Source organism: Agelaius tricolor, unplaced genomic scaffold (genome assembly GCF_023055355.1).
Source record: "Agelaius tricolor isolate 1412-34295 unplaced genomic scaffold, bAgeTri1.0.p SCAF_7, whole genome shotgun sequence".
Classification (NCBI taxonomy): domain Eukaryota; kingdom Metazoa; phylum Chordata; class Aves; order Passeriformes; family Icteridae; genus Agelaius; species Agelaius tricolor.
Window position 1 is genome coordinate 28,606,709 of NW_027269267.1, and position 139,160 is coordinate 28,745,868.

Below are 139,160 nucleotides of genomic sequence, written 5' to 3' on the forward strand. Positions count from 1 at the left end.
AAATGCAATTCAACTGCACTGTGATACAGACACTTCTCAGTAACGTCTTTCTATAAATTCAACTATATAAGTGCTTGAACACCTTTAATGACCTTATTTACTTTCTGCTTCATTGACAGTCTGAGAGAAGTTGAACAGCACTAAGACTTTCCTTGCCTCAGAGGAGAAAACACCAATATCTAGATTGCAGAGTAAATATACTCTCCAGCATGTTGCAGTCCTGCTCCTTCAATTACTTAGCATCAGCTCCTTATTCCCAATCAAAATTATAATCCTCACATTGCTGTAACACAGAAGCACTACCACTGAAGTGGCTTGTAAGTCATCTGCCTGAGCTTTGCATGAGGAAAGGAGAGGCAGACCTTTTATCAAGCACATCACTAACACGGGTAAAGTCCCATCCAGCTAGTACTACTGCAAGTAAGGGTGCAGAAGGAGAAGGGTTTCCTTTTACTAGTGCTATAGTGGCCAGCACAGACTTCCAGCAAAAACCCCAAGTGGCTTTTCTTAACAAAGAGCAGTCCTCAGCCACTATGCTACACCCACAGTACATGCATATACATCCCTAGCCCACCCAGGGTATGTTTGTTTTTGTTCACTTTCTGGGCCAGTGGTATAAAAATAAACCAGGGGCATGCAGATTTGACTGTTGTATATCATCAGAGGAAGGCATGGGCTTCTTCAGTACAAATTCCATCTTGATCTGGATTAAATACAGCCCAAAATGGATGCATTCAAAGTCATTACTTCCAAAGTGCTCTACGGTAGAGCAATACCAATTAAAAAGATCCAAAGGGCTTGGGAAATTATGAAATGTAAAACAGCAGTGAATGAGTAACTTGCTGACCCAGCCTAATAAACTAGCTTCTTTGATGGATGATAAAAGAACTTTGAGGAACAGTGGTTTTAACTGCTCACAAGTTTTTATTATCACTAATTTAGCACTATCTCTGCTATTTCATTCTGACCCAATTACCAAAGGATCTTGCATGTGGCCTTCTGCACTTTCAGAATAGATAAAGCACCTTAAAATCTTTTTCCAACTTTGAAAATGTACATGGCTGCTTTCAGTTAACTCAGGGGAAAAATGCATCATGAAGAACAAGTACTTTATGTACTTGCTACATTACTGGCTTAAGTAATGCTACGAATCAATTTAGGAATGTTGTTTAATTATTTTTTTTTCCAATTGAGCCTGAAGCCTGAAGCAACTTTTTTGAGTGTTGTGTCTTGGGTTTCTATACACTTGGTGTAAAAAAAAGAGCCTCAAATTTTACAAAATGAAATACTGGGGCTACTCCCACATGAACAAAACTGCTTGACAAAATAGATAGACCTCACTGTAGTCTGAAATACAATTATTCCCTTAGATGTTATAAATTTATTCTTTGCAAATAACTGTCTAAATCATTAAATGATTCACATAATTTCTGCCAATCCACATATAAGTAGTCATTTTCATATTATGCTTTGACACTTACTTGTTTGCTTGCATTCACTGGATGATTTGTCTCTTTATTTGTATGTTTTCAATGGCTGGGAATGTCTCAATTCTGCTTAGAACTGTTATGATCCAGTTGTATTTGAAACTGTTTGTTACCCTCCAGATAATAAATAATAACTGTCTGAAGCACTTAGCAGTTTTCTTTTCCTTCAGAGATGTTAATATGAAAGAATAGACTCTCTTCCCAAAACTGCATGTTCTCTTTTCATTAGCCTTTATAAAAACCACAAATCCTCAAAATTCTAACTTTTCCTGAAGAGAAACACTGCAAGTTTTAACTCATTTTTGTCTGAGTTCCCTTCCCTGCTATGATCTGTTGTTAAAAGTAGAACAAACCAAGACAAATAATCACATTCCAATCTTTATTTTTTTTTCTTTTAAATCATGTTTTACAATATGTTCATGCATGAATGCTATTAGTTCTTCAAGATTATCTTGGGCTTCATACATCTGGGTCAGTGTGCCTGTGCAATGCAACAGTGTAACTCCACAGAATCATCTATTTTTAGAGGAGGATAACAATATCAGAACAATTCCTCCCGGGTAAGCATCACTAGGATGTAGCTGAATGGTGAGGAAGCACACAAGTAGCTGGACAACTCTGTGCTACTTCCTTGGCTACACTGAGCTTTCTAACTTAAGAGAACAAAGTTATAAGAGATCGAAGTAGAGTGCTGGTAATGGCTTGATTTTATTCTTACATTTTCTTCAGAACTTTTTAACTCTTTTTGTTATCTTGTACATAGCAATTCTCTCTGCTCAGGTCTCAGTTCCCAGGGTCCACTTATGTCTCCCACATCATACTGTGGAACATCATCTCTTGCAGGAACATGAGTGGGACAGAAAGCAAACATTTTCTTGGTATTTCCACATGGCAGAAGAGTCTCTTGCATGCAGCATCATGTGAAAATTCTACAAATTGTAGCAGTTGGTTTGGTGGGGTTTTTTTTTCCCAATTCTGGAACAACAGCTGGGCAATTGCATAGTTTTGATCTGGTGTCAAGGAAAAGTACATTGCAAGGGCGCTGTGAATTCTAAACTCATACTAGTTGTTCAGGTAGATATACCTGTGCACAATTTTTAATCATTATCAAAGTTATTTTAAAATCCCATCATTCAAAATCCCCCGTTGTGTTACAGGCTGTGATTTAGTGAACAAAAAAAAAATCAAAATGCTCTCATAAAGCACTTTGAGAACTAAAGTTGAAAACTGCAATGTGGGAGGCAGGGTGTACTGCCTGCAACCCATCTCAGTGAAGACTGCCATTAGCTGATGTCATGTGATCAGCCTGACCAAAATAACAACCCAAAGGCAGATGGATGCCTACTACCTGATTTATAGCACATTAAAACTCAGCACTCAAAACTCTATCATCCCTGTCTTGGCACATTTAGCAGCCACTACATACCAGAACCTCTGCTACTGGTGCCAGTCCTTGGCACAAGGTTGTGAATGTGACCAGCTGTATCCTGAAATAAGTTGGCTGTTGGCCTGCTGTTGGCCATCATGGGTCTGGAGAAATTTATAGTCCTTACAAGGTACATGTGGATAGTTATAGTTGAGATGGGATAGACTTACAGTCTGTCCCCTGCAGTTAAGTTAGACACATTCTGTCTCATTTGCAGAGTGACATAGACAGAGCTGGCCCTGGTGTCATGCATGACAAACAGCTGGCCCTGCAGAGACCATGGCCAGCCTGCCTCCTGCAGAGTTCAAGGCTCCTCCACCATGAAGTCCCATAATGCATCCTGCACCTTTGCTCTCCTTTTCCTATCCTCACAGATTGCAACCTGTCTGAACATGTTTCTGCAGCAAAACTGGCATGAAGACTGAGCGAGGTGCCAAGCAAGGTGCTTTACAGAGGCAGCATGACTGAGTCACAGACTGAGCAGCCCAGCTTAAGGCAGGGCAACTGTTAAAAGCATCTTGGGCACCCCTAAAGGCTTGTGGATTTTGTATTGTTCATATGAATATATCCTGTAATATTCTCTAGCTTTCATGCAGCACTGCTCAGCTGTAGCTTTTTGATGGCCAAATTTACTGCTGGTATAAAATTCTGCTACTTTTTGAGAGATTACTACACAAGATGAATTTGGAGCTAGGTCATGTTTTAAATGATCTGTTATTCCCTTTACTCCATGTACCCAGAAGCAGTGGAATGAACTCACAAGTTAGGTATAGCAAACACAAATCAGAGGAAACAAAAATCAAGAGGAAAGGAGTGGCCTTATAATCAGGGCCCAGGGTTAGGAAATCTCAATTCTCAAGGCTTCCTGAAAAAGTCCCTTTTCTTCCACAAGTCTCACAGAGGGGGATATTCTTAATCAGTGTGCACAGCACCTTACTGCACTTACCCTTCTGACTCTTGCACATTTTTTTCACTGACTTTACTCCTTGTAATAAGGAGTTAACTCTTGTTAACTGTGTGAGCCTCTGTTTGACTGAGGTCATAGTTTCTTGCTGTAAACAAGCTGGATTTCTATACTGAAAAGAAGAATTTATTTCAAGAACATTTGCTCTCGCAGTCTTCTCCCGTGGGAGGCAACTGTGAGAAAGAATATCCCTTACCAAGTGTGTGGAGGCCACACTACTCAAGGGGAAGGTCAGGCTGTGGAGAGAGATTTCTCTTCAGATTAAGTGCATTTGCTGGCAGGAGAACATGTTTTGACACATGAAGAAGGCACCTACCCTTCCAGGCAAATACCAATCTGCAGTTTGCAACAGGCCACTTGAGATAGAAGCTGCAGTAAAAATATAATAGATATTAAACCAACTGCAATCTTGCTATCCTGAACAGGGGTAAAGTCATAAACTACAAGTTGGCAGAAATGTGGGAGAGAACGGGGAAATCCTCACATTTTTAATTTACAGAATCACAGAAAGGGCAAGATTGGAAGGCACCAGGGCAGGTCATCTGATCCAGCCTCTGTGTTCAAAGAGTGTCATCCTACTGCACCTTGAGGGGGACCTTATTACAGTCTACAGCTTCTCACATGGTGGAAGGGCACACACTGACCTCCCTTCTCTGGCAGCCAACTACAGGACCTGGGGGAATGGCCTGAAGCTATGGCAGGGGAGGTTCAGGCTGGGTATCTGTGTTTTTCACCCACAGGGTGGTCAGGCATTGGGACAAGGCTCCCCAGGGAAGTGGTCACAGCACCTAGCCTGACAGAAGCATCTGAACAATGCTCTCAGACACTTGATTTAATTCTTGGGGGTGTCCTTTGCAGGCTCAAGAGTTGAACTTCATTATCTTTGTGGGTCCTTTCCAACTAAAGACTACTCTGTGATTCTGCAAAATTGCATCCAGGTGGTTCTCCTTACTATGCAGATATGGACAGCGCATTGGGGACGAGGCAGACAGCGCTTTCAAAGCACCGGGTACTGAAGGTACCAGCGCCACGCGCGTGCTGTGTATGAGAGCGTCCACGTTTGCCTGCTCATTCCAGCAGGTTACCACCCAAGGACCACCACAGTGGCAGGCGACAAGTGACCTAGCCCGCCCGACCCTGAAGCACCCTGAAAGACCGGACGAGGCCAGCGGGAGGCTACGGGCGCGCTCCATTTCCCGGGCACCCCGCAGGGACCGCGCGGCCGGGACCGGACCGCTTGTCATGAGGGAAGCGCGGGCCACGCGCATGCGCCGCCACCGCTCCGGCCGCGTCCGCGGCCCGGGAGGGAAGGGGCGGGCGAGGGAACGGGCGCGCGCTGCCGCCGCCGCGCCTGCGCGGGCGGTTCTGGGGCGGGCGGAGCGGGGCCGAGCGGAGCCGTGGGTGGCCGCGGCCGTGCCCGGCGCTCTGCGTGCCGCTGCCGCGGGGCATGGTGAGCAAGGGGCCGCTGCTGCGCCTGCTGACCGCCATCAACCGCAGGAAGATGAAGCTGCTCATGGGGCTCGCCTTCGTCGCCTACGTCGCCTGTGAGTGAGCGGGGGTGGGGGCGGGTCTGGCACGGCCATTCATTGCCCGCTGGCACGGCGCCCCCCGTCCCCTCCGCCCGCCGTGCGGGAGAGGAGGAGGAGGAAGGGGATGGGGAAGATGTGGCGGCGGCGGCACCTCCCGCACCCCGTTGCGCTGCCCGGTTGCGGGCGCGCCGCAGCTCCGGCCCGGCGGGGCAGGGGCTCCCCGCGGGAAGCTCCGGGCGCGGGGCTCGGGGCTCCTGCCCTGCGGAAACTTTGCCGCGTGCGGCCCTGCCGGGCGTCCCCCGGCAGCCGGCGCTCCTCTGCCCCGTCCCGAGCGCAGTAAGGGCGGGACGTGGCTCCGCGAGTGTTTCCGCAGCCGTTCCTGTCCTCAGACCGCGCTTTGTCCGCCCCGATAGCCACCTGGTAGCGGTGAGCAGCCCTCAGGGAAGATTTTCCAGGGTAGGCCTCGTGTCTGGTTTTTGTAAAATCCTCCCAAGTCCTTTGAGGGCTAAATAAATGTTTGTTTATTAACTCGGCGCGTAGCTGGAGTCCTGAGAGCCGGGGAAGAGGCACAGAGGTACTTTAGAAAATCTTAGAATAGCCAGTGACGGGGATGTTTATGACTTCACTTACTAGCAGTGACTCAGATAGATTTAAAATGGATTTAAAACGCTATCCTGTCAGCTCTCTTCCCGTACTTGTTTCTTCTGTTGCAATTTTAATTTATTTTATTTTATTTTAGCCGGTTTCGTTTTCAGACTCCGGTAGATTCTATGCAGACAGCACGATACCTTGTCAGTTCAGATAGGGAGCAAGCCGTTCTCTTGCTGCCTGAAGGCACATAGGTATAGGTGAGCTAGCTTTGTGTGCATCACATTTCAGATCCTTCCTTTGGATTTGGGAAGGTGGAGAGGTACAACACAAGTAATTTTGTTAGAGGGGGTGGTGTTTCCTACCACAGAAACACAGCAATTCCCTTCATTACCATATGTTACTGTCTTTACTGGACCTCACTATTTAGGTGCTTCTGTTACCATTGAAGTTGTGTTTCAGTTCTGACTTTCAGGACAGTTTGTTTGTCCGAGTGAATTTAGGTCCCTTGCATCTTGACAGCTTAATGTCAGTTCTTTTTTTGAAAGACTTACATGTTTTGCTAAGAGTGATAGTTTTCAAAACATAATTTAATAGGCTGCTGTGAAAACTGGATTTGAGTGGTAGGTGACACAGTCATTGGGACCTAGCTATTGATTATATTCTCTGGACAGTAATTGGTGTTTGCTTTCTAACGTTGTGAGTAAAAGTTAGCCTTAAGGAGAAGCCTTCTGACTGCTTGTTTTTTGGGATTCAGAAGGAGAGGGACTGCAGGTCAGTGTGGCAAAAAAGTGGCTTGAAAAGGCAATAAGTTGGTGTCTGATGGGAACATGTTTTTTGCAAATCTAACATGCTGTGCTTTCCCATCTTTTGACTAGAGATCAAAAGTTGTGGAATCCTTAGGTGTCAGCTACATGGTATGGTATGGTATGGTATGGTATGGTATGGTATGGTAGCAGATGCCACAGCTCTATCAGATTCTAGAGAGAATATTTTTTGTTTGCTTTTCTCAGGAGTAATTATTTATGATCCCATTCACCTACCCTAAAAGGGTACTCCTCACAATGTTACTGAATCATCACTACACTCTGCTTGCAGTCAAATAATGCCTGACTGAAATAGCAGAGAATCTGAGAAAACTGAGCAGCTGGTGTAGGTGTATGTGCTGGCACTTCATACATTCCTTCTTTCTGAAGTACTCTCCAAATGACTAAGTGTTTTTAGGCTGTGTGCCTCCTTTCCATGAATTTCTATTCAGTATTAGGGCACGGGCATTCAGACTTGCAGCACATTTTACAGGGAATGGAATAGTTGGCAAGGACATTATTTTTTTCTGAACTAGAGGACAGGACTTTTTAAATAGTGCCATTTTGTCAGCCTGTGTGTGAAACCCTGAGCAAATGTTTTGGGAATGTAATTTAGAAAAATATTGTATTTCAGAGAAATCTTTTGCCTTTGACTGCAAATTGGTTACAAAGGTGCCTGAAGAACTTCTCTGTGCGAGTTTGCAAACTAGAGAAAGAACTTTTGCATACAGTTGAAAGGCTGTGAGCTATTTCACTCTCAAGAGTCATTGAGTGGCTCTCTTGATAGTTTCACACAGTGGTGGATGGCTGGGCTGTGTTCAGTATCTCTGCTCCCCAACCATACAATGACTGAAATTTCTTTGCCGTGCACCAGATGAAGGAGCTGGTCTGGACTGAGATCACCCTTTTGTGTTACAGCAGTTTGACAATGTGGGTATTCAACAGCTGTTTGGGCCCTGCTTGAGGAGGTGGTGCACAGTGGTAAAATGGGATAAAAGCTGGCAGTGCTGCTGGCAGTGTTGCCATCACATGCTTTGCAGGTGTACACTTAGGAGCCTGTCTCCGCAGGAGTCCTGTTTACTTTGGTTGGAGTAGCATCATGGCATGATATACACTGTTAGAGTCATATTTATAAAACCCCTGGAACTCCTTTATGAACTTCAGTAGGTTCCCTAGTAGCACTTAGAGCCAGAAAGATCCTTAGTTTGGATTTGAATTAAGGTAGTATTTGATGCCTCATTTCTGTAAGTCTAATTTATATTAGTTTTAAAAAATCATTCACTCGAAACATTGTGCTATGCATGGTTTGTATGTATAAAAATAGAATTCAAAAGGAGCATTTCTATGTAGCAGGCAATTAAAAGCTGTTGTGACTTAAGCAACTGTTTCCTGGAAAAAGGAAGTGAATAAAGTTTAAAATTTACCTTTACCTTTTCTGTAGGCGCTGGGTGAAAGGGGTGATGTTGTTCCCCACTGCCCAGGTGATGAATTTGGAGATACTGCAGCTGGCAAGCTGTCTGAATCACTCTGTAATATGTCAGACTGCTAGTCAATTTTTTATTTATACTCTTCATAATTAGCTTACTTGACTCACCTTCAGTGCTGTCTTCTTCTGTGAACATTGCATGACTATACTATGCTACATATAGTGGGAAACCTTGCCCAGAGGTTGAGTTTGCATTGCCCTTTTTTAAAGGGAAAAAGTCTTCTGCTCCAACTTTCCTCTGATTTAACCCCAGCAGAATAGTGCAGGAGTGCTAATGCTAATCAAAGTGGGGTGGAGGGGTGTGTGGAGGTGGACTGAAACAAATTCTTTCAGTCATGAGCTCCACTTACATCATCTTGAAGCTGTTGTGAAACCACAGCTTCAGAACATGAGGTGATTATAGAAGTGAAGTGGGTTTAATTGATTTTTGTTGTCTGTAATGAGAAATGTAGACAGATCATAAAAGAGCAGTGAATTAAATCAATAATGTTAAAAAACTTCAGTGTCACCACAATATGAATAACTTATATGCAGGCTGAGAGTGTTCTTCTGTTTTTAAAAACCCCATCTGTGTGATGGGATGTCAATACATAGACACCTTAAACTCACTCCCTTGGAAGTTTTAAGAGTATATTCAGCTTTATATGGACATGCAACCATGCTTCAGTGGTACTGTCTTTGCAGAATCAGAACCTATTTAAGTTGTTGGAAATACACTTAGAATCTTGTAGTCAGGATTTAAAGACCAGAGCTCATCAATATGCATGGTTTGGTTTAATCTTGATGCTACTGTAAATAATCTGCTGATGTATGACAGGGCAGTTGCATGTTCTTAATGAAAAAGTTAAGAGCTCTATTTTTGGTAAAGTAGAGGAGTTCTCTTTACTCATTTGTAGATCAAATGGTTCTCAGGAAGTATATCAGTAGCCTTGTTCCTTTTCCCAGGGGAAAATGGAATAGTAGGGTGCTGTCATGAGATCTAAGCTTAAGACCTCATTTCCTTTGTAAGATAAGTTATAGCACAGCTATTAGAACAACTTAAAAATGAAATGTCAAAATAATGTGAGCGAAGTACATCCCGTAGTATAGTGGCTTGACTTTTCACAGCATTTGCTAGTTTCCATGGTTGTTATCCTTTGTTTTATAGGATTAGCCTTTTTTTTTTGTCAGATTTTCATCAGCTAGGAAGAATGCAATATTCGCGTCTCAAAATATCGAGGTATGAGTGAGCTTTCCAGTTTGAATCTCACCAGCCCCTTGCATGCTGCTTGTCTTGCATATGTTCAAAAGGAAGATTAAATGTTACTTAATGTTTTGTTTTGATAAGCTTTTACTTCCACTTTTCATAAGAGAAGAGCAGTTATCAAGTTGGTCTTCCCCTATTGCTTCAGGGTGTCTCAGTGTTAATCAGCATCAGAAATCTTCCTTCCCCAGCCATTTTTAACTAGATGTCAGGACTGATTGGCCATGGAAGAGTTCAAAATGGTTGTGTAGGATATCAGGCTTGCTGGCTGGGTTCACATTCACCAAGTTGCCTTTCTTTGTGGGTTTATGCAAATAGGCTCACTGTTGTAAGAGCTTCCACTTCCTTGCTTGTCAGGCTTGCAACTAGCTGTACTCCTGTAGCTTATGAAAATTTGTTCATGCTTCAGTTGTTTGTCAGGAATAGATGGACTCTGACTATGCCTTGCTAGCCATGATGTTTTAAAACAATTTTTGGCATCCTGGAGAAATTAATCTTACGGTTCCTCTCTTATCTCCATTTAATATTTGTCTTTCATCTTTTACCTCCACTTAGTATTTGTCTCTTCTGCAGCATGTGCAGGAGACAGCCTGGTCATCATTCCACTCAAGGACAAACACTCCTTCTTTACCCTCTGTTTTTGCAAAGGGGAATATTTCTCTGACATTTATATTGCTTGTCTCTTTTTTTCTAAGGTTAGTTGACCAAAGCAGAGTTTGGTTGAAACTGGTAGTTTTCAGCATCTCATTTATGGACTGGACAGAGAGAGAGGTGGAGGTTATGGCATCAATTTACCTGAAGGGGTTTGTGAAAAGTAGCTGGGAAAAGTGAATTTGTTTGTTACAGTGCTGACCATTGGAACATTCTCTGAGTCCACTGAAAACAATCTTAGCTATCAACAGATGGGTCAGTGGAGGAGCAGTGGTAAGAATGATATGCTGAAGATATGAGGCAGGAAGGAGTAGGAACAGAGAACTTGAAAAAAGACTAAATAGAAAATTCCAAGAGAATTTTCCATCTGGGAAACTAAGAACAAAATTCAGTCATAAAGTGATGATGCTAATTGAAATGTAAGAAAAAGTACCCTTGGCTACCTTCCTATGCAGTATGAAGCTCCATTAACTCTTGTAAAGAAAGAAAATTTGCATAATGTTATATCACACAGCTGTGGGAGAGTATTGGCTTGCCAAGGTTTAAGCGTTTGTTCTTAAGAGAGTGGAGAAATTTCCTGCTGATTGTGTTGCCTTTGTTTTGCTAGTTGATGACTAGCTGAAAGGTTGACACAGAGCTGCAGTGGTGCTGTCCAAGATACAGAGAGAACATCTTTCCCTTAGCAAACCCTGTGTCTTTGTGTCTAGGATACTTCTCATGTGGGAATAGTTCCTATCTGCTGTCTTTGATTTGGGGCAGGAACTTTACTGTTGAGCAAGGCATCAGTTCAGGAGATGCAACAAGAACTATTTGCCATACAGAGATAGATTTAGACTTACCAGAGGTGTATTTTTTTTTAATCTTTTTTAATACTCAAGTTGTACTTTCCCCAAAGGCATAATCATAGACTTCATTCAGGAAAGTGACATTTCTTAATACAAAGTTATGATTAGTAATCGTATGTTCTTATCTCCACTAATATTGTGAAATGCACTCATCAGTAAAATAATTTTCTAAAGCAAATTGACATACTGCTGGAATTACAAATGGACTACAGTTGAGAGGGTTTTTTTATTCCTAAGGAATCAAGACTATAAAAGGTGATTTTAAATATATTGGCCAAATCATAAAATGGTTTGCATTGGATGAGACTTTTAAAGATCATCTAATCCAGCCCCCCACTTCCCTGGGGGAATGTTCTACATCTTTCAGTAGAACAGGTTGCTTAGAGCCTGGTCCAACCTCATGTTGTTTCCAGGTGTGGGCCATCCACAACTTTTCTGGGCAACCTGTTCAAGGCTTGCCACTCTCATAGTAAAGAATTGCTTCCTTGCATCTTATTTAAACCTACTGTCTTTCAGGCTAACACCATTGCCTCTTAAGGGTCCTCTCACTACAGGCCTTGCTGGAAAGTTTTTCTTTACTGTTCTTGTAAGCCCCTTTTAAGTAAAGCCACAGTAAGGTCTCTTCAGAGCCTTTTCTTCTCCAGGCTTTTCTAGCCAGCTCTCTCAGTCCTGGTAGGAGAGGGGTTCTTTTCCTCTGACCATGTGCAGGTGGTGTCTCATGAGAGTGGAGTAAAGAGGAAGAATCACCTCAGTTGACAGGGTGACCACACTTCTTTTGGTGCTGCCCAGTGTTTTTGATTTGTTTTCTGAGCTGAAGGTGCACATTGCCATTTCATGTCCAAATTTTCTACCAGTACCCCCAGGACCTGCCTGACAGGGCTGCTCTCAGTCCTCTTGTAACCCAGTCTGTACTCACACTGGTTGTTGCTCCAACCCAGATGCAGGACCTTGCACTCTATGAGGTTCATGTTTGCCCATTCCTTAAGCTTGTCATTGTCCCTCTGGATGACATCCCTTCCCTCAATACACTTACCAGCTCAGTGTCATCTGCAGACTTGCTGAGGATGGGCTCAATGCTGTGTCTGTGTCGTTAATGGAGCTACTGAGCAGTACTGGTCCCAGTGCACCCCTCTGACGGACACCAGTTGTTACTGATCTCCCCCTGGGCACTGAGCCCTGGGTGCAGCCACCCAGCTGCCATCTCTTGAGTAGTCCATCAAAATCATATTTCTCCAATTTAGCCACAAGATGTTGTGTGGGAAATAATAGTTTCCTAAAGAAAATAATTGTTTTATTTACATTATTAAATATGTAAAATAATTAAATTAAAACTTTAATGCAATTGTATTAAAAGCATTTTATGATTTCCCTTTACATATTCTCCCTCTTTGTCAGGTTCGTCTGGAAACTAAAACCTTATTTATTCCAGGAGACTGAAGTTGCTGAGTGACTGTTGAGAGTCAGATTTAAGCAAAAAAAAAAAAAAAAAAGAAACCCAAACCCTTTTTTGAATGCTGCTGCATCTCTCTGAAATGGAAAATTTGACGCAATTCACTTTGGATGTTCAGAGCATAGTTTGCTCTAAAAATTCTGATTATGACTGTATATCAATTCATATTTTTCCTGCATGCTGTTTCTGTGAAATCTATTTGTAACAAACATCATCTTGTAATCTCTATATTTTGTGGCGCAGAAGTTGAAAGGTGGATGATACAGGGAAAAATCCCAGTGCTTTCAGCTAAATCTATTTAGACAAAAGTTTGTATAAAAGTTTCTTTAACAGTCCTGAAAATGCAAACAACAAAGTAATTGGGAAAGAATATGGTTTTAAAAGAGATTGCATCTGTTTTGGTACTCTATGGACATCATGGTTTTGCTTTTTAAAATATCTGTTTTAAAATGTACGTGATGCTGAAACTAGTGATGTCACTAATAATTTCAGATTGAGTGTATATTACTGTTGAGGGCCTGTGGTAGTCTGTGACTTGATTTTAATGTCATTTAAAGAGATGCAGAAAGGAGGAATAAAGATACAGGCTTCTTTTAGGATTGTGTTGTAGGCATGGCTGGTTTGTATCCAAAGGATAAGCTCCTGGACTATTCCTTTGCTGACAGTATCCCTGTCATTGCAGTCCTCTGCATTCAGCGTCATTTCAGAATGGGGCTTCTCTAGAAAAACTGAACAAACTTTTAAATTTCCAGGAATGTAAATATATTCAGTAGGAACAAAACCAATGCCAAATTCTTTACTCATATATGACTAATTGCCTTTAAGGGAGGTTTGAGAAGTCTTGAAAACCTACAACAATTTTACTGTAAGACTGTGCCTGCCAGGTAGTTACAGCTTAATCTCAGTGGCTGGGGAAAGAAACAAAAAAGCATTTGGGTTTTCTACAAACCTTGAGTGATTGTTTAGTCAGATAAATGTAAATACCTCTTTAATAAAAATACTGTGATTAGAGAAATCTTTTCTTTTATAAAAGAGACTCTTTTAGAGAGTTCTTCATCATTTCACTCAAGAGATGATGTCCTTCCCTGAAGCCTTCACTTTAAAGTGTAATGTCTGTGGGAATGATTAATGGTTAATTTACTTTACTCTTCATAGTACTTGCAATTAATCCTTGCAAAAATGCTACAATAAAAATTATTTCATTATTTTATGAAAAGGATGCAAAGGGGAAAAAAAACACCTCAAATAGGTGTAGTCCTATTTTTACTCTTCCTACAGCCCATTAAGCCAGGCTACAACAATTCAGATATTCTGCTCACTTCCCTAATGCCAATTTGCTATGACCTTAATCAGTCATTGGGTGAGGTTTACAATCCGTCTTTGAAAGTAGAACCCCTGTCTCCTTCTGTTGTAGGTGAGTGTCTGAATTGTTAGGTTACAAGTCATGCTTCTGTCTAGTCCAGTGAATCATGAATTCTTCCCTTGCACAGAGTTTTGGTAGATGGCAGGAAGACTGTTTATGAATGCCCTCTAGTTGGATAAGTTGGAAGTTCTTCACAGAGTATGTTCTGTGTGGCTTTGGGGGGTGAGGATGTTAAATCTCTACAGTCTGAGAATTGGCACAGGACTATTATCCTGGATTAATACCTTTTGGCTTAAAAGATTTGGCTTTAGACTTGAATTTTTAAAACTGGCTTTTACAGTGAAGTTCTGGGTTGTGTTAGTGTTTGCTCAAATTTGGTCCATTAGGAGTCTCATGCTTTTGAAAGCTGGGTTTGTGTAGTGCCTAATTTGTGACCTTGCTGATGTGGAAGATTTTTCTTAACCATCTGTGTTTGCAGCTTTTGGGGCCTTAACTTGATGGGCCTGTCAAGTGGTTTTGTGATGCCTGTAAGGATTTTCCTCTTGAATTTAGGCTTGTAATTTTCGTCATTCTGCTTGTGGATTTGGACCTACTTACCTCTGTGTTTCCATGATTCTTGCCTGAATGTCAAACCAGCCTTGACTTGACCTTTAGGGCAAGGAAATCCTTTGTGAGCCAGGCGTGATTCTGGTTCTGCTGCTGGGTAAGCACGTTATATAAACAGCTGTGTATTTGGAAGAAAAACAGCCAAACCTTATTTCCACTCTTGTACAAAAATATTAGCTCTGATCCCTTCAACCTTGGTGTAAGCTCCATGTGAGCACCAGTAGCCAGAGATCCTTTTTAGAATTGCATATTCAGAATCCTTTATGAAGGCAGTCAGTATGTTGAAGTGAGTTTTTGCAATATCTCTCTACACATGAGAGACTTCAGGGTTCTTCAGATCTCTCTGTATGATAGTTCCTGTGTGATTAATTTTGCAATTTTATTTTTTTTTTAGTGGTACCCAATACACTTTGTAAAAGTTTAATGCAAGGTCATGTTCTCCTACAGAACTGAGATATCAAAAACAGTGTTTCTGCAAGGATGTGAATGCCTTTTTGAGCTTCCCTTCCCTGCTGTGGGCACTGAGCACACACAAGTCACATGTTTTCTTTAGGAAGCCAGTTCTTTGAATGCAATGTGGCTTCACTGTCTGTGCAACAAAACTGGGAGGGTGGTATTTGTTGCAGCTGGCCACTCTTTTTTTTTTCTTCTTCAATCAATTCCTACTTCACCAGCTAAACCCAGATGCTTCCTGCCACTGCATAACCACTTACATTCTGTTTTCTGTAGCCCAGAAAAATAATTCTTTGTAAGTATAGCTCAGTCCTGTTTAACTGAATCATTGTTTACCTGTTACTGCTGGATTGTCATCACTCATTGAAAGAAAAGGGTTTTTTTCCTTAGTGTTGTCATACATAATTCTAAAATCCTAGCCAGAGGGTAAATATCTTGAATTTACTGTGCTGAACACTGTATTCTGTTTTCACCACATTAAATTTACTTTATCTAGTTGACACAAAATCCAGGTTATTTAAAAATTCAGTTGGATTTTATGGGTCATTTGTTCTAATAAAATAAAGCTCCCCTATCTTTTCCCCAGAAGATGACAGGTGTTTTTATGGTATCACTACAGATAACACAGAGCCCTCCCACAGTTTATTTCTTAGTCTGTCATGGATTCTTTTGAGTTACTCGTGAATTACTCAGCAGCACTCAGCACTTAAAAACAGTTCAGTAGCTTTCCCATCCCCTGAAGGCTAGAACAACTGCATGACCGAATCCTCATTTGTGTCATCCCCGCTCCTCCTTCCTGGGAATGTCTCATTTCTCCTGCCTGGAAGGTGCCTGTGACTGTAGCAGTATTTTTGGTTTTGTTTCTGTAATACCTTATCCATGAGCTCATTGAGTAATAGTGATGGAAATGTATGTGCAAAGCCTAAAGGTAGGCAAAATATTTTACAGCTTACAAAATCTGTGGACACTTTAGAAGTTTTCTGTATGTATGGTAATGCTGCATAGGCTACTCCCTAAGACCCAATGTAATTTGGTCCTTCGCTTGAGCCTTGTCTCTTAAAGTGCAACTCCAGAATGATTTTCTGGAGATGTTTGGAGTATATTTCTTGTGTTGCTTGTTTTGCAAAATCCCTTACAGAACTGTTCCATGTTAAACTTGTTTATCTTGATGATGCAAAGTTGTCAAGTGTTCCTTGTCAGTGTAGCCTGGTTTATGGCTTCTAATTTTTTCACTTTAAACTACATTCTGTTTCCTAGTTGAAAGTTAAAAGTAAAGTCAGTGTTCTCATAGTCTTCCTATAATCTCCTAAGCCCTGACCAGTTACATCTTTTGGTCTTTGATTTTATGTTGTGATTTATCTTTCTATAAAACTTTTTCCATACAAAGAGTAATAAATGAGTTTTGTTTGCTTACTTGTAATATAATTTACATTGCTTACTTGCAATATAACTTACATTGTAAGTTATATTGCTTAGGTGTCTTTTGTGTTTACATCACATTATCTATGTATTTAGACAGAATTATATGTGTACACAAGCACTTGCTACCTTTAATGCTGGACTCCTGAGGCACCTCTTTGGACTGGTTCAGCTCTAGCCTGTAATGGCTCTTTTGTCACTCTGCTGTTTCCAATTTGTGTGGTTCAGGTCCACAGGGCTCCTTTCTTGCTCTTGTCATTTTTTCCAGTATCCCTAATAAACAAGTGTTCTGATTTATCCAATCTGTGTGCAGTCCCAAATTACAGGTTAGATAATTCCTGCGTATTTTTTTACAGTCCCATGTAATATCATCAGAATTCCACCCATACTCTGAAACTGTGTTCTAGACACTTATGTATGGGAGGTGTATATGTAACTTAGTTTGTGATTGGCATACTTAATATTGTCTTAAATTCCTTCTGATGATAATACGAAAAAATTACTTTGGGTACTGCTGTATGACATTTGTAATCTTTTCTCTCTTCTTATTTTCCAGCTGTATGGGGAAACTTTGTCAATATGAGGTAATGTATAAAATTTTTGTATTGACTGTCCTTATGTTTAATAAAATTAACTTACCTTTCCTATCAATATATGTATAAAGCAGGGAGAAAAACAGCAGCTCACACTTTTGTTTGGGTGGTTGCTAAGTAGCTGATACCATTTTTTTTTAAAATAAAAAGTGTTCAGTCTCAAAAATGGTTGTATATGTGCTGTAGATCTCATCTGGAATTTTACTGACACTTCATCTGCTTTTCTTTTTACAAATTCATCTTCTGATTTTGGCCAGTTGGTTGGCATACCTGTTTGTATAGGCTTGGATTCTGCTTTTCCTTAGCACAGATGTGACTGTATCTCAGTGATAATGTGGACTTAAATATTGAAGAGCAGCACATTGTCCACTGCTTCCCATTATTATATTTCTGTACCTAGAATCAGAAATGTGCTTTGGAGAGTTTTTCTTCCTCCACAGTTAATTGGTAGAAAATCTGATGATTTACCTGCTGAAAAGCAGAAAATCCTGCATTGTCCCCTAGAAATTTTTCCTTTAGAAACAGAAAGACAATATGTATGCAGAATATGCAGATTTCCACATTTCTGCTTGCATGTGAGTTTGTCCTGCAGGAAAATTTACTGGGAAGACACAGCTGCAAAAGAAATTGAAGAGAATATGGGGACAGCTTGTTGCCTACAGCAAAGTCATTGTGTATAGAGGACAAAATATTTTACCACGTTGTTTTGCTAGTAAAGGGTTTTGGTATTCTGTTGCCACTTCTAGCAGCACATAGTAAGGAAAGTTTGAGACAAAATAAGAATGAATTTTCTCTAGGCTCTAATGCACCCCTGACAGCTTACCCTGGGAGTCTGTTCCTATCCCACTCTGCTCCTCTCAGAGTTTCCCACCCTTGATGCAAAGAGTGCTCAGCTGTCAGACAAACAGCTGCTGGGCTGCTGTAGGTTGCAGATGGAGATATCAGTTAGATTACCATGTTATCATGACCAATGAACTATGGCAGCTTAGCAGCTGTTACATGAACAGCTGAGCATTTCTTAACAAAGGACAAGAACCTCAGAGAGGGGTTTGAGGAGGACAGGTGGGTGTGGGATCCTGATATTCCTGTTTATTTCCTGATCCTGTTTATTTCCTCATAAACTGTCCTTAAAAATTCTGCCTCTCCCTGCCTCTGAATTCTTGTTTGAGATGTCCTTTTTAGAGCTGTTGAGGGTGAAAATTATTTCTGAGGGACTGATGTTGGTCCTCAGCCAGTAAGATTGTCTTCATTAGGAAGAAATGCTCATAAAAAAATAGATTGCTGAGTGGCCAGTCCTTGAGTTGCAGGATTTTACTGTGAGTAAAAAAAGTAGGAATTATTTTTGAGGGGAACTTCTTAAATTCTGAGGGGGTTTCCATATTTTCCTTGCTCACTTATAAGAGAGGAAAGACTATCTGTTCCACAGTTGTTTGCATAGTTTTTTGTAAATTTCTGTTACTTGGGTAAACATTTTCAAAATCCACCAGGATAGCTTAAAACCACTTCTTTATAATACATTCATTCAACATTAGCTTCAGGGTTTTTATTGCCACTAGTGCAATAAATGACAGCTTGGTTTGAACAGATAGTTCAGGGAATGTGTGTCTTACCGTTGGAATTTACTGTATTCTTTAGAGATACAAATGAATGTGGTCAGTTAGGTCTTTGCCTCAGTAATAGACGGAGTTGACTTTCTTAAAAAGTGAGTTTTACAGAGGGTTATGAAGGGAATCATTGCTTTAACTTCTAACAGTGTGGTGTATATATATATATATCTGCTTAACAAAGGATCTTCTGTTTCTCTAGGTGTAGTGAGTTCAGGTCCCAACTAAAGGAGCTCTGTTTTCACTTGAAAGTGCTGCATTTTATGTTGGATACCCATGATTCCTCTAATATGCAAAAACTTAACTCCTGTGAGATAAATAATTCCCCTTTCAGAAAGTTGAATTGAAAAAAAACCCCAAAAACATAGTAACACAAATGTTAGGAAAATTACATAACCTTGATACAAGAGGTAGAATGTAAAAATGCATATTCTACGCTTGTAAAAGTTTACTCAAAAGTGAACATAACTGAGACACTTTACCCAGTTAGATGCTAAATAAGACCACACAGATTTGTGCAAGACACTGGCCTTTTTAGACAGTATTCTATTTTCATGAGTTACCACAACATACTTCATCCTTGGCCTCATGTCAAATGAGTAACATTTGTGTGAGAAGTCAGTATTGCCCATCAGGCAGTTACTGAAGATGTGTTTTAGTGCAGTTGGGGTTTTTTCCCATGAGTTTGGAAAAGTTCAAAGTCAAAGTGGGATACATTTGCCTAAGGGAAAAAGTGTCAGCATACAGTAAGCAGAGACCCTCCAAGAGACATTTTGGGCCTTTGCACAGTAAATTTGCACTCAAAACCAGTAATTAGACACTTTTCTAAAATACAGGTAATTTTCTATATAAAATGAATGTCATTTTTATTTGTACTGGTCTTTCCTGTGGGCTTGGTTCAGTTTCTGCCAAACTGATGGATTTCAATGGAAATTAGACCATCCTCTTTAATTTGTTTTAATTATGTTTTTGAACTAATACTAAATTGAGGTGCTTTGAGGATGCTGCTTTAATACGACGCTGGTGCAGTGGAGCAGTTATTGCTTAGGTGTGGATTATTGTTTTTCTTTTCTTGCCCACAGGTCTCTTCAAGAAAATGGGGATCAGAAGGTGGAAAGTAGAATAGAGGAGGTTAGTTTGCTAATAGTTGTAATCTGTTTTATTTTCAGTTCTCCATTTTACTCATTTCATATTGAAGTGGTATATTTAGTTTATATTTAGTTGTATCTCCTTACTCTTGATTCTACTAAAACCAAAGCATTGGATTTGTACATAAGTTTTTGAACTGTTCTTCACTCTAGTGTAGTTTCTAACATTGATCTCTGACTCCATTTTATTTTCATTAAAACCTTTCTTGAAAGTGACAGATCTGCTGATACATTTACCGCAGAGACTATGGTAGAATTCTCCCAAGAACTGTTTTATTTGTTACTTAAAGGATGTACACAAATTCTTTCCTCTGACTGCCTTACAAAATGTGAAGTATTTACAAGGTGCATTACAAATTTGAAGGTGCCCAAAATTGCTTTGCTTTGTTCTTAACTAATGAATAAATATAGCAATGTTTATGGCTGGGAAGGGTGCAGTGCCAAGGCTTTAAGCACAAGTCCTGGCAATTTCTGGAGTAGATATGGGGACTGAACTTACTGGTGGTTCTGGACTGCTGTACCAATACCTCTGAATTTCCATTTCAGCCTTAGTTTATTGTGAAATATTGTGAATGTGTGCAATGGATGTTTCTCCAAATGTTTCAGCCTTCCAATCTAATAACAATAAAACAAAGTATTAAATAGTAGAGAAGTCCTCGAGGTTGATACCCCTTACCCTTGTTGTATGTGTTCCTGTACTAGTGTAGCCTGGTCTGCCTGTTGTCTTCCATTCCAGCAGTTTTATATAGCAGCTGTTCCTCTGGACACAGAGAGCAGCCTACTGAAATTGCTTAAAATCAGTGGAGAGCCTGTATTCTTAGTTTGTCTTTTGCATTCCTCTTTCTCTGTTTTTTTGGTTGGTTTGTTTGAATTTTAAAAAAGAGATTCTGGTAAGTGTTGCAGAAAGCACTGTGAAAATTCCAGTTGTTCAAGAATGGTGAAATATTTAAAATTCAATGTGTAGATCAGAGGTACTGTAAGGTCTGAGAAGTTGGACATTTCTGGATCTTATTTTTAAAGTTGTACTTGTATAATGTCTTACACCATCAGAATAACTGTTTCAAGAATTATTTGCTATTCCACAGAGCTAAATATTTAATGAATATAAATGATAATGCCATATTATTTCCTCTTAACATGAATATGCAGCTTTATTCAGTTTATGAAGTTACTGAACTGTCTAGTTCTAACCAGAAATATTTCTATAAAACAAATTAATGGTGGTTGCTGATGTGCTGCCACTTAGTACCAGTTAGAACCTCTGACAGCTTTCAACTTATGTATAGCCCAAAAAGGTAAATTTTGTGACAAGGCTTTAATGAACTTAAAAACAAGAGTTCAGGGACTCCTGTTGAAATTCAGCAGGACTGTTAGAAATTTGGGTCTTGTGATAAAGAAATTGAAACTGATGCCGGCTTAAGTGATTCTCTCTTCTAAAGCCATGAAAATGCAAGCAGAAGTCTTGGTAGGTGAACTATATTTTCTAAAAAATTTCCTTTCAATATTTTCCTAAGCCTAAATATACCCTCAAATCATGATGTAGAACATATTTAGGTATTTAAAGTGATGTATCTTTGAATTTGCATAGTATGTTCTGAGAGAATTACAGACATTTCACTGGAGCTAATGCCCTTCTCTCTGTGTCTGTGTCCTCTGTATGCTTGTCTGTTGTCCACTTAAATAGTTGATGTTTCAATTACTGACCCATTGTTCTGTTGTTGGATATAGATTACCTTTGACAACCTCAGACAAGTCACTTATGACTTCACTTTGTCAAATAGGAATCATAACATTGGATGTCCTTATCAAGACTATGGTACTCATAGCCTTGAGATGTTTTGTTTTCAGTGGTAAGTTAAGGGATTTCATTTCACAGTTTTCTAGGTGATTTGATTTTTGGTGGAAAAGGTTCAAGGTTTTTTTTTTTTTTTTGTCTTCAGTAAAGATCTGCATAGGAGACTGCTTGCCATGATTTCAGCTCTAAGGCAACTTCGCATGTGTGTCTTTTGTGATTTGAATCCTGTTTTATTCTTCAAAGAGTAAATGTTTTTCCTTTATTTTAGGTTGTTGCACCTCTAAGGGAGAAAATCAAAGATCTGGAAAAAAGGTATGTCATCTGCTGAATTTGGGAAGCAGCTCAAAGGCGCAGGTTTTTTTTTCTGTAGCAGTCAGTTCTGCAGTTGTAGGCTTGAAATAAATTTTTGTATATACCTTCAGAACCTTTGATTTGTTGTCATATATAAGTGAGGGCAGGGCATTGAATGCTGAGAGAGTAATGGTTAAGGTATTCTGGCTGATTGATCCTACTAAATCAAGCTGGGAGTGCTGGACTCTGTAAAGTTCAAATCCTGTGGAAGTATTTGCTATTTGGAGTCCAGCTGATGAATGGATTACTGTGGTTTATGTCTGCTAGGACATACTGGTTTCATCTTCAAGAGACTTAAAAGTATGTTTTGCCACACTTTTCCCATACTTTTGATTGGTTACTCTGCTTCAGCTACTGTGCAGTGACTTGCTTGTGCATCTTAGCCTGTATGTGTGCTTTGGATGAGCCTGGCTGACCTGCTTCTCTCAGGATCTGTAAAGGAATGTGTTACCCCTCACTCTGCCTGTTCACCTTGGTGTCACATCAGTTCTCTGATCTGAGTGTCCTCACGAACAGATGATTTCATCACAGAATGAGGTCTGGTATGGCACTGGGAGCTGTCAGCCTGACAAGCACATGCTGCTTTTGCCAGTGGTGTAGTGTTTTACAGGTGACACTGTTGGTGTCCCAGGCAAAGCAGAGTGCTGCATTGCAAAGGGTTAAGATTGGATTGTCCAAGCAGTACCAGTGAGCCCTTGTGGGGTATTGCATACTGGTGGTTGTGCCCTCTTTCTCTGGAGAGGGAGCAGAATACCATTGCTGCTGGCCAGATGCATGCCTGACACCTGCAGTACTTTGGTGTTCAGAGTTTGGTCTTGTCAGTGAGCAACTGCCCCTCCTCCTCCCACCCCTCCTGGGCTGTAAGGAAAAAAAAAAGGAGGAAAAAAAGTCAGTTATGTTTTTTACAATTGATTTGAAAGGTTCAGTGACCTGCCACATCCAATTTATTTCAGTGAGAATACTGAGCTGGTTGCTCATCTCTTAATGTGCACATGAACTTCATAGGTTGAGCTAGGTGTATATTGGCAATGTGAAACAAATTGCAGGTTGTGTCACCACCTTGCCAATTACAATATTAAATTGATTTATTTAATCTTTGTTGATAGTCCAGTAAGCCTTCAGCTTCAGTTGTGGGTTATTCAGGTATTTTCTTCTGCCATCCATGGAAGACCTTTGTGGGACGGTATCCTGATTGGCTCTTTTTTATTTAATAATTGTTGTATTTTTTCAAATGAGCGATGAGTTGTTGAGTAGAACCATTAAGTTAAAACTTCTCCCTCAAGCCATATAAATACTATGGCCTTTTCATGTGTATTGATAAGTCTTGTTTCAGAACTCTAGGAAAAAGGAGAAGGAATCAAAATATTTTTTTACCTCTGTATGAGCCAATCAGGAAATTATACTTTCACAAAAAGGGTGCTCTTATTGTGTTATTATTATTTTTCAAATAATGTAGCCATTTACCTCTGGTGGTTTAGCTGAATGTGGGTTGTTGCAATTAATATTTTTTAAATTTTATATCTGTGTGAAGTGGCTGTAAATAACTACTCACTGTCAGATGCCTGAAAGCTGATCCTGCTTGCAAAGCTTATTCTAGTGTCAATGTTTTCTTATTCATAAGATGATAAAACTTGAAAGCAAGCCATCTTCATGCTTTTGAGAAGCAGGAAGGACAAGAATTCCTTAATGCTAGTCTCATGACAAGAGATTGTTTAACTGAAGCTAGAGCTGTAAAGTTTTTATTAAGATTTGCACAGCAAAAGCATTGCCATGTCGTCATCAAAGCAAGCATCAAGTCAAGATAAACTCCATTTTGTTGCCAAAAGGTTTTTGGCTGCCAGACTATGTCCCACTGCCTCTAAACTGCTACTGGTGTAATAGAAGGAGCAAAAATGGTTGTGAGGTCCTTTGGCAGCAATATGACCCCAGGCTGGATTACTACTACCTTAAAAGAGTGGTCTTCAGAATGGAGGAGAGAGACTTGCCTTGCATCTAGTTATTTGGCACTTAAACTTATTTTGAACTCCATAAATCTCTTGTTAAGTGTGAATTTTCCTTTTTGTCTCAGAAAGGATATGGATTCCACATCTGCATTGTGCTTGTGCACTGTCTTTCATTTCTTCAGCATAAATCAAAGCAATTGTTAGTGACCTGTATAGTGATGTAAGGCAAGTGTAAGTAGCTTCTTTCTCAGTCTCCCTGTGTGGCCGAGATTGGAAGGTTCCATTGCCATATTTCCCCTATCTGAGAAATTGAAAGCAGCTTTCATGCTGTGATGAAAATTGGATCTGAAGCATCTGTGCTCTGGTGCTGAAGAATTCCTGTTGAGCCAGTACTGCAGGTTAGAAGCAGAGGAGGAGGGCATGCTTCTAGATCACAGTTGTAGGGTCAGTTCAGTGAGTAGCTTTGGGTGAGGATAAGAAAATGAGAACAAGAAAATTTTTGGCATTTTTGGCTCTTGCGTGCTACACCAGGCTATCTCTCACCTGTGGACTTACTGGAGGAGAAGAGTAACCACAGCATGTGCAGTGTCACCCTGATATTTAGTAGAAGAAAACCTGAGCTATTAAATTGCCAAGACTATGAAGCTAATTTCTGAAATAAATAAAATTTACGCCTTCTTTCAGAGGGCTTTGTTGCTCTGTGCAGAATGCATGCCAGGGAGGGAGAGAAGTTCTTCTAAGGTTTGAAGCATCAAGAGCTTGAGAGAGCACTTAAGATTCATATGTCACATAATTTTATTTTATGGTGTTTTTGGTTTGATTAAGTTCTTGTAAAGAAGATGCAAAAATTAAATTACTACCTTCAAGACTATCATGTAAATGACAGTCTAGCATGTCTAAGAAAATTAAGATTGGTTTTCATGCTGAATAAACTCTGTTGTAGAAATTGTTGAAATATCTTAAAATGTGTTTTTTCAACATTCTGATTGTAAACTTTATATTGATTTTTGTAAAAATTTAAGGCAAATTAAAACTTTGTTGTAAGTTTCACATTGAAACTTCAAGGAGAAGTGTTTGAAGTCAATGTGGTAAGTCAACAAAATTTGTTCCAGAGTTTTAAGAGGGTTGTTTGCCTTTTAAAACTTTAGAAAGAAAGTATCCAGTCACTACTCATGTTTTATTGTTTTATTCTCTTGTGATGTCATGCCTGACACTAGTTCAGCTCTCAAAAGATAAAAGTCAGGTGATTCATTATATAAAATCAGGGAGAAATTTTTAAAGCACTGTTTGCAGATGAATTTTGATATTTCAGCATGCATAGGCATTGTCTTGTGTTGACCCAGATTCTTTTTTAGAATAAAGGACTAAATATACTCTTAGCAGAACTTTAAGAGGGGAAGGTTTTCAGAGTAGTTTCTCATGTATCAAAGAGAGGTATGTGAAAGAAAACAGGCTGAAACTTACTTAGTTTTTCTTCTTTGTTTTGAAATGTTCTATAGTTTCACCCAGAAATACCCACCAGTGAAATTTTTATCAGAAAAGGATCGTAAAAGAATCCTGGTAAGTTTGTATTTACTCAGAGATTGTTTTGGGGAAATACCAAAAAATTCTGTGGAATGTCATCTGTTTTGTAGGATTAAAGATATGAGAAGGGATGAAGGGAATTACCTTGGCTGGCACAGGTTTTAGGACACTGCTTCACTTGTTTGTGTTGATGTTCTCAAACTCAGCATAAGAACAATACATGTGGACTCTGCTTTTGAAGTGTGACTTGGCAACTAAACTGCTCTTGCCTGTAACTTCTCAGGATCACATTGCCAAAGAATCTTCACGTGCGCTCCCAGATGGCTTAAACTTTCAGAGACTGGGAAACTTAAAGCACACCTTAACAGGAACCTTGTGTGACCAAATTGGGCAAAATCTAGTCATAAGGCTAGAAAAGAAGTTGCTCTGCAGGGAATGTTCATCTCTCTGTGTCTTCTCTGTTGTTTCTGTTATTTTGAAGCATCATAAGCAGTTGAGGGTTGAAGAGGATGGCAGGCTAACTCAGGAAAAGGAGTTGTGCAGGGCATTCTTAAACCTAGTGAATTGTGCTGGAAATCAGCTTTCCAGCTTTGTCTGCAAAAATTTTGATGTTATCTGTGACCTAGCTTTTTCTTTGTTTCTGTGTGTCTTCAGTGGGGGGGAATTGTCCTCATGTTTTGAAGGCAGAGAAAGTATGGCTACTTGAGATGTGTAAAATAGAGTATGAACTTCTGCTTCTGTAGTAATGAAAGTAAAGTCTTCAACAAAACCCTGCTAACGTGCCTAACTGCGCTGGTGCTTTTGTTTGCTTTGACTTCAAAATTTTGAAGAAAAAAGCTGAAAATATGCAGAGAAAATTATTTTACTGCATATTTAGGCAATAATCTTCATTGCTATTGAAAAATTTCACAAAGTGTTACCAAATTAGTTTAGTTCTGCAATGGTGTTCTGTCATTTTTATGACAGTCTGACGAAGGGAGACCTGTAGACTCCCAGTGCCCCTGTTGACTACAGAAAATAAACTGAGGAAAATAGAGGTTTAATTTTGAAAATTCCTAAATTGTGTACTTCATGTGTTTGCAAGGGTATAAAGTAACCTTAATGTCATGTTTTCTGTGTAAGTGAGAATGTACTTCCAACAAAAGTGTCAGTGAAAGCTGTTAACAGGCTGTGGAGCTCTTAATGTTCACTTCCAGACTTTGCCACTGAAAAATACTGGATATTTTGTTGAAATTTGTTGCTTCAACAGAGATGGCAAGTAGTTGGAATAGGAGAGTTTTCAGCTGACCTGGAGGTGAATAGCTTTTTGTTTCCCAGTGTATTTTGTAGAGTTTAAATAACTACAGAGAAAGCTGGCCAAAAGGAGTGGCAGGTTGTTCTGACTAGTTTTGTGCCACCTGGGATGGGCATTCATAGGCCTCCTGCCCATGGGAGCAGTTACCTTCTGTTACAGTGTGGCTGTCATACTTCTAGGGGAAATAATCCCATATTCTTTTGAGTAGCTGAAGTTCCCATAAAAATGTTGCAATACACTTCAAAATTCTCAAGACCTAGCCAGCCCAGTGAATTTTGCTAGATCACGTATTTTGCTTTGTATTTGGTTAATACTACATCTTTTCCTAGAATGCATTCTTAATTTAACTGTTTTTTTATTCTGACTGCAGTCTCCAGCTCCAGCCTGGAGATCCCCACAGCACTGTCCTGACAAGACAACAGCTCTAGCAGTTAGTTTTTATTAAACAGCATCTCTCTGGAGATGATTTCTGGTTGTGGTGGTATCTCAGCTGAGACCAGATATCCTGACACTTTCATTGAAAAGAGATCTTCACCTTGTTGTGCATGATTTATCTATTTCCTGACTTCTCTGAAGTGACTAGGCCGCAGGCTTTCATATGCAAGAGAAACAATTCTGTTATGTGGAAGATAGTGTTGCCATTGGTTCAATCTATTGGGTGGTTTTTTTCTGAATTCAATATAGTAAAGTGATAAAAGCAGAAAACAAAAATAATTAATATAATTTCCTTATGGGGCATAAGATGTTTTGAATTTGATTGCAGACAGCAGAAACGTGTAATAAATAGAGAAACCTGTAAGTGCCTGTGGTGAAGATAATTATCAGTAATATTTGTGCCTTTTAGTAGGTGATGAAGTTACCAAGCATACATGCTTTACTAAGTAATTAAATATTTTCATTAATGTTGTCTTAATAAAGAATTCCTTTTTAAGACCCAAGTGTTGGTGCTCCAGTTCTGATACGTATATGATTCATGTACAACTTATGATTATGTGGATTAATATGTCATTGTGATTTGCAGGAAGTAATATTTAGAAGTGCTGCTTGTATCAGTAATTACAGGAAGGTTATACAAAGAACTTCAGTGATAAATCATCTTTTCTTTTTTTTAATGTTGCATCAATAATGATAAAAAACATAATTTACATAGTTTTTTTACTTTTCCAGGGGAAATTCAACTCCTTTTTCAATCATTTCTTAAGTTCTTTGTCTAATACCCATGGAAGTGATATGTTAATAAAGCCAACTTAGTTTCATCATAAAAACTACTTGTAGGTTTAAGGTAATTGGAAACTTCTTTCCAGACAGAATTGGTTTGTGCTTTTTTTAACCTTTTTTGTGCTTTTTTCCTTCTTACTGTGTGTGTGCTTTTTTTCTATGCTTTTAATGCTTTTTTGCCTTTTTTGGTTGGCTTTGTGATTTTATTTTTTTTTTAAGGGATATTGGGAAGAAGACACTTTCTTTTACTGCACCAAAGACATATGTTGCAAGCATTGAGTTTATCTTCTCTAGTATCTTGGCAATAGAAGTAGCAGCAGGAAATTTCCTTGGGCCTCAGTTGAAGGAGTAGGTTCAGATCTTCTACAGAAAAGTCTTATCCTGTTCACCACAGAAAAGCCAAAACCCTTGGAACATTCAGCAAGGCTGCAGCTTGTTTGCTAGTCAGGATAAACTCATGGCATTAGGTTTGCCGTGCATGGTTTGTTTTTTTCCCCTCTTATAAGTGGTGACACGTGGCAAAGGGCTGTTCTCCCTCAGTTACTGGTCTTCTGTCCTCATTCTCAACATTCTGCTAGAAACCTGCTCTTCCCTCCTCTCTCTTGCAGCATAACATGAGCCTTGAGATTGTTTCTTTTATTCCAGAGGGAATTTCTCCTAAATCCTGTTTCTCCTTCAGGTTTGTTAGGGAACTGAATAAGATGTTGAACTTGCCACAAGAAAGCCCTGACAAACTCAGAAGAATACTAAATAGACCAACTAAATGATTCTTTCATTAACTGCCATTTACAATTGGTTTGGCACACTGGTGTCCCTGAATTTTTAATAAGAAAAGGAAGGATGAGAATACAAGAAGTGGACATGCAATTTTTGCAAAAGAAAACAGATATAGTTTCTGTATGGTTTTTTCCCTTTTCAATCTTTCGAGGTTTTCCTTTGCTTTTTTCCTGGTTTTAAAAAAAATTGCTAATCTTGCTTTTTTAAAACAGTGGATGGCAGGGTAGTGGACAGGATAAATGTTTAGTCTTTGACTAACCCAAAGTAAAAGAACTTCAGGCATCTCATCCTTTTCCACACAGCACTTTGTCATTTCAGTACACTATCCATTCATTAGATTCCTGCTTGATTCCATTTTGTCCTTTCATTGTTTAGTTAAGTGTCACTACAGCTGAAGAATGGACATCAACAGCTGAATCACTTTGAAAATGTGAATTTGACCATGCAGATATCTTTTATAGCTGATACCACACAGGGCTTTTACAATTCTACTTTTCAAGTGTTGTGATCTGTTGTGTCTTGGTTCTTGAAAACAGTTTATGAAATGCAGAGAAGATAATTGCTTCTGTAGATGGGTCTGGGTGTGTCACACAACTTGCAGTTCTACTTATTGTGCTGACTGCTTCAGTACTAAGTAGGTGATTTTTTTTTTTGCTTGTTTACTGTTGAAGTCTGTGGTGTTAAAAGGGAAACATTAATTAGCTTGTTTCTTCAATGAAACAGGAGTACAGAGTTTTAAATATTTTATTTTTGCTTGTTTCTTTGCAGCAGAACATCAGAGTTTCAATACAGGCAAATGCTGCATGTCAGAACTAATGGTATAGAATAGAGTTTTTTTCAGTTGTAAGGGACCTGCAAAGATCATCTAATCCAACTGACTGACCTCCTCAGGCCAGGATGATGTAAGCTATGGATCCATTAAGACACAGAAAGAATTAGTATTTTGGTTTTAGGAGATATTTCAAATGAAAGGTCTTCAGAGAATTCCCTTTCTCCTTTCTGGGTGAAAACTTACAGTACTTACTTAGAACACCCAGCATGTCTTCCATGTAAGCCAGACAGAAGCTGGATTTGACATGTCTGATAAATCTGATGCAAAAGTAACCTGGCATTCTGTCATACCTTTTTTTTTCCTCTGAGAAATGGGATTTGCAGAAATTTCTCCTAATACCTTTCTGCATCTTTTTAGACTTTGCTGTCATAAAAAAGAGCACAATCCAATTTGAAGGGAAAAGAGGAAAATAGTGTAATCTGAAAAAGAGATTTTGTCGATGCAATAGATAGCTGACCTTCTAGCCTGAGAGTGATGAAACATGTCAAGTATGTCTCTCAAAATTTTAAAATCTGTAAATCTTGGGAAAAAAAATATACATGGAAATGGAGTTGTTTCCCCTGGAGTAAGCAAAGATCTGAAACCTACTGTTCTGTCTTCATGTTTGTAGACTTTGTCTAGTGTTTCTGTAAAAAGAAAAAGAAATTTATACCAACTGTCCTAACGCAGATAACTGGAGGAGCAGGGTTTGTGGGTTCTCATCTTACTGACAAACTAATGATGGATGGCCATGAGGTTACAGTTGTGGACAACTTCTTTACGGGCAGGAAAAGAAATGTGGAGCACTGGATTGGTCATGAGAACTTCGAACTGATAAATCATGATGTCGTTGAGCCCCTGTACATTGAAGGTAGGTAGTCTCTACTTTGGTATTTGCACTTTTTTGTGCCTTTCCCTTCTAAGTGCGTGCATCTGTAAAGAAATGAAATTTATGTGCTGAGTTCTGGGTTGATCTATCTAGTATCTGTATGCTTTGTTTATTATTAGCCTGTTTTCTGTGAGCAGTATGAAGAGGTTCAGAGCACTTTTGTTGGAAATCAGTTCTTCTTTTCTGACTGGACAGGAGGAAAGAGACCTTAAAAACATCCTGATATGTCTGATTTTGTGAGAAGGCAAGATGACAGTGGGTCAGTCTGTCTGTCCCATCCATTGTCCCACTTTACTATGTGCCTGCACAGGCTTACATACACAGAATATGTGGTCCAGATATTTCATGAACTGAAGTGTATTTGAGGGCTGCAGCTACACTAGACATGCATCCTGCAACTGTGTATGGTCAGTTGAGAGGAAATTAACTTTCCTTAGTTGCCTTCAGCGTCTTATGTAGAAAACATTGCTCCTGCTTTTAGGTGCAGGCATTCTACAACCTGAAGAGTTGGAAAACAGCAGCACTGAATTTCCCTAGTTTTCAACAGAAAAAAAATACACCAATTCTAAAGGAAGAAGCAAACAAACAAAAGTGTGTTCTGCTTTAAAGTAGTAGCTCAACATCTGAACTATCATAAACCTCAAACTATTAAATAGTCAGATTTCAAGGTACCATTAACATGGTTGTATTGGAGAGAGACATGCATTTATAGACTTCTATGGGAGTATCTAACCATATAATGAGTCAGTGAAAGCATTGCTCAAATTACACTGCAGTTCTGGTGGGTGTGCTCCATCCTTTTAAAACTCTGTAGCAATGTACTTGTTCACTTTAAGAAAAAAAAAATGACTCGGTGGTTTGGGTTTTTTTAATTCCTGCTGAATTCTAGTGGATGGAATTTCACAGGAAGTATCTCTAGTAATTGCATCTCTTGTATTATTGGTTGTGATGAATTCCTGGCAACACTACTGAAACAGTCCTGCAAAAACACATGCTCCTGCTCTGTTCCAACAATGCGCTGCTTCAGATGCTGCTTGTTATTTAGAAGTTGTTTCAAACTTCTGCTTCCACTGACAGGATAATGGAACAAGAATCTTATTAACTGACTCCAGGTGCTGGTAGCTCATACCTCAGCCAAATCAATTTGTCAGCTTTTCTAATCTTTTCCATTCTTTTCCTTCTTTCTGACTGATTACATTTGAGACTTTCTTAGAGAATTATCATCATTGCTATATTGTTACCCAGCTAACTAATGAATGGGAATTCTGAGATCCTTCAGCTACCTTTTCCTATGGCCTATGTAATTAAGACAACAATTCCCTATTTAGTCCTGACAGCTAATTATTACATGTTATTCAGTGGGTAGTTTATTGAATGTCTTTTCATCTTCCAACAGTGTAAATTGAGGCTGGCATGGCTAAGTGTTAAAATAAAATTAACTTTCGTACACTAAGAACATGGTAAAATTTCATTTCATTGCAGAGTTTATAGTCCAGTGAGGCAATGGGGAGACAGTTTTTTAACAGATCAGCAAGTTGGCATATACATCAGATGCTTCTTTTCTTACTCCCAGTTTTCTCCTTTTTACTTGTAAATAGAAGTTGGAATGACTGTGCAGTCATGATAAAAAGTAGGTTTGTGTCTAAAGAATTTCTCTGTATTTGCTGTCCTGTTTAAACCAGGTTATATAAGGTTGTTTGACAGCTCAGTTCCAGAGAGGAAAATCAGTGCTTTATTTCTGAAAGAGACCTCATTTTTGGTCTAGAAAGAGCAGTGCTTTCTCTTTGGATATGGAAAAGTGAATTTAGTCTCAAGATGGGTAGCTTTCAGCTTCACAGTGGTGCCTACGCACAATCTGCCTTGGCTGCGTCATTATCTTTGAACCATGACACCAAGTGGGACTCAGCATACTTGCAGCTTCATCTGGGTTGGCCAGAGACAATAATAAATCACATAAACACACATTTTATTTTTTAGCCTTGTGACAACTGTAGTATTCTCTAGTGCTGAATGTCTTTCTCCTCTACTAGGATTTTATTTGCTTTAGCATTTGGAAATGTCAGTGGGAGATGCACAAGTTTTCACTTTGTTTTTTCCAAGCAGAAGAAAAAGGGTTTTGAATTCTTTAGTGGAATGAAAGTAGTTCAGGAATCTTGAAAGATAAAAAATAGTTAAAAATAAGTTGGAAATAACTATATTAACCCTTTTTTCCTATTATAGTTCAGTTCTGTGGCTTTAATACACTATTAAACGGCTTTAATACACTATTTTTTGGTACAGGAAGACAGAGGGTTTTTTTTCTGAAGGCTAGTCTGGAAAGAAAAGACTCTCTTAACACTCTTTTTTGTAGTATCAGGAAAAAAAATAGAAATACACCTTTACTTATTTTCTGTCTCATTCTCTACATTCATTAAGGTTACAAGTGCCCCAAGGTAGTCACTTGAGAGCACTGTGGCTCATGTTCCTACAAACCATATTGTAAGGACACACAGATGTTAATTGGAAAACAAATGAGAATTAATTCTCTATCTGGTGTTACTGTGATGCATCCCAATTTAGGGTAATGGATAAACTGCATTAGAAAATGCCGAAGGAAATTCTGTATTAAATAAAGGTATGTTATTATTGATGTACTTGGTTTCCATAGTAACATAAGCATTAGTGCTGTTCTGTTTATACTTACCTTTGCATTTGAGTTGACTCTGTGTTTGTAGTAAAAAGTAAGGGTTTGTTTTTATTTCACTTCCAAGACACCCAAGTCTCTATTTCTATTGTGAAATATTGTTATACTTAAATATATGTTTTTTTAAAAAGCAAAAAAAAAAAACCAAACAAAACCACAAGAAAACAAACAAAAAAGAACCCCCAAAAAACCAACCAGAAATACACAGCCCATATACCCCAAAAAATCCCCAAAACCACACACATGAAAAATCATGACACTTTCAAGGTGATGTCATAAGAAGGCACATGATCATTCCACAAACTGGACCCCTAAGCAGGAAAAAATGCCTCTCAATTCTCAGTCTTGATGTCTGGTTTTCAGCTACCCTAGGGTACACACAGCAGTTGAATGAATCTGAAAAAAACATCAGACAGTTATACATAGCCCATATCCTTCTCCCACTGGTGTTTCTTCTTCCTGCTTCCTCAGCAACTTTTGGAAGCCTTAAAACAATCCTCTGTAAAGTGATAGGTGCACATTTCCTTTAAACCCAGCTATCTGCTGTATCTGAAAGATGTCCTCAGCTGAACTGCTGCACGGTTCACAGGAAAACAGTTTGGCCTTGTGTTTCTTTTTGGTTGCTTGGTAGTGTTGTTTTGGTTTAGTTTTACTACACCTTTCACAAATTTGAAATGAAAACAGGCTTGAAAATGCCACAGATTTACAGTCAACAGTGGAAACAGTTGAGTCAGTTGAACTGATTTCCCTCCCCTAATCAAAGGTGCACAGTATGTTTTGAAAAGTACTGTATGATACTTCTAAAATTGCAGTCTATGGCAGCTGAAACTGCTGCCCAAACTCTTTGGGCAGAGCAGTGAAGAGTTGGTCCATTCTGATGCTCAAAAACTTTTATTTAAAATAAGTGCATGTGCACTACCTAAGTAATATAATATGAAATGAGAGAGAAGTGAAGTGTCAGTGGTAGGTAATGATCAACTGTTTTATGGCTTATGTTCTGAGATTTACTGATTTTCAGTTAAATAAAACTGTCTGGTTTTGCTCTTGGTTTGTTGTTCTGTTTTAATTCTTTATGCCAGCAGTCCAGTTTCTGGAAAAACATTTCTTAAGTGTTGGCTCTAATTTCAGTGACTGTTGTGAACACAAAGGTAGTTTTGACTCTCACTGAAAACGTTTTAAGATGATATGATAAAAACACATTTTGCAAGTTGAGAGACAGGGTGTTAGCACACATGATGTTAACACCTGATACACATAGTGGCAAGGATATTGTCTTTCAGAGTTTGCAGGAAGTGTTGTAGTTGCTAGTTACATATACATAGGTAAGTAAAGTATTTATAGACAAATTCTATAAACAGTATTTATAGAGTTTTAATAAATAATTTGCCTGACTGGGACTAAAAAAACCCTTTAATTTTAAGGACTTTGCTGGCTTGTAGGGCTGAGAGTTGATTTTTAAGGCTAAGACCAACAGTCTCACAAAATTGGTCAAAAGAATAGCTATAGCCTTCTTGTGAGTAACCTTCCAGATGTCAGGAGGATAGCATTTTACTAAACAGTGCTCTACAGTATCCCAGAATTGTTCAGTCTTCAGGTCCTCTCTCGGGTAATTTAAAACACATACAAATACAAACACAAAGGATATCTTTAATACATGGCACTTTTTTTTGTTTTTCTTTGGCTTCTATACTTCCCAGATTTTTCCCTTCCTAGTCTTTGTGCTTAATTATGTTCAGCTTGCTGGTTTAAATTGTTTGGTCAGGAAAGTCTATGGCAAGGCAGAGGGTAACAAATGCTACTTTATTTTGTTTGTCCAGAGCCAAGCGCAGTGGTGCCTTGATCTTGGTCTGGTGTGAGGCTGTCCAAAACTGCTCCTGTATGAGCAGTATGGTAAATCTTTATGAAGTTATTCCAGTTTGCCTGACATTACAGTCAACATCTTTAGCATCAGGTAAATGAACTAGTATTTGTCCTTTTTAGTTCTGGGCAATAGAAATGTCTCGCTTCATTGTGTCAGCTTCTCTGGCCTGACCTCCAGTAATGAAATCAGCACAGCTGGTTTTTTTTCCAAGAAAAGTCCATACATTCAAGCTGAGAAACCTATTTGTATGCTTCTGATCAAAGCTCTTCTGCTCAGTGCTTCCTGACTAGCAAATACAGTGATGGATGCAGGTGCTTAGTGGAGTTAGTGACCCGTTTAGTCCTTTCTGGACCATGACAATGTGGAAGGCAGAAATTGAAGATGTAGGTCATTTCCTGTCATAGGAAAGGTGGTAGATTTCTCCCTTACCATTCACTTAGGAAGCATGGAGAACATATGCAGTATTAGGGCTAGAAAATGAAGATGATATGAAGGAAAGTAGTTTTATGGCAGTATTTTGGAGTTTTATGGAGTATTTTGTCCTAGTCACCCTTGGACAAGTGGTTTTACTGATCATTCTTGTTTAGCATTAAGGAAAACACAGGATTGAATGTTTGTGTCCAAATTTAGGTATTGCAGATTCCATGTATGCTAAATATCAGGGATTTTTTTAGCTTTTCACGTTGAGAAGGGCATAATTGGCAAACATTTGTTGCTGTTTATCTTGCAATATGTTACTTTAACCTTAGGTTGAACACAGAGTTCTATATTTGCCACAGTGTACCTTGTGTACCTGACTTGAATGTTTATGCCAGCTTCTGTGTCTGTGCTATTTTGAAATAAATTTGATTTTTTGGCCCTTTTTTCCAATAAAATTGTAACATAACAAATTTGTTTAATTTTTCTTTATCAGTAGTCTATGATCCTGTGCTTGCTAAACTATTTGCTGCTGTATTCATAGTTAACAAAGCTCTAGTCTCCCATGTGAGCTACACATAGAAGTTGCAGAATTTTATTGTTATCATTTGTTACTCTGTTGTGGTCCTTAACATAACACTTTGCACAACTGTTCACATGGTTGTTTTCGAATAATTGCGCCATGACTTTATTGCAAAGCCAGCTCAAGGCTTTGTATTAAATGTTGTAAATCTTCTTTACCTCATGTAACAAGAAAGAGTTGTGGAGGTCAATAACTAGATGTATTGCTTTCTGTCCTTCAGTAGATACTGTCCCAGGCACAAAACAGTTAATCCTTTGAAAAGCTGTAGCTTGGAGAGCTTTCCACAGCTCTGGCTGGAACAGAGATAAGTTTCCTGCTGTCTTAAATAACTTAACTTTGTGCTACAACGCACAAGGTTGTCAGCCAAGCTGGGTGGATGGCTTTGTCTAGCTGGCCTGCTGAAATTCTGAAACAGAAAAAAAAAAAAAAAAGCAGGTATTTTTCAGACCTGACAGTTAATAGAGGGAAGGTGGAATGAGAAACAATTATTCTTATTTCAGCATTGTCAGATTGATGGGATCAAATTTGAAAAGTTTGTGATAGAAACTTTTCACCCTACTGAAATGTCCAGCATTCTCCAAATGTTTTGGAAAAATGGTTATATTTTCATTGGTCTGAGGTTTGATATACGAAAGATTCCTTCCCAGGCAAGAGGCAGAGGTCCTGTAGCTGCCTGGTTGCCTGTCCTGATCTAGAAGATGGCCATCTGACACTTGGCAATTTCCCCATCTTCCATGTCTGTGCCAGTTCTGCTCTTGCTGAACCTTTTCCATGCAGGGATCGATTTTTGCCTTTATGCATGGGGGAAAAGTACATTGAGGTAAATGAGATGGGCAAAACTGTACATCTGACAAAAAAAAAACTTGTTTTTTTTCCCCCAGCTCCTTCTTTGTTTCATTTAAAACAATTGCTAGCTGGGAAACCAAAGAAGAATGAAGGACTAAAAGAAGGAGAGTGCTTTCTTGCTTGCTGTCTTGCTTTCCATCTTTATTTTGCACTGTTTTTCACACTTAGTTTAATGTTTAAAAATAAGTAAATAAACTTGAATAATATAAGGAGTTTTGGGGGTTTTGTATTTTACATGCATTTCTTTCTAGCTAACAGTTATGTGACCACTTGGATGATCACAAGCCTAGCTGTATCCTTGTGGAGCAAAAGGAATTGTAATTTTTGACCTTCTGTATATGAATTGCCACATGCCATTAAAGGAACCACTTCTATTTGGGCTGCAATGGGTCAAAAATTAGGAGTATTTAAAAAACAAAATCAAAAAAACCCACAAAATTAAATTAAGTGAAAGGAGAGGGAGGCAGGAAGGAGTTCATTTCTGCTTTGACAGGTTAGGATTGGGCAGTAAATTACTAACAGACCAAATTGTTTTTGAAGTTTTTCCTCTTTCCAAAAATTCCACCAGAGCTTGTCAAAACTAATGTAGAAAGGGTTGTGAAGAAATAGGTAGAAAAAAACCAGCATAAAACTCAGGTCAGACTTCAGCTTTGAGTTGGCTGTAGGTGACTTCAGCAATTACTTTGTTAATTTTTCTGCACCATGGTGTTTGAGTTGTGCTTGCTGCTTGCAAGCATCAGTCAGCATCTTTGCAGAGCATTCCTTATCCCTGCTTCCAGTCTACCCCTTGTCTTTGGTTTTATGACAGTAACATCCTGTGGGAAGAAGATACTTAAAGCAAAACCTGAGGCAGTTATGTATTTTATTCATGTTCAGAACTCATCTGTAGGAATTGTGTTGAAGTTCAGTAATCCAGTTAAAATTTACCCCATGCTACATTTTTCCATCATTTCCCCAGCACAAAAATTGATTCCAGCTTTATTCACTGCTTAAGTTTACAGTGTCACAGTGACCAAAGTAAGGAGTAGTTATTCCATGTCACACTTCATCATGCAGAACAATTAACTAGCTTCATGTTACAGAAGTAACTCCTACAAGTTTCATTTGGATTAGCAATGCAGGCAGGGCTTGGAATTGAGGCTGAGCTGGGAACTTTGTTCTGCCAGCTCTCACTGCATCAGGTCATCTTTGGATGCTGTTTGTATTGCTATTACAGGTGCCCTGTGTGACAAACTCTTGATGCTGCACCAGAGTTGATAGTGGTTGGATGTACTATTTCCTGATCATTCAACAACAAATAGCAGAGAACCTGCTACATGAAATTTTACTTCTCTGCACCTTTTTATGTGAGAATAAATATTCAACATTGCACATCTGCCAAAGCTGTCTCTCTTTAGCTTTCTGGGCTGTTTTGACATCTTCTAGGCAGCAATTCATCCCTGCTCTGTAGAGATAAACAGCTGTAGACCAAAGAGAGAATGGCAACATAAAAGCAGATATATTTTGTGGCATCTGCATGAGCATACTGTCAAATATAATTTCTCTCTCAAGACAGTAAAACTTGTAGTTACAGTCTTTTTAAGGCAATTAAGTTTGCCTTAGGAGCTCATCTTATGTTATGTTGATAGTTAATTGTTCTCTGGGGTGAGCTATGGCTTGAAATAATTTCTCCTTATTTTGGTCACTTGACATTGTGAGTTTAATCAGTGAATAAAATTATTTTGTAGGATTTCTTGTGTTGCAGTGATAATGCAGGGCTGCAGTATGTGGTGAACTTTGAAATGCTTCCTCCAGATGAACCAGTGTGTGCTTATCCAAGCTGTGTTACATAAAAATCAGGAGCTGAGCTTGCCCAGTAGACAATAGACAGAACACTTAATCTAGAAAAATTTGATTTATATACAAGCACACTTCATTAGGGATTCAGAAATAAAGTAGGTTGAATATTTTACCATGCCAATATTGCTGGTATTTTTAAAGTGTTATTACCAGAAGATGTGCTTGTCTTGAAAAGAATGTGATGTTTTACTGTGAAGGAGATACTTACTTACCTACTTTTCATTTTTTCATTGCTCAATAGCCTGTTGAAAAATAAGGGGTGACTTTCACATGCATAATTCAAGCCACTTATTTATGCTCTTGCCCTACTAATCTGCTTTTTTTAACTATATTAGAGGTCAAAAAGCAAAGGTTTGCATACTTGCTTTGTCAGGTGACATTTGAGAATGGGAAGGAAGTCTTGAACAGAAGGCACATTCCTCTAATATTTCAGTGTTCTCAGCTAGTTAAAAGCAGGTGATAACTTCATAGTTGATATTTTATTTTTTCATATAGTGATAGGATAAGGGGAGATGGCTTTAAACTGTAAGAAGGTTTAGAGACAGCAAACAGAATCACTCCTGTGAGGGTGGTGAGGCAGCAGAACAGGTTGTCCAGAGAAGCTGTGGATGCCTGATGAACACTTGAAAGTGTTCAAGTCCAAGCTGCATGGGGCTTTGATCAGCCTTGTCTAGTGGAATGTGTGGTGGGATTGAGGTGATCTTTAAGGTCTCTTCCAATTCAAACCATTTCTGATTTCTTTATTTTTTCCCTACTAGATGTAACTTGTATACAGCTTGTGCTGTTTAAGTAAGTATGGTTGTACTTAAATAGAGACAAAGGAAAACTTTTTTGGTTTTCTTTTTGGGTTTGGTGTTTTGTTTTTGGTTTTTGTTTTTGATAGTCGAGGGTGCTTCTAACCTGTTTTAAGTAGGAAAAGTAATTTATTAGAGGAAAAAGTTCATAATGTCACAGATACTGTGAAAGTTAAAGCCCCCAACAGAAGGCTATGAGAAATCAACATGTGGTCAAAGTACAGATTATTTTTAATGCTGTGATTTTCTATTGCTTTTTAATAATAAAACACCTAAGGAAATAGAAGGAAAAAGTTTGTTTGACCAGTAGTGTTCTGTTCTAGGGCAAGGCAGCCTTATGCCAGGCAGTATTTTCTTCTGTCAGAATAGCAACTAGCCTTGACTTCTCCAGCTTCTTTCTGGTTTCAATGTCAAGTCTTCTTAAAAAAAACCAAAACCCTAACTTTTCTTTTAAAACACAAAGGAATTATTTTCCCTTTCTTTTATCAGACCATTCTAATTATTACCTTTGATTGCTTCACCTTTTGATTGCTTTTCTTGAATGTCCTTGGTGTAGGGGATTTGTTCTTCCTTAAACATCTCATTTGAGTTTATGTTTAATTTTTACTTTTGCAGTTGCTTATCCAAGGGTGGTTTTTTTAAGATAGTTCTGGCTTGCTGTGATTCAAGATACACAGAAGACAGAAAGACATTAACAAATTTACAACAGTCATGTTATGAAAGGCTTGCGGGTTGAACTTTTGCATATCAGATACTGCCTATGACACTGAATCCAGTTTTCATTGCTTTGTTTTTATTGTAATTTAACAAATTTGTTTCCAACAGTCTTTTGTTTCTAATACCTCCAACCTTCAATCAACTCAGACAATGAATTTCAACTAGTTTTTTGGTTAATTGTATGTCATAACAGGGAGTGGAGGAGTGTGTCAAAATCTCTGTATTGGGTTTTGATTTGTGTGTTTGTTTTTTAATTAAAGCTAAAGTACTGTATTATCCAAAGTTGCATTGCATATATGTGACAAAAGTAGCAGAGGAAAAAAAGACAGAAGATGCATGCTTGTATCTTGCTATGTATATTTAATATATAAATAATACAAAGCTGATTAATGTTTCATTGACAGATGATGTAAAAATAAAAATACAGTATTTATTTTTCCCAGAAAGTTTCTCCTCATATTGAAAAAATGTTTCTATCATTTTTGCTTCACAGTGTATTTTAGAAAGATACCCTGAAGTTTGTAGCTGCTTAAAAACTTGAGGATAACAGAATGTTACAAATACTTTTGCAGCTTCTAAACATTTTGGAACTTCTCAGCTAAATTTTTTATAAGTGGAAAAGTGTGAACACCGACACAGACATACATATCCATGTCAACAATGTCGATATATTACATTATGCTCTAGGTGTTGTTTTACTAAAAATTAAGTTTTTCTTAGAGTTACAACAGGTTTGTGTACATGTCATCTGTAGGTAGCAGTACAGGAAGTGCTGGGTTCCAGTGCTAGGAAGTGCATAAAGGAATACTTATTTCTTGACTTCAGTTCTTTCTCATTTAATATCTTATGTGGGAAAATAATAATGCTTTCCCCTCTATTTTTCTGTAGTGGACCAGATATATCATTTGGCATCTCCTGCTTCTCCTCCTAATTACATGTATAATCCTATAAAAACATTGAAGACCAACACTATTGGGACATTAAACATGCTGGGTAAGTGGAATTTTTTTTATTACTTAACTTGGTTAGACATCATATAATCCTGACAGAGTTGCTGGGGAGATGGGAGGATGAAGCAAATGAGTTGTACATTTTAAAAAGTTGTTTCTTTACACAAAATAAGGTTAGGGGTATTCTTACCCTCTTTGAAGACTTTTGTTTTCCTTTAAATATATCTGCAAATGAACACTAATTACATGGCTGTCAAAGGACAAGAACTTTGTGCCTGTAAGTTGGCTATGGAGTGTGCCGTAATTACAGAAGTAATAGAAACAATTAAGAGCATGGGATTTTTATAGCACAGTTGTGTTCATGATTGCTAGCAAATTCTGAAAGAGTGTTTAATGTCAAGCATCATGCTGGATAATTAGAAGGCCATGTTTTCAGCTTTGTCTGCTAATTTTGATGCTGGGAATGGGTCAGTGAAAAGAAGGCCTCAAGACTTCACTACTTTTTCCTCCCATCTTTCTGCCATTTGGTATGATGCAGGCTGATCTGAATGTCAGTGATCCTAAGAATTGTTGAGTCAGAAAAACTCCTGGGCATTAGCATAGCTGAGTTTCTTATTTGAGTGATACTCTAGAGAGTACAGTTCAGAGAATCAAGTGATTCAGGAGCTATTGACTGACAGAGGTGAGAGATTTGTTTGATTTGCCGTGTGAACTTGAAGACCAGAAAGCCATTGAAATGGACTGGAGGATAATCTCAAGTGATGGGTAGGATGATCCAAGCAGTTTAAAATGGCATAATAAAGAAAAAATTGTTGATTTTTGTCTATAACATGTTATTCTGTGTAAGTTTCTTTACATGGCTTGTCTTTAATCTATGTAAGGAAGGATTTGATAATCATAATATACTATGTTGTTTCAAGATCCTGATTTCGTAAGTGGAATGCTTCCCTGGCCTTTATTTAGATTGTAATAGATAAAGTTTTTGGATCTTGATTCAGTGCAACTGCTCGTTTTAGAAGCAAACACGTCCCATGTAGATGCTGCTCTGCTATTTCTTAAGTTTTCTAGTTTGGAAGTGGGAGCTATGGATGTGATTTACAACTAAATTTGCCTACTGAAAGAGATCAAATTGTCTTTAAAAACATGTAAAACAGGATCACACTAAAGCAGCTAGCATGAGTGAAAGATTCTTGCACTTGCTCTAATTATGTTCTTCTTTCCCCTTTGCCCAAAATCTAGGTTTAGCTAAACGTGTTGGAGCACGGCTGCTGCTGGCCTCTACGTCAGAGGTTTATGGAGGTAAGAAGAATGAAACAGTATTTAGAACTCTTCAGATATGACTATGTATTTACACATCTTTTGTGTATGATAGATTTTCATCACTGTCTTAGCTTGCTTTTTTAGGAGATGTTCTTCTTACAGTTTAAAATGTGAGAAGGGCATTTACAGTGCTTGCTTTATGTATTTAATCAAGAGTGGTGGCAGGAGACTTGCAGTGTTGTCCATATCTTTCCCGTGTCCTTTACGTCTCTTTTTCCAAAGGGCTTGTGGGGAAATTGAGTGTTGTACTCAAAGTCCAGATGCCATAATGAAAACCTGAGAAGAAAGATTTCAATAGTAAATATGCATATCTTTTTCCCATCACATAGGAATTGTATTGTTAAGATTTAGCAATTGCCCTGTTGTCTAAGAGACAAAGGACGTAACCCCCAAGCTAAAGGAAATACTGGTTGTGCATGCAGGTTCTTGTGGTGTATCTTAAAATGTAATATTTGGGAATGCTCTCCATCTTCCTCTTGCTGTTAGAAGTGAAGGAGTGAAAGAATGGTGGCTGGATGCAGCAAGAATCTTTAGTACTTCCTAGGGTCTTTAACAGACCCTGTGCCTGCTAGATGAACTTCCTTCTGTTCTGAACTAGTGCATAATTGATAATAGCAGTGTTGAAAGATTAGTGGAGATACACAGGCACAGTACCCTGCTCAGTGGGAGTAGTTTGAGTCTCAGCTGAGAAGAACAAACAAGTAAACAAAACTTGGTCAAAGGTACAAGATACAAAGCTTTGTGAGCAAGAAGTGAGGAAGGACAAAGAACACAACTCCAGGTGTACACTTTTGGTGGAGCAACTTCAGAAGATGGAAAGTAAATGTCCAAGCAAGAGATCACTAAGATGATTGGCCAGCCAAAGCAGCCTGAGCATATGCAGCATTCCTACTGCCTCCCAAGCCTTAGATTATCTATGGTCATGCTCTGCCGAGAAAAATGATAGCCCCAAGGACTCTTCTGCAATTGAACAATCTCCCTTCTGGAGTATCTCTTCTCCCACAGCATCTTTCCAGGCCTTTTTAAGATTGTTGTGAATTTTTATAATCATGTAAAACTTGTGTGCATTTACCATTGCTCTGTGGCTGTCATATGGCACAAATTCATCCATAATCATGTCTGAACAGCATAAAATCTGGAACGTTTAATCAGAGCTGACTGTCAAGGTTGTTTCAAAAAATTAGCTCTCAGCACTAGGAAGTTCTGTAGTAATGTATGCAAACTTCAAACCCAGTAGAAATTATACCATTCTAAAGACAACAGAGGGGGAAATTTAACCAATAGTTTGTAATTTTTCAAGGATATAAAGCACACACTAGTAAGGTTCCTAGGTGATTGTTGTTTGATTGTTTGTTTTGTTATAATCAAGAACTTCTATGCTGGATCAAGCCAAAGGATTGTCTAACTTGATTGTGCCCAGTTATAGCTAGTAAAAATGCTTAGGGTAAAATAGAAGAAATGTAAGTATTTTGTGGTCCATCACTCTTACCTCAGTAAGAAACGCAGTACATCTCTATTTTCTCTATTTTCCTTTCCTTGTTTCCTATTTTATGAAATTTGAATATGTTTTACTTTCCTACATAACCTATAATGCCTCTTACATAACTGCTGCCTACATAACCTGTAATATTTCCTCTGAAGCACATTAGGTAAAAGTTGTGTTCATGCCCTTGAGCCTTTGACACTCTGTTCACACACTCTTCTAGGGAAAGCAGTTGCTGGCTGTTGTTTGCTTGTACTCAGTTATTTTACTAGTCTTTCATCTTCTGCCTCTGCTGTTTTCATGTTTCCAGTGATTGTACTTTAAAGAAATTGTGTTAAAACGTAAGATTTTCTAAAGTGCAGAATTCAGAGAGAAGATGTGCTGGCTTGTATAACACAAATGCTCTACTGAAAGTTTCATCATATATAGTCATCTTTTGATATACCATAATCTAAGGTGGGTTTTTTTTTCCCCATAGATCCTGAAGTTCACCCTCAAAATGAGGATTACTGGGGGCATGTGAATCCAATAGGTCCCAGAGCCTGCTATGATGAAGGGAAGCGGGTTGCAGAGACCATGTGCTATGCATACATGAAGCAGGTATTAAACTTGTACCAGACTCGGTGTTTTTTCTGTAATTACTGAAGGCCAAATGTATGGCAAGACTGGAATATGTGTATTTAGGGGGAGGAGGGCAAAGAGAATGTCTTAAGTAGGAGCACTTACCATGTTGTTGCAAAATCTGTTTTCTTTAATGGGAAGGTTTTATTGCTCCCATCTGTTGTGTGTTTTCAGATGAGCAGTCTTCTTGTGGAAAATGTACTTTAGTGTTCTTAATAGGTATAATATGTCTTTCAGTATAGTAAATAGTTTTTAGACAGATTAAACTGAGGTGACCTTAGTGTGCTTAAAAGTCAATGGGATTGAATCAAGCCATTACTGATAAATGTGTAATGTTGAAGGAGAATAATCAAAATGAGAATATACAGATAAGAATGGGAAAGGTCTTTAATGAGTACTTACATAGAAGCAATATATTTTAAGCACTTTTGAAATGTCTTAAAATTATGTAGGTATAAATTACAGACCTAATGAATATCTAGCTGTGTAATGCCTGTTTTCAAAGACAGTAACATGAGGATAAAAATGCAATTTAAAATATGTTTAAGAAATTATACATGCCAGTTTTCTTGTGTTTCCTAACCAGTAAATAGAAACTCATCATTAACTAATGTAGCATTGACTGTTTACCTGTAAGTAAATCTTGCTTAATTGAGGTTCATCTAAGCTTTAGGAGACTATTCAATTAGCAAATATGGCACACTAAAGAAAATGGTATCAGTATTTCTTGTTTGCAGCCTTAATATAAAAAAGTATAAATCACACATAGTGTATTGTATAGAATTTTAAACCTTTAAATTAGAAAATTCTAAGTACTTTATAAACCTTGAAAACAGAATCAAGCTGAAGTGGTAAGACTTTAAGAGATGGTATTTTAGTATAGAGTAGTAATTTTGTCTCATCTCTTCTACCAGACAGAGAAGGCAGAGGTTCTGTCTCCTTTGTTCTCTTTTAAATCATTTAAGGTCCAGCATGACGATACTGCTTTTGTTCAGGATGATGTCTCCAGTATTTCACTGTAGCAGAATATTCCTTGTCAGTCTGGAAACCCATTTGCAGTTGAAGATTACAGTTTTTATGAGAAATTCTCATGCTCTAGGGTGTTGCATTTTTTGCAGTATTCTTTAAGAAGGGCATGAGTAGGTAATTTTTAAAATCATGGGCTATATCTTAAAACCACAGAGTGAGTCGTGATAGCATCTCAGAGATTTTATGCAGGATTTACAATAAATGGGAAAGGTTTATAAGGTGGAACTGCAGTGCACATGTACATTAAGTAAAAACTCATTATGCAAATGGCCTGTCTGTCCTAGAGGCAGTTCTGTGACATATTTCTTGTACTTTGTTATGGGTTAGTGAAGTCTGCCCAAGCTTGTCCTAAGTTCAGCTATATTCTAAAACACTGTTGAGCTGGTGTGGGGAAAAGAGAGGGGGTGAGCAGTGTTTAGGTGATATGGTGTTACTAGTGGAAGAAACCTTACCTTTTGAAAAGGTCTGACTTCCTCTATGTAGATAAACATTGTGCTTTTAAAATGATTTTCAGTAGGAATGAATTAGCCCCAAACAGTTAGGATTTGCAGTATTTCAAGCTAAAATATTTCTAGAATCTCTCAGCTTCAATTAAAATAAGAAACAGACAAAGTTATTTTGCATTTTTTGGTCATTTCTTAAAAAGATTTCCATCATCATGCACATTCCTAGGTACCTTAAATACATAATAGTGTTTCCAAAAAATGTGAAGTAAAACTACCTTCTGCATTATATTTCAGACAACCTGTTTGAATCAGAATGGTTTTTGAATCTAGTCAAAGTTGACTATTTGCTGTTGTCAGAGTTCCTCAATAGCTTGTCCTGACCAAGGCATTTTTAGTGTGTTCTTTTCTGCTAGTGATGTTGTTTTGTTCACTTATTTTGACCCTGTGAATTATTAATTTCTTGACATTATGACCTGAAAAAGTGGTGAGGGGGAGTTTCAGCACACACTATTGCAATGTGAATTTTGTGCTTCATTGAGGACTTGCCATTCAATTATCTGTGCAACCTTAAAAAAAATTGTATTTGACATTCTGGAGCTATCTGGAAATCTTAGTATTAATGTTTGTGCCAATACTCTGGATTAATTTAAATACTGACTAGAATCTGATACTACCTTCATAGCAGGGATTTGCATCATCTGCTTAGGTGTGTTGTAAGTAAAAATACATACCAGTTAAAGTGCTGTGCATTTAAGGGTGTTTTGTGAACTAGATTTCTTTCTTCTCTTATACTACTGGCCTGCAAGGAAATTCTCCAGAGCTGAAGAAATACTTCAAGTCACTAGGGAATGTTACAGGAGAATTTTTATTCTCCTTCCACTTTCTTCATCCATTTTTTCTTACCAGCTATGTGCCTCTGAAAGCTTTGGTGGTAAGAAATGGGCTTGGTTGTGATACAACTATCACATTAAGTGATGGTTTTGGAATTGCCTTAGAATAGCTGAAGTGTTGAACTATAAGCATAACATTTCAACTGTAAAATTGTAGGCTGTGCTCAGGGACCTGCATTATGCCCAAAGTATAGAGTCAGATGATTTAGGCTATCCTTCCTAGCTTGTTTAGGAGCTTTAGTGTTTATGTAGTTCAGATCTCAGCATCACTGTTTCTGCAAAATAATTCTAAAAATCTATTAGTAGAGTGTTAATGGCATTTTTTAATACAATTGACAGCACATACAAATAAAATTCCTTGGACCCAGCCTCACTGTAGAGTATTGTAGCTTAAACACATTGTAGATGGATCCAGTGTACACAGTGCTAGTAATTCTGCTGTGATTGCAATTTAGAGGTTTGGGAACAATTTTGAGAGTTAATGATCTGTGAAATACATGGGAAAGAATATGAATCAGTAAGAAAGGGACTATTAGAGCAAGGAATGCTGACAACAATCTAAGTAATTTTGGCTGAGATACTGGTAAAGATTTTTGTCAGGTCACAGTGATACCCCTGCTACTGTCTGTACTTCTCCAGCAGATTCTTTTTAATTCCAGTTGTCTGCTGGAGAGCAGACATTTGTAGCTTTTTCTTTTATGCAGGGAGGTCTGGCTTATACTTGCTGTTTAGATAGATCCACAGACTTTACAAGGAAGGAGGCACTGGTAATTAATAGGAGAAACTTGCCTGATATCCTTGTGAATTATGGCCACAACATGTCATATTCAAATTGTTTTGGTTAAAAGAAACTTGGTATTTGAATTGTATTAATCTGTTTTCTAAGACAGTCAACAAAAGAAAATGCCTGTTCTTAAAAAGCTTATAAAATTAAAATATGTCTTTTTAAGTTATGGAGTTATTATAGCATCCTTGATACCCTTGATAGTTTCTGGACCTGGGATCTCTAAAACATAAATCACCGGCAAAGACTCATGCTGGAAACCATGGACAGCTTTGTTTTGCATGGGAGACTGCATAATTAATATTACATTTTAACTGACAGCTATAGAATAGTCTTGAGTACTTATTCAGAGGAGGTATCTCTGTAAGCAATAACAACCTTTTCTGCTTCTTTACTGTTTCTTTTCACCTGTACAGGCACAGTCTCTGTGAAGAAATTCATACTGATAAATAATAGAGCGAGCTGAAGTGTTCTGCTAGTCCACAATCCTGCATTTTATCATCTTGCTCTCAGGCTCTTTTTTGGATTGCTCAAGGAATTTTCTTTCTGATCAATCTGCTGTGGGAAGACATTGTCTTAAACTGTGAGGGCAGGAGGCAGTTGATCGCATTTTATGTCAGCATTAGGGATAAATCTCAAGCTCTCCTATGTTTAGTAGTATAAATATGAACCAAAGAGGAGTATTTTTCTTTCTCTAGGATGTAATAAAATACTGTACATGACTTACTGCTGCAAACCTGGGAAAGTAATTGACTTTGATAGTGGGAATATGGTAGAGGTAGTCAGTCATTACTACATGTTATTGATAATATTCAGAGTAACAGGACATAGCTAAGACAGAGTTCATACAAAAAGGAGTAGAGTTACTCAGCATATAAAAAGGATCACTTCAAATGAGATGTTCATGAAACAGCAAAAGCAGCATTATGACAATTTTTAAATTCTCCAAAATCTCTTTGTCTGTGGAAGAGTTTCTTTTTAGGAGACAGATTCCAGTTTTAAAGGGGAAAATGAAATTTAGCTGCATAGAAAATAGATTTTTCAAAGCAGTTAGCTGCAGGGAAAAGCTTTGCTAAATGATACTATAAAAGGTTACTCATTTTAAAAGACAACACTACAGTGGGGTGAGGAGAATAAATAAAAGGGAGAAGAAATAATGAGTTCATTGTTACTATGAGTAAGTGCCTACAGAGAACGTGTTGTTTTTCTTTTCTAGATCCCTTGCTAGTTTCCAGCCAATACTGGAAAACAAGGCTGCTGCTGTAGCTTGTGCTGTGCAAGAAAGGCTTTTTGGTCAGCATTGTTGAATGAGTTATTTTTATCTTGAATAATAGCTTCCAAGTGCCTTATTTTCTGCACTTGTTGTTAATGGCAGTATCTGGAAAGCCCATGGGAAATACAACCTGTTCCTGAAGGAGTCAGTGGCCTTCTTAAGATAAAGTGCTAGGTAAAACAAAGGAGCAGCTCTATAAAAGTATGTATTTCCAAATGCTGTGAAGGCTTTGGGAATCGTTCTGTAATGTGCTGCTGGAAGTATACATTTGAAATGTTACACTGCTGTACTTTTTTAGCTAGCAAGAAATAAAGAGTATGGTCCCAGCTGATGCATTTTGCATGGGAAGAGACTTCTGCTTTTTCCAGAGTCTCTTTCAGCAGGAAGGACACAGTGGATGTTGTGAGGTTCTTTTTTTGCCTCTGTTGTGGATACAAGCTTGTTGGACAAAGACTGTGTATCTTTTCCTGTGGCACAATAGTTACCTCCCTTGTTACTGTTAGTTTACCATTTAGTTGCAATTGTGCAAACAAGGCTTGATCATGACAAATGAAATCTTACTTGTAGTTAAATGGAATTAAATATTGTTTGACTTTCTCCACACTGGGAAGTGTTGGGCTTTACCTGTACTACTTGGTGTTTCTGATTTCTCAACACCAAGTAGTACTTGATGTATTGAATGTCCCTTTTGCCTGTCTCTCGCCTGTAAAAAGGTAGTTCTACTGCTTTCACAAAACATCTTTGAGGTTTAGGAGTCACTTGGAGACCTAAGAGAGAAGGTCACATTTTCCTGCAAGTGTCTCTTGTAGGTGAAGCTACATTTATTTCCAAGAAAAATGTGTTTCCAGATCTCTTCTGGGTGAAGTGTGTGTGAGCTGCAGCTTTCAGCCATGGGTGTACTGACAATACACTTCTTCCACATACATCCTCTTCCAAGACAAGAGCAAGTGTTGGTCTAAGCCTTAGTAAAATACATGGAAAATACAAGATGTTCTGTGTATCCTCTGAAGGAATGGTTATGGAAGGAATGTTTGCAACTCCAGAACACTGTGGTTGTGACTTCAGTTGAATCAGAGCACACAGTTTGCTTCAGACAAATTTTTTCCGGTAACTGATACAAGGATGTCTTTTTCTGGGAGGTGGGAGGACTTGGTAATATGAGGAGGATGTATTGGCCTGTACCAACATACCTGTAACATAGGCCTGTATTGAGGTTGATAGCTTCCTCCCTACCTTGTGACTGTCACTTTCAGATGGTAGCATCTATCTGCTTACAGTATACCATATTGCTCTGAGCTCAGCAGTATCCTATTTTAGCTCACAAGGGCCAAACATCCTTCTTGTAGGCTTTATCATAAACTGTGGCTTGTCCAAATGAACGTGTCAGTCAAAATATCTCAAGAGAGATTACTTCAGTCTGCAGTCTCTAACTGTTAAAATGCTTTCTGTAGAAAGAACTTCTGGAAATTACAAAAATGTTTCTTGATAAAAACTACACCATTGAAGACTTTGATTGTAATGCATGTATTTACATAGCCTAATAAGAAGGGCACTAGAAAATATTAGGGCTGTAGTTACAAAACCACTTTATGGCCCTTGTAAAAGATACTTCTGACATGCTCAGCTTTTCTAAAGTATGGACTTCTGTAATCTGTGGAAATGTGGTCTTGGTACTATGATTGTGAGACTTCACTTTTATGTGCAAAGAAAGTAGCTGAGTCCCAGGTGAAATAAGTTGTTATTGGAAGGGTATTATTGGAAAATCTTAAAAGTTCTTAATGGAAGAAAATACATGTGCTAAAATCATGAGCTGTTCTAGCACTGATTTAGATTTGCATTACAAATACTGAGAACTAGTATAAATTACCTTGGTGTATGCACTACATTTTTCAGGAGGGCTGAGGAGAGATTTGAAGTGTTTCATTATTAGAAAGTAATGCATTAGTAGAAAGTTAAACCTGAAGGAGAGATTCTTAAAAAGCTTTTTTTCAGGGTAGTGTTCACACTTTTAGGGAGATAGATGCTTTTATTAAGGAAGTAACAATTCTTTTTTCTTTGGCTACAGGAAGGAGTTGAAGTGAGGGTTGCCAGAATATTCAATACCTTTGGTCCTCGAATGCATATGAATGATGGAAGAGTTGTCAGTAATTTTATCCTACAAGCTCTGCAGGGAGAACCACTAACAGTAAGTGATGACCTCCTGGTGATATGAAGAACAATTCACCTTTATATCTTGTCTTGATGTGTTGCAAATGAGGATAGATTTTAGACAATATTGATGTTCCCCTCCTCCAAAATGTAGTTTTCCAGTATACCAAACCTAAATGTAAGGAAGTACATGTCTGAAGATGTGCTCTGTCAATGGGGTTGATCTTTCCCAGAAAGAAACAAGGCTACCAGTTGAAATTTGCAATTGCACAAACATTTCAGCATTCTTTATATTGGGAATATAAACAAAATCCAATCATTGTCATGCTGACTAAACTTCAGCAAGAATATTATTGTAATAGGGGTTTAAAATAGAATCTTCTACCCAACATCACTGTTCCGTAGGAAATAACTGTTTGATGTTGAAAATTACATCAAATGTAATTTGATGAATCTGAGAAAAGAAGTAGGAGAGTTCTTTAGCTGACCAGGTCAAATAAAATTAATTATCAGCAATAAGCAATGACTGAGACCTAAAAAAAAAATCACTTTTACATCATCACAGAATTTGGCTGACAGGAATACCAAGTGTGTTGATTTCTTTAGAAATGTTATGTATTTGGTCTCTCAGTTCAGAGTACTTGTTTAAATGGGGAAAATAATCTCTTGAGAGAACAGTGTCACTGAGTTGGAGAAATTGTGGCCTGTGCAAACATGACGATTGTTGTTTTGTTATTGTAAAGGAAGATTTATTAAGAGAAACTGAAAGATGGAATCTCTATTGTATTTTCCAGCCATTGCATGATGTGGGAAAGATAACCACATGGGTGACCTTGCAAAAATCATGTACAATACTTAGTTGTGTAAAACTTATCCACGTGCTATAAGTTAAGCTAAATGCAGGAAGCTCTACATAAATACATAAATCTGCTTCCTGTTTGTCTGGGAGTCCATCAGGCTGATGTTGTGCTCCTGGTGTGTTCCTATCTGAATCAGTTTTTGGATAAACTCTTAGACCCCTCATCTTACCCAATGTGTGCTGAAATTGGAATTCTTTTGGGCTCTGAATCAGCCTTGGAGAGCACAAGGCTTACCAAGTAACAGATGGCCTGTGTACATTGTACTGCCCTTTCTGTCCTCAAGGAAAACAAACATGCTTTCTTTTCTGTCCTTCCAAAAGCCTTCCTGTTGCAGCAGGTTGATGGCAAAATGTGTGTGTCCCCAGTTAAACTGAAATGCTTTCACCTCTTAAATGTGCCTACTAATAGCTTTCAGAATGTAAGTATTCACGTTCTAGAGACTTTAGTACTGCACTCGGTTAAACTGTGAAAAAAATAATGGTATCAAATACCATGCTGTACATTTCAAGTATACATCAATGTCTGTTTGAACTTCAGCACCTTGCTCCAAAATACCAGCATGTAACCTGAGGAAACTTCTTTTTTTTCCCCTCTGAAGTTTTGATACAAAGCTGTATGACTTTATGAGTTGTAGCATCTAGAAATTACTTTGCTTCCCATTTCCCTAGATAGTAATATTTAGAGCCACATGATTTTTGATTTTTTATGTCCTGATTGCTTTAAACACAGTGCTTTTTCTCAACAATTTTTTTAGCAACCACTAACATTTTGTGGTCTCTTTGAAGTTGGCTGTTGTTAATGTGCAAATCAAAACTGCTCATCATAACCACATCTTAATAGTCTGGAGTTTGCTTTAAATGTTTGGAACTCTTTTCTGGCTGTGAGTGCACGCTGCACCTTCTTCCAGTGTTCCAGGAGAGGACAAAGCATCACTCTGTCCTACACCCCTGAGAAGGTTTTCTTCATGCAGAGGTCTGGTTAACGAAATGCCTTGGGATATGTTTACTGGAGACAGATCCAAGAGGAAGACAACCTTCAGTGAACTGATACTTCACCAAAGGCTCTGCAAGAACATTTTTTTCCATTCCTGTAACATTGAGCTTGTGTCTCAAGTGTTTCTTCTTGAGGCAGTTTTCTAGAATGGTTAGGAGAAGATAATTGGTCTAAACAGGGCTTCTGTATTTATTAATTTCCCTATTTTTCTTGTGGTTTTAGGTCTATGGACCTGGAACTCAGACAAGAGCCTTCCAGTATGTGAGGTAAGCCTTGTTTGTTCTAGCTGATAATTTACTTAATGGTTCACTTAGCCTGGTCAACTTTGTATGCATGTGCATTTGTTGAACTTTTTAAAATAATTTTTTAGTACAAGCGCTCACAAAACCATGCACCCATTGAAATCTGATTTCAGCATTCCTCAGCTGCCCAATCTGCTTTACTGGAGCTCTTAGGATCCAGCTTTACTTTCAGAAGGGAGACATAGAAATTTTTAAAAAATATCAAGGAGAAAAACATTAATTGGTTTAGAATTTCACTTGAGATACTAACATGCTCTTTCTTTCCAGAGACAGCCAGTAGCAGACAAGTTTTTAGTCCTGAACAGTTTGTCACTCCTTGCATTTTAATGCAATGCTGCCACCTCGTGTCCTTAGGACTGCTGTAGTTGGTGTGCAGACTGTGCACAAAAAAAAAAAAAAAAAACCAAAAAAAAAACAAAAAAAAAAAAAAAAAAAAAAAAAAAACAAAAAAAAAACCCACCAAAACTTAAAAAAACCCATGCTGGACTTCTGGGTTGTTTTAAGCATTCTTGGCTTGGAAATATTCTTTCCCTTTGCTGAAGGTAGTATCAGTGGTAGTAGATTTTAAAGAAGCTCCATCAAGACAAAGTACCCATTCCTTTCTTGATTATAAGTCATAATGAAAAGGATATGGATTTCTATGTCTAGGGCCAGGGTGCTACATCTGTGGCTAATAATCCAAAATAACTTTGGGTTATATTGCTGAGGGAAAGTAACACCAAAATACTGGTTTTCAACAAACTTGGTTTAAGAAATTTTGAAAATGAGAAGACAATTCAAGCAGCAGGCTGCAAAGCAGGTGGTAGTATTATGTGCCTCTGCATTACAACAAAAAAACTTGCTCTATGGTATTTGAAATTCATTGGAAATCAGCCTCCAGATATGTTTGGATACTGGAGAGAAAAGGAAATATTAATCATTTTTTAATACAAACACTCAAGAAAACATGCACCCATATAAATCTGATTTCAGCATTCCTCAGCTGCCTGATCTGCTTTACTGGAGCTCTTAGGAGTCAGCTCTCTTTTTAGATCAAGAATATTATTTATAGAGAAGTGGAAATAGCCCCAATCTGTTCTTCCCTCTTTTACAGTGATCTTGTGAACGGTTTGGTGGCATTGATGAACAGCAACGTCAGCAGTCCTGTCAACTTGGTGAGTATGAGTGCTCCACTCTCCTGAGTTACAGCACACTGGTCAACACCACCTCTGTTTTCCTCCTTGTCACTGGTACTGATTTCTAGAAAAAAATAAATGGAACGAAAAAAGGTCTTTCCATTATGAAGAATGTATTCTCCCATTCTCTTTATAAATAAGAAGACTGAGTCCCTGGATTTTGAGATCTTACATTTCCAAGAACAGGATAAAGTTGCTGGAGTTTTTAATTTGTTTTAGGAAGAAGATGTATGTAATTAGATCACGAAGGGAAAAAATATGTGGGGCACACATGCAAGGTCCACCAAGAAAATGACTGAAAACTGATTTTAGTGGGAAAAAAAGCACTGAAGGAATACTTAGCTCTAGATAATTAGAAATAATTTCATACTACCCTGGATTCAAGGAAAATGTGATAGTATTTTATGGTATAGTTCTCTAATATTGTTTAAAATACTTGGAAGTTAACTTGTCTAGTAAGATTTTTGTTCTGTCCTGTTTGTTGTCACCTTATTCTTAGCAGTGGATTTAAGAATAGAAAAAGGATGCATATCCCAGGTAATTTCTTGTGTATGCTTTTGCCAAATCAGATACTCAACTCTGCAGGGCAGTTCACTAGATTTTCCTTTTCTCCTGTGGCCATGAATTAATTTCTGTATTTCTATACAAATGCTGATATGTTTAAACTCTATCACATTCTTTGTCTTCAGAAAACTTAGTATTTAAATCTATATGTATCTTAAATGCTCAGCTTTTGGTCAAACAAGATGTGGTAAAGAAGAGCTTTGAAACAAGGAAAGCTAGGGATGGAAGGAATTGAGTCTGATGAAGGGGAGCTAATGGTAGCAGAAAGGTTCAGCATTTGATTGTGAAATATTGATCGGGAAATTATGTGCAAGTTGATTAAAAAAAAAAAGAAAAGGACTATTGTATAGGAAAGCAAATAGCCCTTACATATTGATATGTAAGCTGTAGTAGATTAGAAGCAATTGTTGGCAGCTAAATGAGCCTGTGTTCCTAACTTTGGATGAACCAAGAACTTGGCATACTTCTTCATGATACCTCAACTGGGCACGGTCCTTGAATCCAGATTTCCAAATGATGTGGCTGTGGGCTGCTCAGTGACACAGGCCTTTACTGTGATTGCCAGCTCTTTACAGACTGACTTTTTTTTGGGGCAGGGGGGAGGCAGGGAACAACACCTCCCTACATATGCTGAATTAGCAACAGGAATATAATGGAGGACAAATTTTCTAATGAGTAAGGAACTTGTTAAAGTTGTTTGTTTTTTTTTTTTCCAACAAAGTAGAATAAAACTTGAAGTTTAGCTTTCTCAGAGTTTAACCTGCCCTTGTTGGAACCACGTCTAGCATGTTGTAAGGTGTTTAATTGTTATTGAAATGAGTGTCTCTTGTATTTGTAGGGAAATCCAGAAGAGCACACTATCCTAGAGTTTGCCCAGTTAATTAAAAAGCTTGTTGGTGAGTGCAATTATTAATTCTTTGTAAAGTTTATGAAGTACTTATTGTCATTAGATAATTATTACTCGATTAGTGTGTGTAATATGTAGATAATTTAATTAGTCTTTGGATTTCTTAATAATTTTATCAAAGGCATTTAATCATATCATTAAATATTAATAAGATAATCCAAATCATCCCAATTGTCTGTAAACTATTGCATGACGGGTAGAATGAATACATTTTCTGTGTATCTATGCAATCTATACCCATTAATTTTTATAATGTTAGACAGTTTTCTAGGTTTGTTTTAGCACAAGGACAATACAAAAATGAAATGTAAAATATGTGAATGAAAATGAAATATCTTAGCTGCAATAGAGATACTTCAGGAAGGTGGTTCTTCACAGTTGTGCAGGCTGTGGTCCTTCAACTACGGTTAAAAACCTCATGCTGTGGCAACAGTCTTCCTCTGTTCTTTTCACTGTTTCTGACAGTGATTCTTGAAAGGGTTGACAGCACCTGGGAAGAAAACACCGTGGCTTCCTCCTCATTCTAGCTCTGACACCTGTAGCAAATCAGAGCTCTCAAGAATGGAAGGAAATGGTTGTGCTTGGTCTTCTAGTGTGGCTCCCTAATGAGATGAAACATCCTGCTGCCATTAGCCAAGGGCTTTTAGTCTGTACATTCCAGAAGTGCTTCTGACAGATCTGAAAAAGATGACTTCAGACATATAACGCAGAAGCTGATGCATGTGTTGTTTCTAATAAAAGACTGTTCCCTCTGGAAAATTTTTGTGAATTCACAGATCAGGGAAGGAAATGGAAAAATCACAGCACCAAACCCATCAGACACATGGATTAATTGTCACCTCTGTTTGTCTGTTCACAAACAACTTGATGTGTTCCAGTCCACTCAGGGAGGCGGTTTAGTTCTAAAATGGCATGTAAACTATTTGCTAGATTTGGGTAGAAGAATTGGACTCTTTCTGTGTGTTGTTCTGAGGAAAGGCAAGTGCTTGGTTATTTAAATCAGACTGGAGACTATGGGCAAAAAGAAACTGATGCCCTTTTGTAATGCCAAAGTGCTAACAATCACGGAATGATTGAGGTTGGAAAAGACCTCTGGAGGTCACTTGGTCCAACTCCTCGGGTCAGGCAGGGCAACCTACAACCAGCAGTGGCCCAGGACCATGTGCAGATGGCTTTTAAGTATCTCCAAGGGCAGAGACTCCACATCCTCCTTGGGCCATATGTGTTCCAGTTTGTGCCCACTGTCTCTGATACTGTCACTGGGCACCACTGGAAGGAGCCTTGCTTTCTTGTCTTAATCCCCCTCATCTGGTATTTATACACATGGGTTAAATTCCCCATAGCCTTTTCTTCTCCAGATTGAAGGGCCCCAGGTCTTTCAGCCTCTCCTCATATTCCAGTCTTTTCTTCATCACCATGTCCCCTTTGTTGCACTCGCTCTGTCCTGGTCTCTCTTGTACTGGGGAGCCTAGAACTGCACCCAGTTCTCCATATGGATCTCATCAGTGCCGATTAGTGGGAAAGCTGATCTCCCTTGTCCTGCTGGCAGCACTTCTGCAGCCCAAAGATATCAAAGATACCCACCAGGACCCTCAGTCTTTTCCTGCCAAGCTGTATTACAGCTGGTTGGCCCCCAGCCTGTACTTCCCAAGACTCAGAACTTTGAACTCGTTGAATTACATGAGGTTCCTGTGAGCCCTTTCTCCAGCTGCCTTTCTTGAGCTCTGGATGGCAGCACAGTGCTCTGGTGTATCAGCAATTCAGTATTGATCCAATGTTGACCCTTGGGGTATAGCCTGAATTACCAGTCTCTAAATAATCACCATCCTCTGGGCCTGGCCATGCAGTTTTCAGTTCTCCTCACTGCTCATCCAGCACTCAGTGAGGGTGTTATGGGATCAAAAGCATCACTGAAGTCAAAGCAGGGGATATCCACTGCTCTGTCCTTCTCTACTGAAACAGTAATTTCCTCATAGAAGGTTAATAGACTGGTCTGTGAGTGTAACTTGACTTTTGTGAACCCGTGCTGAAATCTTTGTGGAGTGCTTTGTGAACCCATGTTGCTGTGGGACAGGTGGGTCACCCAGTTGCTGCATGCAGTGCACCTGTGTCTGTGCAAAGCATTTCAGTGATTGAATTATGAAGCAGAGAGCTGCAGAAAGACCTGCTGCTCCAGTTGGTAGAAAAGATATAAATGCAAAGCATAGCAAATTGCAGATGATAAATCACAGTGTCTTGTTTAATAGGCAGTGGGAGTGAAATCCAGTTTCTCTCAGAAGCACAGGATGATCCTCAGAAACGAAAACCTGACATCAGAAAAGCCAAGTTACTGCTTGGCTGGGAACCTGTGGTATGTACAGATTAATTATTGCTGCTGGAGGCAGAGGGGGGCAGAGGGGGCTGAGGAAGGGCCACATGATAACAGTAGATTTCCCTTACTGGAATATCTGCCTAACGCCATCTCCAGAACAGTTTTAACATTTTAACTTTTTCACTTGCATATTTTGAAATCATTATGAGATTATTACCTTTCTGTAAGCCCAATGAATCATTTGAAGTGTATGGTACATAGTTACATTACCAAGCCCATAGCTAATGGGTTTGCTGATGTTGCTGCAATCCTCGTTCCTGTTGCTGGCAATAGGAGTTGGTTTGCTTGGAGATGTAAGATCTAATTCCCAGAAAAAGTGTGGCTTTCATAGCCAGCTCCCCATTCTAACTAGCACAATGGTTTGTACCCTTCTTTAAACTTGCAGACAAAAATCATTCCAGGAAACATATGAACCTACCTAGTAAATGTAAGCCTAATAACAGAAAAAGATCGAGATCCTTCTGAAAGGATTCACGGAGACAACTGATATTGATAGATCATGTCTGACAGCACAAGGGTGATAGCAAACTGTTGCAAACACAGAAGGTTTAACTTTTGTATTTCTGGCCTTCTGTGTTTGGCACAGGCAGTAAGAAAACTTGTTCTGAAGTAGCAGTACAGAGTTGGTACAGCAAGGCAAGCAGTTTCTGTGCTGCTGTTTTTATCTTCCTGTACTGATGATGGTGTCAGCAAGCATGTCAGAGCATATGGCTCCTGAGAAAACAACTCCTCTGTTGTTCCTGTCTCCATATTCTATGCCTGTATTTAAGCACTGCAATTTGTAGGATTACAATTATTTGTATAGGATTTAAGAATATCAAATGAGATACTGGATGCCAGCTTTATACCATGCTGCGAAAGATGAACTTTAATCCTTACAAACAGAAGGGGCTTAAATGCTGGGTGTTTGTCTCTTTCAATGCATTAGGAACTGAAAGTAGAATTATGCATGTCTGTTTTGATACTAAACAGACCCATCATAACCATGTGTGAGATTTAAATTTGTTGGGTTTTTCTACTTATGTCAGAAAATACATGTGGTGTTTAAAAGCTGAGCTGCATCAGCAGTGAGGAGATGTAACCAGCATGTGGTGCTGTTAATACTTAGATTGGCTAAGAGTGAGATTCCCTGGCTCCCTTGTGATAGCTGTTTTATAAAAGATTCTGTTGTGAAATGAGCTGATGTGAACCTAGGGTGATATAATTCTCTCCTCACTTTTGGGAACAGGTCCCATTGGAAGAAGGTTTGAATAAAGCAATTCATTACTTCCGTAAAGAACTTGAGTATCAGGCAAACAATCAGTATATTCCCAAACCAAAACCTGCAAGGATGAAAAAAGGAAGAACAAGACATAACTGAAGACTGTTAGTTGGACAGGAAATTCCCTGCTTGACATTTGACGGATGTAATTTTTTTTTATTTTTATTTTTTTTTGAGAGAGAGACTTTAAAACAGGTATCATGAAGAACGAACTGGAATTTCATTCTGAAGCTTGCTTTAAAGAAGTGGATGTGCCTAAAAATAACATAAATATTCCCTTTCCCTGCAAATCTTGCCTTGCACTTTTTAAATCTGTCTTTTTATGTAAAATAGAGTAGAAGCATCTTTTAGTATCTTCCAAGTTTTATATCTTGATGTGAGATCATTTTGTTGTGACTGTCCTTGACAGTTTTATTTACTGGTTTCTTTGTGAAGCTGATGATAAACACAAATGGGATGAAAAATGCCAATTTATTTATAAAATGGGTACTATAAAATATGAGATGTTCTGCTATGCATAAGAAAAAAACTAGTGGTATTGTCAGGTGAGAGACACTGACATCTGCATATAGAAGAGTTTAAAAGAATTCTGTATGAGAGCTTTATGTATTCTTTAAAGGAGAGATTTTTTCAAAAGTTTAGTTTTAGTTGTACACTTGAATTTGAGATATTTTCATTGATTACCATGGATAAGGATATTTTGAATCACTACTGTGTTGTGCGTACTCTGGGAATAAAGTTAATGTATTATTGGTTACAGTGGTTGAATATGCTATTTTAATAAAATACTGAAACTTCTGTTTGCTCGTTTCAAGGTTTCACTGTGGGAATTTCTCTGGATTTGCACATCTGTGGATTTATTGTATATTAAACATGAAATAACAGTCTGTAAATAATCCACTCAAAGTTAATAACTGGTCTTGCATTGCTTGTCTCCTAACAGATGTATAGTAAGGGCTGCAGGATGTCTGTTGAAATAGATCAGACAAAACCATCCTGATATATTCCAATTCAGGTAGTTGATAGTGATGCAGGAATATAATATTTCTTTAAACCATGGAGCCTAACTTCAGCCTTCCTGAGGAAATACTGAAAAAGTGTTTCTATTTTAAGCAGTTACCAAAGTGCCAGTAAATGCTTTCAACTTTAGTAACTATGCCCTGTTATCTTAGGGGAAAAAAAGCAACAAAACAAACAAAAAAACAACAACAAAAAACCCCACTTCAATTCCCCTTATTTTTAATATTTCTCCTAGTTTTTTAAAGGTATTTAAAAGGTATTTTGACTTAGTGCCACTCAAAATTGAAAATTCTAAACCTCATCAAGCAAAGTGACTTGACTTTATCTCATTAGAGCTTGATGTTTTTATTAGCTTTTGAGTATCTCTAGGTTGATGGTAAATTGGGAGCTAGCAGTAGCAGAGATGTTATGCCCAGCCCTGGGGAGACTCCAGAGCAGTGTGGCATTTGGGCCCCTTTGTCTGAGCTGTCTGCCAGAGCCTCACAGTGCTTGTATGGCTTGGAGTCCCTTCCAGTCTGTCTGCTCAAGTTCCCAGCGACTCCAGCAGGGTGGGGTTGCTGCATTCATTGCTGTGCCCTGCCTGGAGTGGGGCTGCAGGGATTCTTTTAAGACTAATGGGTTTTTCCTTGCTCACAAGTGCACGTTTTCTCCCATTGGAAATCTGCCATACAGCTGAGATGGGGAGCCATGCTGCATTTTCCTGTCTGGATTCAGAGGTGGAATTTAGATATTATACATTACCTCCATCTTTTCACAGCCAAGCAGCTTGAGATCTGCTTTTTTTGTATGAAGCCTTTTTCTAGGTCCTTGATCTGGGTTTTTATTCCATATTAAATTGCCTGAAAAGTGCACCATGGTGTGCTGCTCCTAATGTGCCTGTAACCTGTCATTACTGAAACACTCACAAAGCACAGCCTCTCCCTGTACTCGAAGCCACAGCTGGACATGTGCAAAAGTAGTGCCCACTTCTTCAATAGTTCTTTGGAGAGAACTGTAATCAGCTCCCAGCATGGAGGTTTTAACCCTTAAAACTCTTAAGATGGAGATTATATTTGGGGAATGTTGCTGTTTCTCCTTAGATTTCACTCCTTGTGCAAATTGTGCCATTGAATGCCAAAGTCTGTGAAGAGATGGGACACTGGTACACCCCTGGTCCAACATTCAGCTCAGCCATGGAGAGTAAATGGGAGCTCTGGCTACCAGCTGTTACTTCCAGGGCTGCTTTTTATTTAATCCAGTGACTTCAGTACTAAGTATGTGAATTTGTACAAGCATAAGCATGCTACTGCAGACTAGCACAAAATGTGTATGTTAAAAAAAAAAAAATCCCCTGGGAAGTCTGAACCTTTAAATACAAGAGAGGAGGATTTAAAAGCTCTTTAGGTTACGTCTCAGCCTGACTTCCTTCATAAAAGGAGCAAACTGGAGAGGCCAAGTGGCTGGTACCAGTACAACCCATCTGTGAGTGTGTGTGATGCCTCCCCCTGGGCCTGAACGACAAGACTGCAGATTTGCTACTTTCCTCTTACTCTTCCTGGCTTTTGTTTCAGAGGTTCCTGATTCAGCTCCCATATTCTTTTTTAAAAGTGTCTTCCAGCAGCAGGAGCTGAGGTAGCTGTTGCCCTTAGGTTTTGAAACCAGTGACTTGGGGCTGATTCAAAAGGCATGAATCATGTTAAGAGTCTGCTGATGCTTGAGACTGAATGTCTGGGATACTTTGAAGTTGTCTGGTCTGAACTGAGTCTTCAAAAAGGCAGATGGAGGTTTGGATGTTGGTGCTCTGCTCCCATCTGGGGTTAGACATACCAGCAGGAGAAAGAGGCATCAAGTGTGTTGGGAACCACAGGTAAGAAAGAGCTGCTGCCTCTCCAGACGAGCCACTTTTGATGGGGGGTACTAGAATACAGCACTGAAAGCTTGGAAATACAGAATTTGGGAGTAAATGAAGCAGAGACATGCTCTCAGGATTTTTTTTTCCTCTAGAAAATTTGAGAATTGGAATTTTCTGCTGCCATCTGGTCAAGCAAACAAGGTAAAACTAACATGACCAAACTTGAGGTGCCTATTTACTCACAATTTACAATGGGGAGCTCAGCTGGTGGTGGGTTCCTCACTCTCAGTAGGAAATACACAATGGAGCAGAGGGAACTGGCTGGCTTGGTGCTGCTGAATGGGACCAGCTTTCCAGAAGGAAGGGTATGCAAGGCACCTGCTGCTGTGCATCCTTTGATCCTCAGAAGCAGGACCACTCCTGTTGCTGGAGGTTACAACAGCATGAGATCCACAGTTGGATTTTATTCTTTATTTCAAGCGTGACGTACTTTTCCTTTATTTCTCTATGTAGGCTGCTAAGGAGCATTGTCAGCCACATTGCTAGTCTATAGACAAGCTACAGAGGGGCTTGCAGACCTAATTTATTTTAAGTAGTTCCATGAATATGTAATCTAGAGAAGCCTCATGCTTAACTTTTTGCTATATGGGGAAATAATGATCTGGTAGTTTCTGTGTCTAAGGTGTTTGCAGCTTCACTTAACCTATATAGACTAGTGGGTTTAGTAGCCAGTGAGTTCACTACCATCCCAGTATTTATGTCTTAATCTGCTTTTTTCAATAAATTTTTAGAAACATAATGTATTGGGAAAAATCCTTCACTTTTTGCCAGGGTTTGAATTGAGTTTCAGAGTTGAAAGAGGCATAATTGCCTTGGAGAGCAGGCTACAGAGGGCAAAACAAGGCTTCGATTAGTTTGATGGATTGAGCCAGTCCCCAGCCTTGCTAGTATTGAGTTTAATGCTGCTTGAGGCCAGGAGGTCTCTGAGGGTTGTCAGGGGCTGGTCCACAGAAAGAAGATGCTTTGTTAACAGCAAGGGAACTGTACACTCAACACTGCTAGCCCTAACAACCCTACATCCCTTCCCTGAAGTTGCTGGGAATGTGGCTGCCACAAATCCATAGTTCCTCTGTTGTGAGCATTTCCCTGTGTGGGGATTTCAGGTGTCAGAAGGGAATACCTTATTTGCAGCTCTTGACTCTGTAGAGCTACAATGAAGAGCAGCAATAGTTCTGAAGCAAAACAGGGCCCTTTGTATGTGGCAGGAGGCTCCTGAATGCAATTCTGTATCAACAGGGAGGCTTTGCTAAAATAACAATTCATATTTCTTGCAAAAAAACCCCCAGATTTTGGCTTTCTGTTGCTTGTCTCAGTCCTTCTCTTGCTTATTTCATAATAGCAGATCTGACAAGTCTTTATCCATCTTGGTTTGTTGCCATATACAGCCTGGGACAGGCACCAGTTTGTTTATTCTTGCAGTGTTTTCCCTAGATGCTGGCATGCTCTTCAGCGAGGAGCAGGATCCTCTGAATACTCTGGTCCCTGCCGTAGCTGAAACAGCTGGAAGGTCCAAAGCACCAAGTCACAGGGAACAGTGGCCTAAAGTGCTGTCAAAGCCACACACAGCAATCTGGGCTCTGTCCATCCCACTGCAGAGAAAGCTGTTCTAAGCGAGGAAGGCTGTGTTTTCCACCTGGAAACAGTCCTGGAATAGATGTGCTCAATCCCCCATCCCCAATATGTTAGTGTCACAAGCAGGAACTTAAAGGGAATGATGACCTGTCCTCCTCATTAAAAAAAAAAAATTAAAATGGACACAGCCACAATACTTCCATTCTTTGGCAGAATGGTTTGCTGGCAGGTGTTACCAGCAAAGGAGGCAGCACTGCCCTGTGAGTCTGATGGACCTGCCTGGCTGACATGGACAAACTCGGGGATGTTGCAGCATCAGGCTTTGAAGCATGAAGCACTGGAGCATGGCCAAGCTGTTTCTGCTCTGAAAAGAGCCACAGTGAACCCTTGCTGCTCTTCTGTCTTGTTGGAGAGGTTACATTATGTCAGTGCTGGGATGGCTGAGGGTGATGCTGATGTGAAGTGCTCTGTGCTGTCTGCACAGCAGCATGGAAATGCTGAGAGGAGGTGCACAGTTCTGTCTATGTTTTGGGACAGAAATAGTCAAAGGAAGTTAAACTTTGAAGCACTCCATGTATGTCTGATGAAATTTTTTTTTCCCCAGTAATCTTCCTCCTTTTGCCCAAGCCTGACTGCTTATCCTTGCTTGCTATCTACCATTGCAACTGCTGCCCTGCAAGGCAGGTGCACCCCTGTGCAAGGAGGGTGCCCTCACCTCAAAGAGCTATTGCCTTGTGGTGAGTGACCCCAGCCAGCAGCAAAGTGCCTTCACAGCCACTCCCTCCTCCTGCCCCAGTGGGACAGAATTAGACAATCAGATGGGTACTCTGGAGGGCTGAGGTAACAGAGCAGTTTAATGAGTGAAGGAAAGAAGAAGAAATCCCAAGTGATGCAAAGGCCACTCACCATCTCTCCCAAGCAAGCCTGGTGCTTACCCAGTCTCTGAGAAATGGCTTCTGTAGAAGTCAAAGCCCTGACCCTCTTCTTCTTCTTCTTCCCAGCTTTCAGTGCTGAGCAAGCATTATATCATTTGGAATTGTCCAGTTTGGGTCAGCTCTCACCCAAGTACCCTCCCAGCCTCTCCCCCACTCCTAGCCTGCCTGCTGGGGGACAGTGTAGAAAACAGGCTGTTCACAGGCTCTGTTCACCTAAAGCAAAAACCTTTGTGTTCTGCCTACGCTGGTTTAGTCACAAATCTAAAACTTGTTATCATATGTGTTGTTATGTAGGAAGTTCACTCTGTCCCACTCCTTAACCCTGCAACACAATCTAATGCAAAAGATTTTTCTTTCCTCTTAGGAAATTCAGAAGACAGAGACCATAGATTTGGTTGTCAGCCTGCAAGGCACAGAAAGCTGCTAGACTGAGTCAGCCTGCAGGAATGGACAGAGTTTACAAAGGCCTGGGGAGGGATGGTCTTTATTTACAGCACTTTTTTTATTCTTCCTTATTCAGCTGGTCTGAATTCCCAATTGTAAATTCTGGGAAATGATGGAAATTACCAGCATGGTTCAAACGTTGCCAAATTCAGTGCACTTTCTGGATAATATACAAAATGAAACTATTCTTTTAGGAATAGGTGTTTTCCAACTGTGCAAAAAAGTCTGTGCTTGACTCAGAATGTGATTATTCCCTATTTGGAATAAAGGCTCTTCTACCAAGGAAACACACCAGTTTAAACCAGTTATACTGGCAAGGATTCTGGAAACACACCAGTTTAAATCAGTTAAAGTGGTTTAAGGATTCTGCTGAGATTAAGCCTAGGGAGGGCTGAGGGTTTGGAGCATGTTAGGCCAGCATGGATCTGTGTGTGCAGAGAGGTGACCAACATGTTCAGTTTGGCTCCCTCAGCAAAGAGCTGTCTCCTGGGAAGTGTTCCTGCAGGGAGCTGTGCAGTGCTGGGCTGCATCTCCTAGACACCAGCCCATCACACAACAAGGGCTTTAAGCAAAAGATTAGGAAATACACTCAGATTTAAGAAAGTAGTGAAGTGTAAAGAATGGTGTTGCCATCATCCATGCTTTGGAAATTTCTTGTAAGCTTTAGATGAGAGACAGCTAAGTCATCCATGCTGTCTTCTCTGACTGCTACAGTTGGTGGAACACATTTCATCTCTCTTTATCCTGATTCTTCAGTTCCAGAAGTCAGAGAAGCCAGCCTTCCTCACCTGCCCCTTCCCAGTCCTCTACATTTGTCAAGTGCCAGCAGTGCTTTCCTGTGCTCAGCTCCTTCTGAAGCCCCTGACAGCTGAAATCTCCCTCCCAGGTTGATGTTGCTGTGATACAGAAATTGTTTGTGTTTTGGGATTCTTAACACACATGATGCCACCAACAATCCCCCTTTAATCCACTGTGTTTCACTAACAGATGTCTGGTCTCTGATATATTTTGATGCTCAGCTTAATGTGCATGTTTCTGTCTGAATTGGGGTAGAGGGAATTTTGCAATAGGAAATTATGATGTCAGGGGATTGTGTTGGTTGCTGTCTGACACTAACTTAATTTTAAATAGCTTACTTTGTTGTTTTATTCCCTATTTTGAGCTAGGCTGAAAGCTTGACACTAAGTGGAATGGACACAAAGGGGAGTATTCAGCAAAGATAACCTTTGGGTTACCGTGCCTGGGAGGGGCTGGGGCCGCTCAGGTTTGGATGCTCTGTGCCTCAGCAATTACTGCTGGAGTCAAGTTCCTGCCTTGAGCCTGTTCCCTGGAGAATCCTTTCACAGGCTTTGTAGGTAGGCAAGCTCATCTGCATTGAATTTAGCTTTTGTGAATATCTGTGTCCTTGACCCAACAGGAGCTGCAGAAGTGCCATGTCAGGCTTGGAGGGCTGCACACTGTGGGTATGGAAACGGCAGAGGAGGAAACAAAACAGCACTTTAATTGACAGGAAACTTTTTTTTTTCCTTTCTCCCAAGAATAATTGGATTTTTTTGTTAATAGAAGTGTGAATGGGAAGGCACATCTTAAATGTACTGGCTAATAATACGTATTCTATATGCCAAAGTAGATGATCTAATGCAATTTTGCAATTGATTGTAGGACAGCAAGAGAAAAAGCCCTTTAAAAAGGAATCTGTAGTAATACAGTTGGAATTAAATTGCTGTTATAAAGTCTACTAAATAATGGCAACATGATTATCAAAAAAGCTTTATTTCTATAACACTTTTTATATATAGTGTACTACTAAGTAATAATAGTTTAAAAAAATCATGCTGCTTTGATGAAAGTCTGGCAGTTCCTTTACTCTTTCTGTTTGGCATGACCAGAAGAAAAAGCAAGGTCATCCTGACTGAGGGAGGGCTCAGCCTCGCCCAGCCCTACAGGCAGCAGCTGCCCTAGGGTAAATGGCATTAGTAATCGTCGTAGTTGACGCCTGCCCCGTGCCTGAAGGCGTGCGGGTCCCGTGGGCCAATGGGAGAATCTTCATCGTAGTGGTGCTGGTAGTGCCCACCGTAGTACTCATTACGAGCACGCCCCAAGTTGGTCCAGTAGGAGATGTCATCTTCAAATTTCTGCCAGAAAAAAGAAAGAGCATTTGCTTTCCAGCCTGAAACTACCGTGATGAGATGAAACTGAAGTGGTGCAAGAGCTTCTTCCAGAAATTCGGATCCTTTGCACATTTGGCATAAATGAAATCTTTAGATCTAAGGGGTTTTGTGACTTGTAGCTATGGGATTATCAGGATCCTGTGTGCAGGAGTTGTCCTGCCCTGGACCCAGCCCCACACCCCCTGCCCACTGCAGAGTGCTTAAATTGAGACTGCCTTCATCTGAAATGTGCACTAAGCACCTTTAATATTTCAATTACCTTGTCAATGGTGGACTGTAGAATTATGTCAATATTTTACAGTTAAAAATCTAAAGGTTTAGTTCTCCCTTGCCATGTACCTTTAGTTGCAATATCCCTGACTGGGGCGCAACAGCCTTTTGCTTTCTGTCTGATCTCTGTCCCCCACCTTGCACAGGTAAAAACAGAGGTACAATGCAGCCTTCCAGCTATGGAAATGCAAGAAGCACTTCAGTTCTGCTCACAACAGCAGAGGAAAAATAGTGTGCAAGGATATCAAATACTTGCCAAGTCAAAGCCTTTCCATCTGAATGACTCTTTGGAAATATTTTTGGCTGAGATTTGGGGGAAAAAAAAGGTTTTGCAAATACACAATGGATAAGTACGGACCAAGTCCTTTGCTGGAACAAACAGTTATTTCATTGTTAGGACTGTGTCCTAATACTCAAGAAAACCTACTAAGTGGATTCATTGTATCCCACAACAGGCCTCATTTTGGTTTTTGAAATGCATACAGGAACTTAGAGGAGAATTCACTTTATTTACATGGTTTGTCCTTGCTCCTTTGGTATTTTCCCCCAGTCTTCAGCTTCCAGTGTATAAAACCACTTTTCCTATTTTTCCTATTTCTATTAGTGAAGGGGGATGTAGCCATGCTGTTGAGAAATTACTTTTGTCCACATAATATCCAGGAGAATTTAGAAAAAAGTACCCTTCATTATTTCAGCTCAAGCAAAGGATTATTTTTCTAATTGTTGCAGCTTTGAAAATGAGTGCATTCATCTTCCAAGCAATCCACATAGCATGAAGCTTTAAAATGTACTCCAGCCTCCCTGTGCCAATGCAATCTCATTAAACATATTCATACAGCTGACAGAAGCCAAGAATTCAACATCTATAACTATTTTTACCTCTTATTAAAAGCAGAAATTATTCTACATGTGGGACTGCAACCAAACACACTTTTTTTTTGCCCTATTCCAGCATCTATTTAGTAGAGCTTTGTGCAGAGTTTGATTCCACTCCAGTGTTTTTATAAATAAAGCGTTTTTTAAAAATGTGTCCTTCTCATTTGAAGGGAGGCTGACTGAATATTATCCAAAGGTTTTCCTTTCACATGTAGAGGGGAGGCACAGCTGCCAGTGTTCATGATGGTCAGGAGCTGCCCACGCTGTGGAGGCACAAGTGTGCATTGGGTGCATAATGTCAGTGCCATTCACTGGGAAGGGCCAGTCACAGCCAGCTTGGTGTGGATTTCTCAGCATGTTTAAAAGCTGATCAGGTTGAGGCTGACAGGAAATTACTTTCCTGAAATAGGATTGATTGCTTTGAGTCTGGCCACCTATTCTGCAAAGCAAACCTTGTTCATATGTCCAGTTGCAATTTATTAAGCTTAAGTTTGATAGCAGGCAGGAACTTCATACAAGACCTTAATATAATTTTTTTCAACTAATAAAATACTGCAAGGATCTCTAACACGTAACAGAGGTTATATTTCTGTGTGACATTTGCCACTCTAAAGAAGAATTCTAGGCAGGGACACCTTCTACTACACCAGGTTGCTCAACACCCCATCAAACCTGGCCTTCAACACTTAGAGGAATAGGGCATCAACCACTTCTCTGAGCAACTTGTTCCAGTGCCTCACCACCCTCAGTAAAGAATTTATTCCTAATATCTTATCTAAATCTCTTTTTTTTTTTTATTTAAACCCAATCCTCCTTGTTCTATGCCTGCCTATTCTCCCTCTTTTTTTAAAAGCCGCTCTCCATTTCTTTCACTGACCTGCTCATCGAAGCCCAGGTACAGGAACTGCTGGTACCACTGCTGCACGTCGGGCTGGCTCCTGTCCCACAGCTGGCGCCGCTGGCGTCTCAGGCTGCTCAGGAACTCCTTGGCTGCTGTCTCTTTCACGGACACCTCCGGCCTTGCAGCAGCAGCAGCAGCAGCAGCAGAAGCTGAAATTAATCCCCCCCCACAAAAGGCATGCCAGGAAATTTTTGGTCAGCCTGAAGTGTACTGCTTGCAGCAAGTAAGAAAATGATTCTCACATCATGCCATTACCTTTGTGCTTGCCTTGCAATGCCTGTAGCAGAGTAACAGTAATAAACCCAGGAATCGCCAGTGTAATAGGATTTCTCTGCTACCCTCATTCTCCTGGATTCTTGTAAAGCATTTCTGAGCTCAAGTACAGCAGCTAACTGAGGAATTTAAATAAAAATACCCAAATTCAATGAGCATATACATGATGTGTTTGTGCTTTCAGGAGAGCAGACCAGCCCTAAGTGCTACAGTTGGAGAAATTGGGTTGAAGAAGAGAGGTGAAGTTAGAATGACTAAGGAAGCTGGAGAAGCACTGCTAACATATTAGAGTGAAGGGAGAAACACTTTAAAAGATAGATTTTTGAAACTGATGTGTGAAAAAGTAGCATTTAGATGAGTGCTATTAAATGCCCTGTATGCCTGAAAATAAAAGCCCATCAGGTTTTCATAGCGACCTATGTGAGGGATGCATGGAAATGCCCCCAACCTGCCAGACCCAGATGTGCCACCTGGCTTGCTCCATGCCTCAGAGCAGTGTGCTGTGGCTGCTGGAGGAATTGATGCAGCTCCCAAAGACATGGATGAGAGGACTAAGCAGAATGAGAAGAAATGGCCTCAAGTTGTGCCACAGAAGGTTTAGCTTGGATGTTAGGAAAAAGTCCTTGGCTCAAAGAGTGGTCAAGGTTTGGAACAAACTGCCTAGGGAAGTGGTGGGAATTGCCATCCCTGGAAGTGTTCAAAAGACACATGTTTTTTTGGGGACATGGTTTAGTTGTGAGTGTGACTGCTGGGTAAATGGTTGGATTTAAACTTAGAGATCTCTCCTAATCTAACAGTTCTATGATTCTGTGACTGGCCAGCCCCTGGCCAGACATGGAAATGATAAAACATGGTATTGATCCGGCTGTGAAACCAGAGGTGTGTAGGAGTAGGAGAAGTCTTACCTTCAGATGGTTCATTTCAATGAGGGAGAAATCAGGAACACGGGTATGCATGGGATTTTTGGAGGATGTGTGTGAAGAGACTGGGGTAGGCAGGGAAGTCAAGTGGAGATGTGAAGAAAACCACTGGAGCAGGAGCTGGGCACACTCACAGAGGAAGGCAAAGGACTACAGAAAAAAGGAGATTCTGGAGATAAAAGTGATAGATGAGTTGTTGAAGTAAGTGGTAAACAGTAGGCTGTCCTGCAGTGATGAGCTGGAAACTGATAACTGACCATGAGTTTGAACTAGGTGTTACTGCTGGGAGGGACAGCTAAGCAGATGTCCCATGGATGAGCCCTCACACAAGGGACACTGCCAGCAAGGGAAGCAGTACTGTGTGCTTGGCCTGCTTGCTTTAGAAACCAACCAGAAAAGGGAGCAGGGCTGGAATTAAAAAGGCTGCATATTCCCTCTATCATCAGTTTTGCAGTTCTTCCTGATCTAAGCCAACAACATCTATAGATGTTGTCTGCATGCCCCAGGAGCCTTCTCCCCAGGGGACCTGAACAAACAAGTGGCCACTGCTGTGGTGCAGGAGGGTCACTCTTGTCTTCACACAAGCCCTGCAGAATGGTAACACAAGGAACCCACACACAAGGAAAACAGAGGTGGGTGGGATGTATATTTAGTTCTGGCAAGAGGTGTGGAGTGATGCCAGAAAAAAAACCCAGAACAAAATTAGAAAGCCTGGCAGGAAGTGGAAGTCCCCTCTGTGAGGGTATAAATTCTTTGCTTCAGCCATAGAGCAGGCTGAGGGGAGGTGGCCAAAACTTCTGGGATATTTCATCTGCTGTGGTGCAGCTTGTTCCCAGCTGGCATGGTTTCCACCACCTTCCCTCAACCAGAGAGCCATTCCATGCTTCTGACTGCTGGGCCTTTGGCCATCATCTCTCCCGTAAGAGAGCAGTCTTCCAAAAGGGAAGCACATGTGGGGCCAAGAAGAAAAAAAGAGCAAGTCAAGGCATCACTGGCAAGCCAGGTTTGCACATACTCTTCCCTGTGCCTGAGCCAGCAGTATTTCCATGCATTCCTTGGAAAAGTTTGTGACTGCCCCAAATAGATAAATGCCACGTCTGCCATGCATCCCCAGGAAAAGGCCGGTGCTGTGCTCTGTGCAGAGCCAAGGCAGCATAGCTGAGGCTGGGCACTGCCTTTCAGAGGGAGCTGTGGCAAGCACAGCCTCCAGCCCAACATCCCAAACAGGCACACAGGCAGGGCTCTGCCTGAGCAGGAGGTTCTGGTGTGGCCCATTGTGAGTGTGGCCCTGTGCTTGTGGCCTCCTGCTCCATCTGCTCTCCTGGAGCTGGAGCTACAGGGACGGCTCATCGACAGCTTTGACTGACAGCAGCTGACTCCAAGGAAAAACAAGGAAAAGCACTTTGGTGTCTCTTTACTTACCTTCTCGTTTCTGAAGCATCAGTTTAAGCTTATTTCCCCTTGAAACATCTAGACAAATAAAAATAAAACACGTACATTTACTGAGAAGGAAATAACAACAACAACAGAAGTTTATTTCTCAAAAACTGCCAGAAGTATTTTTGTCATAGCTCCAGTTCAAGAGGCAAAGCAGAAACTTGCTCTCTTTGCTCCCATTTCCACATTTGAATGCAATATACACTGCAAGGAAGCTTCTGACAGTCCAGCATCTTCTCCCCAGCTCTCTTGGCAAGGGAAACCCTATAATGGCCTTCTTCACCAAGTAAATGATTATATTTTTCATCAGAAAGCTGCAGTTGGTGCCAGTACCAGCGCCCAGAGCAGCATGATAATTCTGGAAGCTCCTCGTCACTGGGTGAGGGCTGTGCTAACAATCAGAGTTCTCCAGAACTGTGCCTGGCATCCTGCCCCAAGGCACATCGAAGCAGTCATGCTGCTGATCCCCAGACCGGAGCGCAACGGGAGACCTGCAAGCGCTCGGCAGTTCCGAAATGCTTCAGTCGCGGGCAAAGCAGCACCTTTTCAGAAAGATGCCGAGCTCGCACAAGGCGTGGAGCGTGCCAAGGCTCTCACCCCCGCGGGGTGCCAGGGCAAGGCTGTTCCCGCTCCCCGGGCCGTGCCGGGTTCCGCTGTCCCCGTGTCCCGCACGCCGCGCTCACTCACCGGGCGCCGCGCAGAGCAGCGGCAGGAGGAAGAGGAGGAGGAGGAGGGAGGCCCCGGGCAGGGCCCCGCGGGGACACGGCGGCGGCATCGCGGCGAGGAGAGCACAGGAGCGGAGCCCCACCTGCGCGGGAGGAGACGGAGAGGATGGAGGCGGAGGGCGGGACGGAGGAGCGGAGCGGGAAGGGCCGGGCGGGGCGGGGAGGGGCAGCGCAGCCCGGGGATGCTGCGGGGCTCGGAGCGGGGCAGCGCCAGGCACCCAGCCACTGCTCGGCCACTTCCCAGAAGCACTTTTTATTGGAGTTACACATAATCGATCCGGTGAGGCTGGTAAAGACCTTTCAGCGGTTTATGCGGGCTTTTCTGACAGGGGAGTTTTAAAAAAAGTAAATAAAATGGCTGTAGTGTGTCATTGCTCTGGATATAAAGCCAGTTTGTCAGATCCTTGTAACAGTGCATGGAAATGGAGAGATAGTCCTGATGGAAAAACTAAACAGAATCAACCAAAGGTGACTTAGTTCAGGGTTTTCTCTGTCTCCCTTCTTATCACCACCCAAACCCACAGAAAATCACAATGCATTTTAGCTGATTAGCTTTAAAATATAATTTGGAATTTTTTTCCCTACATATGGACAGTTTTAGTTTATTGTAAGAACTCAGGGAGCAAAAGCTAAACTCACAAACTAAGAGCCCTTGCTCAGCAGTTCCAGAACTGTAATGGTGCCTAAAGTTACTCTTGCCTTTTCCTAATTTGGACTTCAACCTTCCCTTGGTGAATTAATCTTCTATCAGTTCCTTCCCCTGCAGATGCCAGAAACACCCAGATGAATTCCTAATGAATTCCTTACCCATCCTAAGACACAAACCTCTCTCTTCCCTCGCAGCAGAGACCCACAGCACCCAGGAGACCATAATGAGCATCTCACCTCGTGCTGAAGCTGTGCCAGCAGAGAGCAAGGGAGAGCCAGGCCCCCTCTGTAAACTACTTGTGAGAAATCTGGCAGGTGCTGGGGCCTTGGCTCTGTGATAGAAGGATCGGTTCCAGATCAGTTGTGGATGAATACACACACACACACAACACACACAGAGTGCATACTCTATATATTGCAGTTGGATATAAATATGTACATTGAATATATTTGTGTATATGTACACATAGCCACGTGTGCATGGTGGGGGAGCTGTGCAGTGGCAACTCCCTGTGATGAGATGTGGAACACAGACAGGCACAGCAGATCTTGGGAGTGGGACCAGACCCCATGGCTGGCTTCACCACTCACTGTAAAATGCAGAAGAATCACCAGAGTGGGCTGGTCCCTCAGCAGGGTCTCAGCCCCAGCCTGAATGCTGCTTCAGGGAATCGCTCCTGTTTCCCCACACATCTTTCCTCTTCTGAAAAAAATCATTTGAATTTGCATTCAAAGCTTTTTCCTTGCTGCCCTTCACCCCCCAGCACCTCTGAGCTAAAGCTCAGGCATCTCTGCTCATCCTTTTTGTAAGGACTTGTTCCAAGATCATGAAGTGGTAGGACAAAAGATAAGGGCTTCAAACTGAAAAAGGCCTCATTTAGATATTAGGAAGAAATTCTTTACCATGAGGGTGGTGAGACCCTGGAACTGCTTGCCCAGAGAAGTTCTGGATGCCCATCCCTGAAGTGTTCAAGGCCAGGTTGGATGGGGATGGGGAGCAGCCTGGTCTTTGGGAAGGTGTCCCTGCTCATGGTCAGGAGGGGTTGGAATGAGATCATCTTTAATATCACTTCCAACCCAAACCATTCTATGATTCCATTACCCCAGTTCAAGTGGCAGTGTCAAACAACAGCTCCACACAAAGGGCCTCTTGCTCTCTGCAGGAGCCACATCTTCCCACAGAGAGAGAAAGGGAGGGAGCAGCACCCTCCCCATCCCTGTGATGGAAGCACTTCCACAGGAGGCTGGGGTCCCAGCTCAGCTCCCATGCAGATGTGAACCAGAACTGGTTTGTCTTTTCTGTCACTGTTTTTGAGTGGTTTTGCCCTGTAGCCCCATGCTTCAAGTGTCAGCAGACAACACCATGTGCTGGAGCAAAGGCCCCTTCTCCTGAATCAATGCACTCTTTCATCAGGTTAACACTGACAGCCCAGTTGTTAAAACCACCAGGGCTTTGGGATAGCAATTTGCAGAATATAGCTAGAAGGGACTGAAGTGAAGAGCACACATGCAAGGCTACATGGAAGAGTTGTGATGCAGTTAATTTATAAAACCAGGGCAATAATTCATGCATATTCGTGGTTTACTGCTATACTGGTAATGGCAAAGGTTGTTTCGTTCAGCTGGCTGGTTTGTAGCAAGCCTTGTGTGGAAGCTGGGGCTCTGCAGAACTTCAGGTGCTTTGTGCCTCTCAGCCAAGGAAACACAAAGCACAGAACCTCTTCTGGATACTAGATAGACCATGATGACTCAAGAAACTGCTGGGATAAAATGCAATCTTTTGAAACCCAGAGAAAGGATTGACTCAAGTACAAGGTTATTGTAGAAATTCATTGCTCTAGTGATGGAAGAAGTGATTGACAGAAGACTATAAACCTCAGGTTTAAAGTGAGTGCAGTGTCTTCAAGAAGAGGTCACTTTCTCAGTTCAGGGGACAGAAGTTTTTGACATAAAGTAAAAAAAAGCATCACAGCACTTTTTTCAAAGGCAAGGTGAAAGGTGACTGATGTTTCCCCAGTAGCAATCTCTATTTCTTTTCAGGTTGTTATAAGGACTTAAGGCAGTGTTGCCCATTTTGTAGTAAGACACTTATTTTTCTGCTGAGCTTGAAGCTATTGCATTGTTGTTCCAAGTATTTACCCCTGAGTGAATATCCAAGTTTATTGACATGTTTGCAGTACCCCTTTCTGTTATTTACCATGAAAAATCACAGTTGCTGTGTGTACAGATGGAATTCTGCAGTGTTTTCCTGGGATCTCTCCATCAGCAGTGACACTGCTCTCTTTAAAACCTCCCTTTCTTCAGCATCACCAGGATCACCAGTCCTTGTTCTTCTTGTAGGTGACTTTAACCTGCCAGACATCTGCTGGGAACTTAGTATAGCAGAAAAGAGGCAGTCCAGGAGGTTCTTAGAGTGTGTGGATGACAACTTTTGTCACAGCTGGTGAGCGAGCCCACCAAAGGAAGGACTATGTTAGACCTGTTGTTTGTAAATAGAGATGAGCTGGTGGGAGATGTGGTGGTTGGAGTACTTAATATTTGGTGAAATCAGGAGGAACAACAATATGACTCTTACACTGGACTGCTGGAGAGCAGACTTTGAGCTATTTAGGAGACCTATTCAGAGAGTTTCTTGGGAAGCAGCCCTTAAAAACAAAGGAGTCCAGGAATGGTGAGTGTGCTTTGAAACAGAGATCTTGAGGGCACAGGAACAGACTGTCCCTGTGTGCTGAAAGATGAGTTGATGAGGTAAATATCCAGCCTGGATGGGCAAAAAGGTTTTGAAGGATATAACTTAGGAATAAAAAGAGGATGTATCATCTTTGGAAGGAGGGTCTGATGTCTCAGGAAATATTTAAGGGGGTTGCTAGGGCATGTAGGAAAAAATTAGAGAGGCCAAAGCTCAGTTGGAACTTCATTTGGCAACTTTTGTAAAGGATAATAAATAATGTTTTTACAAATATATTAATGGCAAAAGGAAGGGTAAGACCTCAGTTCTCTACTGGATGGGAGGGAACTTAGTAACTGCAGTTGAGGAGAAGGTGGAAGTGCTTAATGCCTTCTTTGCCTCAGTATTTAGTGGGAAGATGGCTTGTCCTCAGGACAGCTGTCCTCCTGGGCTGGCAGAGGGTGTCAGGGAGCAGAATGGTCCCCTTGTTATCCAGGAGGAGGCTGTCAGAGAGCTGCTGAGCTGCTGGATGTTCATAAATCTATGGGCCCAGATGGAATCTATCCCAGGGTGATGAGGGAGCTGCAGATGAGCTTGTGAAGCCTCTCTCCATCATTTTCCAGCAGTCCTGGTTCACTGGTGAGGTTCTGGATGACTGGAACCTGGCCAATGTGATAGCCATTCACAAAAAGGGTAGGAAGGAGGATCCTGGTAATTATAGACCAGTCAGCCTGACCTCAGTACCCAGTAAGGTTATGGAACAGTTTATATTGAGTGTCATCACACAGCACTTATAGGCCAGGCTATCAGAACCAGCCAGCAGGGCTTTAGGAGGGGTAGGTTGTGTTTGACCAACCTGATCTCCTTTTATGACCAAGTGACCCTCCTGGGGAATGCAGGAAAGGCTGTGGATGTTGTCTGTTTGGATTTCAGCAAGGCTTTTGACACTGTCTCCCACAGCACACTCCTGGACAAGCTGGCAGCCCACAGCTTGGACAGGAGCACTCTGTGCTGGGTTAGGAACTGGCTGGATGGCCGGGCCCAGAGAGTGGTGGGGATGGTGCTGCATCCAGCTGAGGCCAGTCACCAGGGGTGTCCCTCAGGGCTCTGTGCTGGGGCCAGTTCTGTTCAATATTTTTATTGATGACATGGATGAGGGGATTGAGTCTTTCATTAGTAAATTTGTGGACAACACTTAGCTGAGATCATGTGTCAATCTGTTGCAAGGTAGGAGGGCTCTGCAGAGAGACCTGCAATGGTTGGATGGATGGGCAGAGTCCAGTAAGAAGAAATGTAATAAATCCAAGTGCCAAGTCCTGCACTTTGGCCACAATAACCCCCTACAATGTTACAGGCTGGGGACGGTGTGGCTGGACAGTGCCCAGGCAGAAAGAGACCTGGTCGTGCTGGTTGACAGTCGGCTGAACATGAGCCAGCAGTGTGCCCAGGTGGCCAAGAAGGCCAATGGCATCCTGGGCTGTGTCAGGAACAGTGTGGCCAGCAGGAGCAGGGAGGTCATTCTTCCCCTGCCCTCATGTGGTGGTTTGACAGGAAATGTGTTTTTTGGGATGCTGTGTTTTGGGCCAATGGATATTCAGGCTTTAATATTGGCATCTAACCTGGCCATTTAGGACATGGACACGCCTCTGAGAACACGGGGTTAAAAGCAGAGCTCTCCCCTGGGAGGGCCTCTTGGGTTTCCGGCGGGAAAGAGTTCGGGTCTCTGCCCCGGCCCAGCTGCTGGCTGGGCAGGGGGAGGGGAAAAGCCATGTGGCCGGGAGAGGTAGGCCTGAGCCCCGGGGTGGAAGGGTGGAAGAGAGAGAGAGAGACCGGGAGCCATCGGGCAGCCCCCCCTGAGAGACAGAGAGAGAGATAGAGAGAGAGAGAGAGCCGGTGCCTGGGACTGTAACCTTGAAACTGGATAAACATGGGCCTGTGCCGGCAGCACGGCTGGGACGGAGGAGAGGGGGGGTTCAGCCGGCCACTTGTAGGAGCTTTTAACCCCTTTTTTGGAGAATGAGAACTTTACAGATCATTGACCTCTCCTGGAAGATAGAGTGGAAGATGAGGAAGGAAATGTGCAAGTGTGAGAGAGGTCTGGGCGAGCGAGAGATAGTAGAAGAGTAGAGAAGAATCCTAGTGGGAAGAGATGATGGAGTGGCTTTTGCTGGACTCTTTTTGTATAGCCATGGACAGACCCATGTTCCTTGTGATACAGAGACTGCATTCTAGGGGGAGGCAATGGCCTCAGAACCAAGAGGGTTCAGTGTTGGTGCCCCTCGGCCCCAGGGGGTGAAAAAATATGGGGGGGACAGGTGTCCCAAAGGAGAGATTGTGGGGACAGGTGTCCCAAAGGAGAGACTGTGCCTTTTTTGGATCGGGACAGAGCATCCTTAAAAGACAACCCTAGAAGCAGTTCTGGTCCGTGTTCAGTGGTGAGAGCACTGGACATGAAAAGGAAGAGGTCACGACGGCAGATGTACTCCGGGCGGTGCCACGAGTGACACAGAAACACACGAGGCTTCAGCTGTGTTTCCAGGGGAAGCCCATGGCACAAGAAGGACTCCTCTCCTCTTGATGAACTGAGGATTGATTGTCTAAAAGGTGGTGCTGGACCAAGAGTTGGTGATTTGAGGAATAAATGTATTGTGTTGGAAATTTGGTGGGGGGAGGAGGAAATGCATTTGTGAGGTTTTCATTTTCCCTGTGTATGTGTGTTCCTTTTTATCTGTAGTTGTAGAGTAGTTAATAAAGTTCTGTTTTCTTTTCTTTCCTAAGTAGGAGCCTGCTTTGCTTATTCCTGGTCACATCTCACAGCAGCTACCAGGGAGAGGGTATCTTCATGGGGGCACTGGCATTGTGCCAGTGTCAAACCATGACACCTCAGCACTGGTGAGGCCACACCTTGAGTGCTGTGTCCAGTTCTGGGCCCTCAGTTTGGGAAGGACATGGAGACACTTGAGTGCATCCAGAGGAGGCAACGAGGCTGGAGAGGGGCTGGGAACACAAACCCTACAGTGAGGAATGACTGAGGGAGCTGGGGGTGTTTAACCTGGAGAAGAGGAGACTCAGGGGTGACCTTGTCACTCTCTACAACGGAAAGGTGGCTGTAGTCAGGTGGGGGTTGGTCTCTTTCTCCAGGCAGCAGCTGACACAGCCTTAAGTTGTATCAAGGGAAATATAGGTTGGATATTAGGAAAAAGTTTTTTATGGAAAGAGTGATGAAGTACTGGAAATATCTGCCCAGGGAGGTGGTGGAGTCACCACACACATCTCTGGATGTGTTTAAAAAAAGACTGGATATGGCATTTGGTGCCATGGTTTAGTTGAGGTGTTAAGGCATGGGTTGGGCTCAATGATCTTTAAGGTCTCTTCCCTCCTAATGATTCTGTGTGATTCTGTGTATGGAGAGGTTTCAGGCTTGTTTTAGGGCTTGATTTTCCTCCATTGGCACACCGGTGCTGGAAGCTCTCTGCTGGCATGGTTGGGCAGCATTCCCAAGGGCATTAGGTAAGAAAGTCTGCACCTATGATGTCATTTGGTTAAATGTCTTTCATCACCACTGGTGACAGTAGTAGACCCTTGATGTCGAAATTTCATTGAAAGATGTTAATTAATGCTGTCAGCAGGGCTGTTCCCCAGGCAGCCCTGGAATGGGGAGCAGTGAGCAGGGCCCCTTTCAGCGTGGTGTAAACTCCATCAAGCCCCTGAGCATAACAAAGACCATGAATTGGAAGGAAGCCTGCAGCTGGATAGCAGGATAGAACTGGTGGGTTCATTACTTTCCCAGCATGGGGTTAGACTGATGACTATGGTCTTGCAAGCCTGAGGCAAAAAATTGGGAGCAATCCAGTGAAAACCACTCTGAACCTGACTTAAAGAATATACAGGCAGGAGCAAGGCAAGGACCTCACTGAAGAAATTCTGGTAGCTTTTTTTTTTGGGGGGGGGGGGGGCATAATCTCTGGCTCAAAGCATCCTGAATTTTAAGGTGTTTTACTATTATTACTGTAGTTAATATTCTACATTTTGCCTAAAATTTTGTACAAAGAGATCTCTGAATAGGAGAGATGCCTCTGATTTTGCCTCTCATCACAGTAGTTGTTGAGAGAACTGTGGTTTGTTCATTAAAATGTAAGAGATAGTATCAGTAATGGCTATTCAAGGATATTCAGTAATTCCAAGCACAACAAAAAACACTAAAAAGATTGATCTTGGTTTCTTTCCCTCTTTCTTTATTAGGATTCATGATTTTAAGTGCTTCAACACGGTACTGTTCTTAAATACAGTGTAGATTAAATGCTTATATAATCACAGGACTCCCAAAGTTGGATTTCCAAGAATACCCCCCCCCCGCCAAATATAATGAGACTTAGGATAAAATAATGAGGCTTAATATGAGTCTCAAAATATTGAGTCATCATACCTTGATAGGCAAATAGATAAGTTGGAAATTGGCCAGGGAGTGCAGGAGATAACACTTCATCTTTTACAAGTAAGCACGTGTAGATTTTAACAATCCACTAAAATGATCCATTGGATCAAGAACATGGCAGCACTGAACAGTGTTCCTAACACCCAGAAAATCATTACTTTCTGCTAATAAGGTTTCCATAAATCTCCCAGCCATATTGTCCAGGTTGCTTGCCTTAGGGTAGAGGCACTTGGCACTCCAAATGATTTTCTGCAGCCTGTTCCAAGAAAACTGAAGGAGCCATGTTTTCCTTCCAAACAGAAGGAAGAATATTTAAATCATCAGTCAGTTCTTTCCAAAATATTTTGATTTTCATACTATTTCGTCCACTGCCCCAGAGATGTCCTGACAGTGAGAGGACCAGTCCAAGACCCAGAGCAAACATCTTTTCTTTAGGAAAAATTTATTCGTTGTCAGCTGTGAGTCTCATTGTCCTTGGCACATGATTTGGGACACATTTCAGCCATTGCATCTCAACTGGTTGCATTATTTCTTTGGTCCATTTTAGTAATAAATATTAGAGCTCATATTTTCCATAGAAAATAGCTTAAAATAAAGTTGTTGGGATTTTTTTTCTCCTGCTTGGCTACTGCTGATATTTTTCTCAGCTTCTGTCTGAGCCTGCCAGGTAAGAAATGGTGTCTGTTGGTCTGTCCATCTTCCTCCCTTCACTGATTGACAGTACTTTACTGCCCTCACTGCAGAATTTACCTTACTGCTCTGCTGATAAGCACAGTGAGAAGCAGATTAGTTCAGCAACATTATCAGATCATGGCTGCTTCCTTTCCACAGAGGGATAAAAACATTCTCTCTCTAAGAAATCCTTCTCTTTTTTCTCTTACACTGCCTCCAGCATACATTTAGGATAAACCTGGAAGCATTTAGAAAGTCTGTATGTCAGATTTAACAGGAAAGGAGGTGGAGAGGGACATTAATACCTGTTTTTCTGACATGGCCTGATTTCATTCAAATCATTCTTTCCTTTACTGCTCTCATTTGGGATACTTAGTTTCTATGCTTCTTATTTCTGAGCAATATTTTACTTGTGTGCATTGCCCTATTTTATTATTCACATCCAGAATGTACACACACTCTCATAAAAAAACCTGAACAAACAAAAAAAAAAAAAAAAAAAAAAAAAAAAACCAAAAAAACCAAAAAAAAACCAAACAAACCCAGACCCACGGGACAAACAAGCTGCACCTACTCAAAGATTACAAAATGCAAAATCTCAAAAATCTTAAATCTTAGCAATGACAGCGGGTAAAATGTGGGCATGTTCCAGAGTGGATTTCAGCCTGTGCAGGGAAGTTCACCAGGAGAACAGGTTTGCCTTCTGAGGAGCAAAGAGCCTGAGACAGTGACAGGTGAATCTGTAATAGGTCTGTGCAAGGTTTCCCTCCCTGTGTCTCCATCCACAGCGCCAGGAGCTGCAGCAATGCTGGGCAGCCTGGGCAGCAGGGCAAGCCCTGTGCACCTCCACTGCTCCTCACCTGCACAGCCAGGAGCCTCAGAGACCTGCAGAGACACAGCCCCTGCCTGCCCAGCACGTGCTGTAAAAATACCTGGGTTTCATTTGAAATGGGAGAAAGTGTGTGCAATTTCATGGGGAAGGAAAAGGGGGACATCCCAGAGAGCCTGAAGAGTTTGAAGCTCACGTTTCAAAGCAGAGGAGTGGGAACATTGCCTGGAGTGTGCCAGGCATTTCCAGCATTAACAAAACAACCTGCTTCCCCCTGCCTGCCTGCAGTTTCCAGCAGCACTGCCAGCCTGCCCGAGGCAGGCCCACGGGATGCAAAACGTCTGCCCAAACAGTCAAAATACAAAACACAGCAGCAGGGGGCAGGTGACTGCTCTCTCCTTGGGTCAAAAACGAGCCCTTGGGAGCCTTAGGAACATACAGTGCATCGCAGCTTGGAGCATGATTCTCAGGTTATTAGAGCAGAAACCTCACTTGTCTTCCTGGCTTTATCACACATGACCTTACACCTCTCTTGATCTGCTCTGTGGCCGCTCTTGCTGGCTCTGCTTTATATCTGTGCTTCCCAGTTCCACCAATGCCCTGCCTGTGAACAAGCCCATGCTTCTGCCCATCTGATGTTGGATTACCTCTCTGATTTACAGTTCAGTTTGTCTCCAGGAGAATGCACTCTCTGTACTGTCTCTGTGCTGCTGCTGAGTAAGAGATTGTGACATCTTTAATCTTTGCCCGTGAAACCCCACTGCATCCAGCTGTCCCTGGATGCCAGTGACTTCAAAGGATGGGTGGCTGCAAGCTATGGAAATTTGAGGGAAGGTTTTTTGCCCGTTGTGACCATTTAGTCACCCACCCTGCAGGTATTCATGCACACATGCATTTTTAATGACAAGAGCCCTAAGGAATCCCATTTATTTCAGAAAGATTAAATCCCACTCTATGCCTGGATCTCACAAAACTGTTGAATAGAAACATGGCTCAGCTGGAAATGTGGGCATTTCATCCCCATCTCTGCTCTCCTGGGCCTGTGGTGAGTGACAGAAAGGAAGGCTGCTGGTCTCTGATCACAAATCACAGCATGGGGCCTGACCCAGCTCACATCAGCTCTCCTCGTGCTGGTAGGACTGCACAACTCCTGAACCCATGCTGGCTCTCCATCAGCCAAGCAGAAGAGCCTGCCTGCACTTGTACAGAGGCCTCCAGAGTCCTGGCTCACTCCTTGAGGCACTGGCATAATTGCTCTTTTGCCCTGGAACTCCTGCCACAGAGGATGGCACAGAGGAGATAACATGCTGCCATCTATCTCCAGCATGTTTTTTCCCTTCCATCAAAAATATCTTGGCAGGCAAGACAGCCATGGTTTTGGTCAGATCATTCAGGTTTTGGGCCAGACCAGATATCAGCTTAAATCTGAAAGTTAATTAGCTGCAGAGAGAGGAATTCTGAGGACATAATTCTTCAAGTAGGAATAAGCAATTCAGTCACTTACATTTACCAAAACCAACACAAAATTATTTTGCCTCCTCCTCTCTCAAGATCTGCCATTACAAATCTTTGTATCTGACTCCTTTTTAATTTTGAAGAGAACCACAGTGATTTCTGCTTTGAAGAACCTTGTCCTGGTTTAACACATTTTCACATCCTGCATGGCAGATCTGAAGTACTGCTCCTGAATGAAGGATAGTGACTGAGGTTTTATTAGGTAATGTTATCACCTCATGGCTACAATTCAAAGATGATTTTACCTGGTAATTAATTGTTAAAATGCAAGTGTAGTACATATTCCTGAATAGTATTTGGAACTGGGGAGGACCTGAGCTGGGTAATGCCCTGATGCCCTGATGACACCAATCTCTTTCTCTCATGTGTGAGTCCAGGTTAGGGTTTAGCCATACAGCAGTGAGTAAACACACAGACAAACCTTTGAGGATTTTTTTATCTTACATAAATGGCACTGGCACAGTAATGACTCTATGATAGATTGGGGGAGGCCACACAGTGGTATTAGACAGTTTATTTTTACTAACTTATAGCTGGAATAGAAACATCTTCTTAAAGACGATCACTTAAACTTGTAATTTTTATGTTGATTAATGCAGAAGTAGGGATAGCAATATAACTTTGATGTTGGTAATCAAATAGAATCATTTAGGCTGGAAAAGACCTCCAAGGTCAGCAGGTCCAACCACTGACCAATCACCACGTGGTCAACTAAACCATAGCAGTGCCATGCAGTGCCATGCAGTGCCACTCCAGCTGTTTCTTGGACACGCCCAGGGATGGTGACTCCACCAGTGCCATAGGGAATCTATTCCAGTGCTGTTACCCTTTCTGTGAAGAAGTTCTTTCTGAATTTCTGTTGTTGATAATCACTTGTTAATCAGTCATGGTAAGATCTCTGTATCATAGAAACATTTAGTAGGGAAAGATCTTTAAGACCATGGAGTCCAACAACAAACCTTCCACTGCTGAGTCCACCACTAAACCATGTCTCTGAGTGCCAAATTCATGCATCTTTTAAAAACCTCCAGGGACCATGATTCCAATGCTTTGCTGGACAGCAGGGAGGAGATAGGAGCAGATAGGAAGCTTTCTGCTGTTAGGGTTTTTTTTGTGTTTTTTTCAATTAAGAGAAAATGACAGATCAGTCATACTTTGAAGAACACCATACCCATCATGGAAGCACAATTTTCAGAGGCTGGGCCTGACCAGATGCTGTGCAAAATTTAGGCACTTGGATAAGAAAAGTTGTGGTTCTGCTATTTAAATACAATAGTTGTCCTTGGGTTTAGTAAAGCCAATTCTTTACCCTTGATAATTTCATATGAAATTTTTGTCATGGGGTTTGAATTGGCCATGTCATGAGAAATTATTTTACACTTAAAAAAAAAAAAGCACCAAATACAACCAAATCATTGAATCATTACAAAGCTACTAAATATGTCCATGGAAAAGCTTTTCCATAATACTAATCTTACATGACTGACTAATTTTATTTTGTAGTTAAAACAATCCATACTGAGATGTTTGAAGAGGAAGAAGAGAAATACACAAAAGAGATGAGAAATACATAGCAGAAAGAAGAGAGAAATACAGAGTGGAGAGAGGACTTTTTATCTGATAAGAAGGAACACATGTTGTAAGGTATGTATTTTAGTGAAGAAGCCAAAACCCTCAAATCTCCACTGCTGTCACCACTCCTACAGAATTCCCATCAAACCTACAGTCTCAATATATGAAACAATCAATCAGTGTCCCTAGCCATGGAGAGATCCCACTGCACAAGGCACAGATTGATTTCCCAGGCAACTCCAGGCAAGACTAAAAGAAGAAACAGATTAAAACAAAGGCTGACAAATAAAATACCTTCATTTTGGTTTCATTATGAACAAATTCCAACTCCTATTATTTCATCCAAGCTGTCTCTCTCCAATTCGTCTCCAGTCTCCACTTAAATATCATATATTTTCATTTTAAAATAATCTCTCATAACAGAGGACTAAACCCTTATATGTAAATAAACAATACAAACTAGGAATATTAATAAAGATCTAAGCACATTTTCTGCATAGCAAATATGTTGGAAAATGTTTCCTCCTATTCCCTTCCCCTGCTATAAAGGCAGCTTCAGGAACAAATTATCCCAAATGATCTGAGGCTGAGTTTATGACAAGAATAACTACACTTACAAAACACATGTATTTTGCTGATATCTGAATTCTGTGCATGGACAATGCAAGTGCAGGTAGTGGAGCAGCCTCCCTTCTGAAGCACTTTTAACCTAATTGGATGTGTAATAGGCTCAGAGTCTAAGGGGAAACATCAGATGGATGTTAATGATGCTGGAGCACCTTCTAAAGAATTGTCTTGGACAATGGGGATCTTTCTTAATCAAGGAGAGGTTTTCTTCTCCTTGTCAAAAGACAGTCTCTGTCACAGGTACTCTCCTTGATCCTGAAATATTACTTTATACAGGGATGTCAGAGGACCTGAATTATGCATGTGGTCAGCCCAGAGTGATGTCATCTAGCCTTAAAATCAATGCATCTTTCTTGGATGTGAAAGGAAGGAGGAGACAGGTGGTAGTGTAGAGTTTGTACATTCACAAGTCACATATAAAATGGATTTCTCCAAATTTATACAAAAAATTCCAGCTGAAGCCATCTTTCCTTCAACCTAACCAATATTGTTTTCCCATCAATTGCTTAGCAGTGGCTTCAGGCAATACCTGAAAAAGGTTGGTGGCTGATGACAGCACTGCAAGGAACAGAGAGGCTGCAAGTAAGAGGCAGAGGAGGCAAAGGGCAGTGGTGTAACATTAGAAAAGCCAACGGGCAAGAGTGATTTTACAAGGCCTTGACAAATTCCATTTACTCCCCAAAGTTAAAGACTTGTGCTTGTGCCTCCTGCCTAGAATGAAAACTCATTCTCCTGCTGAGGATGAAATCTGTGTGTGTTGGAACTCAGCACATCCCTCTGGGTGTCCAGAGTTGCAGGGCCCCTGCCAGGGGGCTCAGAGACCCTGGCACGCAGCCCAGAATACCTGTGGATTTGATTATGACCCGTGAAGCAAATTAACAGCTTTGTATGAGAACCTGAAAGTCACAGAAGTTTAAATAATGTAATAGTAAAATTATCACAGGGTGAAAAGGTAGATTTTGGGATTTTTAGAATGGGGGTTTTGGGGACAAGATGGACTTGGGCATGTCCAGTCCTTCTTCTTCTTCTCTACCTCCATCTTCTGCTGTGATGTTGGCACTTTGGGATTGGTTTAGAATAGAAGTTCACTGTCTAACATAGGTGATAGGTACTGGAAAGTAATTGTAATATGTTATATGTAGTTTGTAGTATAAAAAGACAACACTGCCCCGAGGGCAGTCAGAGTGCTGCAGGCTGCCCTGCTGAGTGGACCTCAGCTGGGCAGGGAGAAAAATTTTATAGAGAAGATATAATAAACAACTTTAAGAACAAAAACCGAAGAACTCTGGCTCATTCTTTGGACGCACAGGCCAAAACAGAGACTTTTCACATATCTTGGGGCTGCAATTAACAGCTAAACTCCCGAGGTGTGTGGTGAGTGGTAAGAATATTCTCTGCAACAAGCACAGCCTTCATAAAGCAAAGGAACACAGATGTGCATCTCCCCATAGCTGCACTGAGACCCAGCCATCAGTGTAATGGCTGCCACAGGGAAGGACTGACGTCAGGGCTTATCCTTCCTGTAACTGAAAATCCAGGTTTGATGCATACTCTGTTAACTGTTCAGTTCCAAAGGTTTCAGCATCTTTTCCCAGTAACCACACTTGGCAATCAATATTTTCAGAGGCCTCTGACACAGCCTTAAAGGCATCCCATCTGTCTGTCATCGGAAAGCTTCTCATCTCTATATATCCACATTAGTATTCACAGGGAATGAAGCCATATTAAAAAAATACATTGAGTATGAGGCCTCTAAAAATGCCCTGGTGGATTTATTACAGAGTGTCACCCAAATGAACATTCACATGAGAGGCCCCAGAAAACAGCAGACCCCACACAGTGTCTTACAGACAATGATTCTTTATATCATTAAGTCTTCCCTATAGTAAGTCAAGCCAAACACAGCATGCAAACATTTCTGTATTTCAGCCTGTGCTAAATAAATGCTTTTTCCTATTGTTTTTTAATGACAGATGTTTCTCTTTGAATTTCCATGCTGTAGCACAGATCATTCTACAGTCACCTTAAAACTCTACAGGTATGCATGAATCTATGTGAATAAACTGCAAATGGTAAAATATGCAGAACCTCTGCATGCCAATTTTTTTAAAAAATATTATCTGTACATCACTGTTCTCTGCACTTGTTAAGGGATGGTGTTCTTCCACCCTACCAAAACTTCCCTAAAGAAGACAGATTCTTAAAAAAGCCCAAAGTAAGACTTATTCATGGGAAAGATCTTCTTTATTAGGCACTTGTTTGAGGCCAAGAATATAGTTTGGCTGAAACCAAGACCTTAGGAGGTCTTAGCATGAGTTCAGTTCAAAGAGTTTAGGAGCAGCCCATGCCTGATTTAACCACATGCCTCCAAACATCACACACAGAGCAGGCTGCCTTGCTCCAGGTCCTCTTGCCCAGCCTGCAGCACAGCATTTTCCTGCAGGATTGTGGTGAGCTGTCACTTCTGACCATTTTAATCAGTCCAGCTGTAGGGATGCTCTGGCTGGGCTGGGACGTGTGTGCCCTTGGAGCACTGCAGCTACAGCTGCATCACTGAGTTTTTAATGTCTTCTGCAAGCCTGGCTCAAGTCTTCAGGCTATCTGGGCTATGAGTAAAGTCCAGCCTGAGGAGGTGGGGCAAATATATGATGATCAGATGATGATCAAACTGATGATCAGATTTGAAGAGTAAAAGTACACTCTGGCTGCTGCCTTCAGCTTGCTTTCAGGAATCACAGTGAAGCTGAGCCACTCAACTGTCAAGCTTGCTTTTGTTGCAAATACTCTCCCTTTATTCCCCAAACATGGCATTCTTAATTGTACCTATAAATTACTTCTTCAGTCCTCTTGTGTAGCAGCATGAAAAGCAAGCTTTAACATGGAACGTGACAAATCTACAGAAGTACACAAACCATAAGACATCTATGTTACAAACTGCACATTTCATCAAATAAGTGATTTTTTTAGTTGTTTTCTCATTGGTTAGCTGCAACAAAGAAAGTAATAACAAACAAACATTAGATTTCCCAGAGACTCTGCTAATATCCCCTCTATGTCCACTCACTTCTAATACTTTCAGTCATTTCCTCCTCTGCAGAGCATACATTCACACCCCAGTGTGTAAACACACAGACGTGCACAGGCAGACAAAGAGCATCCTTGCAGCAAGGAAAATGCCCTGCTTGAGGCTACAGATCACTGAAGGCTAAAACATTTCTTTATGATACCCCACAGCTGTTGTCAGGGAAGGAGTAAGACACCACAATAATTTTTTTCTAAAGAACACTGACACTGTTTTGACATTCCTCCCCTTCTTCCAGCAGACAAATATTTTATCAGTTTACCTTTAATGCAATATGCTTCCTGTCTCCTTCCCAGGATGGGAATGCCTGGCCAGAAGAAACGACCTTTCCTGCCACAGAACAAGTTTCTCTTTATTTCAGCATGCCTTGCCTCCTGCAAGCAGGGCAAGAAGCGACCAAGGCTGGGAGCGCGGGAGCCGCGGGACTGGTGGGGATGCCGGGCGTGAAAGGCGCGTTTATTCTGCCTCTCCCAAATCCAGCCCCTCGGCTGGAGGCGTCTACCCAGCACTCCTTGGACCAAGTGTGGGGAATCACATTTCTCCTTGATCAGGCTGGCTGCCTGGAGGAAGATGATTGCAAGCAGATGTACCCAGTTCTCATGTGAAAGGAATTTCAGCTTTTGTGTCAGCTGTACTGCACGATCAGCGCCCAGCTCCAGGGAGCATTTTCGTGATCTTTAATTCCTTGCAGGTGCTGGGAACCAGCATGTGTTGGTACAGCAGAGCTGAGACGCAGGAGGGACAGCACACCTGGGGTCAGCAGGAGGGCCAGAGGTCAAAGGCATGACCAGCAGGCTCCCCTTACTGCAGGGACCAAGGCTGGGGTTCATAAAGGCCCATTTTCCTGGTAAATTTGAGCACCCATTGTGCTCAAAACGTTACAAGGCTGTGGCAGCAAAAGTCTGTTTTACCACAAGTGCAGTGGTTTCAACTTCTTGTTATGGATGATGTCGGAGGAATAAACAAAATGGACATCAATAATATCGAATTATTTTATCTCAATATGTAGGTAATGAGGAACAGACAATGAGTGTGGCATCTGTATATTAAAAATCTCTTATTTTCAGTGGGATATCCCAGTAATGTTCCAAGTGACCTAAGGAAATTTCAATCCATTTAAAGAAACACTTGATGCAGTTACAGCTGTATTTTGGAGGCATATTATGTATTTTTAGTCCCAGAATGCCTAAGATACATATCCAGACATTCAATGGGAATGGATGTACCCTTTGGATCATACTTCAGGATGTCTGGCCACATCAGGGTGAATATTCCTGCTCATGGGATATACCTGGAGGTGTAGTGGCAAAGCAGCTGTAAGCAGCCCATAAGGGCCCAGACTCTGCACATGGGGCTCCCCTCCAGGCAGCCAGCCACATGTCCACCTTCATGTAGGAGCACTGGGAGGAGAGGCTTTACTTACTGCCACCACTTGGAAATAACATGATCATGCAGACTTCAAAAGCAACCACCACTGGGGCTTGCTGTTTACTCAGCAAAACCCAGGCCACTTGGCACAGATTTTTAAACCTAAAGGAGCAGCACCTGGAAGCCGCCAAAAGCCTTTTCTTTGCTTTGCTGACTCCACAGAAAACATCAGTGCTTACTTGAGGAGTTGTCTTCTTAAAAAAATAAAATTCAGCTTCAGGTCTGATCTGGGAAGATCCAATGTAGTAAATGCTTTTTTAACAGCAAAGGTGAGTTAAGCACACTCTGCCCTGCTTTTCCTCACATTGCTCTGTCTGCCCACACAGCCCTTCACAGAGTCATGCAGTGGTCCAGATCAGGGAAGCAGCTTTGGCAGCAAATACCCCAAGGGAAAAGAGAGAAACAGCCTTCCCATCATTTCACTTGATCTCCTGATTCACCCTCCTACTCATTGAATGAGACTCAGCACAGGGGACAGGAAATGTTGAGAGCCATGTCAGATGAGACTGAGATGCCCTGGGGTGTCTCACCACCAAGAAGAGCCTCTCTTCTCCCTTCACCCCTTCCAGGAGCTACTCTCACCGCCTACACCACCTTGACTCCAACATCACATCTTCACCCACACAGTTTAACTCACTAAATCACCAGGAGAATAATCTGGCAGAAGAATAATCCAGCAAAAACTAACCCATCAGTAATGGAGGATTCACCTCTGCTTTAACTGCACAGTGGCAGCCAGCAAGATGCTTTGTGACAAGGGCTGTACCAACACACAGGGAGGCGTGCTTGCTGTAGGTATTCTGTAAGAAGCTCTCATAACATTTCAGCCTGTTTTGCTGCAGAATGAAGAAGTCTCTATAGAGATACCTGCTCAAAAGCCACCCAGGTGACAAGCCACTCCAGCTTTTTGTCCTGTTAGGGCTTTGAAATCCCTGTCCCTCCGTCCGGCCCAAAGGTTTTGTCTTTTGTGACAAAAATTTCCCTGAAGCAGGTGAAGGGCTGCCAATCAGTGTAATCTGGAAGAGAAATCTACTCCTTGGGACAATTTTGGGCTGGGAGGTGTAGAGACAAATCTGTCACAAGTATTATTTTTACAGCAGCAGGAAGAAAAAGGGACTCCAGTGCCTTGATTGCTTTTTATCACCTTGCTGACTCCAGCTTTTGCTGCAAGAAGAGAGTGCATGTCCTTGCTTGTCCCCAGGCACTCATCTTCATGCAGGTTTCTGTCTGCACACACCTTGCTGGCTATTTAGAGACTGAAACATGTGCCAAGGAGTTGCCTTCATGGATGTTTTGCAGTCTGCAAGGGACACATGCCTGCATTGCCCCATGGAGGGGGTTTCCTGTGACTCCACTGCATACATGCAGCTCGTAGCACCCTGACCCTCACTGTCCAGCTGCCACAGAGCAGGGGATGCTGAGGCCACCCAGCTCTTTGCCACAGCCCCTCATGGAAGTGTAGCTGATGTTACACTTGTGGCTGAAGGCCTCTCATGGGGGAGCTTTGCTGCTCCTTCTTTCTGGCTGCCATGATTCATGACCATCCATGACTGTCCATGAGCGTCCTCCAGCCAGAGGAGCCCCAGTGTGCCACTGCCAGGGGTGAGGTGAGATTGCAGCTACACCAGAAAGGCACCTCAGTGAAGCTCATGAGCAAGAACAATCCTGCCAAGTGGCTTAATCCAGGGTCCTTCTGCAGGCTGCATTTCCCAGCCTGAACATCCAACACATGGGTGATACAACAAATCACCTATCAGACAGAGTCTAATTCCCTCTCTGTCTGGTGAAACATTGTCTGGTGAAACACTCTGGGACAAGCCTTCCATAATGCAGAAACTGAAATTTCAGCTAAGCAAGAACTGCATAAAAGGATTTCTGATGTTCACAGCCACATTTCTTATAGAGCCTGTGACTCAAAGACTGCATTTTTTGCAATCAAAACTTTCCTGCATAAACCCAGCGTCCAGAAAAACAGCTCTGAAGCAATATTCCAATTCAGAAGTACAAATCTTTATATCTTTAGAACTAGTTGCTCAGATAATGTTTTTCAAACACTAAAAAGTAAGGATTAGGAAAACAGTCATGAGACAAATCAAGTAAGACTGGGTGAGAATTTTGCCTTGGTACATAGCCTTGTGTTATTAAACCAGTAACTGGAGCAGAAAGCTCCTTCTAGACAGATGCAAAAGGCAAAAAAAAGGGGTGTTGACGAGTCATTAGTCTGAATTACTGGAAAGTGGGCAGCAAACTGACAGGTAGCTTCCAGCAAATTTCTGTGTAAAGGTTTAATAGAACTTTCCCACCAAAAGATTTGAGCGTTTCAGGACTTTCACTCCTAATCACCAAGAAAGGCTTAGACATTACCCCAAGGAAGATTTAATATTTAGAAATCTGATAATGCACATGTGATGGGGAAATGTCAGCAGAAGGTGGCTACTTTTAGAACTGTGGGAGATGGACAGAAGGGAATTCTCTTCATTAAGATATTTTATTTCAGATTGCTTGATCCATATTATTTAAATGGTATGTCAGCCTAAATCAGAAAGAAAGACAGTTTCCTTTTTTAACTTAGTTATTTTGCTTTGTGTTGTCTGTAACTGCTGTAAACAGATCCTGCAGCTACTGAGCTATAGAGTAACTAAATCATCTGTCTTGGGGAAATTCTTCCTCTTCTCCTGCCATCTCTGCCTCTTTTTGGCCACCCCCTACCTCCTCACATTCCAGCCATGGCTCTGTTTGTACTCCTGTGTTTTTCACAGTACCAGTGGCTCAGACTGGAACATATTTACACCTCTCTCCCTTATGCAAATGGACCTTGCTATGAATGGCCCCTCTATGAATGACTCCATCTGTCTGCACGCGTGAGCTCTCAGAGCTCAGCAGCATTTTGTTGAGGGCATTGACACAGAGGTACCCTCCTGCCAGCTTTATTCCATAAATAACTACAGCATCATTTTTTGGAGAGGGGTGGTGAGAGTGCCGAGAAACCACAGCATCTCTTCCACCATCACCCTGTCCCAGTTAAATGAGTGAATTCCATCAAAATCCTCCTCCCCTTCAGACTTCAACCTTTGTCTAAAGCAGATGGCCCCATAAATAATACATCCTAGGAAACCCGATCAGTCACCTCTGGGATGTGCTTGAGCTCCTGTCTCTCATCATATCATCACTAGATTGGCTCTGGGAATTCTCTTAATTTAATCCTTTTAACAGGTCATGTGTGCAAGAAGCAGTGACTGGGAAATTAGATGCATTTGACTGGGCTGTATTGTTGGTAGCCTGAAGTCAGCAGGTCCCCACTCGGTCCTTTTGGGGATTTTTTGGGCACTGCACTCTGCTGCTGACCCCTCACTACCCAAGCCCGAGGCAATGAGACCCAGGAGTGGTGTGGCTGAACGTGGGGAGGCCAGGAGAAAGGGGCCAGGGGCCAGAGTATCTGAGCAGCACCCTCACATGTGGCCAGAGTGTTCTCAGCAGGAAAACTTTGAGCAGGGAGGTACTTACTACCTCCACTGGGAATGGAAAATGTCGTATTTATTTTAGGATGTAAGATGGAAATCCGTAAATTCCATTGTCTTTGTCTTGAGTCCCCTATACCTATTCAAATTACTGGATTTTACCAGGAGCTCAGAGACATCCCACAGGATTTATTCTCACATTCATGCAAACCTCACTTTGGGTAATTGGGAAGAAATTCTGTGTACCAGTGATGAGGTGGGTCCTTTGTACAGTTACTGCCATGGTGACACCAGTCTCAGGGCTTTCTGCCCTCCCTGCCCTGCCATAGCCCCAACTCCACACACATTGGCAAAATGTCCCTGCTTGGTTTGTGTTCCCTTCATTGCAGTGCCCACAAGGATGGGTGTGCAGGGTGATGCTGGGGGAGATATGGGGTCTGCTCACATGGGGAACAGAGGCAAGAATAGGACAGCTTTCCATGCCTCCGTGCCTGTGGAGCCACAGCCTGGTCCATGTGGTCATACAGGCTGCAGCAGGCAAGCTCAAAGTTCCATTTCCAAAGGGTTTGGAAACCACTCTGCTTTTTAAAAAAATTGGTACCAGAAAGGAAAAGCTGGGCTTGAGTCCTTATCTGGAAATGCCTGCAGGATGCAAATATTTGAAAGTAGCATTGCTAAACCAGAATGCCTTTTAAATCATAACAAACCATATCTTGCATTTCTGCAATGCCTTTCATCCTATGTTCTCTTCCCAAACATAAACACATGAAGTTCAACAACACATCTGGCAAAGCATTGTGCTGTGTGGGAGCTTTCACATCCCAGTTTGGAGATGAGCAGACATGTGGGGTCAGTGGTGGCTGCCCGCCCCACATCAGACAGGATATCTGCAGCAGTGGTTGGAACATGGCCAAGATCTCAGCTCAAGTCGGGAGAAATCTTTCCCTGGTATCCCTGGGGATTTATTTGTCAAGAGACTTGGTCACAAATCCAGAAAATAAAATCTTGAAGACTGCAGGGGACAAAACAAACTCAACTTTTCCAGCTATCTTTTTTGAGCTTTTCTGTGTCCATCCAATGCTTTGGCAATGTGGAGATGTCACCACATTTAGGTTTCTGTCTTCTGCATGCCCGGTTGGCATTCTGCTGGAAACCGATTGTCAAGAGACACATTTACTGTGTGGCGAATCAGAATTTGTTATTATCACCACCCCATTAATTTCCACACACATCTGCTAGAGTACTTGTTTCTGCCTGTGTCTCACATTTATCTTCATCTAATCCACTTTTTACTGCCCTTGTCTTAGTGCCAGCAACTATCATGAGGCACGGTAAACACTTGTTAGTTAACCATTTATGATCTTCAAACTCCACATTACGCTAGTTGTTGGAGTTTAGTGAGTTTAAGATTTCCCATATCATTATTATTTTGCTAAATTATGAAATAAGTCACAAGTAAGCACCCTGAGATGGCCCCAGCCCCCCAGGGGCAGGAGGGGAGAGGAAGTTTGGGATTTTCAAAGAGGTCCAGGAACTGAAGAGCCCAGTTCCTCCTGGATATCTGTGGGGCTGAGCTGAGCTTAGTCTGTGCCAGCTTCTAGAAAGCTAAACCTAAGTCCTTTGATAAGCAAATAAGTCAAGAGGTTTTGTGCATCCTAAGCCTTCTTCAGGTCCAGCACCAGCCTAAATGTGCCCTGGCAGGTCCCACCCCACTGGTTGCTGCCACCCCTCTGATGCAGCAGGAAGGTGGGGTGGTGCCAGCTGGTAGGAAGCATCAGGCTCAGCAGCCTTTCATCTCCTGTCTGTCAGCCACTGTCCAAACAGGACATGTCTCCAGTGAAGGGGGAATGTTTCTGAAAAGACAACATATCCTGCTCTCAGAAATGCTGGCTTCATATCTGCACCTACTTCCTACAGGACACCTCAGGTTAAAATGACTTCTGCTAAATCAAAAATAATTTTTCCCATACTACTTGACAGCTTCTTCCTCTGTCAAATGCAATTATTTCCCATTAATTAAAGGGCTGCATCCAGGCTCAGCGGGAGGCTGGAGAAGTCCAGCTCTCAACTGAAAACTCTTCATTTCTGCTCAGCATTCAGGTACCCAAATCTCAGCAAACCCAAGCTGACTCCCTCCATGGTGCTGCATCCCACTGGCAGATGAGCAGACATGTGGGGTCAGAAGCAAAGCTGGGCTCCCTCAGCTGAGGAGGCTGTGGTGGTGTCAGACAGGAGTGGGCAGCAGGAGTCAGCATGCCCATGGTGGCCTCTCCTCAGTGTGGTGGACACCAGCAGATGTTACTCAAAGGTTCCTTCTGACCCAATTCTGTATCTGTTAATGGGCTAAATAAAATGCAAAAGAGGTGTTGATATCATCTTAGAGTACCAAATAATTGCCTTGGTGTGTTAGGATCCATCCTGTCTGGATTTACTGTGCCCTGTTGGAGTTAAATTTCCTCTTTCTGCCTTTTTCTGAAATACATATACAGTAGGCAAACATTGGCAGGATAAAAATATCCCCCCAGAACCTCCAAGGCATCTGCACAAAGCCTGGATGCAGGGAGTTTCATTGCACTAATGGCCTTATCAACCAACACGTGCTGGCACTGCCTGGACCTGGAGCATTCCCCAGCCTCTCTGTGGAGCAAGGAGGCACCAGAGAGAGGAATCACTGCATTTTCATCCACACAGCCACCTGCAGCAGTGCAAATAACAAGTATGTGCCTGTACCAGATCTAATCTGCCCCAATATCCCCTCTGCACCTGATCCCCTGTGCCTTGGTCCCTCCTGCCTCCTTGCCACTCTGTATGGATTATGTGCAGGTGATCCAAAGAGAGCAGCCTGTTGTAAAGGGCATGTGTTATCACAAACTGGCAGAGGCACCCATCTTCATTCCCTTTCAGGCCCTGCAACATCCCATTACCTTTAGCAGTAGGAGATTAGTCTTGTGTTAAGGTTGAATTCACCTGACTTAAATTTCTACCCACTGGATCTTGTTATCCCCTAGTCTGTAACTTTACACTACCCCACCACTCCCTTATCAGATAGATTTTTATGTCTTCATGAACATAAGGCTGCTGAGATTTCTCCTAGGTGAGAATGACAGCCTTTCTGCCCCAAGTCATGCCTGGGAAGGCTTGGTCTCCAGGCTGAGGGTCACCTGCACTGTTTTCCTGTGCCTCTCCCCAGTATTTCCTCATTCTTTGTGCAGCATGGACCCCATACCTGGGCATCTCTCCCCAGAGTGGTCTTCTGCATGCTGCACAGACAAATAGCAACGAGACTGCTTCTGTTTGGTGCTCCTCTTCTTGTGCAGCATTGCCCTGGGAAGCTGTGCTGAGGAGGCTATGCATAATCACTCTCATGGCCTGCCTGGGACACATTCTCCTGTCTTACAGGTACTCCTTATGTTTTCCAAGCTGCAATGTGCCTCTATTCTAAAAATATTTAAACATGTTTTAGATGGTGACTATTAACCAGACATTATTCTTTCTCACTAACCTGTCATTATCACTGTAGCTTCATCACCTAACTTTCCCACAATTCACTTTATTTTATAGCACAAGCTGATTGTAGCACTTAATGATTTAAATACTAGATGAAATTTTGCTAGTTACAATTCTTTAATGTTTTACTTTTTGCACAGGTCTTCTTCACTATAATGAAATATGGATCTATTCCTCTTGAAACCTGGTTTTGGTGGTGGCTTGAACTATAATGATGGCTGCCAGAATTCTGCTCCAGACTCTTGTAGTGTAGAAGACAAGAATACTGTTGATCTCCATGCCAAAAATAAATCCCAGGAGCTTATTTAGAAGCAATTTAGCTTCTAAAGTTAAAGTTTAATTACTAAAGTATCTGAACATTTACCAGGTTAATTAGACTGGATCAGCAAAATCTCATTCAGATGTAGTGGTTTCCCCATTTCCATTTAGATATGGATCTCTTTCAGCTTTATGCTGTGAACCTTTATATCCAAGTCAGCAAAAATGCCTGCAGCCTTTTTTCTCGTCTCATTTGCTTCTTTTTTTTTCCCCTCTTTCTAATTTTTGTCATTACATAATGGTACTCTGCTTCACTCCAAATGCATTGTTCTCTCTGAAACCCACTGGAGCTGATGAAAGTCCTTCCACTGCTCTCAGAAGGCTCTACCTGAGGCTCATAATTTATGCATTACCTCGGCTGTAAGCATCTGAGATATGTAAAGAATATAATCTCTTTCTATCATGTCTTCTTTTTGTTCCTTCTATTTTTTTCAAAGACTCCATACAAGCTGTTAATGGAGCAAATGACATGGAAACATAATCTGTATTCCTGCAGGTTTTGTGGCTGTGCTTGCTGCTTATTCCTTATCACCTGAAGAGATAAAGCAGTGTTGGTGACACCATAATTGAGTTAGTGAAAGTGATTTATCAAGTTGCCAACAGAGAATGAAAACTTTGGGGGGCATGGGGGGAAACAAGCAGCAGGAGAATATGGACTTTTCAGAAACAAGAATCTTGCTTTTTATGCAAATGGTTATGTTAATGAAAATCGAGGGGGGGGACCCATAATCACAAGAATTTTGCTTACAGAGCAGATGATGGCTTATCTAAGAAAAAAGCTTTCAAAGCTAGCCCTGAAATGTCATGTGGGTTTCATTATCTCTCTGATAAAGCCTAGTGTGTAGGATCTGTTCTTCACTCCTTTTGCTAGCTGATTAGGAATAAGTCTATAATTCTTCATTATGCAGAAAAAATGTGGAAGAATCCTATACTTGAATGCAGGAACAACATACTTCTAGTGTTTCTTTCATGGAAGAAAATAATTTTCTTAAGAACCAAACCAAAATCCTAATGTCTTCCAAAGAAAAGCCTCAACAGAGTTTCAGGCAAGCTTTTGGTTAGTTCATTTTCCTCTTCTTACTTCTATAAATCATTATCTAATATTTGCATTGTAGGTCCACTCAAAAGCCCCAGACTTGGGGTTCCATTGAGCTAAGCTCCAGATAAGCATCAAGACATCAAACTTTGTAAGTGAATGTGCACCTAACAGCTGCTGCAGCCTGTGAAAGGGCAGAGCCCTGCAGCTGTCCTCAGCAGCCTCGGGCCTGGGAGCTGCCCCTCTGCCAGGGCCTGGAAAAAGCCAAGTGTTCCACAAGGGCTGCTGTGGGGCTGTGACCCCCAGCCCATCCTGGAGTGACACCAGCGGGCAGAGGGAGCAGCTGCCCACCTGTCCTGTACCTGGTGCTGGGTGAAACTGCACCTCAGCAGTTAATCAGTGAGCCAATGAGTTTAAAATTAAGCTGCTGTTCAAATGTTGCTGAAGGGCTCAGGAGAAAGTGCTGACACCTGGCAACAGGGCTGCAGTTTGAGAGCTCGTACAGCTTCTGGGCACTGGTGTCTGTGGAAGCTGCTCACCTTTGGAGATCACCACCTTCCTCACCAAGCCCAAAATAAATTCATTACCACAAGAGGTTGAATTTTATTTGGCTGGGGAGTCATTGCTTTGGAGAAATTGTCCCTTTTATTTAATTAATTGTTTTGTTTTCCTCTCTACAGGTACAGGAACTGTGAAACAACCTTATCAGTTATTCCTAATTTTGATAAATTAATTGTCTCCCTGTAGAGTGATTGATTACAGGAGATGCTGAGAAACGCATTTGCACATTTCAGAGTGCCTCAAATTAATTAATTATTCCACTTGAGTTACAAGTTAGTGAGCAGGATGAAGAAAATGCCTTTGGAATAACTGTTTGCAGCTCCCTTGTTTTTAAATAGGCAGCTAACAATTTACTGCTCCCTTCTTTTCACTTGTTTGTTTTATTTAAAACTGAGTTCATTAAACTTGAAGACTAACAAAGTTTTTACGGTTTGTTAAAATAAAGTTTGTCAGAGAGGAGAACCCCAGTCATCCCTCCCAGTTCGATGCCAGGGCCAGCATAAGATGCCCAGAGCCTGGTGAAGGATCACAGGTCATCAGGAGAGCACCTGAAGGGCAGCACAGAGGAATTTCTGCCCTCCCAGCCAGTAAGTCATCTCTATCAGGGGGCCCAGCTTAAATACCTCTGTTCAAACCCACAGCATGGGGAATAACTGAGAGAAGTTAGGGTTGTGTGCGTGCCTGCAGAGCTACAGCCCCATCAGCATCATGGAGACGTGGCTCCCGTGGCTGGGCTGTTGGAAGGGAAGGATACAGCTCTTCAGGAGGGACAGGCAGGGGACACAAAGGAGGTGGTGATGCTCTCTGTGTCAGTGACCAGCTGGCAAGGGAGGGGATTCTGCTGCACTGCTCCACTCTGGTAAGACCCATCTGGAGTGCTGCATCCCCTTCTGGGGGCACAGGAAGAGTGTGGACCTGTTCTGAGTGCAAAGAAGAGCCACAAAGATGATCATAGGGCTGGAACATCTCTCCTGTGTAGACAGGCTGAGATTGGGGTTGTTCAGCCTTGGGAAAAGAAGCCTTCAGGGAGACTTTATAACAACCTTCCAGGTCCTAGGGGAAAGGTGGAGAGGGGCTTCTTACAAGGGCATGTAGTGATAGGACAAGGGATAATGGCTTTAAACTGAAAGAGGGCAGGTTAAGGTTGGATACTAGGAAGAAATTATTTATTGTGAAGGTGGTGAGGCACTGGAACAGGTTGCCCAGAGAAACTGTGGATGCCCCATTCCTGGAAGTGCTTAAAACAAAAAAAGGTTGGATGGGGCTCAGAGCAGGCTGGGCTAGAGGAAGGAGTGAGTCCCCACCCAAGGCAGGGAGGGGGAGTGGGGCGGTGGCTGGAACGAGATAATTTCTAATGTCCCTTCCAACTGGAACCATTCTATGATTTTATGATTTTTCATATGAAAGAGAATGCAATCAGCTTTTCTATTAAATAAAAAAGATGAGGCTCCCATTTTTAAAACACATTCACTGGCATCTGTTTATCTCTGCAGCACAATAGGTGTTTTCTAAACCTTCTATTTCCCATTATATTGTGTGGTTTTAGTTCCTGCTTTTTCTATCAATATATCTCTAATATATCTGTAAAATTGCTGTGGCATCATTTTGACTCATTTTCTTTTTTTCTTTGTAGACAGAGGCTGCTTCCTTCCTAGTGAGTCATTCCAGAAGCCGTGCAGGGCTCATTACCATGGGACCAGCATGGATCTTCCCATCTCCCCTAGACCTTCCATGGGGCTACCTTGAGAAGACTGCAGCACTCCCCTGTGCTTTCCCTTTCAGAAAAGCCAGTGAGATGCTCAGAGGCACTGAGGGTGCAGTGCAGGAGGTACCTCCAGTCCATCACAGTTGATGTTGCATTCAGACCCATTGGGCCATGTGAATCCACGAGGAAGCATTGAAGAGCAGCTTTGGTAACTCTCCCTCAGTCCCTTCATGTGCCCTGATTGTTTGCTCTCAGTTCCCATGCCAGGGCAATGCCTCCTGGCCAGAACAGTAATGCAGCCTTGCAGATTTGTTAAACATCTGTGGGGTGAGGATGCCTCTACCTACAGTGGCTGAGAGACTGCATGATCCTGCCTGATGAAAGATGATGAAAGAGACATGACAAACAAAGGAGCATGGAGGGGATGATAAGAAGAACTGTGATGAGATCTCCAAAACCCCAGCAGAGAAGCAGCAATGAAGGAATAGTCCCACAGCCAATTCAGCCAAATTCTGCAGAAAACTCACAGAGAAAATAAAGAAGGGACTGTGTCTTCAGGATTGTGGTGGCAGCCAAAAGTCTTTTGTGTTGATTCTTGAATTTCTGTTTCATGACTAAAGTGTTGAGAGGCCTCAGGCAGGTTTAAGACTGCGATATGCAAAGAGACTCCATTGCTGCATGGGGAGTGAGAAAGCCTTTCTCTAAAAATCAAATTCAGAAGAAGAGTTTGGGATGCAAAAGTCAAAAGGTTTCAAATCTTATATCTGTGGGCTTCAGGCAGTATCTGCTCCCTTCAGCTCCTTCCTCTGGGTCACTTGTGACTTTCAGAACCAATTACAAGAGTCCTGCTCCCAACACAGGCCTGAATGCAAAGTAAAGCATAGTCAGGGCAATAATCCAAATTCTCCTACCAGCTCAGCCTGAACTACTAGTATCAGTAATACAACTGCAAGAGGCCTTTGAGTGAGCAAATCCAGTCTTTGGCAGTCACAGGCAACCATACAATGGAAGGACCCTTTCCACACCCTTTCCTTGCTTTGGCACAAAACACTTCAATAATCCATGAGAAAATCAAGATCTTTGGTGCAGAAATAAAGTAAGGAACAGCCACCCCAAAGGACCACAGAAAGGCAGCAATAGGAGTCCTAATGGCCTAAGGCAATGCCAGAGTAAGAAGCATGTCAGCAGAGTAAGTCCAGATAGTATCTTTAGAGGCAACTCATCAGTTCTTGATTTGATTCTTGTTTCTAACCCGGTGATCAGATCAGCTCTGAGTTTGAGGAGCAGAGACATGACTCATCACTCTCGAGGTCGCTTGGTTGCTTGGTCCTACATGGAAAAGTTTTGCCTCTTGTCCACCTTCTCCCCTCCTGCTGTAGCCAGTCTCTGACTTCCAGAAGGAGGAGAGGCACCAAGAACCACTTCTTGTCCAAACCTTCCCTACTCCCTCTACTCAGATAAACTGAGCATTACAGGACGACAGGATGTGCCCTGGTCCTACAAAGGACTGTCATGGAATTAACCAGTCCTTATCCCACCCTGGCAGAAGTCCCAATCAATTGAGCATTTTGCCAGGCAATCTGTATCTGAGGATCTAGCTGCATTTTTGGGATAAACCCTGATTTAGAAGTTTAAATACTTAGCCAATGTTGAACATATATTGAAACAGGAAAACTCTGGGTAGCCATACATGTTAGCAAGGGACATGGCGGGTAGATAGGTAGGTAGGTAGGTAGGTAGGTGGGAGGCTTATTGTCTACAAAATGATCTTTTCAGGCAAGCTGATTAAAATCAGGGTTTGGGAAAACAAAACATGAAAATGAGGACACCTTTAAAAGTTGCCCAGATACACTGTTATTTCCCTGCATTATGTCATGTTCTTCTATTTTTGTGTTGCTACTACAGCAACAATTTGATGTCACAAACAGAAAATAACAGTTTAAGGAGAGAGAGATATGAAGCAGGAGCGGATGACCTCTTTAAAGTTAATAATAATAATAATCCTCTTTTCCTGCAAAAACCTTTGGTAACAAAAAGCTAGAAGAAAAGTAGAAAAATGAAGTAACATACAAGTCCTAGAACTGTCACTAAAAAGTGGGGTTTGTTTTAAAGCGTTCAAACAAGAAGTAAGTGGGTCTTTTAGCTTGTAGCTATTGCTGCACCAAAAAAAAAGCCAAAAGAAAATAAAAAATATTCTTCTTTCTAGTCTGGAATTCTTACCAGAACATGGTCTTGAGCACCACATGAGTGCAGTTCCCACAGAAGACAAGGTCAGAGTTTGACCCTTCACTTTATTTTTAAACATACTTTTTTGCATTTGAACATGTAAGTAGTAGTAGTTCAAGGGAAAAATAAAAAGGTCCAGATACTTGATAAAATATCAGCAAGGAATAAGTTGATTCTGCTTCCAGTTGATGCATTTATTGTCCCTATTGCCATGGTAGGACACCACATGACACTGGCCAAGCATACCCAAGTGGATACATTATTTTGATTAGGGTGAAATAAATGTCTCGGAAAAGGCAGAATAAAAATTAAAAATAAAAAGAAATGGAGTATCACATCATAAATTAGGGCAAATTTATGATCTGCCTTGAGTCAAGAGAATACAGAAGATAAATCAGGGAGAATTGAAGGATGTTACGTGCTGTTCTGAAGGTGGGCGAAAGAAGACTTTTCATTGAAGTGCCTTGAAAGAAAAAAAGACTTTGGAAAGAAAAACTTCTTAAACATCAAAAGATAAAGGACACCAATCAGGCTTAGTGAGCTGGTCTTTGAAATGCAGTACCAACTTCTAAGTCAGCAAAACATGTGCAGACTTAAGTAAAACAGCACAATGCTCTCCCATACTTATGGAGTTATTTTCACGAACAAGACTGCATGTCTCTATTAACAAAATTCCTTTTTCTGCAGCCTGCAGATCCAAAAATAAACCAGTAAAGCAGAAAATCCTCATGTTGAGAGAAACTGAGAGGACTGCCAGAGCTTCCTATTTAAAATCTCTCCCAGAGTTGGAGACATCCACTTGCTTACACATGCTAGTGCATATCTAATCACTGCAGTTAACAGCCCAGCTGCAGGGTGTGATCCAGGCCCTTTCATAGCCCAGACTGAGTGTATCACGTTGGACATGGAAGCACCTTCCCCCCGTTGCTGTCAGTCCACTTCTGGGAGGATATTTTAGCACTAAGATGCTCAGTGAGAGGAGCCAGGGGAGGGAAGTTGCAGTGCTGGTTTTCTTGCATAGCTTGTGAGTTTAAAGCACCCAAACAGGGGACACACTTAAACCCACACCCATCCAGGCACACACATCATCTGTGTACTGCCTTCCATGAGATAAAAGGTTTCATTTCCAGCTTGCAAGAGATGATGGCAAACAACCTGGAGAACAACAGGGCTACTGAAGTGATTTTGAGGTTTGTTTGAAGGTGCTGGAATACAGCAGTGGAAAGAAAACCACAGTGAAGTCTGTAAGAGGAGCTGGACACATATATTGTAAAAATGGTATGTTATCACATAAGCACAGTTTCTGAGGGACTTCCTCATGACAGCAGGGACATTTGTCCATAGCCCTGTGTTGCAGATGAGTTGAGAGTGGCACTTCTTTGAGCCACACCATGGGACAGATCAAGCATGGCCACCTTCCCCTTCTGGCAAAACTTCTCAAGGAAAAACTTTCACAAATCCAAGGGAGCAAGACAGGGAGGTTCATTCTTTATTAAAAAAGAAAACAAAATTGGTTCTTGTCCCACTAAGGAAACCTGAATAAAGAAGAGACAGAAGGAAGATATTTACCTATTAAAAATAAATGATTCAGACATGAATTTTTGAGACTGGCACCGTATGGCTGGAAGACATCTAAAGGAAAAAGAATTTAATCCTCCTGAGACAGAATCTCTGTCTGATAGGAACGTGAGCAAGGGTGTGCTCCCTGGGGGCCTTTTAACACTCCTTGTTAAAGCAGATGCCTGGCTGCTCACCTGTGGTACCAGCCCATGGCTTTTCCTTTCATCAGTGGCTTGTGTAACTTTGGAGGTGTTGGGTTTGTAGCTCTTCCAGGACTATAAAAAAGCAGCACTTGTAGGTTCTCTCCCTATACACTGCTCTTTCAAGCAAAGACTAGACAGCATGCAAACCACATGCTAAATAATATTTAAATACATGTCATCCTAAGCACCCCTGTGGTTAGGAGGCAGGTCTGTGCCAGGGTGGCACCCTTGAAGTGCTTTGGGAGGAAAGAGGGAAGGAAAGGCTGCAGGCACGGTGCTGCTGGCACAGCTGGGACATGGAGAAAGGGCCAGGGGTGCAGCCCCCACATCCACACTGCCCAGACCTACAGCTTCTGCCAGCCCTGAGCCTGAGTCTCCTGTGTAGGAGACCTCTTACATCACTTCAGACTCCAGTCCAGGACTGAAACAAACATACTGGACAGACTGGGAGGAGGTGGAGGAGCAGAATCAGGCCAGGCTAATAGTGGGTTTGAGACTGAAATTCCCAGTATAACTACATACATGCTGAATGAGAATACAGCAAAAAACAGGCAGGCCAGGCAGGCCTCATCCCAGGATTCAGGATCAGACATGGGAGAGCCCTGACCTTCTTTCTCACCTGCCCATGGGGGACCAGACTGTGCAGAGGGTCCATTTTCCTCCATCCTTTTACTTGCATCTTGCACGTGAACAGCTGCAGCAGGATGCATCAAAGTGGTTGAGGAACAAAAATTTAGTCTTGTGTGGGGTTTTGGCTCAGAAATCCCACTGATGTTTTAGCAGCTCAAAAGTAAGGTGAGGATTGAGGAAGGCAGGAGCCTGGCAGACAAGGGATGAGACCTGTTAAGGAGAGCTGCCACTTGTTCCTTGTGAAGAATGGGTTAACAGTGTATGATAGACAGGTCATGTATGTATTCTAATTATCTGTCATTTATTGCTTGAATCATGAAATGTCACAGGCTTGTTCAGGCAAAGCCACTGCATAACAATGGAGGGAAAAACATCTTTGGGAGAAGGCCATAGGACTTGTCTGGGACTAGTAATGGAGAAGAGGCTCCTGTGTGTCAACAATGGATGAAGGACAGGGGTGTGGGAGCACCCCAGCAGCTGCAACACAGCTGGTGCAGGTCTGGCAGGTGATGGAGAGACCAGATACTGTGCAGCAGCTACTTCAGCCCCTGGAGGGGATGTACACATCCCATGCCATGCTCTTTGGCTGTCACACCTAGGGAGGCTCATGGAGCTGAGAGCAAGTTAATGATTTTTCAGAGGTGAAGCCTCGAGTGAAGGAGGGCAGTGTGAAGCTCACTGCCCACAGGAGGTGATTATGCCCCAATTCCTTAAAAAGCAAAGATAAATGAGAGGTCTTGGCCTAGGTCAAGCTATCCTAATATGATCTGTGAGGGATGGCAATCAATCAGCAATTCACACACACACAGAGGAGAAGGAGAAAGGGGAGACCATTCCTGTGGACTCATATCTAATCCTGTTTTCTGTTCTCCTTCCCTGTATGCAGGACTTGCAGCCATGCCAGATCCCATGCCAAACCCCAGAGAAGCTGTGCTCCCCCATGCAGGCCACTCTCACCAGCCTTTGTTTCACAGATTTTTGCACAAGGTTTACATCCTCTGGCTGCTTTCCCCGCCCCCATCCTGCTGCTGCTTTTTAAGGCAGTTTCTGAAAGGAGGGTCCATCCCCGAGGATGGCCAGCACATTCCCAGGAGCCCCAGGGAACTGATGTGACTGCAGGGCTGGCAAGCTGTCCTGTCCTGGGAGTACAGGCACAGCCCCCTGTGTGCAAGGACACACAGGCAGTTGTGGGGCCTGGATACTCTTCCTTTGTTTAATATTTTTCTGTACCATTTACAAAGCTGTATGTACAGCACAACAGCTGTCACAAGGGTGGACATGTCCTGTCATGCAATGCTTAACTCTCTCCTGCTGCCCCACAGCCTGATCTTGCAGCTATTTCCAGCAGCAGGACAACAGTGCCTTTTGTTTGGATTTGCTTTGAGCAGCTGGGCCCCTGAAGTATGAATGCTTACATTTTCCCCCTTTCCTTCTCCTTCTCCCATTCTCAGCAGGCTCAGCTGGAGTTCTGGCATAATAGATTGAGCCTCTGGCAGTCGAGCATTTCTGAGTTTCTTGTGTGACCATCTCATTCCTCCCTCTGTACCAAAGCACCTTTGCTTTGTCATCACTGAGCTGCTGGCAGGATTGGACTCTCTGACAATGATTACAGGTTATGAAGTAATATCTGCCTTGCATCACTGTTTTCTTCTGCATGTGGTGATCAGGTAGCTGTCACCGTCTCTCTTTGTCCCTGTGGCAGATGACCAAGGTATCTGTGTCCCCAGCACCATCAGGCCCTGCCAGTGTCTGTATCTGCTGCTGGGAGTCCCTCTGGTGACACTTTCCATTTTCTTCTGCTTCTGTCAGCAAAAATAATGTTGCTTTCGTTGTTCCTTCCCTTCACTCAGTTCTGCCTTCCTGCCAAGGTGGTGCCACACAGTACTCCCCCTGCTCCCCCAAATGTTAGTACAGATCCAGCTGCCAGCAACCCCCACCACTGCAGAACCTGTAACAGGCCTTTTGCACTTATCTGGATTATTAGAAGCTGTTAGTCAAGAACCTGAATGTACTGGGCTATGCAGAAAGATAATTTTCTGTTTGCTTTTTCTCTTGTGCAACAAGCCTTCCCTCACAGCAGTCAGATGCCAAACTCCTACCCATGCACTTAATTTTTGGTATGGGTGCCTAGAAACAGAGAAGCGAGATTGGAAACCCTTCTTCACTGCTGCATCTGGCAGACATTATCAGCTAGGGGTGTGCAAGCTTTGATTCAGGTCAGCTGGCATCAAAGGAGACTTGGGAGTGTTTGCTTTCAATCCCAAGGTTGAACAAAATATTCTGTTCTAAAGCTCAGGCCTCTGCCTGCCCTTCATCAGGGGTCACTTTGTGCAGGGAGAACAGGGCAGAGGAGAAATGGTGTGCAGAGCAAAAGTCTCTGCTTTGTTCTCTGTGTTAGGGCTGGCGTCAGCAGACCTCTGAAAGAGGGAGGTAACCATGCTACCACTTGTTCAAATATTTTGAATAATAAAGGTGTTGGTTTAATAAATGTCCTGGAGGAGGAAGAGTTGTCCAGCAATAATAGTTCAGCATTTTCTCTTTTGAGCCTGGAGAAGCTGCAACCAATGGTTAGTGATCTGAGAGGGAGGGTAAAGGCAGGATGGGAATCAAGATTTAATTTTTGTAAGAGGGCTCTTTTGGCTTTGCTTTCAGACATGGTAATCACCACTGCAAGCTCTTCCCTGACTGATCTTCCCTTAAATACAGAGTGGCAATGTACAAAGCTGGAAAAATATTCACATTCAAGCTCAGGCTCTGCTTTTGCCCCATCATTTACCTTCCTGATTAGGCAAATTCTGCATCTGCTAATACTAAGTTTTCAGCAATTTTGTATATTCTTTCCTTCTTGTCATTTCCCTACACTTTAATTTTTTGTTGTGCATAAGGAATTACTCACCCTGATTTCTGAGGATCAGCTGTGTTCTCTCCCAGGCAGAGCTGAACAGGCAGTAACCCTGCATTTCTGGCTGTGTTGGACAGTAAGAAGAGTTTGGAAGGGACAGCAGACATGGGTTTGCTTCCTTAGTGTCTTTCTGTCTCACATATGGAGAACACGGCCAACAAATCTCCTGTCTCCTGCCGTCTCAGAGGTACAAGCAACTAATAAGAAAAATGCTCAGAACCCAATGTGATTCTTGCAGTTGTCAAGAGTAAATTGTTGTTATTATTATTATTACTATTACTACTACTACCAAGATTATTATTGCAGTTGCCTTGTATTTGCTCTTTTTTTCTCTAGCCAAGTGACTACTGAAACAAAGGGAAGCAGTTTCAACAGGAGAGTGTGAGAGATGAGCCCAAGGAGCCTGAGGGAAAGAGGAGGACGCTAATCCTTATCTGCCACATCCTGGACTAATGCTGGCACTTTCTAAGGAAAGGGGGTGCTCTTCTTCCTCATGATGTACTTTTTGAGAAAGACTTAGTAAACACATTTCATCCAATGCATCCCCCTCAGGCACTGCAAAAGGCCCTGGGCTGGGGAGCTGAGTGTGCAACAAGGCACTGCCCTGACACCAAACACAACCCCCACTCAGAGTCACCACAGGAAGCAAGAATCACTCCTGGAAGAATAAAATCCACTTCCATGCAGCTAGTCATTTTAGAGGCCCACAGGTTTCCTTGGGCTTTCTAAATGTCACCCCAAATGCTGTGACCAGAGAGTACCATAATTTAAAAGTACATTTTCAGTTTGTTGCATGAGTGGTGGTCATGCGTGTCCTTCATGCCTCCTGCTGGAAACGCACTTCCTGATTTCTATAATGAGAATGAATTTCTTGTTTGTTGTAGATAAATAATCTAAGAAATTCAGTGTCTTTTCAAATCTAAAAAAAATGCTCTTCGGCTTAATTTGATCCCATGAGCAGGTTGTGATCTTCTGTAAGCTTTTGTGAGCACAATTAACCAAAATACATCACAACAAATATTGACAAATTGTTATTTCTGCTGCTTCCTCTGTTTTGCATAACCACTGACTTGGGCTTGAAAACATCATGGCAAGACAAGGTAAAGACCTCACCCAGCTTGCCCATTCACACCACCTCAACACCCAGTTAAAAAAAAAAAAAAAAGGCTTTTTAAAGCTCTTTTTAATTTCCCCCTAGTTTCTGCTCTGCTCTGGTGTCATAGCCCATGCCCAGGGGACAGGGGACCTCTGTCCTGCAGCACCACTGCAGAATTCACTGCTTCATCAGATCACAGTCTACTTGTTAATTCAGTTAAATCACATGAAAAAGTGTTCTGGCTGAGGTGAAAGGGTCAGGAATAAATAATATATCTTGCTTCACAGTGTTATTTCTGCTAAATTGCAACACATTTCAGGATATAATGATTTGACGAATAAGTCTTCCATCACTGACCTAGCCAGCACATGAAATGGCCAGATAAGTACCAGTGCTGAAGATTCATGAGTTTACCAATGGCTTTACCCTTGTATCCTCCCCACCATTCATTCCTCTCCTAGGCACCTTCCCCATTGCTGTCCCAACAGCTGGAAAGCCCTTTGGCAATTGCAGCCTCATCAAAGCCTCCCTGAGCCCCTGCTCCTGTTGGCTGTCACCCTGCACAGCAACAGCCCCATGGGAGGTACACAATCACAGAATCACAGAATCATGAGGTTAGAAGAGACCTCTAAGATCATCAAGTCCAACTTATGCCCCAACACCTCAACTAGAATATAGCACCAAGTACCATGTCCAGTCTTTTTTTAAACACATCCAGAGATGGTGATTCTACCACCTCCCTGGGAAGAGCATTCCAGTACTTTATTATTCTTTTGGTGAAAAACTTTTTCCTAATATCCAACCTATACCTTCCCTGACATAGTTTGAGAATGTCCCCTCTGGTTCTGTCAGTGCTGCCTGGTGGAAGAGACCAACCCCCACCCTGTGGAGAGATAGAATGTAAGAAAATAGTGCAGAAGGTAATCTCACACCTGAGGAGTTGCAGCTGTACCAATCACCAAAGATTAGGAACAGGCCTGCCCTTAATAGGCCACAGCTGTGTCCAATAAGAAGAGAGTGCTACAAAAGAGTGGGTTAGCTGGGTGAGGAGAGAGATGGAGTTTGTTGGCTGAGCTGTGAAGAAGGAGTTGGTGCTGTGAGGAGCTGCCCATCAGAAATCACTGAGAAGGTATGGGAACTTTTGCAAAGGGACAACAACACTGCCTGTCTCCAGCCTCCCTTCAGGAGGTGGTACTGGCAGCATGGTGTCTGTGCTGTGCCAGGACAGTCCTTGCACCCTTGGCTCACCCAGCCTTTCACCTCTTCTGCCTGCAGATCCATGTATTCCTCTGCTCTTTTATGTCAAGCAGCTGGGAAGATGAACATACAGCAAAACAAAGCTTGCTTTTTTTTTTTTTTTTTAAATTTTGTTACAGGGGTTTGGGTTGGATTTTTTTAGTGATTTACTCTGCCTTTGGGTAGGGAGTTGTGACTGAGTGGCAGTGTCATCACAATGTTCAAACTTTTGCACAGGTGGTGGCCCTATCAGCTTGGAGTTTTTCCCATCCATACTGCCTTCTCTATTAAGTGTGGGAATGGGGTCCCATCAGTCTAACTGAACCCATGCCAGAGGGATATCCTGATTTAATTGCTACAGATGGAGTTACAGCACTACCAAAACGTGTAGGTAAGCCCTTGTGTATCACATGAACATGCAGCAGGGCTCTTTCTGCTGAATGAGGATGCTCAGTGTAGTAAATTACTTTCCACCACAAAATAACTCATGAGTTATGTTTGGGCAGTTACCATTCATCAGCACTCAACCTGGTATTTGCCTACAGAAATCTTTACTACAGCAATTTTCTTTCCTATCAGTGGCTCTTTCCATTTTTCTTTCTAACTTTCAGAGTCATCCTCCCTTTCTGCCCTCAAACCCTCAAGCTCTCTGAAAAAGCAATCACACATGCTGCACATTTACCTTGATTTGCACTGTGCCAGCCTAAATTCAATCCTACAGCTCTGAGTTGTGGTACAGTCACAGCTTTAGATGCAGTTGGGCTGATCTCAAGGAGCAGATTTTATTCTTTTGCTAAAGGTCTGAGAAGCTGCAGGAGATAACTCTCACCATCTGAAACAATAATTACCAGGAAGAACACCTCAGGGTGAGGACCTGTTAACATTCACTGTTCCATTTTCCAGACACACAGGGCTCATTCCTTTTCCTGATGGAAAATATTTCTGGGGGGTGAATGCCCCATCCTTCCCAGTATTAAAGCAAAATAAGGAAGATGCAGAGGTCCTTGAGAATTTTGGAACACGTAGCAGAAGCTACAGAAATAATCTTTGCTAATATGGGAAGTTTTTTTATTTTATTAATGAGTGACTTTCCAACTGAGCACACAGATTTGAAGGGGGTGGAAGGAGAGGAGAATGCCTGCAGGATTTAGATGACAGGGATCCATGGCTTTCTCCAGCAGATGGGTGGGAGACTACGTGAAAATAAACATGTGGTCTTTCTCCGGGTGCTGTTGACAGGAACAACAAGAGCTGGATGCAAGAGAACAGGGAGCTGGTTTGATCCTTCTGTTCTTCTAGCTGGATGCCAGGGCAGAGTTCAGCACGGGGGCAAACAGTGCAGGGCCTGTATGGGAACAGGCAGGAAGGTACCTGGTGTCTGAAGCTCTTGTTACCACCACTTCATCACACAGTCCATACAGGCAGTGGACAAATGTGCTCATCTCACAAGGCTGTCACCTGGTCTTCAATCCTCCCCATAATTAACCACAGACACAACAGTGCTACCTAGCAGAGGTGTTTGGGTTTGGTTTGTTTTTTCCATTGGAGAGGAAGAACACTAAATACAGCTCACAAACATGCTAGCAATACATGTCTGTTACTAATCTTTAATTGTGCTGAGCCTGGCTGTGGCATTAAGAGTCAAAAGGAGCACAGGGCTTAAACTGTAAAAATGAGTCACTGTAGCTGGCAGGAAGGCTAGAGACTGTTAGCACTTCAACACTGGAGTTACCTGATTATCTCTTGAAGAGCCCACTTTGAGGACAAGGATAGAACTTAGGTTACAGTAACATTGTTTAGGAATAGGACAAAGCCTAAAGCCCCAGTTGGCATTGGAGTGCCAAAGCAATGTATAGGCTGAAAAAAATTTGTCCCTGGGCTCTAGGTAAGCTGAGTTGAGAGTCTGGGGAAGGGCTAGGTTTGGGACAGAAACAAGGAGAAATTTGGAACAAGAGCGCTGTTGGTATGGGGCTGTCAAGGGGATTCCAAAGTGAGGAGGAGGAAAGAAAAATGTTTCTTCTCTACACTTTTTCATTTAAATGAGCCCAGGGCTCATGTCACATTTAGTGTTAGGATTAAGGTTTGGGTTTCCTGAAAGATTGCTTCTCTAACATCTTTGTTGGGAACACAGCAGGTTATCCCTAATTATAGTCAGGCTTTTGCTTTAGGAGGGAGATGCCCTGGAGCTTCAGTGGATGCTGCATTTCCCACAGACTGCCAGAAGAAGCAGCAGTCTCCTAGAATGTCATTCCTTTGACAATTGCTTGATTTGGGCTTCAGTTCCTTTAGCAAAGGATTACCCCATGCACAGCCTTAGAGCTGAGTTCAGTGTTGGGAAAGGGAAAAAGCCTACAGCAACAGTTAGCATGGCACTGGTGAGGGGCTTCTGCAGGGAAGTGCAGGTCACAGAAATATTTCTCCTCTGATTGCTTTTTCATCTGGACCATTGCTCTGTATGCTTGGCTGAGGATCAGCTGTCCTCAGGGTTTGGGGCTATGGATGGAAGAGGGACAGAGCCTAGCACTCTAAATAGCAAAGGTCTGCAAAGGGTTTGGAAAAGGCTGGAATGAATAGTAAAAAATTTAACCCTCTGCTACACTTTCCATGTCAGGCACAGCTGAGTGTTCTTACCTGTGAAGCAGCCCACACCTGAGCTTAGGTTACAGTTTGAGGACTTAGAGGTCCTACAGCTCCAGCTGGCAAGGGGTTGTTAATGCACTGCCAAAGGCAAAGGAGAGGCTGCAAAGAGCTTTCTCCCCTCACAAGTTTGTTATCTTGGGCAAGGCTTAGTCTCATTGGCAAATGCTCAGTTCACACAGAAGGTTTAGGGCTTAGGGTTAGTTCGGGGCAATGTCAAAGCCTAGAACTGCATGTGATGTGGAGCTGCCAAGGAGCTCCCTCAGAAGGAGGGACTGGATACATTAGGATTTTGTCTCTAAAAATTTCATCATTGGTGTGGCTTGTGGTAATCCAACCAAGGCCAATGTTTAGGGTTAGGAGAGGGAAAACCCTTGAACTACAGTTGTGTTATGGCTGACAAGGGAGAATGTAAAAATATTTCTCCCATGATAGCTTTTTGATTTCTGCTACAGCTTGTGGTCCTTGGAAAAGGGTTTAGTCTCTGCCTAGGGTTAGAGTTTGGGTTGGGAAAGGAATGAGGTTTAGAGCTCTCATTTGCCTAGGAAGCCTGGAGTTGCCAACAGAAAGAACAAGCTGCATAAAGACTTCTCTGGGAACCTCTACATCCAGGCCCTTGGCTTAGGGTCCTTGGTTAAGCCTCACTCAAGTCCATTTGTCGAAGGATGTTCATAATTTTTTTTCTAAGTAATGGGAATTTGGTCATGCCCATTAGTTTTATTTTCCTCCTCAGGGTTAAAATAAAATCTTATTTTAGATGTTACCTAGAAGTCCTTTAAAATAAAACCCTCAAATCTCACAAACTTGGCTGTACAAAATGATTGTTCACAGTGCTCAAAAGGAGGAAAATATTATTGATATGAGGTGAACACCAAAAATAACTCCATGAGACTGACTCCGCTCAGTTGTGCAAGCCAGGGGATATGATCCACAGACAAATTCATAATTTTCTTGAAGTGGCTAGATGGCTACCAGAACTTGCTTATAGGTAGATTCTGGTCATAACTTCAAACTTGCAGGCCTGTTGACATTTCCATTTAAGTAGCACCAAGTAATTCCCTACTGAGATATGGGCAATTCAACACTGTATTGACAAAACAATTGAGCTCTTCGGGAGGCAATCACAAGTGCAAGAGCTCAGGAAAATGGGTCACAGTACACATGCTTGGGCAGGCCAAGAAAATTTCTAGCCTTCAATTCTTCTCTTTTTCTCAACAGAATCAGTGGGACAGTTCACCATGCCCAAAACTTTAACAATACCAACCAAATGTACTCTTCACCCAGGGAGTGGGAGGAAGTAAAGTAATGGTATGCTCTTACAACCTGGGTCTGCTAAGAAGGTGATGAGGAGGGGCAAGCTGACTCTCAGGCACTGCAACTTGAGTCCAATGGGAAATCTAAAAAACACTTGAAGTTAAACAAATTCTTCTTGGCAGAAACTAAGGGAAAATGGGGGAATAATAGGGTGAAATTGTGAGGAAGGTATCAGTGGGGAAGAGAAAGCTGAGGGCTCCTGTTAATGGGGAAGGGTAGTTGTCAGTGTGGGTGTGAGACACAGGAGATCCCTCAGAACTCCTTCTCACATCTGCAGTAGAAAAGGGGCCAGGGAGCAAGACTTGGCTTAGGGTCAATGGGTCAGGAGTGTGGGTGGCCCAGTGGGATGAGAAAGGACATTCCTGTACTGGCACTCATGCCTGGTGCTTATCTGAGGCAGGATGAAGGCAGAACTAGACTTAACAATTCCTAGGTTTGCTGGTATCAAAACCACCAACTAAAAGCTGTGCCTAGGGAACACTAAAAACTGTGATCCATAGGAAAGCCTGCAGAAAAATGTTCACCCTCCTGTAGTGTCTCACAGATGGTAATCTCCAGGACATCACCACCTGTGCTGGCCACTGACACTTGGCACAACGAGGATCACTGGTGGTGCGAGGGCTGCAGGTGGCCTTGCATGACGGGCCAACCTGTGCTCAGACAAGTGTGTTCAGGGAGCAGCGAGACCCAGGCACAGCCTGCTGTGCTGCCCAGAAAAACTGCTCTCGTGGCCAAAGCCAGAGTGCAGCAGGTAAATCCTGGCAGCTGCACCCACCTTTGAAGGTCAGTGGGTGAAATGTAGGAACTTGCACCTTCACTTGGCATTTCCTGGTTTGTCACCCTGACCTTGGTGCTCTGGGAAGATGACTGTACTCAGCACTAACAAAGACTGGGCCTTGCAGGGGCAGGTGGCCCCAGAAGTTGTCTTGTTTTTTCATTGAAAATGCAGTTCAGCACACAGTGAGATGTGCCAGGAGGTCCCATCCTGTGCCTGCACCTGCACACAGTTAAACGGCTTGTTGGATCAGGGACACAAGGAAAAACTTTGCTGAGATGGAAGAAGAGAAGGGCAAAAAATACAGGATTAACATAATGCACTTGGCTCTATTTCAAGAGCCTGTTTTGGTGCCACAAGGATCCCAGCCCTACCCAAAAGCACAGAGGCCACAACTTGTTTCAGCCGTGTTATGGGCCTTCAAGCGCCAGACCAGCCATCAGTTTTTAGAAGCATGGATGCAAAACTAACATGAACTGAAAGAAAGGTGTTTATGCCCTCACACAAAAACATGACATTCAAGTCCTATTCAGAAGTAGCCCTGCAAAAATCAAGCAAAATTAATAGCTCATATCAAAGTTGGCCTCACTTCAGGAAAATTTCTGTTGCCTTGGTAAACACAGCTGAGTCTCCATTTTCCTCCTTCCTATTGGCAATGTACTTTACTTGCTAAATAAAGATATCTAAACAATCTCTCTTTGTACAATGATTTTTATGCTTTCCCCATCGGTCTGTTTCAGTTACTTGCCCCTACTCTGTGCAGTACAGTGCAAAGCAGTATTCAGAGTGTGCAGTAAAAAAAATGTTTGGGGTTTTGGTCAAGATACTAACAGGAAAATACCCACAATTTTCTGGATGTAAATGTAAGGTTCTCTTGCTCTGAGACAATGCCCTGCTTCTGTTTCCCTTACAAAAAAATCTCATTTTTTCTGCACAGAACTAATGGTATAAATTTACTCCTGTATACAGTCTAGTATTCAGAATCTATCAAAAGTACTTACACTAATAAAATATTTCATTTTTCTGTTTTATGTCCTAAGATCTTTATTGCTGAATACTGATTAGTTATTTCTGCAACATAAATACTTACCTCATGATTAAATTGCTTTCATTTTTGCCTTCCCTTGGAACTCCCTATAACTAATTTCCATTCATTCTCCACCCCCAGAGGGGCATTATCCTGGGCAGAAATATCTGTTCAAGGAGAACTGGAAACTGATAACTTCCTCTATACAGTCATTTCAGCCTTTATGGCAATGAGCATAAATCCCTGTTCATCAGTCTAACACTGATTTTAATGGGTCTTTGGGTTGAGAACAATCCCAGAAGCAGTTTCTGGAAAATGCCCTACCCAGGTGGTTATCTGGAGCTACTTGCCAGCTTCTCCAGCAGCCCAAAAGCAGATGGTACATAATGGAGCAGCAAACCGCTCCCTGCACCTCCACCTGCAAAGAGCAGCATTGCTGCTTCCAGCCTTGAGTTTTTCCATCCCAAAAATCCTAGAAAAGCAAGAGCATCATTACCTTTGAATGGAGATGGGCTAGGCCCTACTCCTCATGCTTTAGTATAACAATTTCCCATGTGTCAATCCAGCCCCAGCTTTTTTTCCCAACAATCATCCTGAGATGAGGAAGAGCCCTGTGAAACAAATTGTTATGCTGCTGGTGTTGCCTGCTCCCTATTAAAATGAAATGGGGGATGATGATGAGAGGGCACACACATTACTGGGTCGAGAGGGAAGAAAACTGTGTGCTTGCCAGTGGTGTCATCTGAACAGCAGCATGGGCTCTGTAACTGATACATGGCATTTTAAGCACTCATGAGCCCTTCTCCTGTGCTGCAGGGCAAAAGCAACTCCCCTGAGACTAGGAAGAAGGATTTACTTGCCTCCCTATGCCTTGGCTTATGAGTCCATGGCATTAATTTAGTTTTAAATTACTCTGAATACAGTGCACAGTTACTACTGCTTCATCTATTCAAATAAATAATTTGGTTTAAAAAAAAAACTGTTGTTGTTTCTATCCAAGAGCAAGCACTTCTTGCTTCACCAGCTGGACAGGCAAAGCTTTGTTCCATAACCCCTACAAGCTTTTCCAGTGGTCAGCACAGAGGGACAGACTGTGCCTGGCAGAGAGAGGATGGGTGTGGAGAGCATGCTGCTGGTGTGCCAGAGTAGGGCTAACCATGGTCTGGATGAGGGGCAGAGCAACTGTGCCAGTCTGTTGGAGCTGCCAGATTTCCTTAAAGGAGATGGTTTTCCCTATGCCTGCTCCTCAGTCTAGACCACACTTTGGTCCTTTGTGAGTGTGGCCTGTTGTCAGCCATACCCAGGTACTGCAGGGCTTGTAATTCAGCTCCATGCCTTGGTCTTGGTGAGAGAGGTGAAAGAGAAGAGCTGGCTACAAAGGAACACTGATTTTCAAATAGCATTTGGTATTGCAGCACTGCTCAGTCAGAAGAGACTGAAACACCTCCCTTTAGGCTGCTGGAAAAGGAACCTCCCCCATGTTTTAATAGTCACTGGTGCAGGCAAGGGCTGCTCACCCTGGTGCTGCTGTCCTTGTGTGAACACAGCCCAGCCCAGCTTCTGCTTGGGACCAGAGAGAGATGGGCATCCAGGCCTGCAAAAGGGATAGGTGCAGGAAACTGTTCCACAGTTTGGGGCAGGGACAAGTACCTTGTTGGGACCCTCCACAGAGACAGCCATGGTCTGTCTCCAGCCCTGTGTGCAGGAGACTTGATTCATTTGCTAGACACATGCCACTGTCCCCATGTTTCAACAGAGAAGATGGTAAGCATCAGGAGAGAGGAAGATGAAAGGTCTGCCTGATTTTTGCATGATGTTCAGCTCCAAAAGAGCATCAGAAAGACCTTTTTTTAGTCCATGAGAAGGTAGAAAGAGCCTAGAAATAAGGACAAATTATTGGCTCCATCTGCACTCATATTGCTGGAAATTATTTTGTATCACAAATGTAGTAAGGGCACCTTGTGCTTTTACAGAAGCAGCACCACCCACAGGGTGATTCAAAAGCAAAAGGTCTGGTTCAGCCTCCAAGTTGGACTCATTGCTTAAATAACATTGTTAGGATCCAAGTTCTCCCCCACCTGCTTTTTTTTTCTTTTAAATGGAATTAAAAAGAAAATATAGAAAAAACGACCAGGCTCAAGCTTAGACAACAGGATATTTTCTCAGCAAACACGTTACTGAAGCCCAGCAGATGCAGAAAGTACAAAACCTGCTATCAACAGGAGTAAAGAGGCAGGGTTTTATAAGCAGTAAGTAGTGACATGGATGGAAGAGCAGCAATACCACCAGTCAATTTACTTCAGTCAGCTGCATAACTTCTGCATCATGAAAATTCATGCTTGTGCTGAAAACAAAATTGCTGACTTTCTCTGCTGGCACGGAGGTTTCTTCAGAGCAAACCAGAGGTGCTCAAGCACACCTAAACTGGCAGTTTAATTCTGTTACTGCACAGGATCTGCTTTATGAACAGACAGCATCTACATCTGGAACTGCCAATCCAACCCCTTTAATTTACTCAGAATTGAAACCACAAGATTTCATAAAGGACAAAACAAAAAGGGGGTGTAAGAATACCACATGGCAATGCTTTCCTTTACAAACAAGTATCTGCAAAATTATAATAAGAATGCCTCAATCACAATGCTGATTTTATACAAAAGTAAAATTACTAGAAATTAAATAGAACAACCTCTTCCCTGATCTTTTCCTGTCTCTTCTAGTTGCATTAGACATGCAAACTACATAATTTGCTTTTTCAGATAAACACATGCAAGACAATGAAGTGATCTTGTCTGTAGCAGGTTCTGGGTGCCTACTTAACATGTTTTACTAAAATTTCTGTGTCAGCCTTTCAGCTGAGCCTGAAGACAAAGCATGGTATCTAGCCCATGTTCACTGACTTTGCCAGATGCTCTGTGACACAGAACCTTGGTGTTCACTGTTCACCCCTCCTCTCAGCCAGAGCAGGGATGACACCAAACACCAGGAAATGCCTGCTCAGGTGGAAAGCCCTGGAAGAGGTGGGTGGCTGCTGGCAGAGGCAATTCCTCCAGTTCTTGCTGTGCCTCCAGTACAGAAACTTGGGGCCTGTAGAGCGAGATGTGCTTTAGTGGCACTGTGAGAAGGGGCTGTTTGACTACAGAACTGGTTAAAAGCTCAACAACTTCACAGCAGGATGAGACACAGAGAGACTGAAGCTGATTTCACAGCCTGGAGAGGAGCTGGAGCCATGGAAGAGAGGGACAAAGATCTTGGTATTCCAAAACATCTCAAACCCCAGAGTAAAGAAAGAAAAGACAACGATCAGAAGGAAATTGATACAAGCCCATCAGCAATTTCTGCCATAGTTATAATTGTTTTGAGTGCTCACCAAGTAATAAAAAAGAACTGGTTTTAGAAGCCTTTCCCAGGTGGCTGGTTACTACAATGAACAGCCCTGTGTTTGTGAGGTCAGACCCCAGTTGTGCATGGAGCAGCCCCACTCACAGCTACAAGAAAGCCCCACAATTTCAGCAAATACCCTCTCAGAGGGGAAGATGCTCTGCCTTGCTTCCCCTTCCTAAATCTGTTCCAAGGCTCTCCAGAGTCACCACATACCAGCCTGTTAAGAGACACCAAACTGATTATACTTGTTCATAAAATGTGTTTACAAAACTACTTAATTCCTGTTATTAACACTTGACACGATGGACTGGTTTTCTTGACATGACTGCAGTTCACTCAGCACTCAGCCAATGCCCCAAGAGCAATCCTGAGACATTCCTGCAGCTCAGCCACACGTGGGCAAGCTGGGTCTCACCTCCAGGCAGGCTGATAGCAGAGACTGAAACACATGCAGTGCTCTTAGCTGTATGTGGAGCATCCTTGGCACTTGCCAGCTCCCAAAACTGTTAAGTGTTTATCTGTTCACCCATCACTTGCACCAGCTTTCTTACTGCTGACCAGTGGGATGATCCAGTTCTAAAAGGCTCCACTGCTGCACTGTACATCTTAAATTATACATACAGCACTGTGCCATAGGAGAAAAGCAATCAAAGTGATTTATTTCTGGGTGAACAGAAAGCGTCCCCTTTGTCTCCAAACAGTAATTACTGTGGGCCACATTCCAATGCTAGCCTTAGCCATGGCAGGAGTTACTAGAACAGAAATTTTTTGTGGAGTAATGTATTTCTCAGCAGGTATTAGGATGCTGGTTTTCAGCCCTAAAGCCTCTACATTAAATACCACACCTTTAATTATTTCAATTTACCTTTAATCAAAGGATGTGAAACTAGAGTGCCTCCCTTTCTCTTTGCTGATAGCTGCTCCCATAGATATTCAGAAAAGCAATTAATTACTGCAAATTTTAGAACAGAAATAGCTATCCAGGTATCTGTGAAGATGCTAAAAATGTCAGGAGAAAAGTGAGATAAATGCCAATGTTATTAAAAAGAAATGTCTACTTAATGCAGCATTTCCCTAAATGTTTGCCAGGAAACAGCAAATAAGGGATTTAAATCCTGATGCAGCACAATAACATACTGAGGGTAAACTCCACCCCTGCACTGAAAGGCAGACCAAGATGAAAATCTCATTCCAAGCCCTGATATCATCTGTGCTAGCCCTCTGCACAAAAGTGGATTTTATCCAACATACAGTGACTTTGTAAACAACCCACTTCCTTTTTACCAATACTGAGTCTAGTTTTCTAATGTTTCCTTCCACATCCACAATGGTGCCTTATCAAACCCCACAGCCTGGCAGGGTGTTGGGATTTATACTCCCTTTTCCATCCACCAGGGCCTCTTGTTGCTGCTCTGCTGGGCCAAAGCCTCAGGCCCCTTCAAGACCTGCTGTCTTGAGTTTAAATAGAAGACCCTGTACCAGGCAAATAATACATGAGTGTTTCTTGCATTCTCACAGTTTATCACATTATGTGGGTGGCTCTTACAATGAGCTGACTTAGTTATTCCCTCAGTTGTATCTGGTCTGCATGCACATCTACAAACAGTAGCAGCAATCATTTCATGTTTTTTAGCAAGATACTGGCACAGGTGTTCAATAGTAGAAAGCCAGCAAACAATCCCTGAGGAACCCTACGATATACACCAACAGCTCAGAGATCATTCTCTCCCTCCATCTCCACCTGGAGATCCATCAGGATCAAAACCACTTTCTCTTGGACACTGCTTATTTTCTCTCTGGATCAAGATGTGAAGAAGGCCCACTCAGGCAACTACCACAACTTCTATCAGGCAAGCTTGTACTCTTGGTAAAGCAAAATACATTGGGCTAATTTGATAAGATCCATTTTCCTTAGGCTCAGGTAGAGAGATGCTAACAAAGTGCTGTTCCCTATATTTGTTAATAAAGGGCTCCAATTTCAGTAGTTCCATTGTTTTGCTTTGGATCAATGTCAAGCTGATAGATCAGCACTCAATTTTCATAGCCTGTTATCTGTACACTTTTTTCTACTCCCTGACTAAATATCAACATACAGAGATCAACTGAGCTCCTATCTCCAGGTCTTTAAAATTTCACGGAAACAAATTTGTTGGATTTAAGAATTCTAAAATGTTCAGAGTCAGCAGTTGTCCACAGTAACCTTCTCTCGCTTCTCTCTCAATGGAAAATACTTTCATTTCATAATCTGTGATAAAGCTACATCTTCTATTTGTTAGGCCATGCAAAACGGTATATTAACACTGTCTTGAGAACTAATCTTAATAGAAACAATCAAAACTGAGCCAGCTTCTTGGCTGGACAGTCAAAGCTTGCATTTGAAAAGCTCCTGAAAGCTGGTTTCAGCTCTGCACAAGCTTATCCTCTCAGCTCAGTGAGAATAAGCTCTTTTCTAGAGCATCTTTAAGCATTTCTAGCCAAGCTATAACAATTTCTTTGATGCTTGTGTGATGGACTAGAAGAGAGTATAGAGGACTTCATGCCAAAGAATTAAACCTCTTCGAAAACAGAATAAAATACAAGCTTTGTTTTACTTAATTTGGGTTATGAGCAAGATATTGGATCACTTCCTAATTTGACTGGCATTATTTATTTCCCCCAAAAAGCTGTGCTGGAAGCAATCACTGTTACACCAGGGTAACACTCAACTTCATATACATGCAAGAACAGTGACAGAAAACAGCAAATGTCCTCATATGCACTGGCAGCTCCTAAACCTGCGGGGGTTGTACTGCCTGACAGGGAGAAAGCTGAGACCTTGACACTGTTCAAACTAATAAGCACATGCTTGACTAAGATTTGAACAGTGGTTGTAATTGCCATCTGCATTATTTGCCTCTGCCGTGTAAAATGTGGCAGGCCCACATTTTTTGACTTTTCAAGGAGGAAATTCAGCATGTCAATATGTGCCTTCACAGGCTGCAGGATTCTTACATTGTCCATTTCTTTTCACACACTACCTCCCCTCCTTTGGATCATTTCTGACAATGTAATGCCACAGCTTGAGTTCTGAGCAAGCTCTAAAAACTTATCTCCTTCTGCCCTCCATGAGGAAGATATCTGCAGAGCATAAAAGATTGCATTTGCATAACTTAGATATTATCAGCTAACATGAAAATATAATATTCTTCCTTGTATCCCAGTAATATCTAACCCATCCTAATTTCCTGTTCTGAACATCAGAACATCTGTGGCAGCAAATACACCCCTCAAAAAGTTGGAGATGCTGCACAGAGAGCTCCTGCACTCCAGTCATGGGAGTTCCCATGAAATGGCTCCCATTAGATACCTGTCAGCAATACTTCCCTTTCCATTGCTTCAGCCCACTCCCACTGCTTGTTGCACAAGAAAAACAGTGCTCTATAGCCAGACAGACTTGAATGAACAGCATAGCTCTTAAGAAGTTTGCATTGTCAAAGATACAGCTCTTTGTGCCTCTTGGAGAGAAACCACTCCCTCCCCAGTTACATTTTGAAAATCCATTGTAGATTTTACTGGCTCTACTGCCAATGACAGAAACCACATTGTCAGTATGAAAGATGAAACTGCAACGTAACTAAGAATGAATGCCCACTTTTGTGCAATCCTAGAAAGCTACAAAAACATTCAGGAACAACAGCTCTTTTATTTGGCCCTGATACTGCCCTCGTGTACAATCCAGAATAAGACAACCCCCTATCATTAGAGATGATCTCATCGAAAAGCAGCTCCTAGCAAGTTTTCTTGCATGGGAGGCTTTAACTGCCAGCCCTGATGCAGCCTGACTGGGAGCGGTGTTTGCTCAGCACATTCTGGTAGTTTCAGAGACAAAGCCAGCATTCCCAAGGCTGGAGATAATCAAGCAGATGAAGTCATGCACTCTGAATGCTCCAGAAAGAGAAATGGATGGGGGATGTGGAGGGTGGGTGTTGGAGGCAGGAATGGGGGACCACATTTAACATTACCACACAGAAAAGTAGACAGGAAAAATGTTCCTCGTGTAATGATTCACTACATTAATGACATGCTGGCATTACCAATAAGATAGAATTTGAAAGAATGAAGCATTTAACCCCAGGAGTCAGACTGACAGGCAGCACATCTAAATGCAGGCACTACAATGCAGCACCTACGTGTTTTTCCCAAGGACAGATCTCTGGTGGCTGCAGACAGAGCCTAAAGCCAATGAGGTCCTCTCAGGGGCCTCAATTAAGCACCACCTCGTTATCATCCTCATCTCTTTTGAGGAAGGTACTGCTAATACCAGTCTACAGAATGTAGAAGTAAAAGGTGAAGCACATGCCTACAACAAACCCTTTCATTCAGAGCCTGCTCAGGGAGTAGGCCAGGGCAGAAAGGAGCACAGAGCAGTTCTCAGGAGTGATACTTCTAAGGCAGCCCCAGGTTGGGGAACAGGCTAGAATTAGATACTGATAACCACCAACATCTCAGAAAGCAAACGGTGTTTCAAGAGCCTTTGAGTTCAGCTACGACTGCTTAAGGGAAATAAGATTTCCAGCCCTTTCTAGAAACCCTGTACTAGCTGCTTAAAAACTGAAATCATTGTATTGACCTACCCCTGAACTCCTGTGACTTTTTTATATTCATCTCTGCCTGCAAGGCCTCCAGGGATGGATCTGGCCTCACACTGCAGCATATTTCTGGGGCTTACACTGCAATTATTATAATGGACATCTTTCTCTTCAGATTCGGGGAGAGTGTGGTGAAAATCCTTCCCTTTCTCATGTGTTTTCAATAATTTTTTCCTCCTTACACACATGCATCTCTTTCCAATTCAAAAATATATCATCTCCCTGCAGATAGCACAGCTGGATGGGTACAGCTCATTACTTTCTAAGAAGCTTCTTTTCTTCCAAATTCCCTATTTTTATTTGAATCCTAGCTTTATGCTTTCTTCTGCCTGGGAAGGGATTATGGGCTTGGTCTCTGCTGCTGAATGGAAGTGTACTATATTCCAGTTATCTGCTGCATATTAGACACAGTCACCTCTGGATAAACTGGAAATCTCCCAAGGGAGCATTTCTGAAGGAAAGCCCATGCCAGGTGCCATGCCAGAATTTCTCTCCGTGCGAGACAGGCAGCTGCAGTCAGGCTCAATTCTCCTATTGCCACTGAAATGGCAGCATGAAACTTTAGCAGAGAAAACAGTTTACACTTCAGCATTCCAGCCACAGATAAAACACAGCTAGTATCTCTGTTGTCAAACATCCTGCTGTCTCTTGCCACACTGATTTCACTCCATGCTGAGTCTAGTGGCAAAATCCCAGCACTAATGAAGTTAATGGGAGTTTCACCAATGGATTCAAGAGGGCTGAAATTTCACACTGACTCTTCAGTCATAAAATTCCCTCTGCTCACCTCTGAGCTTAACAACTGTGCCCGTTACACCCAGCACGGAGGATCTGGGGTTGATCCAATATCCTTTTAAGTTAATGGAAAGGCTCCCACTAACTTTAATGAGGACTGAGATACATGAGTTAGTGGATGAGAGCATTTTATTTGAGAAAGGGAAGATGATGTTTCACAGCCACTTACATTGTCTTTTTAACCCCTCATGTACTACTATTTCTGTGCTTCTCTAATCCCCTGTGTTGATGTCACTTGTTGCCAATAATGATTTTGCAACAGTGAGGGAACATTATAAGCATTCAGGTTTTTACTCTTCTCTCCTCCTACCACTTAAAGTGTGCAGTAACAATTGAGAAAGTTGGACTATCAACAGAAGCATTCAGGAGAGAAAAATACAGATGTAAAAATGCACTAGAAAAAAATTGTCTGTGTAACCATGCTTGAGAATATGCCACAGCCTCAGTTATGCCTGCAGCTCACAGCGACGTCTCTGTATTAAGGCAATGTCTTTTGTTGGGAGCACACATCAGTACCCAAAAAGCTGTGATAGCAGAGTTGTGCTTAAGAGAAAAGCATTACTTTTCTATCAGAGCCAATCAATAGACCTGATTTAATGCTCTTCCCTTTTTGTGTGAATATCAGTGCAGGCTCATTCCTCATCCTGATCTTTATTGCTCATCCCCCACCCCATGCCTGCTGCATGAAAAACTCACACTCATGTACCTCCGCTTTCTCTTCTTCTTCCCCATGACCAGTTTTTCTTCAAATCATGATCAGTTTTTCTTCAAATACCATTCCACAGGGCACCTTTTAAAAAAGGGCTAACTCTTAAAACTTACTCTTAAGACCACCCATTTGTTTTAAAGCCCAGTCCTAGAACTGTGAAGCAGTTTCTTTAATTCTGGATGAAACAAGATGGGAGAAAACAGTTGCACTGATAATCAAGGCAAAAGTAGGTCTGATTCAAGTCTCAGAGACTGTTGGAGGACTGTGGATGTCAGTGATGGCACACATCCCATGTAAACATCTTACAAACCTGCACTGTGGTTCCCCTCAACCAGTGGCATGAAATTGGACTTTTACTAGTATTTCACACCTTTATTTTCACTGCTCTCTTTAAACCTTACCCTCAATATTATGGCATGATTGATAACTGAGCAGAAAGTCTCAAGGCCACGTGAATGGTGGAAATGACAGTCACAGTTACCTGAAGCATTAGCCTGTGGGTTTTAATGCTGTGGCACTGAAGGGAAACACATTTCAGCCCCAGAGTTCCCACCCCAAGGCTCCATGTCTCCATTTTCTAATTTTTTGGATCCCAAGGATATTCTCAGACCAACGTTCAAAATGGAAATGAATAAATGAATAATCACCAGCTTAACAACAGTCATTAATCCCCTGTAAGCACACTTCTGCATGAATCTATTAATTCTCATTTCCAAGTTTTCAGAATTAAAGTGTTTGATATAGCACATGCTACTTATTCCCTTTAATTAAACAACCTCCCACTGCTAAAGCGGGTGAAATATTTCATCTGTCAAGAGCATGCACAGCCCTCATGAAGAAAGTTTCCAGGCTTTCCTGACAGACAATAAAATATGGAGCATCATCAGCTGAAGTTTCTCGGCTCACCTTAAATCCCACTTATGGCAGAAGCAGCAGGGGAATTAATTCCCTGCCTTCTTTACAACATGTACCTTAAGAGAGAATTGCACAGTCCAGATTTATATTGAATGTGTGTACCCTCTGTACCCTTCTTCACAGCTGGAAGTGTGGCTCTGATCAACAGCAAAAAGAAATGATGAATAACATAGCTGAGCACCTGAATGACAGCAAACCAGTGACCTATAGGAAACCATTTTGCATCACCAAAGCAATTCCGCATGAACAAACGTCCATTCATGTGATGAATCCATGTGATTTGCCACTTGGTAACTCTGGAATAAATTCAAGTGGCAAAAGGATACACTATCTAAACAGTGCTGGAAAAGGAAGAGACTAGCTGTGTTTATACTTCTCAGTGCTGCAAAGCATATGGAAGAACAGGAGCTCTAACAAGACAATGGCAGAAAATGCACAGTACCATTTAATTTTTCTAATTCCTTATTTAATTCCATTTTGGGGGGCATATACAAAGCATATATAGAGTGTACAGAAGTAATCTTATGATATTTGTGATTCATTATTGTTTTCATAAATAGAAAATGGAAATGTACCACTCTGTTGAGAAGGTGGATGGACCTTCACACATTCAAGACCAGCTGAAGTTTGTAGAGGCTTTTTAAATGGTGTTTCATAAGTAAGGCCCAAGGTTGAGCTTTCAGCTTGGCATGTGATTGAGAAATCTCACAAACTGAGCACACAGATACAAGAGGAGGGCACAACAGTGAAAGCATTGGGGTTGTAGGAGATGATTTGGCATGGGTCCCTCGCATCCAAGCAGGACTGTGACCCTGCTTGCTCAGAGGAGCTTAGGACTAGAGGAAAGCAAAAAGGAGAGTCTGGCATGGAGCAAGCACACTCGCCCAAAGGAGCACAGGCATTTGAGGAAGTCATGTTTTTGAGCCCAGAACTGAAAAATGGTGATTCCTTTGAGACTTTAAAGTTTTTAGGTCACTTTGAACAAGCTTCCTTTAAGTGTGTGCAATGCAAGTCATTCCTGAAAATCCCAGAGGCCTAACACCATCCGTTTGATGGAATCAGATTACAAGGAAAACTTGGGTCATTCAAGAAACATCAACTAATAACAAAGTCATCTCTGGAAGTCCCAGTGGACTGCAGTGTAGGAGGCTGTGAATCACTGAAGACATGGGAAAATGGCAGCAAGAGAAAGAAAAAAAAGACCAGTTTGCAGCAGATAAGACAGGTGTTACCTCACTAAATCCTTGTCTATTAAAATCCTTGTCAAACTATAGCCGTTGTCAGGATCTGATTCCTGCCTGGAAAATCCTGGTCTTTTAAGTATCCAGCCCCCAATACTAAACATCTTCTAATGATTACTGCAATATGAAGCTTGTGAAGTTAGCCAGTTCCAAGCAGTTGGGAAGAAAGGAACATCACTAAGCAGCAAGATTAATGCTTCTTCTTACAGAGAAGCTGAAAGAACTCAAGAGGAACAAACTGTCAAACTTCAGCTACAGTTGTGTTGTATTGCTATACCACCAGAAAGATAAAAAAGATCATGGATCAAAATCCAGGAGATGAAGGAATTGAAAGCAATCATTCCTAATCTCTTTCATACACTCAAAAAATTTTTCACTACTATGGTGCAATAAGTGGCAATCTCAAAGGCAAGTCCTGAAACTGGGAATATATGTGACACTGTCTTCTCTGTAATTCCAAAAGACAGTAGAAAAATATGTTTCTACATAAATACAGGCCAGGCATGACCTGGTAACATGCACATTGCAGCTCAGAAAGTTGATGGTTCTGGGCTGCATCAAAAGCAGTGTAGGCAGCAGGGCAAGGGAGGGGATTCTGCCCCCCTACTCTGCTCTACTCTGTGGGACCCTACCTGGAGGGCTGCATCCAGCACAGGAAAGATGTGGAGCTACTGGAGTTCAGAGGAGGGCTGCAAACACCTCTCCTAGGAAAACAGGCGGAGAGAATCTGGCTTACTCAGCCTGGAGAAGAGAAGGCTCTGGGCAGACATTATAGCTCCTTCCAGTACCTAAAGGGAGCTGACAAGAGAGCTGCAGAGGGACTTCACCCAGGGGCATGTAGTGACAGGACAAGGGGAAAATGGCCTTAAACTGAAAGATGGTAGATTTAGATTAGATATTAGGAAGAAATTATATACTTGTGAGGGTGGTGGGGCGCTGCAACAGATTCCCCCAGAGAAGCTGTGGATCCCTGCAAGTGTCTAAGACAGATTGGATGGGGTTTTGAGCAAACTGGTCTAAAGGAAGGCGTCCCTGCCCATGGCAGGGGGGTTGGAACTAGATGATCTTTAAGGTCTCTTCCAACCAAAACCATTATGTGATTCTTTGAGACATCCAGAATTAATTTTTAATATTGGCTTATTATAGATGAAGAAAACTTGCAAAATCTCTATAGGAATAGGAATGTAATGTCCAAGTGCATAGGCACAGTAATATCATAGTGTTCCATGAAGAGCTGGAACATTATTTGAAAGGTGAAATAAACTGAGAAAACAAATAACATTCTTTTTTTCTCCAGCTTGAGGTTTTTAAGTCCCAAAGTATAATATTCTTTAAATTCTTACTATTAAGGTTTTATCCATTAAAAATATCTAACACTTAGAACACCCTAGGTAGGATCAAATAACATTAGACAAGGGAGCTCTGAAGTTGGAGGGCTGAATTTTAATAACTAGAAAATCTGAGAAAAGCCACAGTAATTCTACAGCAGAAAACTTAGGAAGTCAGATTCAAATAAAGAACAGTGCAATAGTTCATACTGAAGTAAGCATGAAATCCCCTTTCATATAACATTCTCTTTGCAGATTTGGCATTATCTTCACTCTTTATATGAGAGATTGGTAAAGTAAATATGCCTCGCCTAAGACAGTTTAGAAAACACAGATATATAATTTAGTCAGCTGCTCTGGAATACAAGTTAACATTTCTGATCCCCTATATCTTCTAAAATTAGGCCTCTTAGAATCATAAGTGTAAGTGCCTTAATACCTTCTGATATCAAACAGAAGTCAGGAAGAAATGAATTGTATTAGAGTTTGAGCCAAAGCCAAGTCCAGTCATTTTAATCTTTCCATTGAATTTCAGCCAGCCTTGGTATAAGCCCTTAGAGAACATGTAAAGTAAATGTTGATGCTCTTTGTGGTTATTGCATAATGTTGCGAGGTTCTTTGCAAATAATTTCCTTTTCCTGCATCTCAGTTCGTGGCCACTGTCCATTAAAAACAAAAGCATTCTCAAACTAACAATCAGGGTGACAGATAATGTATATGTGCTCTTCTCAGTGTAGGCAGCATCACTGAAGAGCAGGGATTTTTGTCTGTGCTCACATAATGAGAGACAAATCTTGCTGAAACATGCCTGTATGCCATGCTTGCTTAACAAATAAATAAAAAATAAATATATATAATTTTTTTTTTTCAAAGCATGTGGCAAGTGTAAATTGTAATCATTTACCAGAAGACAGTACCAAGACTGGCCAGTTTCCTGAGTTTTGGGGGAAGAAATTCAGAGGGAGGGAAGGGAAGTACTGTCAAAGCTCTCTATCAGCTGGAAAGGATAAGGATTACAGGAAGGGTGAATGACATTCAGAGAAAAATAACATCTTCATTCATTTTTCCTCTTTTTTTCAGTACCTGTCTGTGACAGTGTTCACAGGGGTTCTTGGATGAAGGAAGAGACGAGAATGTTGACTCCATGTTCAGAAGCCTTGATTTATTATTTTATTATATATATATTACATTATGACTATACTAAAAAGAAAAAGAAGGACAGGTTTTTCTCAGAAGCTAGCTAAGCTAAGAATAGAAAAGAGTGGTAACAAAAGCAGCTCTCTCAGACTCTGTCCGAGATAGCTCGGGTCCTTGATTGGCCATTAATTATAAACATCCAAGAGGGGCCAGTCACAGGTGGACCTCTTGCATTCCACAGCAGCAGATAACCATTGTTTACATTCTGTTTCTGAGGCCTCTTAGCTTCTCAGAAGGAAAAATCCTAAAGAAAGGATTTTTAGTGAAAAGATGTCTGTGACACCTGTCTATCATCTTAGATGAGCATAAAAAAATCTATAGCTCTCTAGATCACAATTTACCATGACTTAATTTCAAGACTGTTCTTCCTAATGCCTGCTGACAGAGATAAAACCTTCTGGAAAAATCTCTCTGCTTTCTTTTTCAGGCCAGTAAAAGACAGCTTTCATGACTGGGAAGCACAGCAGCTGAAAGCCCAGGGGAGGATTAGTTCAGAGCACCCTGCTAAGAGTTCATAACTCACTTGCTCCCATCCTGACCGGGAAGAGATGGGTCCCATTCAAATGTACAAGGCCTCACAAGGACTGATGAGGAACCAGCAGAGACCAGGTCAGCCAGTATCACTAACAAGAAAGGTGTATTTTAGCTCAGATTCACATGCTCTCGCTTTAAAAATAAGAATCACAGTCAGTGTTTTTAAGGCCTTGCCCCCCCTTCATGTATGTGTATTGGTAAGTCTGCTGTTACAACTGCATAAATAGGAGGGCCACAGCAGACATTAAGACCTCTTCACTGAAAAAGAGATGATTCAGAATTGACACACACCATATTTTACCTCTCCTCATCAAGTTTTATGCATCAGTAGCTCCCAATCCAACTCATATCCATGCTGATGTTAAATGACTTAGTATTGACAGATAGCCTCATATTGCTCTTCAACCAGAGATGGGGCAGTCCTGTATTTTCTGTGTACTGATGGCAGGCAACACATTCTTCTCATGGCAGTGGGCAATGAGGTTCCCTGGTGTGGGCATGACTACTTAAGTGCAGATGTTTTTCATATTCAGAGGGAAAGGCTGGTGTGAGAAGGAAGTTCAAGGTGTTTTTTTTCCAAGTATCAGACTTACAACAACTTGCTCAAGTATCAGAGCTGCAAAACACATCATAGAAGCCAAATGGGTATGTGTCCCCAAGCCATCAGTCTGGTGGGGAAGGAGGAAGAGCAGAGGAGTTTTAATGCAATTATGTGTCCTACTAAAATTGTTGAAGTACTGGCTCTCCCTTCCTAAGGTATTGAGCTCACCAAGGATTAAGGCAACCATGTACAGTCTAGGAAAATGTGGATTACACTCATGCTCAAGGGTAATCAAACCTTTCTCTGCTGACTAGTCTGCTATGGAAAGGCTTGCACTGATTCTGAATGGGGAACTGAGTCAGTTCTGAAACAAATAAAATCTGAAGCGGTCTTTTAAATGGAGGGAAAGTAAACATGCACACACACACACACACACATCTATCTGGGACAAAGGGGATTTCTTAGATGTCTTCATTTCCTGCTGCAGAGGCCGACTGCTTATTCAAGCCCAATACTATTTATAGCCCGCCTCTGTGTCTTGAGAGAAAAACCACAAACTTGTTTAGAGTGAAACTGAAGTTTCTCTGGCCTGGGCCTGCTGAGCCCAGTCCCTTAGCAAATGCCTTGTGCAATCATTTTGAACTCCACTCCAGCTCACCGGTGCAAACATATACATCACTCCATTCGTGTACGTGAGCACACTCCCAATGGTGCTGTCACCAGTCCTTTCATGCTGCTTCATTTCCATGGCTCCTTGGTGTATGCTCTTTGTCTGCTCTCCATCATCACTGTACAGTGCATAACAATTACTTTGGCTCCTCTTTTCAGTTTGAGCTGTTCCTTCCTTTTGTACATGGGCTGGAGGCTATTTTTCACTTTCAATTAAAGGGCTTTGTTTATGACATCAAGTTTTGAATGAAGATTTTATAGCACACACCATAATTGTAACAGTCCCAATAAACAGCACAAACTGGCATTTACAGCTATAACACAGTATTATAGTTACATGCCAGTGTAAAAACTCCACTATATCAGCCTAAATATGGATTGATGCATTCAAGCAAATCACATCTCAAAAGCTGCTACTGCTGAATTGCAACTCTATTGGAGGAATCCTTGCTATTCTCTCTGTTCAGTGCTGGAAAATACCAGCTGGTATTTCAAGAAGAAACTTCAGCAAGGAAGAAAGAAGGGATGGGCCAACACTCCCAAATACTAATGTAAGAATTTCACTGCCCGTTTTGATGAGCATGCTGTGTGGCATTTGTGGTAAATATGCAGGAATACTGGCCATGTATTTTCCCACTCCCCATTTCAGAATTGCAGATGTTTAGCCTGTTTGAGCACCTTCCACAGTGAGAACACATGCACTGAAGCTCCAAAGTCAAGCTGCTGATTCAAGTGGGCATTGCACCATCCAATAACCACCTCTGTGAGCAAGAACAGGTTTGCTCAGGCCATATAGTTATTTGCTTGATTATCTGTTCCCTGATGTTCCCACAGCTCCATGCAGGGAAGTGGGCCTGCTCCTCTGCAATCTGAGGGTGTAAGGGAGAAGTGTGGAACAAAGCAATCATTCCTCTTCATTAGGCAGGCTCTGAATATTAAAGGTTGTAAATGAAAGGAGAGTAGAAATACTTGAACACAAGAAGAAGGAGATGAAAAACTGAAGAAGCTCTAAGGCACAAGAGAAAACAGGTGAGAAAAGCAAAAAAGCAGAGTAGGAGACCAAGCACAAATGAGGCAGGAAGACAATGCAGATGAATAAAGCACAGGACAAGCAGGATTCCTGGAAGCTCAACCAGCTTCAATGAAAATTATGCTGGACCACATGCAACTGCACTAGGCAAAACACAAGACAAATTATACATCTGAGTCATCATAAAAGCAAAATCATTGCAGTTAACAGTAAAATAATAAAAATTCAAGTGAGGTGACTGTGGTGCCCTACCCTCAAAGATTCAGATGTGTAATACGCACAGCTTGATTTCAGATATATTCCTGAAGAAGGATGGGTTTGTTCTTCAGAAATTCCAAGGCTATTGCAGAATTAACATCCTGCTACTGCTGAAGAAAGCAATCTCCTCCTTCCATAAGTAACCAAATAGTTCCTGACATTGCATTATATAATGAGCTCCTCTACTATTACAGTTTTAGAATGATTTGTAAGCTTTTACTACAGAGCATTTGATTTAAACCGGAAGGGTAATCTGTTCCCTCTTTTTCTTTGTTTCTTTTCTAAAGAACGGCCAAAGTTCATTCTATTAGGACAAAGTGCTTCCCAGAACTATCATGAAGGAGGAAAGCACCTTTGGCTCTTATTTCCCCAAGACAGGGTAATGCAGTTCATCATGAAGAGTATTATTTCCCAAGAAGCCAATACTGGATGGAAAGGCCATTGCTCCAAATGATCCACAAAGTTCCAGAATGGCAGCCAAGGACCAGAAGACTTTCCAGGAACTAAAAAGAATGTAAAGACAGATGCACATGTATTTCTAAGGAAAAATATTGGAGAGAGAAAAAAAAAAAGAAGACAAATCTGATGCTAATTTGAGGAGACAAGTCTCCAAGATCACTGTTAAACAATATGGGATGTTGCCATGGAGGGGCCCATGACTGCTAATCTAATGCTCATCACACGGCAAAGGACTGAGTTGAGAATGATAACTTTTGAAACAAGCTCAGGCTTCTAATTTTTACAGAAATAGTAATATTAAAGAGCATCAGAAGGCTGACAATATAGGTATAGTCACATACTGCACCAGAAATGCCAGCTAAAATGAAGATATATTTCTCTTGAACTTTTCTGAACTTTATAGCAGAATAATTACACAGAGACAAGCCAGAGGAGTGGCACATCTGATCTCTGTTAGCACAAGAAACACCTCTGAGACATATTAACACAAAACACCCAACACTGATAATGTCAGCATTCACTGCTACATTAGTAAGGGCAAAGGACAAACATAACTAGTTCTAATGAGTTCTCTGTGTCATCCACCCATTCCTGGTGGGTTCTCCAACATCTTGTTCTTCTCTTCACACTGCACTTTGTGCTTAGCCCAACCTAGTTACACAAGAGCCCTGACACTATGGAAATCACTTCTAACATAATCACAGTTGCCCTGTCTTTGGTAGAGACAGGTCGTGGCAGCACACGTGGCAGCACAAAGACAGGCCAATGCCAGTGCAAAACCAAGGAACAAGAATTAACACCCCACTTTTCACAGGGACATAAATCTGCAAGGATTTTCATTAGGAAAGCTGTCATAAACACCAGAACGCTTAATTTTCCTGGGGCCTCAACATTCACATTCTCTCCTGCAGTAATTCCTGTGAATTTACTTATGTATAAACACACTGTACACCTAAAAAGGGTTAAGTTTAACTTCTACAAATTAGCTATGTATATAAATGAAAATAAACATCCTAATTCTACAAAGAGAACCATCAAGACACTTGGTTAGACACCAAAGCCTGTTCTCTCTGTCTACTGGTGCCCTTACCTGCAGTTCTTTATGGCTGTATTATCATCACCATCATCTCTTGACTTAGTATTCCAAACATACCAGCTGCCCACAACTGAAGGGCTTCTTTGCATTACCAGTTATAATTACACTGAATGCACTACTGGTTCTGTGACATAAAAAGGAATTTAAAAAAAAAAAACCTCATCAAGCTTATTTCAAGTTGAGAGAGTTGAACCCAGGTGAAAAACTAAGTCAGTAACCCACAGAACCCACTAATTAATTACCATATAGATGTATGTATCCAATCTAATGGAGATCAAAATTTTAAAAAAAAGAAAAGTAGCCCATTATTCACCACCAGTTTCAATTACAGGTGGGAGAATAATTCCACTTAACACATTCCCTGTGGCCTGGCCAACACCCAAGAGATGTTTTTTGGGAAGAAGCTTAGAAGTAAAATCTGGCTTGAAAACTGGAGCAAGGCACCTCTTTTGAAGTCTTCCCTCAAAAATTAAAACAAAAAGCCCCACCACCAACAAAGCAGTCCCCAAAATCCCAGCTCTCCCCTTTTGAAGATGACTATTTTCTATAGTAAGACATTGAGATCAACAGCTTTATCCATCCATTCCTTCAATAAAATGGACTAAATCAGCATTAATTTGTTAATCTTTGTATTACTTCATGCACTCATGCCATATGATGTCAAGCTAAATTTCAAACAAAATCCATTTAAGAAAATAGAAAAGAACATCCCTTACCTGTTACTTTTTCCTCAAAACTGTGGCCTCCCACTGCTGAAGATAATCTGTCAAGTTAGAGTCTTCTTTCTTCTTTCTTTTTGTTTAACCTCCCACTCTTCAACCATTTAATATTACCACATGGGAAAGAAAATGCAAGGAAAAACTTGACTAATGTGTCAATGGCTACATGCCACTTCTATTAGTCAGCTTCTGCATCAGCCTGGGTGGATAGTTCAAGTAACAACAGGGGAAACATCCTATTTTCTAACAAGAAAAGACACACTAAGAATATGCCAGAAAAAAATTACATTTTAAAATACAAAAAGAGCATAGGGTTCCAGCAGCACGCAAAAGACCAGAAAATACTACAGTTTTAAGTATACCATATATAAATTACTTTTCACATTCAGTCAATTTAGGTCAAAAAGCATTATGTGTTGATTTCTCCAACAAATTATAACTATATCCAACAACATGAACACCCACCTAAAAAAGAGAAAAAGACAGCAAGCTATTGCTTTTGTAAGACAATGGCACAAGAACATACATTAAGCCTTGTTATCACATACTAAAGCTGGTGCACACTTGGGTTGCAATTGCAGTATACTTTCTAGAAGAGTATTGCACAACTGATTTACTTGTTAACCAAAACAGTGAATGAATGGTAGCTTTTCCTTGCATCCTTTCATTCACGTGGTACAGGTAACGCCCTTCAGGACTGTGCATGCTGTACTCTTGCTGGCTTGCACTTTTCCACTTCACACAAAAGGCACTGAATTTTGAATGTACTGAAAAGAAATTAATGGGAAAGTTCACAGTTCCTAAAGCATTTTAAGAGATCAGTGTTACTTCAGCAATACAATTTCCACAGCTTATTATATGTTAACAAGTTTCCATTTAAAAATGAGTCATCCCATCCCACTGGAGTAAGAAAACAGAACTTGTCAGATTCAGATTGTAGCAATTGCCCAAGTTTCATTTACCTCTGAAGCACTGAATTAAACTACCTTAAAATCAAGAAGAAATGGAAGTCCTTTCAGTTATGTAGTAGCTTTTGCCAAGTAAATTGTCAACCTAGTTCAAAGGACCTGTAATCCATTTTCTAGTTTTTTATTCATAATTTAGGCAAAAATCTGACTCATTTTTATAGGTGAAAACGTATGGTGGTGTTTTGAAAGTACTTCAGCTTTGTGCTATAACAGAAGTTATTGTTCTAAGTGTGGAAGATCTCTATTTCCTCATAGTGAAACCATTAAACTAGACAACAAACTTTACAGTACAGAAAAGCTGCAATAAAGGTTTGGAGGAACAGCTGTAAACTTTAAGGATTTAATATACATTCATGAGACATGAAGATCTGAATGGAGAACACTAAGCAGAACCATTCAAGTGTGGGACATCAGAGTTTGTTCATGCAGTCAAAGATATTAAATACCCAACTGCATGTCTTCATTTCATTGCCTCTTCTCAAAAGCAAAGAGTAAGCAAATCCTTTGCTTTTGTAACACAGTAGGTCCATGTGAGTTTACCTGGCATGTTCTCAGTGCACTTGTATATTAATCCTTTACTAATATGTCCCCACCTAATATGTGATACCACAAACAGTCAAGATAACATCAAGTGGGAGCTTGTCATCAAGCTCCCAGAGCTAAAATTATTAACATGGATCCAAATTTTTTGCCACTGTGTGGAAACTGTTATGGATTCACAAGTCATTCACATTCCTCCAAAGACACCAGCAAGGCAAGAAAACATTAACAGCTGTACAGGAATAGTACTTAGAAGTACAACTTAAGCACCTGTATGAAACAGGTAGGATGGTAAAAGCCAGACTAAACACCATAAAGAAAAATCACAACTTCTACTCCATCAGAAATTATTTGAGCCTTTAATGAATATTGTAAGCAAAGAAATTCAGGTCACCATGACTCTGCTCATATTTTTAAAAAAATCCTACCCCCACCACAAGCTTTGACAAAGAGGCTCTAAGTAGTCAAAAAATAAAGGTGAGATTTTGTCAAGTAATTGAAAGGTGAGTATAAAATAGGAAAATAATAATAAAATCCACATCTATTGCCCCTTTACGGAGCATATAGTACTGAAGATTATTAATGCTTAAGCCAAGTCCAACAAATGAGATCAAAAGGGCAGGAAAAGGTGGCAAAATTTGTATCAACATATCTCAATAATGATGGGAACAACTGAAGAGCTATTAATGAGCCTGTTGAATGGAAAGCATGCTGCTAAAATACAGCATGGGAGAAACCAAGGTGAGACTTACTTGAAAAAAAAAGACAAGAAATTACTTGAGCTAGTAATTTACAGGTCATAAACTAACTAACTGCTTCCAAAACAAAGTACTTTACAATTTACACCTCAAGACACAGAAGTTGTTTACAGAGGATGAGGTAACAAAAACAAGCAAAGAAAATTTGATAAATCCATTAAAATATAAAGCATATAGCAAAACCTTCATTCAGATGTCTATTTGATTTAGTTCTAAGCTACTAAGACTAGAATGGAGTTAGGAACTAAGAGAGCTTGTAAAAATGGACTCTAGAAAAAAGTGAAAAAAAGATTCCAAGAGGCATATGAAGGCTTCTGAAACAGGAAACATAGGGAATATTTCACAAAAAAATGAACACGGGCCATGAAACAGTAATTAGAGTAATCTGTTTACTGAAAAGGTAAACCATTCCCATATATAATTTCTGCAAATACTACCAAGAGACAATAAGACTGAAAAGCAATTCACTCAAACCTGAAAATGCTCATACAACATATAGCTGACGATCTTAATATTATTGCCATACCTGGTACATGCTTCGATTCACCTAAAGAAAAAACTAGGTATTAGAAGGCAAATCCCTACATTCTCTGCAGAATTCACTCATGAGGTTTAAGAGGCCCACTGTGGAGTCTTTCTGTAGGTAAGGTGTAAACAACTGGTAATCCTCACCAACTTCCTAAGGAAAACCTCTATCTTCTTAGAAGACAGTCGTGGGTAGGTGCTCTTCAGGATAATGCATGATCATTTTGGATTGCTCTGTATCACTGCTTTCTTTCTTTAAGCTTTACTAAGCACAAGTGTCACTGCCCAGTTATTAGTTAATGCACATACAGAAAAATACATTTTTTAGTTTCAGTACAAGCTGTCAATTCAGAAAATCTTACAGAAATAAGATTTCAAGAGTGG

The 139,160-nt window shown here is 41.5% G+C and overlaps 2 protein-coding genes across 3 annotated transcripts; one reads left to right on the forward strand and one right to left on the reverse strand.

The window, feature by feature from the left end:
• Nucleotides 1-5,213: 5,213 nt before the first annotated feature.
• On the forward strand, nucleotides 5,214-60,178 carry UXS1 (UDP-glucuronate decarboxylase 1). Of its 2 annotated transcripts, none has more exons than XM_071430748.1 (15): nucleotides 5,214-5,421; nucleotides 16,873-16,900; nucleotides 19,596-19,644; nucleotides 21,725-21,768; nucleotides 25,250-25,310; nucleotides 30,065-30,245; nucleotides 40,892-40,996; nucleotides 42,193-42,252; nucleotides 44,235-44,356; nucleotides 50,865-50,984; nucleotides 53,023-53,066; nucleotides 54,196-54,256; nucleotides 55,680-55,737; nucleotides 57,995-58,098; nucleotides 59,348-60,178. In XM_071430748.1, the coding sequence occupies exons 1-15, from the start codon at nucleotides 5,325-5,327 to the stop codon at nucleotides 59,477-59,479; spliced, it is 1,266 nt and encodes a 421-aa protein (XP_071286849.1). In that variant the 5' UTR covers nucleotides 5,214-5,324; the 3' UTR covers nucleotides 59,480-60,178. The 2 variants fall into 2 exon arrangements, with proteins under 2 accessions (XP_071286849.1, XP_071286850.1); XM_071430749.1 differs by lacking the exon at nucleotides 5,214-5,421 and adding an exon at nucleotides 5,756-5,862.
• Nucleotides 60,179-66,996: 6,818 nt separating this feature from the next.
• ECRG4 (ECRG4 augurin precursor) lies at nucleotides 66,997-89,307 on the reverse strand. The gene is made up of 5 exons (XM_071430750.1): nucleotides 89,126-89,307; nucleotides 72,778-72,898; nucleotides 72,076-72,123; nucleotides 69,437-69,609; nucleotides 66,997-67,377 (listed from the first exon to the last, which is right to left on the reverse strand). The coding sequence occupies exons 2-5, from the start codon at nucleotides 72,863-72,865 to the stop codon at nucleotides 67,216-67,218; spliced, it is 471 nt and encodes a 156-aa protein (XP_071286851.1). The 5' UTR covers nucleotides 72,866-72,898; nucleotides 89,126-89,307; the 3' UTR covers nucleotides 66,997-67,215.
• Nucleotides 89,308-139,160: the final 49,853 nt, after the last annotated feature.

Excerpts from the sequence above, each read along its gene's own strand:
- UXS1 (XM_071430748.1), top strand. The coding sequence starts at position 5,325 with ATGGTGAGCAAGGGGCCGCTGCTGCGCCTGCTGACCGCCATCAACCGC. Across the intron at positions 30,246-40,891 it reads TGAGCCCCTGTACATTGAAG|TGGACCAGATATATCATTTG; the intron begins GTAGGTAGTCTC and ends ATTTTTCTGTAG. Across the intron at positions 50,985-53,022 it reads TGCAGGGAGAACCACTAACA|GTCTATGGACCTGGAACTCA; the intron begins GTAAGTGATGAC and ends TTGTGGTTTTAG.
- ECRG4 (XM_071430750.1), bottom strand. The coding sequence starts at position 72,865 with ATGCCGCCGCCGTGTCCCCGCGGGGCCCTGCCCGGGGCCTCCCTCCTC. Across the intron at positions 69,610-72,075 it reads GATGCTTCAGAAACGAGAAG|CTTCTGCTGCTGCTGCTGCT; the intron begins GTAAGTAAAGAG and ends GATTAATTTCAG. Across the intron at positions 67,378-69,436 it reads ACCTGGGCTTCGATGAGCAG|AAATTTGAAGATGACATCTC; the intron begins GTCAGTGAAAGA and ends TTTTTCTGGCAG.